This window comes from Cyprinus carpio, chromosome A21 (genome assembly GCF_018340385.1).
Source record: "Cyprinus carpio isolate SPL01 chromosome A21, ASM1834038v1, whole genome shotgun sequence".
Taxonomy (NCBI): Eukaryota; Metazoa; Chordata; class Actinopteri; order Cypriniformes; family Cyprinidae; genus Cyprinus; species Cyprinus carpio.
This window is the reverse complement of record NC_056592.1, coordinates 7,897,770-8,013,068: the sequence shown is the minus strand read 5'-3', so window position 1 is coordinate 8,013,068 and position 115,299 is coordinate 7,897,770. Positions and strand designations below refer to the sequence as shown.

At 36.6% G+C, this 115,299-nt stretch overlaps 1 protein-coding gene across 1 annotated transcript; it reads left to right on the top strand.

Moving 5' to 3' along the window:
* Positions 1–5,242: 5,242 nt before the first annotated feature.
* Positions 5,243–83,822, top strand: LOC109046206 (splicing factor, suppressor of white-apricot homolog). The gene is given in 20 exon segments (XM_042778831.1): positions 5,243–5,422; positions 5,424–5,443; positions 7,221–7,384; positions 11,538–11,669; positions 15,169–15,245; positions 17,152–17,377; positions 17,952–18,055; positions 18,057–18,071; positions 20,753–20,903; positions 27,690–27,963; positions 28,051–28,224; positions 28,360–28,453; positions 45,638–45,722; positions 46,076–46,312; positions 50,411–50,595; positions 66,788–67,107; positions 71,188–71,334; positions 76,263–76,427; positions 77,190–77,262; positions 83,154–83,822. Coding segments are annotated over 20 exon segments (2,889 nt in total). The 3' UTR covers positions 83,220–83,822.
* Positions 83,823–115,299: the final 31,477 nt, after the last annotated feature.

Sequence of the window (115,299 nt, the reverse complement as noted above, 5' to 3'; positions counted from 1 at the left end):
TTATCAATCTTAGATTAACAAATGATCACAGACCCCCACTACTACCACCAAATAAACATACTGGGGTGCCAGGATGCCTGTGAACGACACAAGGCCCCTCATCCCCCAGATCAGATAAACCTTTACGACCTAATGGCATGTTTTGAGAAGTTCTTCCTCTCACTTCTACACTTTCTATAGGAAAGACACATATTGCTCAGCAAAATGGACCCTTCTCTAATTAATTCATAGGGGGAAAACCTTTCTTTGAATGAACACACATATACTTTCAGGGTATTGTGTATGTTGTCTTTTGTGTATTGTTTATTTGTTTTATTCATGCTTATGATAGATCACTATGTAATATAACCTCATTCTATAAGATGTTTGGTATTCTATGAGTTCATCTTCTGATGATCTAAACAATGAGGGTATATGTGAACCTTGGACCACAAAACTAGTCCTAAGTGTCAATTTTTCGAAATTGAGATTTATACAAAATCTGAAAGCTGAATAAAAAAGCTGTCCATTGATGTATGGTTTGTTAGGATCTGACAAGATCTGGCCAACGATTACAGCTATTTGAAAAAAATCTGGAATTTTGAGGGTGCAAAAAAATAAAATAAAAACTAAAAATACTGAGAAAATCGCCTTTAAAGTTTTCCAAATTAAGTTCTTAAGCAAAGCAATATACAAAGCAGAATGACTTAATCAGAAAATTATGTTTTGATTATATTTATGGTAGCAAATTTACTAAATATCTTCCATGGAAACATGATCTTACTTAATATCCTAATGATTTTTTGCATAAAAGAAAAAAAAAATGGATATTTTGAGCCATGCAATGTCTTTTTTTTTTTGCTATTGATAAAAAAATATTCCCCAGCAACTTAATTAATTTATGTGTGGTACATTTGCAATATATAATGTGTTCTATGAAACTACGTTTGGGCTCCAACACATACTCACCCAGTCTGCAGTTCGGTTAGATTCTGAAAGAGATGATATGTGAGCTAGAAAGCTTCTGTCAACCCACTAAAGTCTGCGCCAGGCCTCGTTCCTTGACTTTCACATTTAACCAAAGATCATAGAGATCTCAGCTGATGTCTCTCTTAGCTCTTTTTTCACTTTCCACTGGGAAGAAACTCACAATCACCATCGGAGTCAGACATTCTTTGGATTATATCACCCTTTCAAACCAGAAAGAACTCCTACACCACCGAACCTCCAAACCATCAAGACTTTCACATTTCCGAAACTGCATCCAGACACTCGTTCCAGGCCATTGAAATCATCCAAGACTGCATCTGGACACCCGTCAGCGATAGTTAGTAGTAAGCTATAGACCTCGTTATAAAAGGGTGTCTGATAGTTTTACGCAGGTGGTTACTGACTCTTTTCATAGCTTCATTTTCTGGTTTTTCCGGATGGTTTTCATGCCAAGTCTCATTTACCCTTTCCCCTGTAGGGAGTTATTGGTTGTTTGTTGTTTGTTAGACTAGTTTGTAGGTAAATAAAACCTTGTGCCAAATTACATGAGTTTTCTGATTCTGCCTTGCAATCAGTTGTCCCTTTACGATTCCGATTTTCTCTATGCTTTTCTAAAGCATTAATACTGTATGAAAGTAGTTTTTCTGTGGCCACGAAAATATCCTTAGCCTTTCTTAAAGTTGATATGAAATTACGCTAAATGTTCGCTAGACGAACAGAATTAGTTTGATGGCAATTTAAATATTCTGCTACAGTGTTTTACTAACTGGCAGCTCATATAAATAATGAATTTACGTTTATGAATTTCTTCCTTGTTAGTTTTATTATTCTTGCTTTTTTTTTTCTTTTTTTTTTTTTTTTTTAATTTTTATGTAAAGCACTTGAATTCCATTGTGTATATGAATGTGTGTTATAAATAAACTTGCCTTGCCTTGCCTAACATCACAAAACCCTGACAGGTGCCTATATATAAATAACCCTAAACCAAACACCTTTTTTAAAGCAGAACTTAACATCAACAAACTTATCAAGATTTACCTTATTAAAAGCATATTGTGAAAGTTTCAAAAAAATTTCAACACTACCTTTTTAAATAAATAAATGCACCAGGATCTTTATCATTGTTGATGAATATTTAAATTAATAACTTTTAAATTTTAAATTTCAACGTTCATTCTAAAATACAAAAAACATAATATACAAAACTTTCATAACATGAAAGGCAAGGGACGGCCTACCAAAGTATAGATAAAAAAAAATATAAAAAATAAAAAACTGGAAATCAAAATCTAAATCGTAAATCAAAGAAACTGATGACATGAAAATAAGGAAATTCGGTAATTCTTCTCCACAATTTTTAGTGTCACAAATAAAATAAGCACATTTGTGACAATGAGAAAGGTCTTACTATTTTGAAGCACAAACACATACAAAACTATCATAAAATTTAGCAATAATGTCAAAAACAGAAGTATTTTGTAGTGATTCACCTGCCAGACCCCCCTGCCCCCAGATATTTTTAAATAACCATATTAAGGATTCGAAATAAGTAAAGGTGTGCCTACCTGAGAATATATGCCAGTGGAAATCATGGCTCTTGGGAGGAAAGTATGCCCTGGTTTTAATTGTAATAGATAATTTATACATCTGGTAAAGTAAATAAGTAAATAAGCAACAGCTTTTGTCAAATATTGGTGTGCTTCCCATTAAGATGGTCAAGACTTTCAAGTCCACTGTCGTGGTCACCAGTTTTTATGGGCTGGTCTTAAATCTATTGCAACATGTGGGTGTGACTGGCTGTGTTTTCATAAATCACAAAACCTGTGTGGTTCACCGTAACTACGCTTACCAGTATGGGTTTGTTTAGCAGAAATGTAAAAAAAACATAGATAGGATTCTGTATGTTATCACAACGTCAACAAAACTGACTATACATTAGTAAAAGCATAAATTATAAGAGAGATGCAGTAAATTAAAGATACTGAATACATTTCTGTTTTCAGAAGCTTTTCCAGCATTTCTATTGTATAGTAGCTTCAGCTAATGAAAAACAAGTGAATCATGTACCCAAAACCAGGCAAAGATCTGACCAAGCACACGACGACAACAGGATTGAAATACAAATACAGGTATTGAAAAACAATCAGTTAACAGAAAATGACAAATCAAGGCAAATCAAGTAACACAAAAGAAACCACAAGACCCATACAAAAACCACAAAACCAGTACCAATATGTTTCTTTTAATTTCTTTTCAAAAGAAGTATTTGAATTTTTTCTGTTTTTTTTTTTTTTTTTTTTTTTTTTTTTTTTTTCTTTTTTTTTTTTTTTTTTTTTTTTTTTTTTTTATGTTTAACTTCAGGCCTCTTCCTAAACCAGGCCCTCTGTCTCCATTCTATAGTTACAATAAATAACTAAATACATACATAGAATAAACAAATAAATAACTAACTATAATACAGGTTAGGTTCAACGAGGAATTTCAATATCAGATGTCTGTGTGTCACGGTTATGTGTCCCTAAATAAAAGGAAAGAAATATGATATATTGGCTTGATGTAGACTCGTTCTAATTATGTTATTGTTCAGTTTTAATTAAGGAAATCATCCAAAAATATAATCTACAGATAGTTTCAGAATGTCAACTGTTTATCTGAAATTAGTGTCAAAGTTTCTACTCCACTAAAATGGATCTGCATTTACAGAGCTTTTATCATAAATCATTATTATTTGCAGTACCAGACAGAATTGTCCCAGCTAGGGATCCAGCTCTTAACATTATGTGAACTCACAATGAAATGTGTCTTTAAAATGAAAAATATAGCCAATATTTCAGATGTGGCTAACATGATCTGTAATAGTCCTGGTAAGCATGTTCACAGGTGTCATGTCCCCTGTAGACATAAATATAGACTCATTAAAAAATCATGTTATTAAAGGAACGTTGTGGTTCAAATCAAATTAAGCTCTATTAACAAGCATTTTTAACATGCTTTTGGTTGCCACTGACAAATATCTGACTAACTCTCACATATCTCATGGTTTATATAAATCTGAAATATACATTTCGGATTAATATATAATAGTAATTTAATTAGCAATAAATATAATTCAAATATTAATAAATCTTATAATATTATAAAGAGAAATAACTGACAGACTGACACACCCTAAGAAAATTCTCAGAGTCCTAAAGTGACATAAAAGGCATAAGGTGAAATTAAAAAGTGGTCTACTGGTGCTCCATAAACTAATAAAGACACACCCTAATGAAGCCATAGTATTCAGGGGCAGAAGCTACAGCAACAACTTCCTTGGACTTACTCTATCTTTACTATTTTCCAGAAAATTGTTTTCTTTGCTATCAACAACGCCACTCATGGTTGTTTTATTTAGCTATACTATACTATACTAAACTATACTATACTATACTAAACTATCAGCTATTACTATACTATACTAGCTATAATTTGATGTGTCCTATAATGGTTCCTGTTGCAAAAAAATAACTGAAATAAAGATAAAATAATAAAAAAAAATAAAATAAAATAAAATAAAGAAAATAAGATTGCAAACCCCACTAAAGCTTCGTAAAAGAACATAACAACTCATAATAAATTTAGTTTGCACTCTAGCCCCTCTTCTCACTGACCATAAAAAAAAGGAAATGTCCCTGTTCTGCACCCCATTTCTCCTCCAATGTGTAACTAAAAACAGACTTCTGTATGCATGAAGTGTCTTTCTTGCTTTCTGTTAAATTTTTATTTACAATATTGTTTAAAGTTTTATTATTTAGTTTATTATGTCTATTGTTTCCCTGACTTTGTTTCTGTGGTCCAGCACAAGTTTAACACATAGGTCTTAACACGGTCCAAAGCTGCCGCTACTCATTTACACTTTCACGTTGACGTTTTCGTCTTGAATAATAATATGGTAAAATCCCATCTCTCCTGTCTAAGTGCATACCAAAAAGGTTCAAATACTATAAAAGCTCACATATTATACTTAAATATATTTTTTACAAACTAAAACAGCAGCAACCGCATTTAGTTTAACGAAACACAATGCGCAACGCAATATGCGATTCTGAAAACCAACGTTCTTTTTTTTTTTTTTTAAAAACACGCCATAATTTGCTTCAGTGTGTGTGATATGTTTGGAGTAGCTGTTAGCACACATATTTTTGATTTCACTTTTTCCCACCTTTAACGAAATGGTTTATACATTTCTAGCAGTTTATCGCTTGTTCGGTGTGTTGTGGGGATATTTTCTGGAATGTACGCGGCGGCGGGGGAAAGCAAGACGGACCATAATAAAGCGACTAAGGAGCAGACCAGCAGCAAGTATGCGGAGCTGCTGGTGTTTTTGGCTACGCCTGCCAAGATGTTCCGGGACGATGAGAGGGCCATCTACTACCACGATCAGGGCAAACACCTTATCCCCTGGATGGGGGACACGAAACATCATGATCGATAGGTCGGTTAACAACCTAATGGGAATTATTACTTAACCACTTAAATGTCTTCCAAGGGACCCTTGGATGTATTTTTTGTTTTGCAGCACAGGAGGAGCCTGATGGCATTGTGTGATGTTTACACTGGCAAAACGCGAATAAACAAACCTGACACATTGAACCAGGATCTAAGAAGATAACTTGCTTGGTTGTGATTATTTTGTAAGCTCAATGCATTGACAGCGATGACAAATGTTTCAACAATAAGTTTAAATGAGCCTAAGGTGGCTTGCTGGTCTTAGCTGGTTTAAGCTAGTCTCGGAGTCTGGCCACGCTGATATTCAGTTTGTCTTCCAGTCTGTGGGCCCAGGTCCCCTCTAAAACCATTCAGGAGACCAGCCAAGCAAAACAGCTTAGGCTGAATTAAGAATTTTTTTTCTTTTTTTTCTTTTTTTTTTTTTTGTAATTTTAGGGAATTTTGGAAATCCAAAGCAGAGTCCTTTTCTCACTTGGCCCTCGGCTTAATACAATTTAAAAATCTAAATCAATATAAATAGAGGACTGATATATAAATAGGAATTACAGATTTATTGTACAATGTTACAATAAGTGATATGAGTCTAATATGGGGCCTAATGTACTGGTCATGTGATGCCTCTGCTTCTTAGTATTGGGGAATCTGCTGTGGTCACATTTGTGTTGCATTTATTCGATTAAATGCAAACCACAGCAAATTCGAACTGTATAATTAGTCCGTGCATTAAGGTGGTTCTCTCATATGAAGTGATATATGATTTGAACCCCCATTATATGAATTTTGTCTTTCTGATACTGTAGAATCCCAAGTCTAACATTGTTCTTTTGCAGGAAAGCACTTCTAACACCTAGTCAGGTCGAATGTTGCGTTCCTTGCGTTCCTTGTGTGTTCCTTGTGTGCTCTCACTCCACACTTTTTTCCAGTTCAGCTGCAGTCCTTTTAAAAAATTGTGAAAATTGGTAACAAGGCCAGGAGTGTGTTGACAAGGCAGGAGGGGTTGCATTGAGCCACCTTAATCTGCATGGATCTGTTTTCCTTGTTTTCCAATGTGTTGTGTGTGATCTCTCTATCACGTAATGCAGAACTTATTTCCTCAGCAATTAAGGCTAAGGGGTCCCGCCAGGCCCCAGATTGCCACCTCATCGCCCACCTCTCTCTTTTTGCCGAAGAAACGGGAACTGAGAAGTGGAATACACAGGAGCGAGCGCAGGAAAAATTTCCTCATATGGGTTCTTACGGATAGGTATTTATGTACTCGGGCTTGTGTGGATGTACTTCTTTTAACAGTAAATGTAGGAATGATGAAGGCAGTTGTCCTCAAAAAGTTGGAATTGTTTGTTGAGCCCATGTAAGGTAAGAGGAGAGTTGTTGTGTTTGCCGTTTTTGTTATTTTTTTTTTTTATTCGATCTTTACTCAGGCCTGGTGCGTCTTTTTATGGTTTTAGTGAAGAATTAGATGGATTTAGAGTAAGTATATCATTGCAAGTACACATCACCTCTTGCTAAGTATACCATCTGGAGTGCAGCACCACAAAGGCCGTCTGCTTCTTTTTGCCGCCCAGGCATTGATCAGTCAGTAGTCTCTCACAACCTCCTCATGCAAATCTTGTGTAAGCGAAGTAGCATTTTTTGAGAAACAAAAGCATATATGTGAATATAAATTGGGCTTTACTTTTAGGGTTTCTTCAGTGTGGTGAGTAGTTTTTGTATGTAATCCCGATGTTAATTTCCTCTCGCCTTTAACCATGTGATTCGTATTGCAGGTACGATGGCCGCGGTCATTTACATGATCTTTCGGAATATGACGCAGGCTCGTGGAATCACGATTACCAGCTGTCCGAGGAGGAGGCCAGGATAGATGCTCTGTGTGATGAGGAAAGGTACCTGGCCATGCACACGGATCTGCTGGAAGAGGAGGCCAGGCAAGGTAAATGCACATTGATCTTTCAGCTCAGTAATCTTCATGCATTATTCAAATTCGAATCGCAATGTCCCAGCTCAAGTGCGTGCTGATTTTGGCTTTTTTTTGTTGTTGTCATTTTTACTCTCCGACTCAAGGGGGATGTGTTTATTTTTTTTGCTGGTTTAGGATATGTTTGGGTGCAACATAAATTATTTACTAGCTTTATTTAAAATTTTTTTTTTTTTTTCAGATATATTTTCATGAAGTAAATTTAATTTTTCTCTTTTTATATACATTAAATATATTTTTTTTATCAACAGTGCTTTTTAATTTTTTTTTTGTCACGATGCACATTTTTCTACGGAAGAGGATTAGGGCCAAGCAATAATAAAAAAAATAAAACCATCTCGAGATTAAAGTCATTATATTGCGAGATTAAACTCCATTAAAGTTCGAGAAAAAAGTCGAAATACAATCTTTGAGGAATAAACTCATTAAATATCGAGAATAAAGTCGTTGTCTAGCGATTTCGTTGTGTTTTTTGAGATTAAAGTCATTAATTTCGAGAAAAAAAGTCGAAATACAATCTTGAGAAATAAACTCATTAATTTCGAGAATAAATCGTTGTGTTTCGAGAAAAAAAAAAAGTCGAAATGAAATGTAGAGAATAACGATCAGTGTCATTGTATAGCCCTACTGATAGAGGACATGGCAGAGTTGGCTCACTTAGTCAAGCTATATTTTAGGACTTTCTTTCAGTAACAAAGAAATACTATCAACTTTAGCTAATTTATGACAGAATATAATTAGCATACGAACTCTTCTTTAAAGAGAAATTTGTAAGCAGCTAGGTCTTTTTAGAAGAAAAAAAAATCAGTCCCAATTTGCGCGATATAGGCTACTCGCTTTTGTCCAACATGAAATGACAACCAGAGGACAAATGCAAGGTTATCGCTGGCTTTCACCCAAATGCACTCTGGCACTTGGACAGCTATGATAAATTAAAAACCGTACGGCATTGCCATTAATGGGCATGTAATGTAATGAGTTTATTCTCAAGATTGTATTTCAAACGTTTTGTTTTTCTCGAAATTTAACGAGTGTTTTTTTCTCCAAACAAACTTACAACGACTTTATTCTCGATATTTAATGAGTTTATTTCTCAAGATTGTATTTCGACTTTTTCTCTCTCGAGAATTTAACGAGTTTAATCTCGAAACACAACGACTTTTTTCTCGATATTTAATGAGTTTATTCTCAAGATTGTAAATCTCGCAATATAATGACTTTAATCTCGAGATGGTTTTATTTTTTTTATTATTGCTTGGCCCTAATCCTCTTCCGTATTTTTCAGTTTGTTTTTGTCAACAAAAAAAAAAAAACCTATTACTGAGAGATTCTGAAATACTTTTTCTTCTATATATAATTTCTTATAAATACTTTTTATAAATAAAATAAAAAAATTCTGAAATATAAATAAAATATGAAAGATATACTGAAATACTGATAACACAATGGCAAAAAAATTTTTTTTTTCTATGAATTCATTGAACTATAAACTTTTTTTTTTTTTTTTTGCCAAGGTTCTGTTAACCTATTTAATAATAAAAAAAAAAAAGTAAAGTAAAATAGAAGCATTTTCACTGATGGTTTTAGACTTTTCAAACTATAAACTTATTTTATTAACCATAGAAAACATATTCTGAAACCACAACATGTCTTTCTTGTCCCTGTGAGAGATTGTTTCATTGGGAGGCATATACTGTATATAACAAAGTAGAAAAGCATGAAGAGGCCCTTTCATAGTGGCATTCACAGGAAAAAAAACTGACCTTTTCAGTTGGAAATAATTCATCTAGCTTGTTTCGCTTAGATGGACAACCAGAGCTCTTCAGTAAACTGCTTTTCATGGTTATCGACTTTAGACTGGTGCGGTCAGGCTTTAAGTGCTTTCCCCTAATATCTTTTTGATTGTATTAGATTTCCAGAATAGGGGAAAGGTACCTGTGCTTGTTTTGTACACTGTGAAGAGCATAAAACTGACATGGCTGAGTTTGTTTTGGTATAAATCAAAATAAGTTAAGTCCATAGAATGTGAAAATTCTGTTGCTTGTCCGGGGTTATACAAGGTCACCAGACTGGCTAGCTAGTACTATGTTAGATGTGGTTATTGTGTGGTTTAAAAGTTGTTCTGGAATGTTTATGTTCAAGAACGCTGTTCAGAATCAAGTTCGTCCCTTGACTACACCCATCAAATTAAACCGTTTAAATTCAGTGAGGCACATTTATTGTATAATGACTGACCTGATATTAAGGGGCATCAATCATGGCTCATTCACAAATCACTTTTTAGAGCTGCTGAAACTATTGGGTTTTTATCTCAGTTTCATTTGTTTGGAATGTTTTTAAACATTTTCAGAATGTTGTTTTGTGACTTCTTAGTCGGGTCTGCTAGGGGCAGACTATTCTGATGAATCAAAATGGAGAAAATTGTCAGTGGTCATTCTTATAAATCTTACGCCATAGTCATTATCTCACTGTAGTCTCATGTGGGTTCCGCCCTTGAGGGGGAGACCTATCCTCAATAAACTTTTATCAATCTGTCTACATTAACATCCTATAAACTGTAATAAAGCATTCTGTGATTGTTTAATATTGGACTGTCCTTGTGCTCTATTGCAGTTTTAGTAGCTGTGATTCTGTCCCTAGATCGTTAATGATGAGAAAACTCTGTGGCTGTTTGGATGTGCAGATTAGTATGAATATACGAGGGTCTGCAGCTTTGGCAAAGATAAAACTAAAATTAGACCGTATTTGCAGTTTTAGATACTAGGTTCAAGGTTACTGTTTTAGTGTTGGGTTGTGAAAAAATGAAATGGCCATAACAGATTACTTGGCGATGTCGTCAGCACATACCTTGTTTTCATTTTTGGTTATAGATGATCTAGATGTAAGTAAGAGAAATGTAAGTATTGTAGTGATGGCTTTGCACCCAGGAATTGATATGCTATCTATATGTATATGTATGTATATGTATATGTATCTATATGTGTGTGTTGATATATATGTGTAGATATGTTGTCAGTCAATTACCATTTTTTGTCCATTAATTATTTTATGTGGTGGTTAATTTATTTAATTCCACCAAAAAATACCACTAAAGATCATTTAAAACCGTTATTGTGTTACAGGAGAAGAAAAAAAAAATGTGATTACAAATAGATATCACAAAAAGTAACTTTGGAAAGAAAAATATGATTTAATTCAACATACAATATTACATATAAAATGTAAGAAATTTATCTTCCGTAAAATAAAGTAAGTGATACAGGTTTGAAACAACATGAGGGTGAGTAAATGATGACAGAATTTTTCTTTTTGGGTGAACTATCACTTTGTTTATTTAATTTTATTTATTAGTAGTAGTAGTAGTAGTAGTATTTTTAATGAGTAATATAAAAATATAATGTGTGTGTGTGTGTGTGTTACAAAAGATATGATGGTGTTTCAGAAAATTGATAATCAATAATAGATAATAATAATAAGAATAATAATAAGAATAATAATAATTAATGAGAAATGTTACTTGACCCACCAAATTGAACATATTAGAATGATTTCTAAAGGATCATGTGACACTGAAACTGGAGTAATGGCTGCTGAAATTCAGCTTTGCCATCACAGGAATAACTTACTTTTTTAAAATATATTTAAACAGAAAATGGTTATTTTTAAATTTTTAATAATTTTTCTCAATATTACTGTTGTTTTTTGTGTGTTTGATCAAAATCACTGTGCAGCCTTGGTGAATGTAAGAGACTTTCAAAACATTAAAAATCTGACCAAACTTTTGAATGGTGTATAAAACAAAAATAGAAACCTTACCTAAGAATAGAAAAAATATTTGAAAAAATTTGCCATATCTATTGAATTAGGTTAGTTCAGTAATAAGTTGTTTAATCAGTTTTTTTTTTTTATTAGCCCTTTTATTGTTAGTTGGATCAGTTTTTAAAACAACCATTATATTTTCTAACATAAATCCATTAATCCAACAGCTGTAAAATTGTGGAGAAAAATCGAAAGGGAATTTTGGAGGACAATAAGCACTGCAGTTAATTTAGAAATTAAGTTTTTATGCTACGATTTTCCCTGTAAATCTTTTTTTTTCTGTTTGCAGAGGAGGAGTATAAAAGGCTGAGCGAAGCCTTGGCAGATGAAGGCACCTACAATGCTGTGGCCTTCCGTTACAGCGCTGACTACTATGGATCCCTCCCAGCCACTGAGGAAGATGCGGCCAACAAAGAAGCAGGTGGGATCTGTAAAAGTCTAGTAACCACACACTTCAAAAACCCACGCACTTACTTTGAAATGCTGCTTGTAAGTCTGCCTGAGGAGATTTGGGTTATGAGACAAGTTTCTGTGCGTGCTTTAGCCTAAGAACTTCAAAATGCTTGGGGATGAAAAGAGGCCATTTCCCTTAGGTCAAATAAGTATAATTTTTGAGCCTCAAGGCACTGAAAAGCTCAAAGATTTTTTAAAGGGGTCAGATGATGCTGCTAAAAAGAACACTATTTTGTGTATTTGGTTGTAATGAAATGTGTTTAATGCGGTTGAAGGTTAAAAAAAACACATTATTTTCCACATACTGTACATTATTGTTTCTCCTCTATGCCCCGCCTTCTGAAACGCGACGATTTTCACAATGCTCGTCTCTCTGAAAAGCAAGGTGTGCTCTAATTGGCCAGCTATCCAGCGCGTTGTCATTGGCCGAATGCCTCAAGATTGAGACGGAAATGTTACGCCTCTTAACATATTGTGAAGCCTTGTACGGCCAGAGTGACGAGACAAAAACATAAAACCCATTATAAACATGATATAAACATGATTTCTAGTCGTGTTTTCTTTTGGAAGTCAAAAACAAAGTAGTTTTGCTTTCTCAATGAAACAACGTCACACACCGCAGCCTTGAGTGAGCCGAGGCTGGAGGCCTAGAGTGAGCCGCGGTCTAGAGTGAGCAGAGGCGGGCGGCTTGAGAACGGTGCGGCAGGCGGATTCTATGAAGGAGCGTACCTTGGGCTTGCAGCAACTACATGTGTGACCCCTGGCTGGACGCCGCTTCGTCCACGGTGAAAGCCGATTTGGCGAACCACAGTACAAAGTTGATGTATTTCCTTAGCGACCAGCACGGATCAGCTTCAGGCATGACGAAGCGGATATGTCCTCTTTGGAAGGCCAAACAAAGTAGTTTCGCTATTACAGTGAAACACACAGTGTCTATACGACCTGGCGGCGGCAACAACAATACTACAACAAGAATAAAGGCATGCCTTCTTTCTTTGCGTGAACATCTGGGCGGCATTTGGAGCTTGTAACACTGCCCAAAGAGAATGGAAAATTTGAAATCGCATCATATGACCCCTTTAAAGACTGAGCGAAGCAGGCACTATTAATGACCAGCAAGCTCCAGCGGTGCACCACTATAGGGTTTTAGCAAAAACATCACACTCCATGGCTGATTGCTTTATAAATACAGGAGCCTGGAATTAGTTTGAGTCCCCAGAGCTTGTCTCAAGCAGAAATTTGGTGACAAATGAGTTTCTAAAACAAACAGTAATCACCCTCGATGCTTTTGTACTCCTCATTCACACCTGCTCACAACAGCACTCTGCAGATAACAAGACTTGGCCCACGGCGCAAAGTCTTTATCCACTGATTTATTACACAGACACACACACACACACACACACACACACACACACACACACACACACACACACACACAGTCAACTAGTAGTATTGATGTCTTTTTCTTACTGTGACTGTGATGGAAGTTATATAAATTTTGTTCAAAAAAAAAAAAAATCGGGGGCCGATGACGACTATATTCGGCCCGATATTTTTGTGTATATTATAGTATACACCGTAACATCCTTAGTCCTAAAGTTAGGACACTTCCCATCGTTGTAACTACTTGTTCTCTCACGGACGTTGGTCTCTCTGGTATTTATACTGTATATAGAAACATTATATAACATAAACAGAATATATATGATATATATCATTAGATATATATATCCTCTCCCTTATATATATATATTATAATATATATATATCTATAGCCACTTATATCTATATATATACAACACACAAACACCTTTTTATTGCAATGATCAAAACTCAATGCAGGCGTAATTAAAACCAATCCAAATATTATCCAAAAATGAGTTCGACACCAGTGCACTGAACAGTAAAGTTGAAGTTAATGTTTATTCAACTTTATTCAATTCCATTTAACTTATTCTGTTGAAGTTTATTTCACTTCGGAACATTCATTCACGGATTTGGGCTACTGTCTTCACACAGATGAAACTTAATAGAGAAGTGTGAATTAATATACCTCTGTTAATAAATATAATTTAAATTGTTGTGCGGAGTTTAATGCCCTTTGAATGTAACGTGAGCGTTCACTTGGAACTGGAATCATGGCGGAATATCATGTTAAGTCGACTTCGCAGGGCACTTACGGTCGAATAAGACAACGCTTGAATGCGGCTTCCTGAACAAGAGTCCTTACTGAAGTGAAAGTGTTGGCTGGTGTCACTATCTCGCGAACACAGCATCGGATCTCCACCAAATTCGGGGGATCCCTTCAGCCCTAGGTGTCGGTATCAGCATATTTGCCGTTACTGATATTTCTGTGACAGGCTCATATCGGCCAGTAAGATCGGCAAAACGATAAATCGGTTGGGCTCTAACCAGTCTTTCACCCCTACTTCAAAAGCTTTTCACCACTTAATTTCAGGAAAACTGCAGTTAAATACACACTGAAACTCAAGATCTTTGTGACAAACCACCAAATAAAAGTATGGTTGAAGAAGAAACTTATGACATAAATATATTACTGGGTGTGTACTGAATGTACTTCTTAAAGTAGTAATAATAATATTAAGGAATATCATTATAACCAATATGTTATGATTTGTTTTCATTATACAGTTCTGTTGTGGAACATTTTATTTGACAAAAATAAAAAAAAAGTGATGTTTTGTTGTAAATTAATTGTTATATTAACACCACCAAATGCCATGTTTTATGCCAGTCACTTTTGTGTATCAAGATAAACAAATAATCATAAAAACAAAACAAACCATGGTTGGTCATTTAGATGCCATTCTGATGATCTCATTGAATCTAAGCGTGCGGCTCTAAGTGGGCCAAAATAGTCTTTAGTTAGGTTCAGACCTTATGCCATTTACTCAGAGCTTTCTGAGACTATGTGAGATGATTAGATTGCTAGGTTGTCTTTTAACAATCAATTACAAAAAAAAAAATACAGATTTAATAGAGCAACTAATGTGGCACTTTGTAACTACTAGATTTCATTATTTCCCAAATATCGTTGGACACTAATGCACCAGCAATGTGTTTCCATCTTCTGCCCCCATTTCCCTTCACACTGAATCATTATTTCCCATTTAATTGGCTGTGCACTGTCTTGGCCCAATTCGTGGACGGCAGAGGGTGGAAAGGGTAGCCTTAGGAGGCAGCAGCAGTAGTAAACAGAGCTGACGGGGTTGTGGTGGTCTCTCTCAGAAAGGTTGTAGTAACTTATAAAAATAAAATCTAAAGTGCCTCCGGTTCTTTTAAAGTGCCCTGTAGTTTAAAAAAAGCTTCATAGTTGCATCGGGGTGTGTGTGTGTGTGTGTGATTCTCTTCCTGCTCCAGAAACTCTGCTTCTTTGTGATTCTTTTGCCTTGCTGATATGATATGTTGCTCATTCGTTATTCCCACCTTTGCTCTTCTCTCAGATCAAGAACAGCAGGAGGAAGAGAGTGAGGAGCCCTTGTGGCCCCCTGGCCTCCTCATCCCTTCCGATGTTGAGCTGGTGAGCAGACGTATGAAGCTATATTTACACAGTTTCACCCTTATCCTTAGAGCCGTGGGTGCACCAGTAGTAAAATTCTGGGTCGATACACATAAGAAAACAGTAATTTTTTTTCATTTTATAGCCTTTAATAAATAAATGGCCAATGGCTTCTATGGATTTAATACTATTTTGTCTAAATAAATTAAAATAATGCACTAAAAACTAAAATCAATCATTTTTTAATGCTATAAGTGAATTAGGCGTCACAACGTACAGCATGAAAAAGGATATTCATTTGGAGATTTGCTGAAGATTAAATATAGCAGACTTTAAGCTAAATCATTTATTTTAAATGCTATAATTGAATTTAGGCATCACAGCATTATATTGAAGAGCCCCAAATGGATATTCATTTAGAGATTTGCTAAAGATTACATATAACACTATTTTTGAAGATTAACTTTTAAGTGAGTTAAGTGACGATTAAGAATCTGGGAAATGAGCACACACTATTAGATATCCAATATCGGCAATGCAGATCAATTAAAGGGGTGGTTCACTCAAAAATGAATATTTTGTAATAGCATATCTTTTGTGTTGAGCAGAAGAAAGTATGTATTGTGCATCCCTACTTGTAATCACCATTACCTGCATATTTTGATTGAATCCGTATTTGATTTGCATTTCTATTGTTGGATGTCTCATAACTTAATCCGAAAGATTGTTGATTTGCACTCTGCAAGAGGTCATTTATGACTGTGTGGCAAGTTAAGACTCTATTCTCTGTTCCTTTCTATTCAGAAGTTTCTGATTTTGATTGAGCTATAAAGATCTTCCTTTGTGTAACCAGAGTGCACACGGTGGGATGTAAACATCAATCTATACAAACCAGACAATGGCATTTATCTCCACAGGATTCCTCGTTTGGGAGCCACACAATCACTGATCATTTTTACAGTGCCTGTAGCTGAAAGCACGTTGATCCCACCAAATTATAACTTCTCTAAAAAGCTCAGGAGTCTCGATGGGCCACAGCTGCGAGTCCTCCTTTATCCTCTTAAACCGGGGATTTGTCAGTGCTTTCCCACCAAGGCCTACTGGAAATATAGCAATGTAAATACTTCATCATCCAGTGAGCCACTTGCCACATACCCCAACCAGCACTTTTTTTTGGTGGAGGGAGTGATATTTGTCTCAAGGTTGGAGAATTAGTTGAAACCTTCAGTTTCTCAGGCTTGGAAACCCCAATTAGTTTCGAGTCTGAGAAGTTCTTTGAAGGAGCCTTGTGAATTATTAATCTTCAGCTGCTCTGATTACCTTGCTTATTGTACAGCACATAGCTTGAAGCAACAAAGAATCCGATTTTGAAGACAAACGTTGGGTTGTTTATCTTCAAATTAGCAATTCATTATTTGACTCTCTTGGTCTCTGGGGCTTTGAAAGCAATAGATTCTCTGTTTACCTGGACATTGGAGCTAAAGCGCAGCCCTTCGAAAAGTTCTTCTCATACAAATATTCATGCTTCCGTCTAATGAAGGATGTGTGTCATTTGGAGCGCTATTGGTGCCATTTGTCATTTAAAATAAGGCATGGCCATAAATCAGCTCAGCACATGAATATGATTTTGTCTGCAGCTTGAAAGATGTGTGACTATTTTAAATCTGCATGTGTAGCTAGAAATGAATAAATGACATCCCTGGTTAGATTCATGGCGCGCCCAGCCCACACTCACACATAAATTGGTTTGTGTGTGAACTGCAATAGCTAGAAAATCCTGTACCCGGAGTCATTGATGATAAATGTTCTATACCCATTTTTCCCTATACAAATTTTCTAATCTTTATTTTTTAAAATGGCATATTCTCTTATAAGCTTAATCAGAATTTCAGTCTTGTTTACCCTGTTTCTTTGCCATCTATTTCAGCCTGCTACCACCAAGACGCACGCTATTATTGAGCGCACCGCCATCTTTGTATGCAAGCAGGGGGCTCAATTTGAAATTGTGCTGAAGGCAAAGCAGGCTGGGAACTCCCAGTTTGATTTCTTGCGGTTCGACCACTACCTGAACCCTTACTACAAACATATTTTACGAGCTATGAAGGAGGGGAGATACACACCGGCATCAGAGGGCAAGCAGGACCAGCAACAGGGTAATCTTTTCACGTGTTACAGTTTATTAATTTGACATAAAATTTTGGCCACCTTTATTTCGGAATTTGTGCTATCCAAGTGCACACACACAGCAGTGAGTAGGCAGGCATTTTTTGTTGCGGTGCCTGGGGAGCAGTTTGAAGGTGTAAGAGAGCGCTGTGTATTCACTTCCCTCACCTACAATTCCTGCCAGTATTGAGACTCGAACCCGCGACCTTTGGGTTACAACTGTTATGTCACGACTGCTCCCAAAGACATTCAGATTGTTACAAAAAAAAAATCTTATAAATGCTGAAAAAAGTATCACCGTTTCCTCAGAAGTGTTAAGCAAGCACAACCGTTTTTAACATTAATAATAAGAAGATAATAAGAATTTGAGCACCAAATCCGCATATTAGAATGATTTCTGAAGGATCATGTGACACTGAAGACTGGAGTAGTAGTATATATCGTATACATTGTAAATTTAACAAGTTGAATTGAATCAGTTGTTTTTAAATTAATAAAGAGAAATGAACAAATTGGATTTCTGAAGTCAGTTAACAATCCAGTCAATTGCCCCTTTTGAAACAGAATCAAAGTCAGACGATTCTAATGACGATGACGATGATGATGATGATGGGGAAGGAAACTACCTGCACCCAAGTTTGTTTGCATCCAAGAGGAGCTCTCGTCTGGGAGGAAATAATGAAGGTATGGGCTCAAAACATACCCCATGCTGCTTAGGAATAATAATATGCACTTTTGATGGTTTTCAGGCTGTGATTATGTACCGTGTACCCTGAATCACATTTTTTAATCATATGTCTTAATAGCTAAAAGAGCAATGACATGTTATTTACCCCCCTGCTATGCATACTGTGCTTAAACATACTTTATTTTTTTTTTTTTAGATGGATAAGTGTTCAAAGCGATAAATTTCAAAATCAATGTCAAATTGCTCTTAAGTTGTTATATTTCTTGGCAGAACTGGGCCTGATATGAAAGCATCTGACATCAGAGTGTTCCCTTTTTATATATTTGTTCAAATAAGAATATGAAGTTTTCATCAGATGTTTATATCTTTGATTTCTTCATCTAATATTCTAAATGTTTAATCTGAGTTGCTCTGTCATTTTTGGAGTGTCACAGAGATACATTAGAGATAAAAGCTTGTAAAATAAGCTAATGTTATCTGTTTTGGCTTCTTAATAGATGTCTTCAGCTCTCGCCTTGACATATAAAGTTTGCGTTTCAATCATGAACTTTATATAAACTTTTTTTTTTTTTTTGCAAGACTCATCTGATTTATTTAAAGGAGCTAATTCGTGGTTATTACAGTCAAATACTGCCAGAATTGTCAGAAAATTATTAGACTAAGTTTTTCTGATGCTAAAGGAAGAGTGACTGTTGAACATTCATCTCAGCTCTTGCGCTTGAGATCCCTCTGCGTGTCATGTTTTTCTGTAGCTTAGTCAACCTGTGTGTTCTGGTTCTTCCAGAGAACAGGATTAATGCCCCCCACATGTTATGGTGGATTGATAACTTAATAGCAGCTCAAATAACCATTCATGCATTTTTAATGACACAGGCAGCTTTATCAAGTTTGCATTTTGCAGGGCATTTAAAAGTACCTGAATCAATGTGAAAACATAAATAAAATCTTATCTTTTATGTTTTTTTTTTTTTGGTCTGGTCAGGCTAGTAGTTTAGATTTTGACTTGTGCTGCTTTTATATATAAATATATATCTCATTGAATGATTAAAATATTTTCCATAACATTGTAGCATATTAATGCAGCATTGTAACATTGTTTTTCTAAGAAATACTGTATATATGTATTTTTCATAAAATTTGAAAGTTATCTATGTGATGTAATCATATTTATAATATAATATATTTATAATATAAAAGTTGTATCATAATGTAATTATTTTTAATAAATGTTATAGCATCTACATTTATAACATTTGTTAGGTTTTAAATTAGCAAGAAATTATACAGTTCTAATGAAATTCCAGGACAGCTATAAATTCATAAACAGACTTGCTGGAAATATTATGGCATATGGTTGTTTGTTTATAATTTTCAACCCATTTTAAATAAGAAGATTACTGAAGGCTATCACAAATCATTTTCGCAGTTTCCACAAGACCTCATTTATATTAGCCAGCTAAATGACTTCCTTGACATATTTAAATAATCAGAGATTGCAATGTGAATGTTCAATATATCAAAAAAAAGCAGATGTTTAGGTTTGTAAAGCATACATAAAAACACAAGATCAACAAACTGTTGCTTTATTCCTTTTACTGATTTAGAGCTTGGTCCTATAAAGATTTTCATATGAATACTTTTGTCCTTTCTCATACATTTTCTTTAGTCTGTATGAATCGGAAATGTAAGGTATGAAGCCAGATTCATACCCTGAGGGTAGACCTTTTTGCCCAAAGGGTTCATTCAATTAAGCTTGAAATATGACCCTTGACTGAACGTTATTTCTGCTGATGTGATGAATATTCAAGAGCTCTTACTTGAACTATTGCACACCTGGTGGTGGGAAAAGCAGTACTTCAGCTTCAGCTGCAAAAGCTTGTCATCCAAAAATGAAAATTCCGTCATCATGTCCTCACCCTTATGTTGTATCCTAAAATAAAAGTTTGTCATTCAGTAAGCAACAGTCCAGCATATTGGATTTTAAAGGCATGGCGTCATAATACCTACATTTGTAGAGACTAGAGACAGAAAATGCACTGGAAGACTGAAAAAGCTGCGTCTGGTGAACGGTACTTAAAAGGTCACCTCCTTAGGGGACAGAAGGGAATCCAGTAAAGTGCATGTTCAGCACGTCATCGAAAACAAAGTGGTCTAACAGGGTAGAGAAAGAAACCGTTCATGCAGGACGGCAACAAGCAGAAGTGATGACAGCATGCAAAAGTCTATAAAGCATGGAGTGACATCCAGTGGCAGGAAGTACTGAGGAGAGATGAGTGCAGACTTGAAATCTTTGGTTCATAGTGACGTCCCAATATGTCAGATATATTGTTATTATGGTTTTATAATACACAATTGGAGCTCTGTCTGATCACATGGACAAGGGAAAGACCTAAACGCAGCCAAACACTCTGCGTGAAGCTTGGAAGGATCTGCCACAGAGCCATTTGAAAAAAACTACTAAACAGTGTGCTGCAATGAATTACTTCTAAGGGGCCACACAAGCTCTGTGTAGATTTAAAACCTGATTAATTGACTTATTTCTTTCATATGGTGTTTTTACAAGCACATGAATCTGTTTTGTTTAAACCAGCTTTACACATGTTTTGTGGGTGGGATATATATACTGAAGGAAATATTGCACAGCCCCCATTGACCTTAATGTTTTCATGTGTTATAGCCTCTGCAGGTCATTGATCCAGATCACCCGCTGGCTGCGCTCGTTCGAAAAGTCCAGCAGGAGAATAATGGTGCTGCAGCAATGGCGACCAAAGCAGAGGAAGAGCATCAGTTGCCGGCAATAACCACGCAGACAGAATATTCATCTGACCGTGAGTATAATGGCAAATCAACATGTGATCTATATGGTTTAAAAAAGGTCCTGGAGCAACATTTTAGAAGCTAGAAGAGCTCAAAGATGCACAGTTGATAAAATATAAAATCAGAATCATGATGATGATGATTTATTTCTTTGTTTGTTTGTTTTTATTTATTGTGCAGCCATGTGCACATAATAATAATAATAATAATAATAATAAAATAATAATAATTAGGGTTGGGCAATATGGAAAAAAAAATGTCAAAATATCATCAACGTTTTTTTTTTTATAGAAAATATCACGATTCTGATTTTATCACAGATTCTCTTGTCATGGTTGGTTTTACGATATTGAAAGTTGTCTGAGCATTACAGCTACAAACTAATTTCTCTATTATAAAGCCAAATCCTTTTAAGGTACCAAAAAAAAAAAAAGAAAAAGAATGGCAGATATTTAGGCCAATGGAGGGCAAAGATAAAAATCTTTGTTCTTATTTTTTAATAACAAAGATAAAGAATGACAAAAGATAACATACAATACACCAAAAACTATACAAATAAAACAAACAGTGCTTTAATTTCAGGTACAATAGGTGTATTTAGCAGGAGCATCCAAGAAATTGAATGAACAAATATAAAAATAAAACACTATATAAACTGATTCCTTCCTAAATTTCTTCAGTCAAGAGCAGCGAGTAAATTTTCTCTGTGTTTTGTTGTTTTATTAACGTTAAAGGAATAGTTCACCCAAAAATAAAAATTCTGTCAATTATGTCATGGTGTTTTATTTTTATACCACCATTTACTCACTCAAAAGTTGTTTTAAACCTGAATGAGTTTCTTCTTCTGAACATAAATGCTATTTTGAGGAACGTGGAAAACCAAACAGTTGCTGGTCCACAGTATTTTTTGCTACTATCAAATTCAATGTGGACCAGCAACTGTTTCGTTAACACCTTATTCAGCAAAGATTTTTTTGTGTTCAGCACAAGAAAGAAATTAATACAGGTTTGGGACAACATGACCGTGAGTAAATAATGACAAATGAAATTTTAGGGTGATCTATCCCTTTAATGACAGTCACATTTTTAATAGGTCTACTGTCCCTTTAAGACCTGCACGCATCTAATATACAGGCACATATACGTTTTTCTCTCAACTGTTTACTTTAATTTTAGACCTAACCAACTGCATCTACATGTAAACCTTGTGTGTTTTGACAGTATTAGGCAAAAGATAACTTAGTTCAATAGTTCAGCGACTGTTTGACAGACTTTAGCGTGTGCGCTTCGGGTGTATGCGGTGCTCAGAAAAAGCACAGGTCAGACCAGCGCAATAATAAAGTACACTAATAATCACAATAATAAAGAAGTTCAAAAAATCCAAAAACCATGCATATCATGCAAATTGTGCAGCACTGTGCATAACAACAATAATAATTAAAGCTATGACAATAATTAACATGACTTGGTTATGAAAAAATTATAATAATATGATTAGTAAAAAAAAAAAAACAAACACCCTTTCAAGTTCAGGCACAATGTGCATACTTAGAGAAATTTTTTTCCTTTACTCACTCTAACTTATTCATGGAAATTTCTGTATGCACTTTTATGACATGCTTTATAATATTTCACCTGCGTCGTGTACCGTTAATCATTTTGGCTGCTCTGCAGAAAGAACAGAATTGTGTTTTAACACATGGCGAACATAAATGGGCCTGACATTTGCAGGGAGCTGAAACTTAAAATGCACCATAAAGCTTGACACGATCTGAAACTGTAGCATGATGGAGTTCTGTTTGTCTTTTTTGGATGAGGTCAGTCGTTCTTGGCGTGTCTCATGCTGATGAACAAAGACATATGTCCTCTTGAGAAGAGCCTTTTAATGGAAGTGGGTGAGGACTACAATTCCAGCTCTTTAAAGACTGTGGCAAATCATTGAATTATTTTTAGGATGATTGATTTTCAGGGTGTCCTTGAGTGTACATGGCAATGAAGCTGACCCTTCAATGCAAGTAAAGTTCATTTAATTAAGTACTAAAGTGGGCAGACTGCCCATCGTGCCCTCCTTATCTTTAGTCAGTTCTAATTCAACAACTTTACAATGTAAAAGGCAGTTTTTCTTTCAGTACTTGAACTGATTCTCACTACATTCTCTGATTTTTGCAGCTTCTGAACACCATAGCCAATCACAGACATGTTCGATGTGTGCTTGAATTCAGTGGTGAACCAGAAGTGCTCAAATTAGTCTATCAGTAACAACATCTTTTTTTTTTATTTACATTTTTTTTTTTTTTTTACATTTGGCTTTAGTTTATTTCAGCATAGTTTTAGTAATTTAAGTACTTAAGTACTTCTTTCTTTCTTTCGCTTTCTTTTTCTTTTTCTTTTTCTTTTTCTTTTTCTTTCTTTCTATTATTTGTCTGGGCAGTTCTAAGTGTTGAACTGATAATAAGTAAGAGGACCTTAGGACGATTATGACAAAAATGATAATTATTGATTTATTGATTGCCCTTCTACGTATTCAGAGCTTTATCCTTGCACTTGTTCATACAGAGAAAAAAATAAATAAAACACTTGGAACTGCCCATCCAAATTATGATGGCAAGTGCCAGCAGATTTATTTTGACCTAAGAGAATAACAGGTTTTTGTCCTCCAGAATCCCATGGTGCTAAAACTTCCATTTTCTGTTAGCTGGTACTCTTACTTTAACTCGCAAGGATTTAAGGTGCTGTGGGGAACAAACAGTTCGCCTTTTATTGGAAATAGAGAATTTAGCACTTAACTGGTGAGACACTCAAGCTGGGACTGCTGATTTGTCTCAATTAGCCTCACTGGAGGAGCTCTACTGGTTTCTTGAGGGAAGTGCCACATGATTACAGTGACCGAAGGCGCTTCAGTGGGCCAGTTTCTCAAAAGAAAAGCTACTTTGACTGCGAATGTGTATTTTCTAGGATTAACAGCATGACAAAGGGGTTCTGTAGGCTTAACCACAGTCATCCTATAATCTCTATCCAAATGTGAGGGTTATTTTTCCAAGGCATTGGCTTGTATCTGAGGTTTGCTGTGTATTTGTCTTTGAGGGACGCTTGGCGCAAAATTTGAAGTACGGTTAAACTTTGTTCCCTCTCTGCCTGAGTCAAGTTTGAATTCGTTACCCCTTCTTGATAAATTTAAACTGGTTGCTATCAACCCCAGCCTGAGATCCAACCATGTGGTACGACGAAAGCGCAAAAATTCTTTATGAAAGCAGATTTCTTTGGTTAACTGGCGGCAGGATGCCATGGGGCTCATGTAAGTGCACACTCAGCGGGCTTGAGAGACATGCATGGCTAGTAGACCTCATGCCTTTTTGGATATCCTCATTTACAGCCATAGCTTAAGCACACTCTAGATTTATTGCGTCACTCACGCTGTTCTGCTCATTCATCCCAGAATGCTCTGCGCATTGCCTGTAGGTCACTCCGGAACCACACCACATGCCATGGCGACCTCGCCCTCCCCATAACTCCAGTAAAACGTTGCTCTTCTGCGGAAAAGAGCAGTGCGTTCTGTCCATTTCACATCGTTAGAACAGTTACAGTCTTATTTCATCAGGGTTCAGTAGACCTCGGTGATCCGCATCCGTTCAGAACACATGATTAATGCAGTTTATTAAATATGTTGACAGTGGGGAGATGTGACCCTTGAACTGCTCAGTTACTATACTAAGCTGCTGCCAAAACTGCAATCCCAGTAGAATAAGTTATCTGTTTTTATTTAATGAGTCATGATGGTGGTTAGAACCGTGTCTGTAGGAATTGCATATTTGAGTTAATGTATTATTGTTATAGAACACCTTAATGAACTACACTGACAGTGTTTACTGTACAGCAGCAGAAATTGTTTTGGCTGGGTTGGGATCTTACAGTTGAATGACTCTTCTGAGCCAGTTCTTTTAAACGCATCAGACCACTCACAAGTCAAAGATAAACTCACTGGTCCAAAACGGATTACTCTCTCATTGAATCAGTTGAAATGAGTTTTGAATGAAGTTACTCATTACCATACTCTTTGTATACACTATTATTTAAAACATCGGTAAGATTTGTTTTTGAAGAAATTTTTAGAAAGAAGTGCTGCATTTATTTGATCAAAAATAGTAGATGCAGTAATGTTGAGAAATAATAACAGTACAATTAAAATGAACTGTTTCTTATCTGAATTTATATAAATGTAATTTATTCTTGTAAATTTTCAGCAGTTATTATTCTTAGTCTATATTATTATTAGTCTTCAGGGTCATGTGATCCTTCAGAATCATTGTTATATGCTGATTTGATGCTCAGAAATTAATATAATCTGTGTTTAACAGTTGCGCTGCTTAATATTGTTTTGGAAACTATACTTTTTTTTCAGGATTCTTGAATAGAGTCATGTGATCCTTCAGACAATTTGCACATTTGAGAATTTTTTTTTTTATTTACTGTCACCTTTGACCAGTTTTATACATCCTTGCTGAATTGTTGAAATCTGTTCGAGAACTAAAATTTTCATTTCTTGTGACTCCCACTCCATTAGCTCTTGTCCATTAACCTTTCTATGACATTTCATGCTTCGTTCCAGTCTCAGTATAATATTGGGTTACAGCCTCTTTTAGCCAGTTGAGGTGTGTTGTAAGTTTCACACCGTAATTCCTTGAAGAGAAGTCACTCACAGACTTATTTGTGTGATTAAGCATAAATTTGTTTTCGTTTGAGACGTGTTCCCTGAGGAATTGAGGAGTGTCTCTTGATTCTTCAGACTAATCTTTCTTAAATAGCGCTCGAGTCAAATCCAGCAGCACATGCTCGTATCCAGATCTTCCACAGCTCTCTGCCTCTTTATCTCCACAGGGAGACGTCATAAACGATTAGATCCCATCATTGAAAATGAAGCCTGCTAAGCTGGAGGTGGAGTAAGGACCCATGTTTTATGAGATATGTGAATTCTGCTGGGGGTTTTATTGAGCAGGGATGTCATTCAGTTATATGGTTATGATGTGCTCCGATGTTAACGGGCCTGTCAAAATTATTTCATTATCATCCATTCATGATTATTAGATCTAATTGCAGGTATTTGATGAAACTGTGACTTCCACATCCAAACTTCCAAAAATTATTTTTATTTAAATGTTTTATTTACTTAAATATATTTTATGTACTAGTATATTTAAATAAATATTATAGTTAAATGTTAATGTTTTAATATTTTTCTGCATTATATATATATATATATATATATATATAATATATTATATATATATATATATATATATATATATATATATATATAATTTTTTTTTTTCACCCAGTTCCTCTCTCTTTCTTTTTCTCCCAACACTCACATGCCCATTCACACATCCCAGTCAGTCATGAAGTAAATGTATCCAGATCCTGCCATTCCTCTCCTCCCTCCCCCTTCCTCTTTCAGCTCTCTTTGATGTGTGGCTGCAGTCAGACAGAATGCTAAAGTCGCCTAAACGAACAGGACTATTGGTCTCTTCTAGGTCCTGAACAGCCCTGTCTTCAAAAGTACCCAGCAGTTGGCATTGCATTAATTTTCTCTAGCTTTTAAATTTCTTTATTGTTTCTTTTGTAGTGTTTCGTCATTGTCAGAGTGCTGCAGGTTCATCTCAACCTTTAAACCGTAAAAAAAAAAAAAATGCATGTAACAGATATTGTCTGTATTTGCATAATAGAACAGAGCTTGAACTCACGGCTCTGTTTGCTTTGGTTTCCTAGTAAGCTGCTTTGTTTAATGCTTCTTTTTGCCATTGTAACAGCTGACTGAAGGGTAGGAGCAGTGCTTGACTGTAATTAGGCTTTATTAAGTGTTTTTCAAGAACTGTATGTCTTTACATGCTTGCCATCTCAACATGAGGACAATTTGATCCTAATTATTTGTGGTGGAGCAGAACAAACAAATGCAATTTTTTTCTTCAGCTGGCTTTTTATCTTCTACTTGAAAAGGAAATTTAATTATGCGGACAGTGATCCAAATGTAGATTATTTTACTTCCTAATTTGCGTCAACAGTTCTTCAGTGTACTCTCCCAGCTGTTTAAACAAAGCAGAAATGCTTTTGATGATGTTTAATGCAGAGCTCGACAAATGTCGGCAAAAATAATAAGTAAAACTTTGAATGAAGCTCTGCCTTTACATTTCAAATGGGGCAGAGAAAAAGGGTTTTGACTCAGAATTATTAAAATGAGTCATACAATAATTATATATAAAAATTGTTAAATAAATTCACTACCAATCTATATTTTTTTAAACGAAATTAATATTTTATTTAGCAAAAATGCATTAAACTGATAAAAAGTGACAGTAAAGATATATAATGTTCCAAAAGATTTCTGTTTCAAGTAAATTCAGCTCTTTCTAACTTTTTATTCATGAACAAACCCAGAAAAAAAAAAATCTCATGTTTTCCACAAAACATTAAGCAGCAATTTTTTTTTTTTTTTTTTTATTAGAGTGATTTCTGAAGGATCATGTGGCACTGAAGACTGGGGTTATGGTTGCTGAAAATTCATCTTTAAGCTGTACATTTTTAAATGTATTCAAATAAGAAACAGTTAATTTTTCACAGTATTTCACAATATCGTTTTTTTTAATGTTTTTTTTTTTTTTGGTGACAAAGATGGTGACATTTTAAAAAAACTTTTTATATTGTTATACAGTTTCAAGTACCTGTGTTGGATGTGCATCTGATTTAGTAACTCTGTGTGTGTGTTTTTGTGTGTGTGTGTTTATTTCACACAACTAATGTGGCAGCAATGTACTATGGCTACTGTATGCTGCCTGACGGAACATACTGCCTTGCCCCGCCGCCTCCTGGGATTGATGCCAGCGCTTATTACACCTCGCTGCCCACTGGCATGATGCCGGCTCCTCCTGCATCTGGTCCTCCTCCTCCCCCTGGCACTACACCTTTGTTGGATCCTGCGGCTGCAATCCCATCAGCCCCTGCTGCAGGTCCAGTCACGGTGTCAGCTCCTGCGTCTGCTCCGCTCTCACATTCCACTCCTGCTGCCCCTCCAACTTCCAGGTGTGCACCATACTGTCTTTGCTTTCTGCAGAACTTGACATTTTCAAAAATCCTATATTTTTCTTTATTTTTCTTTTTGTCCATCAGTTCTCGACCTCCTCAAACCACCGTTGCACCGACGGTGCCGGCGGCTGCTCCCCCTGTCGCAGCCATCATCCCCCCGCCTCCTGACATCCAGCCTGTCATTGACAAACTAGCGGAGTATGTGGCCAGAAACGGGGTGAAATTCGAGAGCAGTGTGCGTGCCAAGAATGACCCGCGGTAAGCAATTTTGCTTTGGCTCGTTACAGCCACCCTTCAGATACGAAGGTCTCACCACTCCTGTTAGATCACTGTAATATGCAATAACTATAATCCTCTCTCTGTGTGTATGTGTGTGTCTTCTGCACCTTAAAGGTTTGACTTCCTGCAGTCCTGGCACCAGTACAACTCCTATTACGAGTTCAAAAAGCACTACTTCATGCAGAAAGAAGGTCTGAGCGTGCAGGAGGTAGTTTCATGCGTTGTTGTCTTTCTTTTTACTTTCTCCTTTCTTTCCTCTCTCGCACACTGTTTTTTGTTTCTTTTAAATTCATTCCTAATAACACTGAAGTATATTCACTGAGCAGATGCTGTTATCTGAGGTCACTTAAAAGAATAGTTCACCCAAAAAACTACATTTTGCTGAAATGCACTTGGTGAGCAAGTGATGTAATGCTAAATTTCTCTAATTTCTACAAAATTAGCCCCGCCTACAGTTTGGATGGCCTTAGGGTGAATCAAATGCCAGCTAAATTACATTTTTAGGCAAATTATTCTTTTAAAATACATTTATTACAGGAACAGCCTCGTCCTGTGTGAACAGCTTCTGAGTATGCATAGGACATTGTCTTTTGATACTGACAAATGGTTTTGCATGTTTATGAGATGCTGATAAAACAATATGGCATATTAAGCATCTCATTAACTACTCATTTTGTTTGAGAAAATTGATGATGTTTACCAACTTAAATAATCACGTTTCATAATTTCCAAGGTTGTTAATACTTGGTGGCTCTTCTCCAAGGCCACTTTTGCGGATTCTGCATCACTGATTCACCCCCGTATATTTCTGTTCATTAATTTCGCACATTTTCAGTGAGAGAGCCTTGATTTGAATCATCTGTATTCCAAATGCAGTGTATGGATTTTGAGAGAAATGTAGTGTTTTACCAACCGTTCTGCTGTGTAACTTCTGTGACTGATGGTTTCTTTTGTACCGGTAGGATAAAACAATTGTAATATGGATGCAAAGCCTAAAATATAATTTTTTCAAGAAAAAAAAAAACCCCAGCTTAATGAATGACATATTATTAGTCAGTGCAGTAGGCAGATTAATGCCCTTATGGTCCTCTTTTAGTAATGTAGAAACAGTGCAGTACAATACAATAATGCCATTCAGTTGAATGGTAATTCAATAAGGCAATTCAGAACAGTGTAAAGAGTGTAATATAAGGGCAATTAGTAAACAGTAGAGGTTTTGTGCAGTCAACTCAGAAGCAGTTTATGCTGATCCTTGCTCTAGTTTAACACTGATGTGCTATAGAGAGATTTGGCAGCTGTTTTTTTAGCAGATATAATATAGGATGCTTCTCAGTTTAATTTGACTGAATTTTGAAGAATTTTCATAAGCCCCTTTCACACTGCAATTCCGGAAAATACACGGGTAATGTATCCTGGCAATTGTTCCCAGGTCGCTAGATTTTGCCCCTTTCACACTGAAAGTGATTTCCCGGAATATGTGCGTGAGTTCACACACAACCTGTAAAGGTCCCATAATGACACGTGACATCAGAATGTGACATGTAATGTACGAGTCGAAAACGCTAGGCACGTTAACTTTCAGTTAAGCTGGCGAACGATCTCATAGTGAGGAGCTAACTGATCTATGCTTCATTACAGTTTGCACATTTTTTTTTTTTGCGAACGTTGATCTGCCTTCAGAACACCTGGTGAAAGAGTCGCACGATAATGTACGTCATCACTACGACACACCCTTTACAGCATTGGTTCTGGCTTTTGTTCACACAGAGCTCGTTCCGGGACTGAACCCGCCAATGTTACTAGGTCCCCATCCCGGGACTGATCCCGGAATCACTCCCGGGATGTGTTTGCGTTCACACAGAAGGCGATCCAGCAATTTTCCAGGACCAACGTGCAGTGTGAAAGGGGCTATAGTTGGCTGTTTTTTTTGTTTAGTCTGATCTTAATAATTAATTGAAATAAAATTTATATTAAATTAAATTCTTTCTCTAATAAATCTTGATAAGCTTAATCAATTATATTAACATCGAATTAATCATTGATTAATCTTTAAAGTTAAAGTGTGTAATCATGTCAATATTAAAATTGTCTCTCCTATCCCTGTATCTGTTAAATCTGACTTGATTTTCAAGATTTTTCATAATAAGTGATTAGTTGATAAAAATTAATGATTACAGTAGTTGTAAATTTTTGCTGGAATTTAAATAAAAATGTTTAAGAATTTATTAGTATTTTTAGTCTTACATTAGCCTGTTTCATGTGCAACCATCTAAATCAGGGTTCCTCAGTTATTTTTTGCCGAGGGCCGAAGTCTGCCAAAAAAACCAAGCCAAGGGCCACTGACCTTCTGTGTGTGTGTGGTGTGTATATATTATATAATATATATATATATATATATATATATATATATATATATATATATTTAAATTATTATTGTTACAATTATTATATTATTGTTGCTTTTTTTAAATAATCAAAAGACGAAATCACAAGATAAATATTCAGAACTCCCCCCCGTTAAATATTAAAAACAAAAAATCTGGATCTTAATGCCTGCCATGAAAATCAACTGTTCCTGCTCATCTCCAGACTGGATCTCTTCTCTCTACTGTCCCTAATTGCAGATTCAATTATTAGATCTGTCAGCATTAATATTTTTATACTTCGTTTTTTTTGGGGGGATCAGACTGTAACACTGTGTGTCCCAACCAGACGTGACGTTTTAAGATTTATTTTTTAGAATGTAGTTTTTGTCCTAACCACCCGGGACAGCCACACGTGACAATAAGCGAAATGGAATTCTATTTTAGAAATGGTTTTTATGTTCTGCGACGTCATGGCAGGAAAAACACATAAAATATGTCAGTGATAATCTCAGGTAACGATTATGTGCTTTATTCAGTTTTAAAAGTGTATATTGTGAGTTTGAATATTATTTTGCGTGATCTTTATAACCATAGTAAAAACAACAATAGATATTTTACCTCAGATCTTGAAAATAAATTATGCTAAAGCAAACTTACGTTAAAACTGTGAACTCACTGCGAACCAACATCCATAATAAAGATGGTCACTCATTCACTCAAAACTGTTCAGTCCATTCACATTTGAATCATCTATTTTCAGTGTACACTTTTCTGCACTTCACACTTGCCATGTTTTTGCGGTCACATCGTATATCTACACTGGACGCGACAAAGCATTACAAATCATTTGAACGTTGTGTCTGCACGTCACGAGTCAGCAGTTTTCTGTGGGAGATCACACTGAGCTGCAACGCATCCAGTGATTATAATAAGTTCTATTGTATTTTTGTTGCATTGCATAGCGCAGTTTGCATCCTCTGTAGACACGATGTAAGTTAATGTCGCTTTCTGATGCTGCGTTTGAAATTTCATGCCACATTATTTTAAATTAGTGCGGGCCAAAAAATTTTCTCTGGGGCCGGATGTGGCCCGCGGGCCGCCTATTGAGAAACCCTGATCTAAATTATGCACTCAGCCAGTAGTTTGTGTTTACGGCAGGACTATATGTTTGATGCCTAATGGAAAATTATTTACCAAATTATTTTTGGAAATCCATTTGGTAAAGCCAATTATACACTTCAGCTTTAACATCGCTGTGTGTATTCGGGCTAATCCAAGTTTATTAGTGACTGGTTTCAGACTGTAAACAGCAAATGACGCCAATCTTGACCGCTGATTGCCAGAAAATGACATCTTGATATATTTACCAGTCAATTAGTCATGGTGATTTAAAAAAGATGTCAAGAAGGAAATGAATAATTAGGGTTATTAATTTCCATTCCCATCATTTTTTTTTTTTTTTTGGCATATTTTCTTTTCTTTTTAACTTTATTTGTTGTCATGTGTATACTGTCTCTAATGGTGTGTGTGATGCTGCAAATCCATTATGGTACTTGTTTGACTGTCATTACTGCTTATTAAACTCACTGGTCATCCTTAATGGATTGAGAGGCAAGATCGACTTAACTGTGCAGCTGTGCGTTATTGAAAATAAGGAGCGTTCCAGTGAATTGAATTAGAATAAGAGGGTTTTTATGAATACATCTGCCTGTAAGTGCTCCAGGGCCTTTCTGTATTTCTCCCACGCATGCTGCAGGCTAATACAAATTTTGTAAGCATATGATAGATAATGTTTATAGTAGAAAGGAGACAGGATTCCTCATATTATCTGTATGGTAGAATGCATGCATGCTTTAGGTAATCGTTGACCTGTGATCTCCATAAATCAATCTTATGCTAATGGACCCATTCTCAGCTTTAAATTGATATTGCATGTGTGCATTTTAACGTTGAAGTGATCTAAATTCACAGTTGCAGTAATCAGACTGTTTTCAGTTGTGTTAATGTGGCTTTATGTTTATAGAGATAGTTCACCCAAAAATGAAAATTCTGTCATTAATTACTCACCCTCATGGCATTCCAAACCAGTAAGACTTTCGTTCATCTTCGGAACACAAATTAAGATTTTTTTTTTTTTTATGAAATCCGAACTCGAATGCAATACAAGTTGCTTTTAAATAAAAGTGTCTGCCAAATGCGTAAATGTAAAGAGCACATTCTATTTTTTCTAAGACCTTAACAGTGATGTGAGTTGCTGAATATTAATTATGTTTGCCCACGGGAATTACCTTACTGGCTAATAGGAAGACATTAAATATGTGTCAATCAACTGACAAATTAAAAAATCATATTATTGTAAAGGTGTCTTTCATGAATATTTATTAAGTTACTTGACTGGACATGAGTGGAAGGTTGCTAGGCAACTTCTGCATGACCTAATGCCTTGAATTTAATGGGCATATAAACATAATGAGGTAACATAAGCATAACATAATAAAATAGCAAAGAGCGAATCCATGAAAATGAAGACGTACTTGTATATATTGTAAATAATGGCCGACTTAAACTCCTTTTATTGGGTAGAAAGTAACAAAAAGCAGCCAATCACAGTGTGAAATTTAATTTGCGTAGGTTAAGGAGTTTTTATGATGGTATTGTAAGATTTGGTATCAGACAAGTTTACACACATTGAGTTGAGTCTGTAGCTGCTGTTTTTTCCACAATGTGTGATTAAGATTAACAGTTTTGACTGAAGATCCTCCTTTCCTTAATGAGACCGCCGGCTGCAAGCTTTGGCTGTGTGCCTCTGTCGGTGTGTATTTAGGTCAGAAATGTGTGGTTTTGTGTGTGCTGCACTGCTTTCATCTATGGCTAAGCAGAGACTTTGGGAGCTTAGATGAAATCAATTCTTTTTCCTGTTGCCATGACATAGTCATCCCTGCAAACTCTGGCTGTTTGATACCTCAGTGTGTTTTTTAGGGTAGAGCTGCTGGTTTGGCCAGTTCACTCATTGATAGAGGTCTTACTTTTAATGTTCTTGCTAACTAGGGATATCAGTGAACATGTTAATTTAGTATGATGAATTATTTTAAAATTTATGCGTTCAAAAAAATGTTTATGCCTTCTGATTTGTACTTAAATTGTGATTATTTTATTAGTTTTATTTAATCTTATTTTTGTTACAATAGAAGTCTGATTGACAGCCCTCTTTGAACGGTTTTATTGGTTGTATTATGGTCATATATGTTAGCTGTAGGGGTTGTTCTACATGTAGTTAGAAAAAGAAAAATATGGAATAAGACAGTGTTTCATGTAGAAGTGTTTCATGTAGAGTTGTTAACTCTTAAAAATGAGATTCTAAAAGGGGCTTTTCATAGTGAATAAAAGAGCCATTTTGCCAAAAAAAAAAGTTTTGCACTAAAGAACCTTTTATGCAGTGGTAAAGGGTTCCATTGCACAATCAAGAATCTTAGAACTTTTCAGTATGGAAAAGGTTCTTTTATAGTGGAAAAATCTTTTCTAATAAAATAATTGTCAGACTAATAAAAATAGTTATTTTTAAGAATTGTTCACTGAAAGGTTCTTTAGGGATCCCCAAAATGGTTCTTCAATGGAATCGAAAAATGTTCTTTCGCTGCAAAATCACTGCAAAAACTCACTTTAGTGGATCAAAAGAGATGTTAGATTTGCAGCCTACAGCTCTCTAAATATGGAGGTAGGAAGTAATAAGGAATGAAAGGAAATAAGAGCTTGTAACATTGAGGAAAAAGAGGAAGGAGAATGTTTTAGAAGGAAAATTTGACGAAATGTTCCATTGTCGCAGTCAACTCAACAACACTGTGCTCACAGCAGAATCTGATGTTATTTTCTTTCCCAGCCAGTAATATTGTCTCCAGAGACAGAGTTGGGCTATGGCTTTAGCTAATTCCTTCAGTTGTTCCGAACTTTTTGCATTATAAGTGGTGCAATTTTTTGTTGTTTATTCATTTTGAATGTCTTCCACTCTTATTTGTACTTCCAACTGGGTGGCAATCATTCCAGCTGCTGGATGTGCTGAATGCTTCCCAAACTCTTAAAGCTTTGGCTTTGCTTTTGGGTGCATAAAATTCGAAATGCATTCCCCAAATTAACTGGGTAGAGAGTTCTGGAGATCCCTTAAGCTCACTTTTGGACTGCTGCTAAGCATTGTCTGAAAGAGCGATTATTAGTTATGCACCCAAGAAGTATTGGACTCACTTGGATGCTTAAAGTATTAGCTCACCCCAAAATGAAAGTTTTGTCAGAATTTACTCACCCTCATGTCATTCCAAATGTTTATGAGTTTCTTTCATGGAACACAAAAAAGGTATTTTAAAAAACTTTAAATCAGTTTTAAAATGTCTGAATATCATTACATAAGATCAAGCAACGTATCAAATCAAGTGGCTTATGCAAGCAAATAATGGCAAGAGTACTACACTTTTCTTTAATTTTTTTTTTTTTTTTTTTTTTTTTTTTTTTAATATGTGGCTTAATGCTCCAGTTTCTTTTATGCAAAATACAAGATTAGGCAAAATACAGTTTCATGGCCGGTAATATTTATGGACAGTAAAATGTCTCAGTTTAAGCCTGGTGTTGCAGAATTATGCTTTTCCTGCATGAGTATTTTGTTTAATATCATCTTAAATTGCGTGTTTTATCACGTCATTAGAGCAAACTGATAGAAGAACTGAACCATGTCAAAGCGTTGTCAGATGAAACGAGTTTGCAGTGCATCTGCATTCATGCACACTTCAGTGCTTTTTCATTTAAGTCATTTTGGAGGACTTTTATTTGCACGGTCAGGATAGAAATCTGGAGGAAGGACAGAGGAAGCCTCAAGCCTGTGAAAATCAATTTATTCTTGTAACTTGTGTGCAAGGACACCATCCCACAACCTAGTGCTTTGAGCATCATACTACACGATGGGAGTTATGTGGTTCGTCATATTTCACTAACACCCACTGCATCATTAAAACCCATGTCCCACCAATGCCTGAAAGCTTTTTTTTCTGTTTATGGGTGAATAAAAGATGTGTCAAATCAATATAAAGTGCAGAATATCCTAAACGCACGCACAGAAGAGCCACAATCTGATATCTCAATATATCTTTTTTTTTGCATTGCATTGCATGACGTTCCTTTATGCCTCCTCACTTATTCAGCATCCACCGAGGATGCTTGACATGATTTGCAAAGTTCAGCATCCCTGTAAATTCATCAGTCTCAGCCAGCATTTAAACTTGATGTTCTGGGATCCTTTTCAAAGCGAGTGACATTTGTTTCAGATTTCTCCAACTCAGCAAAGTCTGACTGCTTTAAGTCAGCTATATTTAACCACATTTCATGTGGTTTTCCCCCCTTAGTATACTTTTTTTTGGAAATATATGAGGGAACTTGTGTTGTAAAAAGCTTTTACAAGGCAGAATGGTGTCTGGAGACTCTCAGGGACTGCTGTTGCTTGACTTTTAGAGGGTAATGTATTGTCCTGGATGGTTCGGGCGCTTTGAATTATTTTTAAGGTCAGGTGAGGAGTTTGACCTTAAAGCTGACAGGTTCTTAAAGTCACAATTCTTGTAATTGCGACCCAGTCTCGTATTTAAAACTGTCTGCTTTGGCCATCATCACAGTTCTTGAAGTGTTCTCTTTGGAGAACATGTACTTGTGTTTAATAAGGTCTTTTTAAACATGGTAATGGTTGTTCTGGAGCCCATTGCCTTGTTTTATTTCTCCTTATCAGACCTTTCTCAGACAAGCCTTATATGTCATTTCCATTAAAGCAAGTCTAGTGTGACACTTAATGTATTTATCAAAGAAAAACAGGGTTTGGTGAGTATGTCAGATGATAGCATGACATGTTGTTTCTCTTCTTTCATTAATGGTCTAATTATTTGATGTTTCAGTCAAGATCCTCTAAGTTAATTTGAATGAAATTGACTAAGTTTTGTTCTTGTGTGGCATTCCTCTAGAACCCCGAGTGGGGAGTATATTTTTGCTTGATTTGGTGAAGTCCTTGTTAATATTTCCCTGTGTAATTAATCAAGGCTTTTGCAGTTTTTGAGTTTTTTCATAAGGCATAAATGCTGCTCCATCAACGGTTTTTGCTTTTAATGAAAAGTGGAAACATTTCTCTGCAGTTTCAGACCTTTGTGTAACTGAGCTTTTCATATAATGTTTTTAGCTTTCTTTTTAATTGCACATATATAGATATAGTTTACATATACATATATATATATTATATATATATACAAATATTATTATATATATATCGTTATTATAACATGTTATTAAAAATTTGATCAAAACGCTCTTCTCTTCACAATACTACATTTCCATCCTCCACTCTTGAGCGACTACTTTTATACATTAGAAGGATTTCTGAACTGCACAGTTTCTTCTGGAATTCAATAGAGCATATCTTCTTCTTATTACACTGCTCTCTTGAATACTTGATTCTGATATTTTTGTATAATGGCTACTGATTTATATATGTGAATGTTGTCCCTGGCAGCCAATTTCCTAGATAGCTAGTTTCATCTCTCTCATAGGACAGTGCAATGTTAAAATAATTTCAACTTAGATCAATATTTCATGTCCTTTTTATTTATTTATTTGATTTTATTATTTATTTATAAATAGCCATGCAAGCAACATAATAATGAACTGTCATTTGGTCATTATCACAAAGTAAACCCCTTAATGTTCTTACAGAACTGCTCCACTTTGCATTGGCATCCAGATCAGCTTGTCGAGGTTTAAGATGCGATAATGAATGGCATTATCCCTTATATATAATCTTTGATATTTTTTAATAAATATGACATTCATGTTTTATTCAATAATTTAAAAAAAAAAAAAAAGTTTTTGCATCTGCCACTATTTTGTGTTTTTTCTTAAATTAAAGTAAAGCTTTAATTTTTAGAAGTGTATTTTTTTACCCTCTGGCATGGTTTCTGCATTCTCTTTCATATCCAACAGACTACTTTAAAAACATGAAAATTGAAAAACAGGAATTATCTTTGTTGTGGTTTTTGAGGGCCTTAGTAAGGGAAAGAAATTTGCATGTATTCTGTAAATATTTCAAAATATCTTCCAAATGTATAGTTCTGAAAATTACGTTAATATAAAAAAATGACAATAATTTTAATTAGACTTGTGTTTTGTTTAATCAAAAGAATTATAAATACTTTTGATGATTAGTGGTGATATCTGGAGGTGGTTAAAAGAAATGGAGGGCTGTTAGAATCTCTTCATGTTTTATTTTGGCAGATGGATGTGCGCTCATGTCAGTGACTTTGAGAAACGCCTTCAAGCTCCAGTATCTCAGTTACAACAGTGGCGCTTAAAGGCTGTCTGCACATTTCTAGCAGTGTGCCACTTTACAGCCCCTCTAGGGCACTTTTTCCTCAGCTAAACCATTTTTGATCATGTGTCCCTCTCTCTTTTTATGTACATGCATGGTTGCAGCTTCCCTTTGGTTTCTGGTTATTTACAATGCATGGAGAAGTGAATGAAATGAATACAGACTACAGACAGTATGTGGAGGAGGAGACTGACCACTTGTAGAAAAATGAATCAGAAGTTGCTGTGCTCAATGTAGTGGGTGTAGGAAAGAAAGCATTCCTTTAATGTAAAACAATCAATTAGCTTATTTGTAAAGGCTTATTCTTGTCTATTGCTGGTCTATAAGTGGATTATTTCACTGAAAATTTTTATTTTGCAAGTTTTGCAAGTAAAATCTACTTAACTAAGTTAGGTAAATTTAGCAAAGGAATTCAACATGACCAGTTAGAGTTTGATGAATAATATCTACTTTAGTACATATTTTTACTAGTTATTTAGTTAAATGCAATACTCACATTTCCCTCAGTTACAGTTTATAAAATTTACTCTAACAAGATAGCACTGGAAAACTACCATGCTATTAAAGCATGTGGTTCACTTGCAAACATGTGAGTAATCAAGTGTGGTTCTTTTTATTATTCGTAGGTAAGTATACAGCTTGTTATCCTTTAAAGATAATATCATGTGGTTCATTCAATACTTGGTACACCATACACAATGATGTTTAAATCAGTGGATAGTGTTTGAGTATAAATAGGTCATTTTGAGTAGAAAATTTACTCCAGATATACAATGATGTTAAGTTAATTGATATTGTGTTTGAGTTTAAATGTGTAATTTTGTGTATAAAATTAGATAAAGGTGAAAATTTGAGTATAAATGGATGATTCATCCCCCAGTTCATTATGGGGAAAACGGACAGTGAATGATGGGGAAACGCGAAAGAATCCTTGTAAACATAAAAAACAATTCCAAGTCAAACATGCTTATAATTTCAAACTTTAATTTCTACAAGCTTAAATTGAGTAGTAATATAGAATTTACTTTATAAATATAGAATTTACTATATATCCAGATATCACATATTTATTTTTTAAATTCTTGCCTGAACTAAATTATTTCATGTAGAAATTACATTTGTTTTTATGTAGTATTTACTTAACCACAAAATCATTTTTATCAGTGTTGTATATTTGAATGATTTGGTAAAGAGTTGAATTTGAATACCATAGCTGTCAGATTTTGTGTTTTTTTTTACATGTTTCTGTGCTTTGGCATTCAAAAGTTTGGAAAAATTAAGTTTTTGAAAAAAGTATTTTATGCAGGGCTGCGTTTTTTTTAAATAATAATAATAATAATAGTAATAATAATAATAAAAAGTAGTATTATGAACTATTTTTAAAATGTAAAATTTTGATTTTTTTTTCCTGTGTTGGCAAAGTTGATTTTTCAACAGCCATTACTGCAGTATTCAGTGTCACATGACTCTTCAGAAATCATTCTAATATGCTGAGTTGGTGCTTAAGACACGTTTCTTGAAAGGTTTTTTGAAAGAAGTCTTCTGTGTTAACTTTAATTTATTTAGGCCCTGTCCAAACGAACGCAGTTATTTTTAAAACCGCAGCTTTTTCTACACAGTTTGGCGTTCGTCCACACGCAAACACAGCACCAGGTCAGTGAAACCAGACATTTTTGACTTGTGGCGTTGGAGCCAACATGTCTTTACGGTTGAGATTATATCGCCACCTGTTGGCTTGGCATGCTCTTGTCAGTGCATCATAGCAAGCATTAGCATTTTCATGTGGACGGAGATTTTTTTTTTTAGGCAAATTTTGGATTAACTGTTTATAAAAATACACATGTACATGTGGACATGGCCTTAATTGTAATGAATGTGAAGACTTGTCATGTGTATTCACATGCAAACACATGTATAACGCATAGTTGCATGGATGTTGTCATTTTTGTTTGTGCCACTCCTAACACTTTCTTGCAACATGCTTGCGTCTCATCTTGTCCTGTCTCACGTCTCACATAGTTCACTTAAGGACCAACTGAGGTGCAAAGTGTATCTGTTTTCTGTCAAATCCCAAGACTCCCATATTCTCCTGAACCTACTTTAAAAGCACAGTCTGTAATTACTGCAACTGGCAGGCCATTAGTGGCAGTGCAAGAACAAACAGCAGCTCTTCCCGTTCACTTCTGTGGTGATTAAGCAGGCATATTTGCAAACCCCAACCTCTGTTCTAAGCCTGTGAGCTGAGTCTTTGTCTTTGAGTGTCTGCTTCATCAATTATAGATCGTATCTGTAATTAGTCTCTCCGTCAATCCTAGCATTTTGTACTACATAACCTCTTTATTATGTCTATCCTAATTGTAAAGAGAATTATCCAGTGTGTTTAATCGAAGCCTTGTTGATTACATTCTTACAGTATGAGCGCCCCAGTGTTTCTGTGGTTATTTTTGAAATAATTGTTTAGTTTCATCCTTCAGTTTGTAAAGGTGGTCACGATGGATTACTCTTTTATTTTTTTTACTTTAATGTGCAGCAGCTTTCTTAAGTTTTTACAGCTTTTATTAAGATTATTGTTAATTTATAAATACACTCATTCATCTATTCCATGTTTATTCATAATACATTGTCAAATGTTGATTTATGCAACTTGAAATGTTACAAATGTATTACATGTAGAAATTAACGTTGGTTAACAAATGCTATAAAAGTATTGTTTGCTTCTAGTTTTCTTATACGTAATTCATCTTCGAATGTTAACAACTGTTCTAATGGAACCTTATTGTAACATTACTATTTTCATTTTTTAGAGGTGTTGCTCTATTAACATGCTTTAACAGTACAGTCATGCAAATCACTGTTACAGTTGTTCCTAAAGTTTATCCACCAAACTCTATTTATTATGTGTGTTAACACCAGAGCAGTGAGAGTGCTAATATTATCTGTGCATATCTAGTTTTTCAACTTTGTCTTGACCATCCGCCTACAACAGTAGTCCTACAACTGAAAGCATGTTTTAATGGACAAATAGCATATTTTTTTGCTGAAGTGCTTTAACAAAAATATGAGCTTTGCATTTCTGCCTCCCTTGGCCATAGACCTCCACTGAAAATGTCTTGTCCCATATCTTCCATTGTAAATGCCTTGCCCTGTAGATTTACACTGCAAATGCCTTGCCCTGTGGACTTTCATTCTAAATATATTGCCCCCTAGACTTCCATTTTAAATGCCTTGCCACGTAGACGTCCATTGTAAATGCCTTGCCTCATAGATGTCTATTGTGAACGCTTTGCCCCATTGACTTCCACTGTAAATGCCTTGCCCCATAGACTTCAGTTGTAATTGCATGGCTGTAGACATGTTTTATGTTTCACATACAAGTTGAGGGATGTGTTGTGTGTCTTTTTCTTTCTTTCTTCTTTTTTCCTTCTATCTCTTATCTTTCGCTCTTGTCAGTTACCAGTCTTCCTTTTCATTGTCGTCCTTACCATATCTACATGTATAGTCTAGTTAGCTCTGCGCTTGCAGCTTGAAAGCCATTGTTCTTGATTTGTGCCTGTGTCTCTTCATTCGGTCCGCCTTTGAAGAGGTGGAAGTGCCAAAGAGCACTTCAGTCACCCTGCTTTCTTTGTTTGCCGCCTTTCATTGTATCTTCCTCTGGGGAAATGATCCTTGGTTGCACCTCTCCTCCCTCACCATTCCATTCCTTGTTATTCCAATTTGTTTTGTCGTTTTTTTATTCATTGTTGTAGTGCCCTGGTTTTCTGTGAGCAGGAGGGGAATGCTCTGACAGGATTCGTCAGATAACCTCAGGCCAGTGCGTTGATGGCTTGATTAGTGGAAAGAATAAACTGTACACAAGGCCTCCAACAGCTCATTTAAACCGATTAATTAAGAAAACAGAGGCTGCATCACTAAACAAGTCACCAGTTTCTTCAAAGCATTTTTTTTTTATTTGGAATGTACTTTTATTTTACTTCTGACTTTTTGGAATAAGAAAGGGGTTTTTTTTCTTTCTTTTTTTTTCAGTTTCTGTGCTCTCTGCCACCTGAAATTGTTTCAACAATCCTAACATGTTACAAAAGTGGTTTTGCCACTGCTTAGAAAAAAAGTCTGTTTTGTGAACATTGTACTCGCAGTATAAGATACGCTAGTGCTTTCAGTCTGTTTGACTGTTGTTCAGTTCGGTTTGCTTGAAAGTTACTTTCTGAGTTAGGATGTGAGGAACCTCACTGAGGAAGTCTGCTTGAAGAGTCTCGGATTCGTTTTGGAAAACATTCGTGTTTAATTTACCAAAGTGAACCGTTATTGATTATGTATATGATGACGACCGCACTTAAACGGAGCATCAGTCCCAAAGGGCCAAAGCCTTTTCCATTGCTGCTTGTCTCTGCAGAAACAGCCTTAGGTGAACAGCTAGCGTTCTTCGTATCTTTGATGCAAAACAGATGCAGTAACCATGTAATGCGGGTCACAACCATTTGCTTTTGCATGTGTACATTTTCTTACAACATGCAATTTGACACAACAGGTTTTAACACATAATTGTGTAATGTTTGGTCAGATTTTTAACTGATTATATTGACTGAAATGTAATGCAGTCAGTTCTTCAAATAAGATAAACTAAACCAATATTGTTGCTTAAACACTTATTATCATTGTTTTCTTGCAATTGATGTTGCTTTGAGTGGCGGTGCGGTGTGTAACCTCATGTGAGGGAAGAGTGTTAAGAAGCATTTTTGGTTTGATTTTATCTTTTGCTTGTTGTGTAACAAATAATTAACAATTATATGCCTTTTAAAGCATCACCTTCTTTCTTTAATTGCAGTAATAAGTAAATAAACTAAACTTAAAACTTACTTTAATTACTTGCTTTAAAGTGTTTTTTTTTTTTTTCCATTACTAATAATTTTTTTGTTTAGTGTGCTCACTTATCACTGTGTAAAAACGGTATCCAATTTTTAACCCTATCCTGTTGTTTAACAGCAACTTTATTTTAAGATAATTGAATTTCAGGTCAACCTTCAGCTGATTTCTGTTCAGATTTTTAGGTTTCAGTCCTCCACCAAATGGAGAAAAACATGAGTTATCAAGTGATCTATTTTTAATTGCCTTCCCTTTGCATTTGTTACCTAGCTACAGATCTAAACGGCTGTCTGTGCTGATGACGCCACCATACCGCTGTTCAATTATTACAGTGTGAAAAGGAATCTGTGGTGTCAGGGGACTGGGGCTGAAATGTGAACTCAGAAATGAAAATATTCTGAGATGTACATTGTACATTGTGTGATTTAACAAAATCACTGTGTATTTGATTATGGGCGGATATTTTTTTCTGGCGGATAATGGCAGAATCAAATTTTTAATGGCATCACATCTCTTTATAAGCCTTCATGAATGACACCTACCATCATACTCTAAATTACAGCATGCTAACTCTCCCATAGTCACTCTGCTTATCCGTGTTTTGCTGTTATAGAGCTACTTCCATATGGCATGGTCCATCAGCATGCATTTCTTCTGTTGGCTTTACCCATAAAACAGGATTAAGGGATTACTGCCTTTATATGAGAAGATGAAGACATTCTGTATGGCACCATCTCTGCAGGGGAGAATGTGTATAAAGAATCCCAAGGCTGAAGAAGTAATGTCCCTCTCAGGGGGAGACTATAGAACAACCCTTGATTTGTTATTAATGTTCAGTTGATATTAATTTGGTGATGTAAGTAGACAGCAGAGGTCTTTAACGATAGACTCTTTGGAAACCCAATGCACACTGAAGTTTTTAAAGCAGAGCAAACAGGCGGAAACAAATGGACTGCTCAGGAGAGCGATTGTAATTCACAACAGTTTTCTTTTTTCTTTTTTTTCCCCTTTTTTAACAATTAAAATTAGCTCTATTCTTTCATGTACTGGACACCAATTTTTTTTTTCTCCTTCTGGTATTTTTTAAAAACGGAATCTGAATAACACCTGAATATGAAAACCTTCTTAATTCTCAACACTAGGTTAGAGTACAGACTACACTTGAAACATTCACTCTCCCCACAGTCTCTCTTCACTTTTTTATCGAGTGTCTGGTCACAGATCCAATCTCCTGCTTTAATTCCTTCATCTTGTCTTTCATCTTTGGGCGAGAGATTTCTAACTGGGTTTAATGTCCTCCTGACCCTTCATCTTACCCAGGGCTACAGTGAGGGTCTACAGACACTTCTTTAATAGAGCTGTGAAATATTGAAAACTTCCATTAGGGACACTAAACTTTCAGACCCATTCTCTTTCGTCCTCTCACTCTGTCAGTTTTTTTTCTTTTCTTTTCTTGTTATATAAAACCCTAGCAGTGAGATTATGTGGGATTATCAGTGTGTGTGATTAGCTTTATTATTAGTGGCTATGCACATTAGCGTACAGCAGTGAAGAATATTAATTTGTACTATTCCGCTGATTCAAACAAAAGAATAAAACACAAAGATTTGGGTCAGAGTAAGGAAAACAACATCTCATTAGTGTGGAAGCACTGTACCTCATTAATGAGTTTTTCACCACCCCACAGTATGGAGTCCAGTCTTCAACATGTATTGAGGTGGAGTTAGAGGGAGATACATTTTTGAGCATGTAATCTGCTGGCAGATGGTTGACAAATGAGCATCAGGCCAGCATTGCTCTCAGGCTGCATGACCGTGAAGGATCTTGTCGTGATTTTTCTCCGCTGCAGAACGTTCCTGAGATTATACTCGTCCATCAGTGTAGCTCCCAGATTGATACTCAAAGCCTGCATCTCATCCTAATAGAGCTCAAACCGAAACGCATATAGCAAGTGGGAAATGCTCTCTTCACTTTTCTTTGTTTAAAGGTGAAGCCATTTCTGTGGCATAAAACATAATTGCAAAAATAATTCGTTTCCAAACAAACCTTACTTATTTGATTCTATAAATAGAAAGGAAGGAAGGTAAAATGGAAGGAAGGAATGTGAAATGAAAGGAAGGAAGGAATGTAACATGAAAAGAAGGAATTAAGGAATGTAAAATGGAAAGAATGGATGAAGAAAAGAATGATTGTAAAATGGGAGGAAAGAATGAATGTAAAATGGAAGAAAGGAATGAATGTAAAAAAGGAAGGAAGGGGGCACGGAAGGAGACGATAGCAGGAAGGAAAAAAGAAAAAGAAGAAAGTAAGGGAAAAAAGCAGGAGGGAAGAAAGTGGAAAAAGCAGGAATAAATTAAGATGAAGAAAGCAGGAATGAAGAGGAAACAAGCAGGAAGAAAGTAAAGGGGAAAGAAATCAGTAAGGAAGGAGAGGGAAGAAAAAGAAAGAGGACATAGAATGAACTTGAACATCAAAATATTACACGTGGCCTTTTAAGGATGAGATGGATTGTCTCTCAGGCTCTGCCTGTAGCCTGAACTCCTTCCATTTCCCCCTGTGCCTCCTTTTCTTCACCTGTGAACAGTATAGAGGAATTACTGACTCAGAATAACCACACATTCAGTACAAAGAAAGTCCTTTAAAATACTGTCAAGCTCTTGAGAGAGCCTTTGTCTGAAAACTGAGAGCTCAGGATTTTCATCCTTAACCTGTGTCTGCAAAGTAAAGTAACTTCGTGTCTCTCTCTTCCCTGTCTCTCTCTGTTCCTGTTGTCTTGGGCTCACAGGGTTCGCTGCTTTACAACAGTGGGGGGGGACAGACAGCAAACTGCTCTTCTGACAAGCAGCAGAACGAGGGCAAGCTCATTAAAGGTAAGACAGCTCTGTGCTCCATGATCGAGTCCCCCACCACCTGACCTCAGAACATCCTTGTCAGCCATACTAACATTTCACAGTGTCCTCATGCACCTGTGTAGCAGCACCATCCCATGTCTCTCCATCCGTTAATTGCTGTTGTTGTGCTCAGGCTGTGTCACTTAGTGTTTAAAAATGGCGCGCTGACCCCTGTGTCGCCGCTGATGTAAATGTAGATGAGCTAATGGGCTTGACTGTAATAATCACATCTTTGACCATAATGACTGTACCTATGCAGCAGATTTGTGCTAAGTGAGGAAGGTTAACGACAGTCACTAGATAAAACCTGTCTATTATCGCTCACTTCACAGCATCCTTTGCGCCCATCTGCTTCGCAATAAAGTCGAAAGAAAATGACCTTCTGCCTCTGGAGAAGAATCGTGTGAGACTGGACGACGACTCAGATGAGGACGGGATGAAGGGGGAGGTGCAAGAGGGAGTGGAGTTGGCGATCGGATTGGTCGAAGCAGCCAGAGAGCCTCCTCAACCTCCATTGGCCGAGGAGAAGAAACCAGTACTGTCCCAGGAAGAAATAGAGGCCAAACAAGGTACGTCAAAATCTTCACTAAAGGATTATTTCATTCAGAAATAAACTTTCTGTCAGCATTTACTCACCCGCTTGATCAACTGTGACTTGACTGTATGGAACTCAAAAATGTGAAATTGTGAATTGTGTCCTTCAATAAAAAGTTTAATTTGAATAATGTGCTACAGTCTGAAGCCATGTAATAGATTTAAATGACAAATTAGCTAAGATTTAAATCTGCAGAAGTCAGGAAGAAAGGAAGGAGGGGTGGACAAAGGACAGGAAGAGGGAAAATAAATTAGGTAGGAAGGAAGGTAGATAAACGGAGCTAAGGAGGGAAGATAGGAAGAAGGGAAGGAAGGAGATATGAAATATCAAAGAATGAAGGAAGAGACAGGATGAAATTAAGATCAGGAAGAGAGGAAAATTTGAAGAATGAGAATGAAGGGCAGGAGAAAGGAAGCATGAAAAGAAATGAAGACAGGTAGGATGGATTAAGAAAAAGAAGGAAGGATTATTCAAATTTAATGGTGCTCTTTTGAATATTTTTGAGCTTCAAAGTCTCCGCTCACTTTCATTATATGGAAAAGAGTGGCAAGAGTATTTCTCAAAATGAATAAGTCAAAGGGGTTTGGAAGAACATAAAGTCAGTTGTTTGTTTTGAACTGTCCCTTTAATGCCACTAGAATCTTTTCTGGACTATTGTCCGTCTTTATAAATGCCAAGCATATTAGCAAGTTTTAGATTTGACTCACTGTCTGTAGAGTTCAGAAGTTAAGTTTTGTAATTGAGTGTTTTCAAGGCTGTTCTTTTGTAGATGTTCTGAAAAATTGTTCAAACAGAAGAGATGAGTCCATTTGTGGAGTATTACGAAAATAACTCGTGCTGATTTCTCTCACCATAATTGTTGCAGCCCAAATGTAATTCCTCACTGGCCAGAAGCTTAGAAGCTAGACATCTTTTACTGTAACAAGATAAGTTTAAAAAAATGATAGTTTATCATGATCACATTAAGCTGAGAGTTACCGGATTTTGCTTCACTTTTAGGACTACTTCATTGTTCTTTTGACCCTCAGAGACTTAAAATAGTGAGCTGATCTGATCGTTGTCACATCACGATGACTGGCAGCACATTAAAATTACTCTGGCGATGGCCAGGGATCTAATTTAATAGATCTGCCCATATGGGCCACGCTCACTAGTGGCAATAACTGTCCCCTGTAATTAAGAGGGAGTGTTTCACACAGAGAAAAAAGAGAAGGACACCTCGCAGTCAAAGATACCAACAACGTCTAAACTGGAAATGAGATCTGCAGATGTGCGTGAGGGATTGTAAATGTGTTTTTGCCTAAAAACAGGACATTTTCTGACCAACTACACTACCATTCAAACGTTTGGGGTCAGTAAGATTTTTGAAACAAGTCTGCATTTATTTGATCAAAATAAAGTAAAAACAGTAATATTGTGAAATATTATTAGTAATGCTTTTCTATTTAAATACATTTCAGAATGTGTTATGAAAAGATGAATGTTCGTAGCCATTACGCCAGTCTTCAGTGTCACGTGATCCTTCAGGAACGTTCTAATATGCTTATTATTACTAATATTGAAAACAGTTGTGCTGTAACACTGTGAAGCTGCTTTGACAATCTGTATTGTATAAAACATTATATAAATAAAGGTGACTTGACGTGACAATGCGACATGACCAAACATCGTCACCTGGGGAAAGACTAAGTGTATAAGTACACAGATATTGCATGGACCACTTTTATGGTACTTTTTTTATGTTTGAGCTTGACAGCCCTAGTCCTCATTTACTTTCATTATATGTGAAAGAGTAGAGCCAGGATATTGTTCAATTTTTCATTTTCCATGGAAGACAGAAAGTCATAGAGATTGGAACGTCACAAGGGTGAGGAAATGATGACAGATGCTCACTTCGGGTGAACTATTCGTTTAAACAAGAGATGCACCTTTCGTTATAACGTGTGCTTTGCATTGGTTTTCTTGTTCCCCATTAAAAATGAATTTAGTTAAATCTCATCACTGACTTTGGACTGCACACGTCAGACACTCTCCGGCTGAGCAGTAATGCTCCTGGAACGCAGGGGTAATTACAGTAATAAGACTAGATGCCCAGAGGAAGTTTACTGCACGAGGAAGTGAAATAAATGGCACTGCAGCCAAGAAGGCCTCACTCAGTGGCAAACTAGCTTAGATTGCATGACTATCGACTCGTCCGGAGGAACATAATCTGTATTGATGAGCTGTTAAAGAATCACAGATGCACGATTCAGCAAACGCTCAGTCTGTTTTCATGTGTCCATCTGTTACATTTAGTTTATTTACTGAATGGAGTGAGTTTGCATGATCATGAGTGAAAGTTTTTTGGGTCAAATCTCTGCTGTTTCTTGTGGTTTCGAAAGCAGAGGCAAAGTATGTACACCCATTGTGTATTTGTTAGAGCTTACCTGTTTATATTGCAAATTGGAGTTTCAAAATTAGACCTCAAAAGGTTGCCTTATTGGATTTCGTCAAAATTTTATTTGCTGAACTCAATTGCAGATTGACTTCTGAAGTGTAGATGAGAAATTATGCATGAGAAAAAGAAGGACCTCAAAAGCAGGTCCTTCTTTGCAGGAAAATGCAGACAATTACTAGAGTCATTGCTTATAGAAATGCCACAAGCAAATTACAGGTGTTAAAGGGATACTCCGTCCCAAAATGAAAATTTTGTCATTAATCACTTACCCCCATGTTGTTCCAAACCTGTAAAAGCTCCATTCATCTTCGGAACACAATTTAAGATATTTTGGATGAAAACCTGGAGGCTTGAGACTCTCTTCGGAACACCCAAATAAATATGTGTGTCAAGGTCCGTAAGAGGTATGAAAGTCGTCTTCAGAATACTCCATCTGCCATCAGACGTGCAATCTGGGTTATATGAAGTGTATGCTCTTCTGTGTCATCCGCGCCACCATGATGCACTGTTTTATTTAAAATCAAAGCTAAATGCACGTAGAAACTGTGCATTCTTGTGGTGCGGATGATACAGAAGAGCATACATAGCATACAGTGATATGGAGAGACACAGAGGAGACCGTTGACAAAGTAATTATTGAATAAAGTTGTTATTTTTGTTTTCTTCGCTTATAAAAAGTGTTTCTGTCGCTTCATATAACCCAGATTGCACGTCTGATGGCAGATGGAGTATTCTGGTTGACAAAGTAATGGACCTTGACACTGTTATTTGCTTGGCAGTTTATGGGACAGTTCAATACCTTTTATTGACCTTGACAGCTTTTTATTTGGTTGCATTTAAAAAGCTTATGGGACAGTCTCAAGCCCTCCAGGTTTTCATCCAAAATATCTTAAATTATCTTGAATTCATTTCTTCAGTGGACCACAAAAAGTGATTTTATTTACATCCTATTAATGTTTTTTTTATGGAAGTTAATGAGTGTTGTTCAGTGAATCAGTGCTATGTGTGATTCAGTGTGGAAAGGCCTTTACACATAGCATTATCTCACTTGCAGTGACGTAAAGGAGAAGACTCTGTTCTTTCTCCAGTTTGTGTTTGTTTCTGAGTATACATGATTGTCCGTGGCAGGGGGCCTATTTTTAGTGCGGACACTGACAGGGCCCTCTTCTTGTTCTTGTAGAATATAATGACTTGTTTTTTTCCCCATTTTCCTTTTGTTATTTCTGTTCCCATGAGCAAACCCTGAAAAATTATACATGAGTACATTGCCTACTTGAGCTAGCTAAACTGAGACACCATCAACCGTTATACAATCCGTAGCCAGGCAGCCTTTAACACCTAAGCAGAGAGTGAATGTCAGAAGGGATAATTCTATCCCGGTAGATGTGAAACATTAAAATTGTCACACAATTATCTTGTAGCTTTTTAAGCTCTATGCAGTTTTTATAAGGCGCGCTGGCTTACAAAACCAGGTAAGTCATGAGCAGCCTCGTCTAGAAGCATTTGCTTAGTAGCAGAAACACAATGCACTTGTGGACATGTGCTCCCTTGCCTATGCTTTTAGTTGTCAGAGCATATGGTGTGTATCAAGACAAATGTGTGTGTGTCTGACCTTTCCTCCCTTTTCTCTTCCAGCCAAACAGAAGCTGGAGGACCGGTTAGCAGCCGCTGCGAGAGAAAAGCTCGCCCAGGCCTCCAAAGAGTCCAAAGAGAGGCAGCTTCAAGCTGAACGCAAGAGGAAAGCCGCCCTCTTCCTGCAGACTCTGCGAGGACCAGAGGCTGAGGTCAAGCGTACAGAGGAAACCACTGCTGCGCCTGAGGTTTGTTTGAGTGTGTGTGTGTGTGTGTGTGTGTGTGTGCATTTTTCAGCATTGTCCGTCTACCACCACAGATACCTAGGCTTTCTCTGAATTCCTAGTACTTGTATGAACTGAATTTGAAAGACGTTCAGATGTGTATTATATATTGTATCTGCCATACTGACATTGAACTTTGAATTTAACCGCAAATAACAATTTCTTGCTACCTATAGTGATTGCGCTTGAAAATAGCCGGCCACTCTTCATTTCGCTTTCATTGCATTTCTTGACATGCTCGCTCTGACAAAAAAATTCTGTTTTTGCTCTGCGATTCAGAATCATGCACCATGTCATCATGGTTATAGATTTTAGTGTTTTTATTTCATCGGTCAGCATCACGTCAGGATTCCTACTCGGAAACGCTGCTCTGGTTTTCTTGCGGTTTGTTTAGTCAAGTCCCCCTGTAAAGAAAAAACAACATATTTTATCGATCCATCAGGAATCTTGTGTAAATGCTCATTACTGCAAAATTATTCCTGACAACTGTTTTTCAGCAGTCTCTGGGGGGTCAAGTGTGACTGACAGACTAGATGAGATGAGATGAAAAGCAAACGTATATACGCTGTTAATTCTATCCCAGTTGTATTTTTATGGACTTGCAAGAGGAGTTGTTCCTAATAAGTTGTGCTGACAAAGCCAGTGTCTTCCAGGAAAAATGTCTGTTTGTACTTGTGAGTTTATTTGGATTTGTTTATCTTGTGTCAGCGTTTATAGCCATTGAAGCAGCCCTGATGATTTCTAAATCCACTGAAGCTTTGAATGAAAATGTCAAAATATCACCAAATGATACCTCACCAATTGCAAACACTTCCATTCAAATTTTGGGGACCAGTAAGATTTTTTTTTTTTTTTTTACAATTTAATAAATGAATAAAACAATAAATTAATTAATACATTTATTTAGCAAAGATGCATTAAACTGATTGTCGAATTGTCAAAAGTGACAGTAAAGACATTTATAATGTTACCTAAAAAAAAAAAAAATCTCTTTCCATTAAATGCTGTTATTCTGAACTTTATTCAACAGCAAATCCTGAAGTAATTGCATCATGGTTTCCACAAAAACATACAAATATACAAATATAACAGCTTTTTTTAACTTGTAATAATATTTCACAATATTACTGTTTTACTTTGTTTTTGATCAAATAAATGCAACCTTGATGAGCATAACAGACTTGTTTCAAAAATATTAAAAAAATCTTACAGACTACGAACTTTTAAACAGAAGCCAAAATTGAAAATTGCCATCATTAACTTAACTAGTATAAGTTCCTTTTTTTTCTGTGGAACACAAAAAGATATTTTGAAGAATGTTACAGCTCCAAAAACACCATAAAACATGATTTTGAGTGAAAAATGGCTTCTTAAAGTTATATGGACCACTTTTGTGGTACTTTTTTGAATCTTGGTAGCTACCATGCCAATGTTTTTACTATAGGCAGCATGAACATTTTTTTTTTTTTTATTATTTCCTTTTTATGTTCCACAGAATAAAGTCATAGGAGTTTGTAGAGACACCCATTCCTTTAAGGACACAGAGTTGGATTTTTAAAGATTTTCTGTATTTCTCTGTGGCTTAATATTGTGTATGGTGTCTGCTTAGAATGGTTTCTCAGCAGTTGTTTTTGAGATCGTATCCATGATCTTCCTCCAACTATCATTATAATGGCCAACTCTGCCTGTGTGCAGCTCATATTTCCCCTGATCTTCTCCACAGGCTGCAAACACAGTTTCTTCTCCAAAAAGTGGTGTCCATGGAAGGAGAACGAGAAAGGCAGGAGTGTGCGATTGAGAGACACCATTAGGAAAAGTGAGAGAGAGTAGGAGTAGGAGAATGGTGGAGACTAATCTCGCCGTTTGTCTCCACAGGCGTACGGTTCAGCTCCACATTAATGAGACCAATGAAGTGTGAAATCGGAAGAAGCAGCTGGTGGATGCAGGACTGCTTCCTCTGGGCTTTTTACCTGAGTCTCTCGCTCACATATACACAACACTACTCCTATACGTTCCAAACCAACTAATTCATTATGAATGTCCCTTCTGCTTCTTATTCTTGGACACCCAATTACTTGAGAGGGATGCCTTATTTAGTTTCCAACTTATTACTTTACTTTACCCAAGGCCTGATTTCAGATGCACCTTCCAATAGCTTATGGCAGTTCTATCATTCACCCTCAGGAAAGAAGCAAAGATAGTGTGGCTACCCAAGTGATGTGCACTAAAAACTTTCTCTTGCATGAAAATCATTTTTGTCCCAACTAGCTCTGTCCCCAGCGTTTAACAGGATATTTTAAAATTATTCTGACAGGCAACAAAAATCATATTTTTTGTCCAAATCTGTTTGAATCTATGTAGTTTTTTGCAGACTAATCAGAAAATAGAACCACATAAAATTTCATTTTTGTTTTATTTTTATTTATTTTGTTTAGCTTGAGCATTAGGTAATCTGCCCTCTTTAGTAAATCTGTCCCAAAGTATTTGTTGATCGCTTGGTTTTTATTTCTCATAGCCCAGCTCATTATGAAATCTCATTGGTTCAAGATATTGCTCCTCACAACTGTATGTTAAAAATTAATTATCTTCTGATTGGCTGTGATTATGTTTTGTCTTGCGCAATAGTTTCACATTCAGTGTGAATAGGCAAATTGTTTATTGCTGGGAACTTTGCATAGCTCTTGGTTAAGACTTGGTGTAATGATGTTCCTGACTAAAAGCTTGAAGTCCAAGAGCCGTGTTGTTTATTTTACTGTTATTCTCCTAAAGGCCTGATAAATGTTTATTCATGCTTTTTTGACAGTCTGTAAATATGGATGCGTCCTGTCTTTATCTGGTGACTTGACTCTGTTTACGGCTCCAAGGATTTTTGCTGTATCTTCAATGAAAATCGGTGCAATTGGTCATCGCTCATGACTACTGTATCATCTTTTGCCTTGCCTCGCCATTATCTTTTTCTATCTTTTTCCGGTGACTCAGTAGTGGTAATGATTCAGTCAATTTAAGCTTAATGCCAGCTGTGATCTCTGATGGAGCCGATTGTTAGCATTGATCTTAGCTTCCTTTGCCTTTTTTAGAAGTAGTGATTTTCAGTTGAAACTGAAAATTCTAGGCACTAGGTGAAGTAGTGATTTTCAGTTGAAACTGAAAATTTATAATATATATATATATATATATATCCATGATATATATATATAAAGATATTTTTTTTTTTTTTTTTTTTTTTTTTTTTTTTTTTTTACAAAAATTTTTTTTTTTGAACCAACTTTTCAAATGTGTCACATCGGGATAATGTGAACTACAACCAGTGTAATAATTATAAGGCTTCTTGAAAACCGATTAGTTCAGGCATTCCACTGACTAGACTATTAAAAAAAAAAGGTATATTCTGCAAAATATAAACAAGTCCTGCTCAACCTTAATTCCTTTCTAGATCTTTCTGCAAGTGAGAAAACAGCACAGCATTTTTTGTTTGCAGCTCCTACCATCCAGATATGCAGCCTTTGGCGCTTTACTGATTGCTATGGCAACAAAAATCAAATCTAGCCAATTCAGCATGCATCAGGTCATGTTTCCTAGCTTTTACCAAACCCAGGATTGCTACAATGTCTATAGATTCATTTAATAGCTGCAAATAGCTGTGTTTTACAGAGAAATCTACAGAGGCCAGGGTGGTCGTACATTTTCGCCGTGTTGAACCAATAGCCATCTCATTCCATCACAGCCGGCCGTGACTGCAGCCCTGTTTGTTCAATGAGAGTTTTCTGTTTCTTCTGGAGATAGCATAGAGTGCTTCTGGCAGAGCTCGTATTTGTAGTATTTCACCTCTTGTTTGCTTGAGCGCATGATTGTGCCACAAGATCACAGAGAGAAAATAAAATAGCCTTGATCTGCACTGCTGTCGCAGGGCTTAGAAAGATAGATATGGTGTGACAGACAGGAGCGCTTTAAAGTGGAAATAAGACCCGGCTAATTGTTTGATGTTTAGCTACAACCTTCCGTCACGCTAAATGCTGTTTGGCAGGTCTCTCTCAGAAAAAGCCAAGCTTGAAATGGGAAATATGGACAGTCATCTGTGCAGCCAGGTGGCACTTTGCAGAGAAGCCCAGCAGAGTCTCTCTTTGCTTCCATCAGCAACTTCTTCCATATTGCTCAATGGTTTTTAGCTCTTTTGCTTGAATTATTCATCTCATTGTTTTATTTTATTATTTGTGTATTATTTATTGAAAATTCTTTTTTTATTATTATTGTTTTAGTTCATCTTATCCGGCTTATTCCAATTTCTTATATTTTTTTTCTTTTTATTTATTTAATTTTATTTTTGTCTTTTTCCCCGTTATTTAATGAAACAGGAGCTTTATGTAAATCAAGGCAAGTATAATATTTAATTGAAAATAATGTTGATTAATTAAAAACAAATAAGCTGTATAAGTAGTAAACATATTATTTACAATAATTATGACTTATTGTAATTTTATTTTTAAATTCTAATCATAAAAACTACTGTTTTAACCGTAACCTTTTGACTTGACGTCACTTTCAAGTACTCTTATTTCCTCTCTGTCTCACATACACTTCTATGCATCACTTTCTGTGCTCCTGTTGGATCTTGAATTGAAAAATAAATAAATAATAGTTTAATAGACTACATCATAAAGTAAGCATAATACATAATGGAAATTAAAATTGATTAATTCAAAACAAATAAGTTAGATGGGTTGAAATAATGGAAAAAACATCTGCCAAACTGCAGTTTATGTGACTGTTCTCTGTCCAAATCTTTTGTAGGATTTAGTGTAAATATGTGTATCTGAATCAATAAAAGCTGATACAGGGATACAGTTGTCCAGATTCAGCATTTTCTGCAATTGGTTTAAAGCATTAAGAGCAGCAAATTTGAGAACGAAGCAGCCAAAGACACATTTATTGATTGCGAATGGGAGAATGAGAGGAAATGATATCAGGATGTTGAAACATGAGTGCCTCAAGCTCGACATCAGGGGAGGCATTTGCGTATGGCACCTATTGCAGTTACCATACCCTAGCATTCAAAGTTCAGACAGAACTACATGATGATGCTCGTCAAAGATAATCCAAATATTTTTAGGAGAACAGATCTGACCATTTCTAGGATCGAGGCTCCTAATAGTGACAATTCATGCACTGTTGCCAGTGGGAGGCACGCATCTCCAATTCCCTGTGAGCAGAATAGGATTGGAGAGATGGAAAAGGGGAAAAAGACAAGCGCTTTAAGAGGAAGCTGTAACATAGCCACATACTTGTATCCTAACTTGCTTTAATTATCACGCGTCTTTGTGATTAGCACCCACGTCGTTGCTACCCACTTATGCAGTAAAAACTGCACAAACAAGATAAGAACTATTTTTTTTAGATTTAATGCGGTCACTGTTAATTTAATTTAATATTGCATCAAGCACTTTGTTTAGTTAATGTGGGTTTATCGTTCAGGAATGTTGTCGTTGTATGTATGCCGTAACCTAGGTTTTTGTGAAATTCTGCCGCTGCTCGACATGTGTTTTTGTTTTTGCTGTGACCAGCATAATGTTGTGATGGAAGTCAATATGTATTTATGTTTGTTCATGATCATTGTGTTATTTTGTTCACAGTTTCAGACAAGCTGTGGTTTGAAACACTGTTTTCTCTTGATGCCATCGGTCTGTGTTTTTTGCATCTGGTTGAGTGAAGTGGTAGATAATGTTTCAGCTTTTGTACAGCTGAATTGAAATGACAGACCACTTTTCAAAAATGGGAGCTAGGATACAATGGCAGTTCTCAAGGAATGCATTCGTTAGTTTTTCTGGTAACATGCAACTTGAGTTTGAATCTTCAAGCACTGCCATCATGAAATAATTACGATATTAACAATTCTGTGTTCAAGATCTAAAATGAGACTAAAGACAGAACTTGTGAGTCAGCTTGCATCTTCAGAAAGAACATGGCAGGCCTCGGAAGACTTGGGGTGAGTGGAGGGGGGTAGACAAAGAAAACTCCTTTGTCAGTGTCTGCATTTTTCAACGATGCTATTTGCAGTATTATTAAAATGCACCTTCTGTGCGACAAGAAAATCATTTTTTTCCTGTTTTTTGTACGTTTTTGTATCTGGAGGGTTTGAAAATTGAAACAAAGTGAGCTTGTCATGTATCTCATTTACTTTATTCCAATGTATTTTATTTTAATTGTTTAATTTCATATTATTAAGAAAGCATCTATATTACATTCTGGAAATTAAAATCGATTAATTAAAAATCAGTTACCTGAGTTGAAGAACATCTGCCAACATGCAGTTATTATGCAACTGTTTCTCAGTCTGTCCAAAGTTTTGGCAGGATTTAGTGATTTTTTTAATTATTATTATTATAATCCTATTGCAACAGTTTCTGTGTAGTGTAGTCCACAAACCAGTTTATTTGTGTTTTCCCTCAGACAAGAACAAAATACTCCAAATTAGCACTAAATCAGTGCAGTGCTTTTCTGTGCTTCATTGCCATTGGATGTTCTGCCAATAGCAGTACAGCTTCGGGAGGGCCAGCTTGCCAACACATGCTCTGGAGTAAGTGTCCTCTGACCACTGTTCCACTGTAAGATATCGGCATGTTTACTGGCAAAACAAAGCAGCCGATCAAGCACACCTCAAAACCATATTGGATTTGTGCTTCTGGATCTGGCAGTCACTATGAGATGGTATCAGGACAGCTTATCCTGTACTCACTTTCTGTAGTGTCTGTGTGCATCCTCACGCCTCTGAGCTTTTTCCTTTAAACAAATAGTTTTCTCCGCAGTGTAATCCGCCACTTAACACCCACAGCCAAACGCCAGCTTAGCATTGATTGATCGGCACAGACAGATTACAGTTTTAACACTGTTCTGACTAGAACTTGACCAACATTCATCACAGCTCTCAGGATTTCATCTGAAGCAAATCTTAACAGGCTGTTGCCATACATCCAGCTGGATTAGTTGAAAATCTAGTTTAGATAGCTGTGATTACTGTTGAACCCTTGGCTTAGCGGTTCACTTGTATGGCTGTGTTGGTTTGAGTTCGATATTATTATTTCTATATATATATATAAATAAATATGGTTGCCTTGCAGCATACTTAAAAATAACTTTCTTGGTCTTTTTTTATTTGTTTTGTTTTATTATGTGATGCTATAGGCTGGCGACTGATGAAAACAAGCTGTGACGGAATTAGAAACCAACCATAAAATGGAGGGCCTGTTTTCAGTTAAGGCAATATTTAGCTGGAGCTATCCTTTTTTCCTGCCCATAGTCACAAGACAGAATTAAAAAGGGGAATGGAATCGATAGACCCTGAGGAAATGAGGCGATCTGAAACTGTTGAGGCTCCCCGCCACTGTGCCTGTGCTGGCTCTAATTAGTTTATACATAAATCCATGGCAAAGATGTAAGAGCTCACTATAACTTTTATCCTGACCTAAAAGGAGTAAATTGGCTACGGATTAGCTCTCAGCAAAAAGAGGAATTTTAACCTCAACAAAGACTGCTTTTTCACTGTCACAAATCCCAAATGTCATTCAGAAGACAGAAACAGCTTCTTAAATGGGTTAGTTTGACCATAAATGAAAAGTGTGTCATCATTTATGCACCCCTCATGTCTTTTGAAACCTGAAACCTGTTTTGAAACGAGTTATACACTCTTAAAAATAAAACTCTTATTGGCATCAATGACTACGTGAAGAACTTTGAACATCAACAGAATCTTTCCATTGCACAAAAGGTTCTTTATAGTGGAAAACATTCAATTATTAAAATGTTTTTACACTAAGAATACTGAGAACTGTTCCATGAAAGCTTTTTTAGGGAACTCAGTGGTATCGAGTGTAGTACAATGTTTAATCTGCTTTTTTTCCGTAGAATGAAAGTGAATTGTGACCATGACTGTTTTAAGTGACATTTGCGATTAATAGCAATGTAAATTTCCATCTGTTCTTCATACAAAGTCTTCAGAAGACTCAGTATCGCATAGACTAATTTTACGATAATTTTGTGGTTCTCTTTTGGCCTTTGGTCCACATCCACTTACATTTGTATGGAAAAGAGCAGCTCAGGCATTCTGCTGAATATGTTTTATCTCATTGCCCACAGCATGCATGTGCAGATGAAGTCAAAGACCGGTTTGGTGTGCTTTTGCAGCTCTTACAGCAATATCTGAATGACTGCATATGTTTGCATCTGTCAATGCTTTTGTGTGTGTTTATGTGGAAAACTGTATGTTGGCTGTGCAATCTTCAAACTGGCAATTGTTTTTATGTTTCCACCTCCTGGTTCACCAGCCAGGAACATTTAGATGCACCTCAGTCTTTCACTCAGCATGTTGTCGAGAATTATTCTGGGTGCTAAATAAACAGGCGGCTTGTAATCATTAAAGCCATATTTTTCACCTTGAGTGTATTCAGAATAATTAGCAAATGTTCCGGTCTGCAGAAAATCTTTGTGCCAGCTGGTCGTTCTGCTGTCTTTCGTTTGATGAATGCACTGTAAATTGTTCACAGTGGACTGCCGACTCAACAGCAACGTCTTAGATTGACTGCTTTATTGCTATGTCTTTTACTGTAATCCGGTTTCTTATTATTGACCTTTCATTATTAAGTAGAACACACAGAAATAGTGAAGCTCATAGGATGCCTACTCACTGCCGTTCTTTTTGAAGGAGATGAATATCAGATGTGACAGTATGGCCACCTTGTTGTCCTCCACTTTTGATTTCGTGTTTTTCGCTTAGGACTGTGCGCATTGTTCGACTCAACCGCAAACTGTCACAGTTTAAGAAAGAACAATACCCAGAAGCCACTGCAGCTCTCACAATGGCTGAAATAGAAACCAGGCCAGTTCCCACCTCCCTTATTCTTGGATTTCCTGTCTGTTTTTATTTTAAGATTGCAGTTTATTTTATTTTCAGCATTGCTGCACTTTCTTTTTGAAGAGCAGGTCGTGTGCTTGATGTGAGTCTGCTGTTCTTAATAGAGCAAGGGTTTTCAACCCGGTGTCCGTGATGTGGTGATATATAAAACAAAGTCATTTTAATGTAGGCTAATAAAATCTAAAACACCCAACAACATGTTTTATGTGCCATTTATGAGTGTGTTCATCTTTAAATACCCCCCCCACACACACACACATTCCTTTGAATTCAATTATTTGATTCCACTTACCTGGCAAACTTTGCCAACTTTGCTAAAACCTTGTTTTAGGCCAAAAAAGGTTAATCGTTGTGCTGTTGCCAAGTCAGCCAATCAGATTACATCTTGCCAGGTGGATAAAGCGCTTTTCTGTTATTTAAGCAGTATTTATCAGACAGTGAGTATACGGGCAGCAGACATCTAATGCCAAGACTAAGGTCTCCCTAGTGTCACATTTACACTGTCTTTAATGTGGGAAAGTTCTTACCCTAGATGTAAGGCTGTCGGGACCTGTTTGATATGCCCTTAGTGTGCTTCTGTGTTTTTGAGCATGTTCACGCTCCCAGTTGCACACACTCCTGCCCCAGGGCTGTGGCTTTTCTCTTCCTCTGATGTGTGATTTACCATTTAAATGATTGGGCACTTTGTATGCGAGCTGCTCTTTTTAAAAGAAGCTCTCATGAGAGAGGTGTTTCCAGCAGGTACTGCTTTAACAAGAAAGTCAGCTCACGGGAGGGAAAACGCTCCTGATTAGTGACAAAAGCAGGGGTGCAGAGGTGAGACTCTATGCCTTTACACTTCTCTTTTGTCCGTGTTAAACGAGAATGCAGGGATTGGTGGTGTCACTGAAGCGACTGGAGTGTATCATGGCTGGTATAGAGATTCCTGAAGCTGTTGTTGAACGGTCTTCTTATTTGAAATGCAGAAATTGTGCATGCTGTGAGACAACCAATGGTGTGATTTTGGGGTGGGGATTACTGTTTGTTTCTGACCAATGGCAGAAGATGAGGGATTGTTTAAAAAAAAAAAATCATCTTTTACTCCCTTATGTCATTTATTGGAACCACATGAGGTAATAAATAGTGAATTATTATAATTGTCATCACCAACTGTTCCTTTAAAAACTCATTTTGTGTTAGTTTGTTTGACTCATTTAAGAATGGCTTATTATTTTATATATATATATATATATATATATATATATATATATATATATATATATATATATATTTATTTTTTTTATTTATTTTTTCATATAATTTAATGTAATTGCACTTTACAGTTTTTGAATCACAATAAGTTGGCAGGTCACTGTTTTTTCTAGCAGATTTGCTATTCAGTAAAGCCATTGTTATAATAGTTCCCTTCATGATTGCCCGACAGTTAAACAATCAGTGTGTTTCTTTTATACTTCACTTCCCTGGTGGGAACCTTCCAGAACATTAGTAAGAACCCCTTGTGTTGCTGTTACTTTGCCAAACACCTCCTGACAGATGTCCATTCATCATATTGGCATACTGCAGAAAAACAAGCTAATTATTTTGACTTAAAAGCAGGATTTCTACCCCTCTGAAGATAAGAGCTCCACCAGCATTGAAACATTCATGGATTGTTCATAATGAATATCCAGTTTTTTGATTATTCATTGTTGGCTTGATTAATGTGAACAAATCCATCATTCACTGCTCATTCATCAGTACTGACAAGAAGATAGGACTGAATTCAGCCATCTTGACTTGTTGAACTTCAGTCAATTCCATTTAAACCACAGATTAAACATATTAATATTTGATGGGAATTAGTAACTTGTAATAAATAGTTATAGTTTTAAAATCAGTTTTAAGACTTTTTAAAGGGTTTTTATAGGATGAGGACTTGATGTCATACAGTTTCTGGGGAAAAAGTATGTGCACCCTTCATAGTTATCTTGATTTCTGCATGAATTAAATTTAATAGACAAACACATTCTGCTTCAAGTAACACACATTTTCATGTCTTTACTGAACATTCTACAGTGCAGGGTGGGAAAAATACAAACCCTTAGGTTTAATAACTTGTAAACCCTCCTTTAGGAGCAATTACCATTGTGAATTTTGTTCATTTTTCCTTTTACAGACTTTACAGTTTAGAAAATTTTTAAAATATCTTGTATAAATTAATCTCTTGAGGTCATGCTAAAGCATCTCAATCAGTTTGAGGTCAGGACTCTTCTTTTGAAGCCTTTCGGTTGTTTGTTTACTCTTGTGCTTTGTGTGACTGTCCTTCGGTTGACAGTCGGATGACCTTACATTCTCTTACAACATGTCCTGATCAGGGCCAGATTTACACATAGGCATTCTAGACACGTGCCTTTGCTCACTCCTCCAGGGCGGCCCAAACAAAATAAAGAGATATATATTATTGTTATGGTATGGGCTACCTACAACAGTAAAAGAACTAAAACCCCAGAATACATTGAGCAATTAAATATAAAAAACAATAGGGTAAAAAAATTACAAACTATTTCCATGTTTTCCAAAAATGTGTTTTGTGATATCTTACGATACGAGTTAAATCTGGCCCTGGTCCTGATAAACTTTGGAATTCACTTTTCCATTGATGATAGCAAGTGATTCATGCCCTGAGCCATAAAAGCAGCCCAAATCCATGATGGCCCCTCCACTGCTGTGCCTTTGTTCTCCTATATAGTGTCCCTACAAGGCTTTTAGAGACCCCTTTCAGTTTTCGGCGGATCAACAGTTCTCAATCTCAGATGTTCACAGCACTCTTTTGCTTGAGGTTTGGTACACATCAGGCAATGCTTTTTGTGATTAGCAAACCCAGAGTTTTAGGGCAGCGCTGACCAACACCCCCAATCTGGCCTCACTGACTGAACTCAAGGTTAGTTGAACTCAAGATCACCTGGGTAGTCATTAGCCTAGGTGTTCACATACTTTTTCCTCCCTTACAGTGAGAGTGTTTTCACACTGTGTTCATTAGACACAAGAAAATGTGTCTTTCTTTGTGTGTAATTTATTTCAACAGACTGTGTTGAAGGTCAGATCAAAATTGATAAGAAATACAGTTAAATTGAAAGGGTTCACATACTTTTGATGATTTAGATGATTGACAGAAAATTTGTGACCAGCTTGCATTGTTTGCATGGTCTTAGAGAATTTACTCTCAACAAGCCTCTCAGTCAATTTTTTTCCCCCCATAATCCCTTGCTTGCCATCCAGCATGATGCATTCGCTTTACTGCTTCCTTTCAGTTGGTTACTACTTCTCTCCCCTTCCAACTCTCAGAAATCAACAAATCGTTCTTCACCCCACAACACTTAGTTAGTTTTGCATTTTCAGCAGACACCAAGGCGATTTGGCAGCTACCCGACCATGTGCACAGAGTAGTGAGATTGAACACAGCAGCTTTCAGACTCTCTAAAATCCCTTCAAACTCAGAGATCAGAGATCCTGTAGGAGAAAAGTGTCCTAATGTTCCATACGAATGTTGGGTGAGATTAAAGCTTCCTTGTGGTCCCCAACACCACTACAGTGCTCCTTTTAATGGAGCTTGAAAAATGCTTCAGACCATGATTTGGAGATCAAATGTGTGGTGTTATATTAGTTTTTTTTAGAGGAAAACATTTTTCTTTTGGCAAGTTAATATGAAGTCCACTCTTCTGTAATTACGAAGATAATAGCTTTTTAGACTCCCATTAGATGTGACATATTGTGTGTGGAGAGAAATCGTAAATAAATTCAACTCCTGTTTCCCTGAAGTGCCTTTGGAATGAATGTCCTAAACTCCAGGCTCTCCAGATGCTCCTTCAGAATTAGGGAAACGATAGCCTTTCGTTTAGAGAAGCTAAAGAGAATCTTAAATAATGGTTCATTCCAGCAAAGCCCAAGCTAATTAGCACAGTGCTGAGTCTCGACTCATCATCTGTGCCAGAGTCATTGCACCTCAATATCCCAGAATCCCAGGAGAGCGAGGTAAACTGTGGTGAAGATCAAAAAGACTCATTCTAGGTGTCATTATTTGAATGAAAAAGGGTGTCTGTGCTTTTTCTGGCTATAGGAGAGACATTGACTATCCAGAGTGTTGTGCTGCTGCTCATGCATTTAAATGGCTCTCATAACACACTGAATCTGCCTTGTGCAGCCAGTGTTTGGGGAAAATCTGAGGAGATTGAGGTGATCGTGTCAAAAGCTGAGGAAGACGGATCTGCTGACTCACCTCTGATGATGCTTTCCCACCCTTTGTGACCTGGAGTGTGTATTTACTTTGAAGAATATATACAAGGAAAAGGCTGCTGGCTGTAATTGCACACTTCCACCTGAGGCACCTCCACTATGACTTTTTTCTCTAAACAGTCATTCCAAACTCTTAGAAATGGTTAAAAAAAAAAAAAAACTACTTTGGTAAAAACTAGAGAATGGGAACTAAATAGCAGCAATTTACCACAATTACATTTGTTTTTCTCTGCAAGTATGAAGAACAGGTGGATTAAATATTAAATCACTGCACATGGAGCAGATGAATTTAACACAGTGGTTTTGGTGACTCCATACATTTGCTCTTCTGCTGTTCTAGGTACCACTTCTTTACTTGTCAGTTGTTACAAAACCTCGACTGCTTTGACTGTGTACTCTGTTTGGATGCGTCTCATTGTTTCTTATTGTCTTAGAATATTTATTTTATAGCAGATAGATAGATAGATGGATAGATAGATAGATAGATAGATAGATAGATAGATAGATAGATAGATAGATGGATGGATAGATGGATAGATATAGTTGTGTGTAGGTAGGTAGGTATATATAATGTGTATTTCTTATTTTTTAATTATAGTAATTTTAATATCAATGCAAATTTATAATTTTCATTTATTTCTCCCTTTGAGAAGCTGTGAATGTTCTAATAATATTCATAGTAATCTTTTTTTTTTTTTTTTTTTTTTTCATTTGGGGCAATTCAATTCTAAAATATAGTCAGCGAATTAATCAGAATATTGTATAATTAATTTGATTATTTATTTAGTTTAGACACATGCCCGTTTTGCACTCATATTCCCCAGTGTCCTTACTGAGCAAGTAAGGCTGTAATGACCAGAGAACGATGTCAAATTTACTGTCCCTCGCATAGACGCTGCATTAGAAACACCCTCACATTAGTATTAACTGTTTTTTTTTTCTTTTTGTAATTTGATGCAAAGGTGATATAATAAAAAGAATAGTGTTATAAATGTACATACATTTTTTCAAAAATACAAATATGAAAAACTTTCGAGGATTTACGATGCTGATGACTGTTGAACACGTCTTGTAAAAAAGGGTCCATTAACCCCTTAAGCTATCGGAGCGAACTACCACTCGCAGGCTGTTTCTTTAGTCAGGCTGATTTGCTTTAGTCACAGTCTGAGGCTGAACAAACGCAGTGTTTGACTTATTTATAGATCGATAGATGACAAATGCGATCCTCAGGTTGCGATCTGTGCCATGTTTGTGTGTGAAGGACCAAGTGAAAACGTTAGCGAAATTAAAGAAAGGTTAGACCTTGCCGTTTGTCTCCTTCTAGCACTTCCACCTTTTACTCACACTCCATTTTCCTCACACTCTACCTTTCACTTGAACTTCTTAATAGAGTTCCAAGAGTGGAACAGCAGCGGGTTTTATACTGTGGGGATTTAGATGAAAACTTTCTCTTTATTAACATGTGCAATGACTAAGCTCTTTAACTTTGCTGACCTGGCATTCTCAGCTCCTCTCCATGAGTGTGTACTTAGTAGTACTTAAAAGGGAAAGCATCACTATTGCTCATACATTTGGTTATGGATTTTTTACAAACCCCTAACCCTAAGTATTGAACTTCTTAAGCTGTCCTGCACAGTTTATACTATAAAGTTTGTGCTCAAATCGTGGCATGCTGTGCTATTACTTTTATAAGAAATTTTAAGCATGTTAGATAATAAAACAGTTTTAAAAATCCCATAAATTCATGTTAAAGGTGGCACCCAAGCCATATGTAGTAACCAAAACATCATAGAGACTTGAGGCTGTCCTCCTTTGACTTGAACCAGTAAGCAACCCCCTAGAAAGCACATAGAAATGCACTGGCATTTTTTATTTTATTTTTTCAGAAAATGTAAAACTATAGACATGCCTGATTACGTGGGCTCTAGCGGGCTTGATATTTTGGAGGGCACTTTGTTCCTATCTCTCGAAAACAGAAGAAGGAGACTGGACAGTCGTCCACGCTCTCCTTTGGGGTTTATCTAGCCAAATGTCAACCCAAAGCCCCTGAAATCAAACTCAACCCTGCGTCCCATTATGTAACTCCAGCCAGAGAGTTATCAAATTGAATACATTTGCTAATCTTCCATCTACAGCACCTCTCTTGCCCTGAGCAGCACTATCTTTTACATAAGAGACGTTCCCATGCTAGATAGAGACAAAAGAACATTATTTCTAGATTAATTGGTACACGCTTATAAATACTTTAGGATGATATTGCGTCCTGGTTCAGTTTAAGCTCTCCAGAGCTCTATTACATGACCTGTAGCCCTTAAATTTCGAGCCTGACTTTGAGTCCGTCGCCCTTTTCTGCCTCGTGATAAAATAGACTTTTTATTTCCTTGTGTGTGATGAACCGAGGCCCGCAGATATGGTTTCAAAGGCGTGAGCAACGTTGATTGATGAAATTCCATTTCTGATGGGAATCCAACAGTACAGGGGATCTCATTTAACAAGACAGACATATATTGAAGTGATTATGACAGAAGAGAATGGCCAATTATACTTCTGCCAGACCCATATTATGCTGCGAAACAACCAGTATTTTTAATTAGCGCTATTTCTGGGGTGGAAGGAGTGAAGAGGAGCTATTAGGACCAGGGATAAAAAAGACAAAGGCACTGCTCTGGGGAGCTGTCCACATGCATAGTAGCAGTGCTTCCTTTCACGTGGAGACATACACTGATGGCAAAAACCTTTCAAATTGAATATGGTCCTTGAGATCGTTCGAAGCCAGTTGCGGGTCTATTGATTGGGGCAGATGCCCAAATTTAGTAAGCCACTGGGACCAACTTTCATTTCAAATGTGTCGTAATATTTTCCAGAGTAAGCAGCCTGATTGGATTTTGCTCATTAAAATAACAGTTTTCTTTCAAGTGCCCATCTGAGTTGCGCTTCAGGTCTCATGTGTCTAATCCCTGTTCCTTTGTTGTGTCTCTACAGCCATTGGTGTCCGCCTTTCCCATGAGCGGCATCCCTAAACACGCGTCTCGTATACCAGGATTTGACTACCAGCCCTTGGAAAGTGCACTAACAAGGAGTGCAAATGCCCCTGCATCTCATGTGACCACTTCTTCCTCCTCTTCTTCCTCCCGTGTGCCTGAAAGGGAGCGGGAAAGGGATAGGGATAGAGATAGGGATCGGGATCGAGACAAGAGGAAGAAGAAACACAAGAGGAGGTCTCGGTCCAGGTCCCGCTCCAGATCCAAATCCAAAACCAAGCACTCTTTGCCCAGTGCCTATCGCACCTTCAGGAGGTCCAGGTAATGGCTTGGGAGTTGTAACATATTTCCAGCAATTTAAGCTGTTAAAAAAGCTTGTTAATTGCTAATGGCATGTACCTAGGGCTACATTTACTGAAATGTAATTATGTTTTTAAACTGCCTTTTCCACCTTTTTATCCATCCAAAAATGTGTTAATCTAAGTGGCCTTTTAAGTTAAATGTAAAATGTGGTTTTAGGGCTTAAAAGTTGGAATTAATCATTTGAACATTTCACTTCTTAAACTTAGAAATACAGTTGCAGGAAAAAGTATGTGAACCCTGGGGTTTACTTTGAATTTCTGGATAAATTGGCCGTAAAATGTGATCTGATCTTCAAAGTCTCAGATCTGCTTTAACAAATAAAACAACAACAATAAGTAGTTTTATTGAACACGCATTCAGTGCAGGCTGGAAAGAGCATGTGAAACCTTCCATTTAAAGGGACAGTTCACCAAAAAGATTTCTCACCCTCATGTCGTTCTAAGTCTGTCTGACATTTTTCTTCTACACAAAAGAAGATATTTTAAAGAATGTTGATAACCGAGCATTGACTTTCATTATATGGACATAAAAAAAAACACATTCCTCTTCTTTTAGGTTCCTCAGAAAAACTAAAATCATACAAGTTTAGAACAATCTGAGGGTTGGACAATAGTAATAGCATTTCAGTTTCTGTGAACTCTTTAAATTAAGGTTCCGTGTGCACCAATTGATTCCTGTAATTGCAGCTCAGATTTTAAGATAGGAAAATTAGGAAGAATTTAATAGTAATAGTAATTTAATAGTAATTGTGACTTCGTTGAAAAAGAAAAACTTTAATGATTAGTATATGCAGTAATCAATAGCAGTAGTCCAAAGCTTAACATACTTTTTCCTGCATCTATATGAATAAATACTGTACATCTGGGGAGGGTGGCTTGTCAAAAGTTTTGTTCCCAGAAACTTGAGGCAAGGATGCAATAACCCACCTCTAAACTTTTGTTCACCCCTCCGCCACCCATGTTTTTTAATTCATCCTCTTTATTGGAAATCAGGGATGATTTGTCATTATCCGCTGTTGAAGTTGCAGTAATTACAGTCCCCTCATCATGCCCACCCTGACACGCAGCAATATAATTTCTGGAGATTAAATCATTTTGGCCCCAGCATTTAAATCACTTACAGCATGTAAAAGCCCCCCCCCCCCTCTCTCTCTCTCTCTCTCTATCTATCTATCTATCTTTCACAATCTCTGGGTCTTTTTTTTTTTCTTGGTTATATATCCATGCAAACATGCCAAACAAGGGCAAGAAGTGTGGCTTGAACTCAGATGAACTTGCTAGGTGAAATATAGGAAGGAGTAAAATCGCTTCCTCTAATATGAGATAAGGAACATATATATATATATATATATATATATTTTTATATGAGATAAGGAACATATATATATATATATAATCTTATGTCTGTGCAAGAGAAAGATTGAGATGAGTTTTGGGCAGAAGGTTTTGTTGGGCTACTGTTGTGGTTTGTATGTATCGCCTTGGCTTTAGCCATGTTCTCCATCTATCCCTGTTGGTTTTCTTATTCCTCTGTTATTGAACTGCAGTTCATCCGCTTACTTCATAGGCTTTTTGCACTGCTGCGCAGACTGCAGCATCTGCATTAAGATGACAATCCCATCTTCGTCTAATCCAGACGTCTCACCTCCAAGTTAATTTCTCATCGGGTACAGCCCCATCGTGGCCTTCCAGTGTTGCCCTTTCCCATTAGTTCTCAGGTGACCTGAGATAATGAGTGTCTGGAGTGGCACTACACATTTGTTAACACTCATCCCCATCCACAACCGTGCCGTTAGTAGACATGGACATGTACATTTCTCTAGCCAGACATGTGACCTTGTGGTTTTGACCTTGTTCCCTGATTGCTGTCGAGCGGAGGAGGGCCTTTAGACCACGAGTGTTTGTTTTACAGCAGGTCAGCTTGTGTTTGGACCGAGTCCTGGTCAAGTGTGTCTGAGTATTGCCACTTCAGTAGAGGAAATGCATGTTAAAGTGTTCAGCTTTCACCTTTTGTACTCTTCCCCAGTAATTGCCGTTCTTGACGAGCTGATTTTAAATTTGAGAAGAATTTAAAAACTATTTGTCATGTATTCTTGAGAATATGGAGGTAAAGAGCTAAAGTGCATGCCATGTTTTCAAAAAATAGGAAGCATTTATATCTGATTTTTACTTTTACCAGCCATTGCAGGCCAAACCACTTAATGTGCAGACTCAAACTTATATATACCCAAAATATATTTTAAAATGTCTTCAGTGTCACACAATTCTTCAGAAATCATTCTAATATGCTGATTTGGTGGTCAAGAAACAACTAGATAACTTTATATAAGTAACATTAGTAAGTTGTATAAATCAAACTTCACCACAAACCTGAGCCTGTTGGTTTTTATTATAGCCTTTATTAATAACAAGCCCATATCTCAGTCGGTGACTCCAACAGTGAATTAATAATCCTAGGGCCAGAAGTGATTATAAAGCACCTTCATTCTGACATCAAACATGACCAGTGTTATGCCTGTAATTTTTGTTACCGCTAATAATACCGGTGTCAGTATTTAAAGCTACTCACTCATTTTTATTTTCTGTCTCCTGACACCTGACATCTCTTCGTCAACACCAGGCACCAGCCGCACATTTACCCTTAATGAGTATATCTGTCCAATGTAGTGGAAAAAAAGACGAAAAATTCAATTCACACTGGACACAATTATAATAAATAGATGCAGATGTATTATGGTGGGGAAAAAATACTTTCCTCTCCATCAAATAATATCTTTGACACCCCTGCAGCAGATTATTAATGATTAGATTTAATATCTATTTTTCTTTCTTCTTCCTGTCTGTGTAAATATTTTTTTTTTCTCTGCCTGTTCCTGACCCTCACATTTTCATTTCTCTACTTGTTTGAAGTGTGTATGTGCATACAAGATATTTTAATTCACATTATCCTTCTGTCTGGGTATATACACATATGTATGATTGCATTTCAACTCTTAATAACAGCCCATTCATTTTTACTGGAATATGTTTGTCAACATTACAAGCAATTTCCAAGCCTCACTGAGGCTCATTGTGTACTGTTATTGAACATTAAAAGTATAATGTAGTCATGGCCTGCTATGAATTAAACACATAACTCTTATTAAAATGAAGTGGAAATTATATTATGTAGAATTCAAAAATAAAATTGTGCAACACAAAATGTTTGTTTTTTTTACTCTGTATTTAATTTGTCAAATTCACAGCATCATATACTGCAGTACTTGCTATCATAGAAATCTGCTATAAATGTGCCAATTGCTGCTTCATTTACAACTGTAAACTGTAACTACCGTCACTCTTGACATTTATGATTCACTATTTGAGATCCATTCAGGTCTAGTGTCAGTCCTAGATGGCCTGGACTGGAGAACAGTGATCACTGTTTTTGAGCTCCATGACATTTCTTCACTGTCTTTGCAATGTTTACGGTGATGTCTGCTGTGTATGGCACGTAAGTCTAGGACTATCAAAAATAAAAAATATGATTCCCCATGACAGCCATTTCAGTGATTTATGCCAGATACTGGCTGGACATTTTATGTTTTTTTTATTCACCAAAAAAATTATTCAAACTTGCAGCATGTTTAATTATCATCAAGATTTAACAATAAAATCACACTGAAGAGCAAAGCATTACCAATATAATTTTTATTTCCTGGTATTAATGTCATCCACACTATTTAAGGTTTTCAATTTTTTTTTTTTTTTTTATTAAATGTGTTTTAAAATTTCACTTTATGAAATAGTTTCTGTTTACAATAATAGCCTTTCTTCAAGGTTCAAGAGCTCAACTCCTTTTTTAGAACTTTCTCTATCTGTCAAAAAGGTTTGTGCAGCACAAAAGGTTTTGAAGAGGTAATAGAGAGCAAAGAGCAAAGGACATCATCAACTGACAGTTAATTTAACAGCATCACAAAGTCTCCTGTGGGTTTAATTTCTAGTGCTAAGCTGACCATGTTTCTTTCTTTTCAATCTCTTTTTCTCTCTCCTCTCTCAGGTCTGAGTCTCGTTCCCCCAGCCGCAGAGACAGACAAGCTCGCCCTTCAGACAGAAAGCGTGACGAGAGGGAGAAGGAGAGCTATGGTCCAAGCACCTACCGCCATGGCAGCAACCCAGTGCTGGGCAGGAAGCGCTCCAGATCAAGGTGTGGTGGCACTTAGGCTATCAGGGCTTGTTGTTGTTTTTTCTTGCTTTGTGACAAAAACAAAAACCGAAATATTGTAATTAAAATGTATGCTTTGTGACAAAAACAATGTATTTTTTAAATGTATTTTATACACTTTGTTTTAAAAGTTTGGGGGGCAGTATTTTTATTTATTTTTTATTCAGTAAAGAATTAATACTTTATCAAAGATGCATTTAATTGAAATGTGACATTAGATTGTCTTTTTTTTCTTTTTATATCTGTGTGTTCTGTTTTTTTGTGTGTTTTTTGTGTTTTTGTTGTTGGAAGGTAAACCTTCTTCCCATTGACAACTTTCTGGCAGAGGGCAGCAGATTTTCCTCAAGAATTTGACTGCATTTTGCCCCGTCCATTTTTCCTTCTATCCTGACAAATGATCCAGTCCCTGCTGCAGAGAAACACCTCATAACAGGATATTACCACCTCCATGCTTTACTGTAGGAATGCTGTTACTTGGATGGAGACCTGTATTGGATTTCTGCCAGACATAACGTTTGGTGTTGAGGCCAAATAATTAGATTTTAGTCTCATCTGCCTCAGAATCTTCAAGGTGCGTTTGGTGAAGCTCAGTTGTGGCCTTTCTTGAGGAGTGGATTTTTTCTGGCAACCCTCTCATACAAGCCACATTTGTGGAGAATTTGTGATATTGTTGTCACGTGCACACAATGACCACTCTTTGTCATAAATTCCTGCAGCTGCTTCAGAGTTGCTGTAGGCCTCTCGGTAGCTTCTCTGACTTTCATCCAGTTTGGAGCGACGTCCTGATCCAGGGAGGGTCTGTGTTGTACCAAATACCTTCCACTTCTTAATAATAGACTTCACTGTGCTTCTAGGCGCATTGATAAAGCCTTTTAGTATCCATCTCCTGACTTGTGCTAGAGGTCCTGGACATCTTGTTCAGATACATGGCATTGTGGATTCTATCAAATACCTACAGATACCTGACTGCCTCTGTTAGAAATCTTATAATTATAGGAGAAAACTCAGAGTTATCTTGGGAATAATTGGGTTGCAATAATAGGTGCCAATAATTGTGGCCAATGTGAACTAGATAAAAACATTTATTTCATAATGAGGACCCCCCCCCCACACACACACACACCTTCAGTTGTTTTACTTCAATGATAGGTTAGAATTTTTTTAATAAAAGATCAAAAGGATAAACGATGCAAGATTTATTTTCACAACCATCTTTGTTCATACTTACCAAGGTTGTCAATATTAGTGGAGGGCACTAAATATATATATATACATTTATACCTTTTTTTTTTTCTTTTTTTTTATTTAAAGATTTACTATGAATATGATATAATAACAGCAGGAAGAACATATGTTTGCATTAACGGCAGCTGTGATATGGCCTCATTTTAAACCCTTTAGCTGTATTTCATCACAAGGAGCAGTTTGGCTGATTGTCAGCATGCATGCTGCTGTTCACAGTGGGTAAAAAGTGCTTTCCTGGTGTTTCCCTAGAGTCTGCACCAAGCATGATCTTTTCATTCACTGTAATCCTTCTATTGAAGAGTCCTGTGAGACTCCACTCCATGACACAGCTATCATCACCCTTCCCTCTCTCTCATTTCCTCTACCTTCCCATTATTTTCTTACCAACACCTATAAGGTGCTAAAGCACCACAGAAAGAGATGGTCATGGTGACTTCTCAGATCTCACCCGCCTTTTATGTCATTGGTGTTTATCTGAGCGCCCCTTTCTCTCCAGTACTCTTTAAAGCTTAGCTGAGACGTTTCACCATATTCTGCCGCCGAGGAGGTTGCAGAAAGCAAAGGCAAGCTTTTTACACATCTCATACAAAAGGAAAAAAAGTTCAGCATCTTTCATAACACCCTCGACCCTTTCTGGTTTGAACCGAGGGACGAATTGAGAGCGAGAGATAGGTGGTTGGATCACTTACAGGGTTTTAGTGAGGTTTGGTTTGTCAGAGTGATGATAGAAGCGTCTCAGATGCAGAACCTCGCTTACATGCAAGCGGAGGAAGATTGAGTGACTGTCTTGGACCAGGCAGCAGCTGTTGTCTTGGAAATATAGCATAACAGTCGGGTTATGGAAGTAAAATAAATTCTCTCTTTAGGAAAATATGTTTTTAACAAAATATGTAAATCTTTCAAGACAGAACAGCCATGAGCTCTGAGGTTAAGTGATGGTTTGCTTCTGTAGAAACCATTCTGTAAGTCACAGTGAGTCACTGCTATATATTTTAAGAAATAAATGTTTTTATAGCCTAATTCTTTGTAAATAACTACACTTATCTATTATTCTGAAGAGAGATTCATTATTCAGAAAAATCTTAACCCTTTGTATTTGTAAATTCATTTGAAAATTATACTTTAAAATGCTTTAGTATTTGTATTTGTTTTTGTGAGTTATTTTTTATTTTATTATTTAGAATGATTTAGTATAAATATTATAGTGGCATCATTTGATTAATATGATATATACATATTTAAAAATTAGTAAAGTGTAATAGATTTAACATATATAAAGAATATATATATATATAAAATGATTTATAATATATAAAATTTATTTATGTTTTAATAATTAGTACGTATAAAGTTTAGAAAATATAAAATATCAGTATTATTTACATAAATATAAAGTTTACAAAAAAAATACATAATACTACAAAATATGATCTAAAAATGACGTTTAATATTTTATTATATAAGTTATGATTGTTATTTGATGTAGGTTTAAATCTTTTTATATATTTGTATTTTTTATGTTTTTTTTTTTTTTTTTTGGTTTTGATTTGTAGTTTGTTGTTTTATGATTCATCTCAGAGCTGAATGGCTTTGTTCATTGCTTAGAACTTTTTTTAAATAATTAGTAATAAATAAATAGATATCTTTTGAGAGATTAGCTTCTGGGCCAAATCCTGACTGATGGTGATCCATTCTTGCCTTATTAGTTCTCAGAGTTAATCACAATTTGTGGGCTTCTGCTTGTCCACTTGCCTTTTGATGACTGACCACAGGTTCTCTATGGGACTGAGATCCGGATCCAAAATTTCAATGTAATCTTTGAGCCACTTCTTTATCACTCTTGCTTTGTGACATGGTGCTCCATCATGCTGGAAAATGCACGGATCATCACCAAATAGCTCATGGACCTTTGGAAGAAGTCGCTCTTGCAGGACTTTTTGATACCATTCTTTATTCCTGGCCGTGTTTTTGGGCAGAATTATGAGAGAGCCCACTCCCTTGGTTGAAAAGCAACCCCACACATGGATGGTCTCAGGAAGCTTCACTGTTGGCACAACACAAGACTCATGGTAGCGTTCACCTTTTCTTCACCAAACAACTGATTTTCCAGATATCCCAAACAGTCGGAAGGGAGCTTCATCAGAGAAAATAACTTTGCACCAGTCTTCTGCTGTCCAATCCTTGTACTTCCTGCAGAATTTCAGTCTGTCCTTGGCGTTTCTGGTCAGAGAAGTGGCTTTTTGCTGAGTCTTTGTGCATGCAGATGCTCTCACACCAACCTGCTGCCATTCCTGAGCAAGCTCTGCACTGCTGGTGACATGATTCCGTAGCGGAGTCCTCAGGAGAAGATGGTCCTGGTGCTTGCCAGACAATCTGGGACGTCCTGAAGACTTCTTTACTGCAGTCGAACCTCTCTCCTTGAAGTTCTTGATGATTCGGTAAATGGTTCTTTCAGGTGCAATATTCTTTGTAGCAATTTCCTTGCATGTGAGGCCGTTTTGATGCAAAGTGATGATGGCCACACGTGTTTTATTGGAGGTAACTATTGCTTCCCTCCTTTTATAGCAATCAGTCTGCTCTTACAATCTAATTAGTATGACAGTGATTGTTCCTGACTAGTACTCATTCACACGTTCACATCTGCTGCTGATATGATTAGTCAATTAATGTTAGCTGGTCATTTTGTGTCAGGATCAAAAAAACAGTGAAATCTGTGAAGCTTTTAGCAATGATTTCAAATGCATCTGATCACTCTACACAATAATCTAGAAACAATGTGAATGAACACCACAACAGCTTAAGCAGCAAACTTTGCAAAACACAAAATTTGTCACCGCCCAAACTTTTGGCCACGACTGTATTGATTCAATTAGTCATAATAGTTTATGCCTCGGGTGGAATTCTTGGCAGGTCTGCAGCAGCACATTTTTAACCTCATTGTGTCTCCTAGGACTGCTTTGATCCACTCTCCAAACATGTCTCGTCATTTTTCTACAGTGCCACAGGTAATAAGAGGTCACTATGCCCATTAACTGAAGTCGGGTGCTCCTTTAAAAATGTATTTTTCCAACTAAAGGACATCCCTAAGGTATTCAAATAAAATATTCATAAAGGGCCGCCTGGGAGATAAAGGCCCCTAGAAATGGACTGTGTGTGCTTTTTCTCTGGAGAGAGAGCACATGCTGAGACTTTTATGTATGTGCGTATGGTCTATTCCAATCCACTTGCTGATGCAGTGCTGGATCAAGGGTCTTGCTGAAGGGACATGTGCATGTTTTAAGACTCCACAGTGTTACCTCCTGTTTATACATAGTGGTAAATCAATGTGCTTCACATAAAAATTATATTTAAAAAAAAAAAAATAGTAAACCTAAAACAAAATAGTAAACATGAAAAGGTTCAAAGAAATAATTAATAAATGCATAAGATAATTGAAGAAAATAATCAATAAATTAATTAATTTACAAAATAAAAATAAACATGCTGTTATTAACCTAAAATGTTCCCCTCTAAAATCTTATTTGTCTGATGCATAACACCAGATTTGATTTAAATAAAAGCGAATGGCAGTGTTTCTTGTAACCAAACATAATGCAGCAGATTATGTTTTGAGCTGATCTATTTGTTTGAGCTGATCTAACTTTTTTATGTGTTTTTTTTTTCAGATCACCTCATGAAAAGAAGAAGAAGAAGGGTTCAAAGTCATCGCACCAGTTTAAGGGTTCCTCCTGTTCGCCCTCAGCATCCCCTGACAGAGGCATAGCCATGGCCAGAGTTTCTGCAAGCCCCTCCCCTGCCACAAGCCCCGCCTCCAGCCTGGGGAGGTCCAGGTAAAAGGCATCTCGCTCTGGTCCCATTAGTGAATGATCAGTCAGCGTGAACCTCGCGAGAGAGCCACCCACCTTCTGAAGTTCAGTCTGCTTCAGTCAGAATCATAGATTTCAAGCATATTTTTACCCACTTTGTTGCAATATTAATTTAAGCTTTGCCAAGAGCACTGCATATGAGACACAAAGACAGTCTGCGCTGTAGCTTTTTGATTTGGAAGTTATAATGGTTTTATGTATGATTTGACAACTTGACTAATTACTTGTTGAACAAAGCATGAAAGCTTCAGACGCTCAAAATCAGCAGTGATGACATTTTGATAAAATAGTTTGACAGTATAATATGCATGAACTGTACAATAAATTTGTACATTACAGAGGTTTTGATTCAAAAACCTGAGAAAACGGCACACTGCAAAGAGGGAGTAAATTTTTTGAAACAACTTTTCAAGTTCCATCACAAAGTTGCTCTAAACTCCCTCGGCCTTCAGTTGTTTTTGCTGCAGCTTCTTTACCTCCCACCGTGTGACTCTCTCTTGACTTTGTTTTTATTTGTGCAGTTGTTGTGTCTCTTCCGGCATTGGGTGAATATTTCATGACCTTCTTCTGGTCGCTCAGTTTTAGCCTGAGATGTCTGCGGTGGTTACAGACTCACCAGTCGTCATGAATACTGTATTAAGGTGTTTTTCACAAGCCATGCCAATTGGCAGGCCTCTGTCTCTCCGTCACTGTCTCACTTTCTCTTTCTTTTGGTTTATTAAACAGGGATGGCTCTCAGGAGAAAGACAAGCAAGTGTCCTCCACTATTGTCTCTTCAGTGCAAAGCAAAATCACTCAGGTATGCCATTAAGAAATTATTAACTTCCATATAGCAACTAGGACTTTCACTTGATTAAAATGTGTAAATTAATTAATTTCATTATGTGCCTTTTAATTAAATTCAATCACAAATATATATCATACACATTTTTTATTTTATTTTATTTATTCACTCATTATATAGGACACTGGAGATTTATCAGGACTACTTTTTCTGCCACTCTTTATCAAAAAACATGTTTTTTTTTTTTTTTTTAATGTTTTTGTCTTCTATATAGAGTAAAAATGCTAGACGGCCATACTTGACCAGTCATAATTTATATAATATTAAATATAGTATAATTCAAGGCCCATAAACCTTCAGACTATAGGGTTTTTTAAACTTTTTTTTACCCTGAACTTTAAAAAGTTTGTCTGGACAAACTTTGCTTTCTAATTAAAAATTATATGTAGATCATTTTCAGTTCTTTTTAATTCTGCTTTCTTAAATTAAAATTTTAATTGGAATTTTACATCAGTATTAAAGCATTATTTTTTATTCTATAAGACACTGAAAAGTTTTTTTGACCATTCTTTGACCATAAATATTAACTTTTATTATGGTATTTCTATTTAAATGTGCTAGACGGCCGTAGTTTACCATTGTGTTGCATCTTGCTGCTTCTTTGAGCGCCATGTTAAAAGTTAAAATAATTAAGATATTTTTAAGAAAGTGTCTTGACACCCTGCGTTCTTTTCCATTCTTTGGCGTTTTAATGCAACGTTCTATGCGAATGCCTCGTTGGACCGATGTAGAAACTGTAGATTCGATTGCATTTTGTACGTTAAGCAGTTTCGGGCCGAATTAACTTGTAAGGTTGAGGGTTTAGAATAAACCGCTAAACAGAATGCTTCAGAAATATCAATACAAAGCTGCCTTGCAAACACTGTAATAAGCTAAAAAACACAAAACTTTCCCTACCTCTCCCGTTTTAATTCAGTGCCTGAGGGAAAAACAGACCGAAATTGTGTAGCAGAGCTGATGAGACCCTTAGATGCTTAATAAGGCTTTAATATATGTAATTTAGAGCCAGACGGTCTCAGTGGTTAGTGTTTGCCAAGCCTTACGTGCTGAAACTGAGAAATACAGTGATCTGGTTGCATGACCCTGTTGCCAGGGGTGGGTATGTAGGTGTGTGTATGTTTATGGGAAAACAGAAAGAAAGAGATGCTGATTCAGTGCAGCTGTCAGTCCCTGCAGCTCTGTTATAATCTCTGGCCTTGTGCAGTAAAGATGAAATGAAGAGTCTGCATACTTTCCTTCCTTTTGCTTATTGTTAGAGCAGACGAAAGGTAGCTACTATGTGTATTTAAAAAAATGCAGTTGTGTCAGAGGGAAGAGGATGCGAGTAATGCATAATGTAAGAAAATAAACAGAGTACACCATACTGTGTTTCACTTGCAGCCATCTGGTCTTCAACAAAAATAGAAGTCAGCGGGATAACAGTGTTTTTATTTGCCCCCTCTGTACTAAAAAAGTCCACAGTCTTGACATGATTTCAGATCTTTTGGAAACTTAATTCACTTCCCTTTTCTCTAGGCGCATGAAATCAATTCTGACACCTCAGAACTGGGGCACGACTTCCAGGGGGCAACATCTAGCAAAAAAGAGTTGTCTCTTATTAAAACCAGCAAGTGCTGCTTGAATCAATAGAAGCACAGTTCACCTTGACAAATAACAACCGGCAGGAACTTCGGCAGGCCTGTGCATGCTTGCATTTCAGTTGCGTGAGGAAGTTCCTTTGTCCCAAGTTACCCCCTCTAGCCCAGGCAACGAAAGTTCTGGGCTACACGGACCACCCGTAGATCCTGCCGGTAGGGAAGCAGGTTTCAGCTTGGCTCAGTTTGATCCTTTGCCCGTAGCTCTACCACATGCAACTATATTGGATCCTCCAGAGGAGAATGTTCCAGCGCAGACATGCACATCCCGACTATTGATAGAGGAAGAAGTGCTCTCATGAGGCGCTCCGGTAGAGACTGGCAGGGTTTTTTTACAACTGGCAAATGAAAAAGGCTGGGGAATGTAACATTAAAGGCTGGGGAAGCGTGTTCTCGATTTTAACACTACTCTCCTGGGATTTTACAAACCCTCTATCTTCCTGTCAGACGAACAACAAGGGAGGCTGGTTTATGATTCTCCCTGAGGAACCCAATAGTCTCTTTTTCTTTTCTAGTGCACTGTGCTGTCCTCCCCATGTTGAAAATTTTAGTGCTCCTTTCTTATTTGCCTATGTTTAGCATGGGCTGCGTGTGAAGGGTGGCAGGGGACTGATGGTTTGATTAGGAGGGGTTTATGGATTGCAAAATGCTCCCTGGCAGGTTATGAGAACATTACTGTTGTTGTGTGCAAGATAAGAAACCGAAAAGCATTGCGTTCCCCCTACTGTTACTCTGGGTGAAAAGACATCTCTTGTACTAACTGATGTGATCAACATGTGGAGGTCCTCACAGTATAGTAACAACACTAAAATGAGACTGTATCAGAGCTGTGTCTTTCCCACCTAAGCTTAGGGCTTTGAATGCTGGAGCAACCTTGCACTGAATCCAGTACAAGCTGAAAAAGTCTTACTTTATAAATTGCATCATGTAAAAAGTGTTGGGTGGATATGAATTAAAGAGCAATCTTAGCAATCTGTGAGCTTTCCACACAAGGAACCTTTGAAGAATCCTGAAAATCTCCTAGCCCAAAACCACTACTCATGCAGTGCTAGCAAGAAAAAATGAACACCATCACCATCAGATGATTGTAGATGAGAAGACATCACCTGTATTGGCCTTTTGTATGGAGCCAATACAGACACAAAAATCATACATTTACAAAACAAAATTCATAAATGCAAAGCACAATTCACATTTACAAAATCTGATTCGTAAGTTCAAAACACAATTCATAAATTCACAAGTAAAAGCATAAATATTTCCCCAAATGGTCAGTTAAATGCATCTTACCTAAATAAATGTAAAATGTTTACACAAATATGTATATATCAAGTTCTTGAATTAATTTCCATTACACATTTCTGAACAATGTGACATGCATTTATGTATTGTTGAATCTACATTTGCAAATTAGCATTTGCTTTGAATTTGTGTGCGGTATTTTTGAGACCTTCCTGACAGGTTAAGATTCATAATATTTTTTTTTTTTTTTTTTTTTTTTTTTTTTTTTTTTTTTTTGGAGGATGTTCCGTTCTGTTCTGCTGTTTTTAATGCCTGATCAAAAGTTACTGTAAACCTGATACTACTACTAATAATAATAACAACAACAGAACACATTACATAATTGTTGTTATTAAATGAAATATCTGGACATTTAACACTTATTAAATAACATTACAGATTGATCTGAATAAATAGGGTATGTGTGACTTTGGTGTATAAAACAGCAGGCTAACTGGGTAGCTGTATTTTGTGCGAACGATATAAATCATATGATTTTGTAGAAATTGTAATCAGGTGCTAAAAAAAAAAAAAAAGAGTACTCATTAAACATCAAAATACTAATTTACATAAAGGAGCCGATCATGGAACAATGCACAGTACAAGCGCAGTGTTGAGCTTCTTGAGTCTGTTCAGTAAGGAGCGTTTTAATTAGTGGATTAAAAGCTCACCACGATTGACTGAACGGAACATCCTCCAAAAAAAGATATTTATGAATCTTAACCTGTCAGGAATGTCTCAAAAATACCGCACACAAATTCAAAGCAAATGCAAATTTGCAAATGTAGATTCAACGATCCATAAATGCATGTAACATTGTTCATAAATGTGTAATGGAAATTAATTCAAGAACTTGATGTATACATATTTGTGTAAACATTTTACATTTATTTAGGTAAGATGCATTTAAGTGAGCATTTGGGGAAATGTTTATGCTTTTACTTGTGCATTTATGAATTGTGTTTTGAAATGACGAATCAGATTTTGTAAATGTGAATTGTGCTGTGCATTTATGAATTTTGTTTTGTAAATGTATTATTTTTGAGGCTAATCTGGCTCCATATTTTGTGGACACCAGAGGGAAAACAAAAGGGAGAAAGACCAAAAAACACTTGTCACTGAACAGTGGAAGCAGAATTGAAGACCCTAAACCCCACCTGGGACACCATTCTGAAGCTGGCCTAAAACAGACAGGAGTAAAGGGCCATGAAGTAGACGACTAAATGACAGTCAGAAGGTTTTTTTTTTTTTTTTTTTTTTTTTTTTTTATAAACCGTGGGGTGAGTTCAGAGTGATATTGGATGTGAAATTTCAAAATTGCTTTTAAATGGCCTGGGCCTGTGATTGAAGTGCAACCCCCTTGAACTCAAAGTGGGGTGATCCTCTGAACTCTGAAAATGTAGGTACAAATGTGGGTTATCTGTTAGATTGGTTAGAGGTCTGGATCCAAATAGCTACAGAGAAAGCAGCCAACTGCAAAAAGCAGTCCTCAGTCCCAATTACCACTAGCTCTTGTTTGGTCATTTGATGTCAGAAAGCAACTCTTAGGTTTCCATCGAGGAAGAGTAGAGTTAGGCGACCACATTTTAGATGTCTTCAGACTTCAGCCAGCTGTGGTCTCATAATGAGCTCTAATCACACTGAAGATATCCTCCTTTCATTGCAGTAATCTGCTCAGGTCAGCTTGAAGCTTAGAGAGCCCTTTATCCCAGCTTAGTCCTGTCACTCTAATATACTGGATCAACACACTATGATCAGAGAGACATTCTCATTGGTTCTTCGTCTTTTAGCATTGTATATATGTTCGAGACAAGTAGAGTTATATGTGTGGGGATTTAAATTGAATTAGTCACACAATACAGGAGGTTGATGTGGAATTTGAGGTGGATTGACAAGAATAGGAATTTTACCCATCCATTTTTAGGTTTATTCTGGATGGCACACAAACCTGGTGGGTGGTGATGTGCAAGATTCCTCAACCCAGACCCCGATTTAATCCGTTTTAGTCACAGTCTCTGTACACTATTTAATGCCATCCATGTAATTTAGTGGTTTCACTTCCCCAGAACGACTTTCATAATGATGTCGCCCTATGAAGTACAACAGCAGACCCTTCTCTCTAGAGGCATGTTGGTCCTTGCCTGTGTTGTTTGTGCTTTTCTTGACCACTTGTTTGTTTAATGATTAATTCTGCAGGGGTTTTATTGTAAATTCAGGGTTAATAACTTTCCTTCGACTGGACGAGGGGGTGGAAGGCAGCGGTAACTTTAATTCTGCAAACGTCAATGAGCAAACCTTGCTCCTATGACAACCGTGCAGGTCAGCCACCTGTTTCGAAAGATTATTTTACTGATTTGATATGTAATACCAAGTTGAGCTGTAAAGAACCATAAAGTGATTTTATGCTGGTGGCACAGAAAGGCGTCATTATAAGGAAACAAGCCGAAATGTATCTTAACTGTAGCTTTTCTTGCACATTTTATTAGCATTTTAAATATTATATATTATTGGAATTTTTTTTTTATGTAATCAACATTATAGAGCTTAACCTCTACTGAACCCACAATATTTCATTAAGAATTTTTTTTTATTTTCCCATTTCTATGAAATCAGTGAGACCAGTTAAGTGCATATTCATTAAGCAAATGTTTATTCAAGTGCCAAGCTGTTAGATTTCTGGTGTCACATTCTCCCAGTGGGCTCTTAGCATGCAAGTGGCCTTGGGTAAGGTAACCTGAGCCACATAGAATGAGAGGAGACATTTGAAGAGCAGGAATCCAGCTATTGGAAGCATATTGTAAGCATTTGAATATGTGTTTTGGTTTTCTTGTCTTAGGTTTATACTATGATTAGTTTCTCTCACAAACTCTCCCAGCTCTGCTCCCCTACGAATACTGTACTAACTTTTTCTCCATTTCTTCTTGCTTATAGGACCTCATGGCGAAAGTGCGAGCAATGCTTGCTGCCTCCAAAGGCCTTCAGCCGAATGCCTCCTGAGAGAGTTTCACCACATTCAGACAGGATCAGTCTCCAGCTACATCTCGCAAGGCAGCAACAGCCTTCTGTTCACCTGACAAGCTGCACAATTCTGGACGCTTTTATCCCTTTATGGATGCCTGTTTGAATCTGGCGTTAGATGTTTGTATTTCGCCTCCAGATTAGCATTAGGCATGGAGGTCTTCTTTATTTCGAAGGTGCAGGTGGAACCCAAGCAGCTGTAGAAAGAACTAAACCAACAGCAGATGGTGGAGCATCAGTCCCGCTGTGTGTTTTAGCTGTAGACCAACAAGAAGAAAGTATTAATGGCGTAATTCCTTGGATGCAACTGAAAACGTTCTTTCCTTTGTAATGTTGTGTTTCCCAGAAGGACACGTTATATCCTTCTGTGAAGGATAATGCTGTTTATTTCTCTCCTGTCTCCTTTTTTCCTCTCTGTGTCTGAGCTCTTTTTGACATGAAGTTGTCGGCTTTCTCAGTTGTTGTTTTTTTTTTTTTTTTTTGAATATGTGGCCTTCGGTTTTTGATTTCTAAGTTTGTACAGGCCTAATTTTGGAGCTACTTTGGAAAACCATCAATAAAGTTTGAATTATGGAACATGAATGTGGTTGCCTTACTTTCCACAAGTGAAATCTCGTCATCTTCGCCTCTTGCTCCATCTGTTTTTCATTTCCTGCACCTGCGAGCTCTGGCCTTTCGACCGTCGGCGCATATACTGCGTCCCAGCATGCACTCTGAATGATAATTAGGCACCATGTTCTGCTGAAGGGTCCATATGAGTGGGGTTCTCAAGAGAGGGAGAGGGAGAGAGCGAGAGCGAACGGTGGGAATCATGGTTCATTTTAAGTTGGCCTTTAATCTTGTGGCCATTCAGCCCGCAGAAGGAATACAGGGAGTCTCATTTGGTCCTGCGAGAGAGCAAAATGGACTGGTTCGAGATCCCTGGAGCAGGTTAGTCTCATCCAAACCCACATTTACACTCACTACAAACTCTCTTGACATGGGGAACTTAACACTTTCCATGTTCATATTATGTAAAGTCAATTCAAGTGGGGTTTTCCTGAAAAAGGTCACAGAGGCAGAAAACTGCAAAAAAAAAAAAAAAAAAAAAAAAACATTTAAATGTCCATCTGGCATGCTTTTTATCTATCTCCTGGGTTTTCATTGTTCACTCTGTCCTGTATGTTCAGCTAAACCTGCACAATTTAATCAAGGCACTTAATTTACTCAAGTCATTTTTGATTTGCATTATATCAAAAAAAAAAAAATCTTGTTTGTAAATTGATGCTTAATGATACCAATCACAATAATCATAATGCTAAATGCTTTTGAAAAGGGCAACTTTGAATTAGACTTAATAATAGACCATGCATTTTTATTACTCTTATGTTTGTAACAATTCTCATTGCACAGTTGTTTGGATCTTATGGGTTTTATTTATTTGTATTTTTTTTTTTCATAAAAATCAATAATTGTTATTTATTAATATTTTGTGTATTTGTAATGAATAATAAATATATATATTAGTAGCAGTAGTAGTATATAATGTCTTCATTTCAATAGGCATTGAAAAAGCCAAGTGTTTCTAAAATGAAATTAATGCTTCACAAAGGCTTTGTTGTGAACTGAGCCTGTGTTAAGCGAGCCGTTCACTTTGAAACAGACCTGAATGTCTATTCCTGATGGCCTTCTTCCCTTTTGGAATTTCCATTATTCTGTTTATTATTTTTATCCTTTTATCAAATTCACTACATAATGAGTCTTGGAAATAAAAGGCTTTGCTAGAGTTGCAGTTTAGTTTGTCGCTGTTTGCTGGAGTACAAAATTTCATTGCGACTTTGTTGGTTGTTAAGGGCAATTTTCAGGCCAAGTCTTTATAGGCAATTAACTAATTATAATCATTAAATGGAACCGTATTAGCTGTATTGAAAATGAAGGTGCCATCTCTGGGAGGTTGTTTTTGACATCGACATTGACCTGTTGTCAGAGCCGGTGCACAAAAGATGGGTCATGAATAAGGCTCCTTGCAGGCCGGGACATCTTTTTTTCTTTCTCGCCCTAGAGTCTGTGTTCATCATTACACACCAGCAATCTGCTCAGCCAAAGCGAGTAAACACATAGCTCATTTTTTGGCCAAGGCTTCACTCATTCCAGGCTTGTAATAGCCGCAATATTCCCTCCAATAACTGGATTGCCTCGAATAGCATTAAATAATGGATTTATATGCAATTAAATGCACCTCATAACATCATTGATTTGATTCCGAAAGGCTGCATTCAAGGTTTCGCCCACTCACACTGTCTGAGTTTTTGTGTATGATAAATAGAGAACGGCTGTGTGGTACCAAGAAGTCAGTTACTTGGCAGAATGAGGAGGCCAGTAAGGTGATTAGCTAACTTTATGAGATTTGAGAACTACTGGCTTCAGTCTGGTGCAGTGAAATGCTGAAAGGAACAGCCTCCGTCAGGGAGAAGGTTTGTTGATTTATCAATTGATCTTTTGGTGACTTTTTTTGCTAATTCAAAGGAAAGTACATGCAAAATTTACTATCTAAAGTCAAATGAACTTCGGTTGGGTTGAGAATGACATTTTAATGGCCTGTTCTTAAGGTTTATTTCCCTTAGCTATAGGGTGACCACACGTGCCCTTTTTTCTGTACACGTCCTGGACAGGATTTCTATATTGACTAAAATATCCAAGTTTGGGCTTTGTTTGCGTTGTGCAGACCGATCTGTGTTATGACATCAAAATACCGTGAATTGACAATCAACAATCAGTCTTTGCAACGCTGTTCAAGTCGAACTCATCTAATATGTATGCGTATTCACTTCCAGAAAATCTCTAATATGGATAATGATATCCAGCTATCATAGCCAAAGCAATCTCTGCTGTAGCTAAGCTGAGTAAAAAAAAACGTTTGGACTGATGAAACGTCAAGACAATAAACACACGTTTGCTACAATATAACTTTTATGTGTGCTTTTTAAGTCATCTCCAGGTAATAAAAAGCATCTGAATAATGCAATGCTTATTGACATAGCATTTGTTACAGCTGGCTATAGAAACTATAAAAAACATGAAATATAACAATGGAAAAAAATGTATAAAAAAATCATAAATTTGTCATTAGGAAAATATAGAATACAAATTACTGGTTATTGTCCAACAGTGTATTTGATTTCTCAGCCAATTAAAAGAAATAGGAAAATAATAATTATAATAATAATAATAAAAACTTGTCAATTAGACCAAAAAAAAGTATTATTTTTTTTTTAGTTTATGTAATATTTAATTCTGAAATGAAGGCTACACCCCTGGGTCAGGGTTCAAAATTACCATTTGCTAGTCACTGTGTGTCATGGGAGAAACAGTCAGTCACACATAGCTGCACAATTCTGGATAAATGGAGAATCAATTTATTTTATTTATATCATGATTCTGAACAGACAACTAAACAAAAAAGCATGTAATTTACTAGAAGTTCTGACAAAATGTTAGTTGCTGCAGTCTATTTATTTATTTATTTATTTATTTATTTTCCTTTGAATTATTTATTGCAAAATCTGCAGCTCTTCTGTGGCTAATATTAATTTCATAATGATCTTTACTCTTATTTAAGTAACAGTGTGCAAATACTACTGGCCCCTTTTGGGGTGAACTAAATATGCAAGACTAGATTTATGTACATGTCACTGTTTATAACAACCTCCTTTGCTGGGCTGCTAGAATGAAAGGAGTCATGCGGCGACATGTTGGAAATCTACTCTGGACCCAACTGAGTATGTAAAATTAAAAATCCAGAAGCATGTGCTTGAGAGCTTTTGATTCTGTTGATGTGGTTATTCAGCAGTGGGTTTGTTGCGCTTTTCAAAGTTGTGGCCTGAACTCCTTTTGCAGCTTTGCTGAAGGGGAAAAAAAATCTCAGCCAGCTGTGATATATCCTGAATATTATGAAATAGAAAGGCCTTTTTGGAAGTGCAGAGAATATTTTCTGAGCGGAAAAGAATATACATAAAAACCCTAACCCTCAAAGGCATAATTTTATGTGATGTTGGTGTTTTGTTACTTTTGTGACTTTAATGTGGTAACTGGGATGTTTTCTCTCCCTATATGCATTCCTACAAAAGTGGAAGGAGGGATAAGTGATGCACAGAGATGGCAATTTCTGTGTGCTTTATTTGTGAACCCAAATGAAATGCATAACATTAGAAAGAATAAAATGGCAGTTTGAAAACTGACTGACCAAATCCTTATTTTTCAGCTGTGCTTTCTTTTAATCCAGCGCCATTGTTAGTCTTCATCACTTCTACTGTTTACCATATTCATAGTGTCCTGATTAAAGTGTTGCAGACTGTCTTATGTCTCACACTTGTCCTTCAAGTATCAATTCTATCCCACACAACCTCAGGAAATGGGTTGTGTTATCTCTCTTGTGGCGATACCATGTGATCACTTTAGCTGGGCTGTCTGCTGATTTATCCAGCAGATGTGAGAGATTGGTGAGATGATGTCACCGACTTCCAGTATAAGGTTACAATTTCATTTAGTCTTTGTTGCATTAATACAGACATTTGTTTTAGTATAACATCTTATCTGCCTTCAGTGAAAAACAATTAACTTGTTAACATGGATGCATTTAATTATGAAAAACAAAATGATGCTTTCTCAGTCTCAAGCACTCAGTCTGACACGGCCTTTCGTATTAGTCATTATAATTATTAAATTTGAATTATCACATTAATACATAGACCTAAATCAGGATAGATGCTATATTGAATTTAGACTTTGGACCTTACAGTGGTGCGCACTTTAGAAACGTCTAACATCACGTAATTTACTAATTTGGATTGTGATCAAAAATTATTTTATGTTCAGGGAATAAGGCTCAAATTAACAAAATGATTCGATTAAGAATTTGGGTGAACGCAGACAATGTAATTTAAATCATTTGTAAACAAAACATCATTATGAATGGAGTTGTGCTTCTAAATTGCAACAGGTGTAGCCTAGTTCTCACACATGTTAGCAGGTTTAATTCTGTAGTGTTCTCTCTTCTATTTCAATTTCTTTCTTTCTTTCTTTCTTGAGGCCATCTTAAGGGCTCCTTGCTACCTACTAAGTCAAGCCAGCTTGTCTTTTGTGATGTCGAGACAAGTGGTTTGTGGGGTCAAGGGAGAAAGGGAATATTTTATCAAAGCCATTGACTGAATGGTTTCAATGGACATTTGCAAGTCAAATAGTCTGTGGGATCAAGGGGCTTGACTAGAGCAGGAATCTTGAGAAATGTTGAACTGCTATATTCAGATGCATTATACCTCTGCCTCATGTTATATCAAAGGTTTGATGCATCAATTAGAAAGTTTTTTATTTATTTATTTAATTTTTTTTTAAGTAGAAATGAAGCCTTTATTCTCCCACATGCAGAGACATGGCATTGTGTTTACGTAAGTGTGTCCCCAAGGTCCTTCACCTCACAAAGGGTTGATTCAAGTGGGGAGGCTTCATAAATCCTTGCAAATCCATTCCTGGCACTGAGACTTCCCACTCACATTGTTGGAGGAAACAGCTGGATGAAGTAGCTCTCCTCTAAGTTCTATATTCCTGTCTTGTTTATAGAAGTGCTATTAGTCTCTAGCTATTCCATGTCTGGAAAGCAACATTTGTCCAATGCTAATCTTGAGAAGGGAGATTTGTTGAGGAATTATGGACAAGTCATCTTATACAGCTCAAGGTCTCTGGCTGTACAATGTTACCAGGCTTGCCCAGTTAGCTGAGCTACACACATTTAAGATTTATGCATTTGAATTGCATATAGAAATTACAGTTGCACTTTATTTTACAGTACGTGTACTTACATGTACTTATAGTGTACTTACAGTGTATTTATCTAAGAAAGTTCTGGTAATACAACCTAACTACATGGGGTAGGGTCAGGGTTGGTACCTAGTTATTACATAGTTATTGTAATTATTATAATAAGTACATGAGGAACAGGACTGTAAAATAAAATGCTACTGAAATTATTTCACTTTACAAACTTTTAACATAATCTAGTCAATTTAACGTGATGCATATTTGTCAGTCAAACATAAGACAGGTAAGATTTTTGTACTCAAATCGTGGCATAGTTTATTTTAATTTTTAATTAAAAAAAATTACATTTTTTTTTTCAAATTGTTTAGAATTAGTATAAATCTGTTCTTTGTGGGGAAAATAAAATGTATGAAGTTGAAAAGTATGAACATGGTTAAAATATGGCTAGATGAAGAACAGTACAGTATTAAATTAAGATATTTGAGATTGAAACAAATTGAATTTATAAACATGGTTATGTTTAAAACACATTTAGCTTATTAGTTCTGTTACAGAAATCTTAACCTGTTTCTTACCTGTTTCATTTATGACTAACACATATGCACCACATTAAGTTTTTTTTAGTTCATGTTAAAACTGTGGAATCCAAATTGATGGGAGTTTTATATGCAATTAAAATATATAAATCTTAAATTTAGGTCTTAGTATTGTTTTGAGTATACCTCACACCCATTAAAGGAACAAAAATGAAAATTCGGCCATCATTTACCCTCGTGTCGTTCCAAATCTGACTTGATTTCTTTTTCCTCTGTAAAACTCAAAATTAATTGAATTCAATGAAGGCGAGCAATGGTGACTGTCTATATTTTTCTGTAAAATGCTTTAAATATCAGCTTGTTTTTTCTCTAAAACCAATCGGAACACTTAGGAAATGGATTTTTGCTTACATTTTTGGTGCTTTAATAAGATTTTAAATCATTTATGATGCACTGCCATTGTATACTTGTTTTGGAACTTCATGAGGCATGAGTAAATGATGGCAGCTTTTTAGTTTTTGGGTGAACTGTCCCTTTAAACATGGATGTCTGCTACAGTGAAGGTTAATGATGGCTGCTGGCACTGCCCACCTCGCTAGATTGAGGACTCAATCAAATACCCCCCTCCAAACGCCATACTCATAAATTCTCCTACCCAGAGTGCCCAGCGTGCTGCTAAATGTCATTTTAACATATGACCTTGCGGTAGAGGACCAAATAACGTGAAAGGGGAGAATGTGAGGCTCCAGACACCTGTGGAACAAGCCGTCTGGTCGCCCTGTGAAAAAATCCCAATCAAAACAAATCAGCTTCAGTTTGCGCCTGCCTAATTATCCTCTTATGAATACGAACAAGTGTTTGCCTCCACAGGGTATGCAGAATCGCAGCGAGGTGGCATATCTACTTGCTTTTCTTTTGATTTCTTTGTTTCTGTCATTTACTTCTCACAGCGTCCTGAGAGGATGTTTTCAATCTTGTATTCCTTGTGTTTCTTGTGTAATGAGAGAAAAGAGCATTTAACAGGGTTCGATCACATTCTGGAGCTTGAGCTGCTGAGCTCTGATTTCGCTCTCTTCAGCGCTGCATGTTCAGAATGATTGAACTCGGTGAGAGTGAACGATTGCCTCAAGCTTTGTTGCGCCTTCTTTCACAGCCCTACAGGCGGATGCTCACTGGAGAAGGTGACCCATGAGATTTCATAGGCTTTTTAAATTCTCTGAAATAGAGCTGACTGAGGAGGACTTTTAAAAAGTAATATCCCTCTCCATTTCTCACATGTCTTCCACTTTGGAGTTTGCAGTACAGTGTATGTAAAAAGGGTGGCCCTGTTCCAAATGGCATACTTAATGTGGGCTTGTTGTCTCATGGCTTTCTTGCAGCCATGGGACCGCAGGGTGATGTAAAATCAGGTCTCAAGTCTTGAGTTGAGTCCAAGTCAAGTTTTATGTCTTTCAAGGACAAGTTTAAAGTCAAGTCCCAAGTTTTTTTGCTTTGTAGAATAGGTTTTCATTAAGGATGCACCAATATTACACTTTAGGCCAATATTGATAAGCTGAGTTGATTTTATGTTGTCTGATAACTGGTAAATCTATTTTTTCTAAATAAGAAATTAAACTAAAAAAAAATAGTATCAGTTGTTCCCAGAGTGAATTTAGACATGACTTTATAATTTAAAGTATGAAGACATTGATATTAATTTTGAGATGGAATAAAGATTGCTTTTAACAGTGTTATTAAATTGTTATTGCTAACACTTTACAATAAGATCTCATTTGTTAACATTAGTTAATGCATTTTTTAACAGTAACTGACAACAAGCAGCATTTTTAAAAGCTGTGTTTACTCTTTGTTAATGTTTGGTAATAATTTTGTCTGTGTTCATGAAGTTAACATGCAACTTTTGATTTTATAAAATGTATTAGTAAATGTTAAATGAACATTAAGATGAATATATTCTATAGAAGCATTGTTCATGTAAGGAGAGAGATCATTCCTGCAAAGAGAGAGATCATTCCTCAGAGAGCTCCACTGAGAATGAAACTGAAGGCTCAAATACAATCTTTGTAAAATACAAATGCTCTTGTTTTATTTCCCAGGACAAGACTATTGCATTTTTTTACGAGCAAAGCTTGCTAAGGTTTTGTATGTTGAGTAAAATTGATGTAAGATAGACATTGCTGAGGTCATGTAGGTGAATCCTTGACATTTTAACCTCAGAGCGTATAGTGATTTTGCAGCCGCCCTGTGTTTTTACACAGTCTGATGAAGATCTCAGACTTGGATAACAATCCACTCTCGTCGGCCACTTTTTACAAATTATCTGGTGTTAAAAGACACCAAACCTGCTTATAAAACGAAGAAAAACTGAAGTAAACCAGTTGATCATGGGGGCAAAGTGATCTCTCATGCGAGCTGCAGTTTTTGAGACGAGACGTGATTGCAACATGATTACAATGCGGAGAGGAGTGTAATTTACCTGTGGTGTGTGCCATTGTGTTTGTCCTGTGGCAAACTCCCACCCTTTATCAGGGAGAATAATGGCCCCATCAGTTCTCGTCTTTCTTGCCTCTGCACAAGCATGAATATGTCTTACTCTATGGAGCAGATAGCAGGGGAAGATACAGTATCATTTCACTCAGAGAGAGGAATTTTGTTAGAGCATGTGATGAGGCATGTTCGGCGTCTCAAAATCATGCATCTCCCCCATGAGACTGCATTGAGCTCACCTTCGGGCACTGCCACTATCAAAAATCATTTTCCTTTATCTTCGTAACATTGGGAAGCTGATGTCTCCATCCATGTTCTAAACTCAATATAACAGCTTCGTACTCCACCTAATTGGCTTCCACATTTATGCTGAAGGGGACTTAGATACATAATCATTTTCGAGTAATGTTTCCCGTTATGTTTGCCCTTTCATTTTCTCTTTCTCTTACACCCTGTCAGATTTCTCTCCCGTTCAGTCTTGGTATCTTTTTCTCACTTGCACACAAATTAGCACAAATGGATTTCAGATGTTCTCAGCATCCCCAATGGACTTTGGTGTCCATATGGACGATCTCTGTAGATGACTGAGAGAAAAGGAACTGGAGTGGTCAGAATCCACTTCATTTAATTGCTCATTGTGTTTTGTTTCGTAGTGTTCAAGTGTTTATTCGAGAAGATATTCCCTGTAGGACTCAGCTGGGCTCGCAGCTTTTTGTTCGAAACTTTTTTTTTATATGTATATAGACCGTAAGGGCTTAGCCTGATTACGCGTTAGGGGCTGTATTTGATCATACTTTTGCAGCTGTTTGCTAGCTGTGGAGAGAAAAGTGGCTTCAAAAGAGTACGTTTTCAGTGGGGAATCACATAATGCAGGTTTCGGCCTTCTTTGGCTCTGTAAACAGTCACTGCTAAGTGCTTTGTTTCTTTAAACCCTGCTTTTTGTGCTCGAGACCAAGGCTTTCACCAATACAAATATGGTAGGTCTCATATGCATAAATGCAGCTTTCTTGTTTCAGTGTGGATTGATGAGAATGAAATGGAGGGATTTGTGGGGAAAGTTTGAGCTAAATGCTCTGCGAAAACAGATGAACAGAATCCAGCCACACTTAAGTGGATTACTGTGGCTGAATTTAATTGCGACATTAGTAAGGAAGGGACACTATCTGATCATTTTATGGTCTGTCTGAAGCTATATAGTCTAATTTTGTCTAATTACGTTGTAGCTCTGACCTTATGGGTGTCTGGGACATGGAGTTATTATTGCTATTTGACCTTGTTGGTTTATAGTTTCTATGCATGTATAAGACAAGAGTATTGCTCTGTGAGATTTCGTTTTAAAGGGATAGGCCACCCAAAAATTTCATTTATGTAATTGTTTGTTCACCCAGCTATTGTATTGTTAGTTTAGAATTAGTTTTGGTTTGTTTCCTTTAGGGCTGTCAAAGTTAATGCACAATCTGGTATAATTTAAAATTTTTTAATTGCATTAAAATTTCTCAGCACATTCTAGAACCATTGCTAAATAGTGGTGTACTAATCTTTTATATTCACCATAAAAAAAAATATCCTTTTGAATTTAATTTTAATTTTTAATTTTTTTTATTGTTTTTGCCCCATTTTATCATGTTCCACTGAGGCCATACGACAAGGTTTGAAACGACATGAGGAAATGATGACAGAAGTTTTATTTTTGGTTGAACTAATCCTTTAACAGCATTTCATTCCTGACAGGAGACTACTCCAGCATACCAAAGCAAACCTCTAACCTTCATTTTGTTCTGATATTTCCTCTCGAGCCCAAGCATTACTTTAAATAAATAAATACATATGAAGGGTCAGGACTTACCGCTGACTGCCAGGGCTAATCAGCACCACTGGCTCTCTGTCAGTCAACTCTGTATCGGGTTTGTAACAGCATAATCTTTTTACGCTAATGCAAAGGATAACGGGGAAAATAGCAGCGTTGTGACATTGAAGCCAGACAGGCTCTTGTTTTCACAGTATTACTGGCATTGAGTTGAGGTTCCATTCATAATGCTTTATTGTGTGACAGCGGTTTTGAAATGTGCACTCCTAGTGACAGTTAAAACGGATAGGCCACCAAGAGACATTTCAGAACCTGTTCATAAGTTACAGAGGGGAACCAGTGAAGCAGAGTGGAACTGAAATTAATGTTTCTCTGCAGAGGGGCCACCAAGGCCATATCAGTGCAGGAAGGGCCTGTCATTTAACAGGCCTCGACGTCTTTAATTAGAATCTGCCCCTCAAAATTAGCTTGTATTTCTGGCTAAACATACAGCCGGTGCTCTGTGCATGAAACTTTGGTCCAACCTGGACTTTCCTGAGATGCATGTGTACTCAGACAGAAGTTTCTCTGGCATGTGCTTTGGATGTTTTGGGAGGCATGCATATAGATACATGTGAACAGGGGATTGAGTTCAGCTTAAAATGTGCCCCATACAGCACAGGGGCATGAACTTTGGCACTTGTCTCACAGTCTGGACCACTGAAGCCTTTGATCCAGTGATTTGATTACAAGACTAGTTATGCAGTGGCTTATATATGTATATGTGTCATGGATGTTCTGGTTTTCATCTGTCATATATTTGTAACTTTTGTAACGATTTTTATTTTTAATAATAGTGTGGTAAAATCTTATGATAAACCCTGAATGGCATGCAAAAGCTAAATTAAATCTGTTTAGTTCCTTTACATGTCAATCAGATGGTCTGTTCGGTTAAGTAGGGGGATTTTGGCCTTACCTTACCTAAGTTACCTTAGTATTTGGGTTTCTGTTAGGGATGTTTTTTTCTAAAGAGATTTTGGCATCAGCTCAGACACTTTTGGTTATTTCTCATTTTTAAAGTTTGGCACATTGGACAGCATGGACTATAGCAGACAGAGAAATTGATCTGCTTTTCTTTCTTCAAAAAGCGTCAGCTTTGAGATGCATTGGGACTCTGGGACTGACCATTGTTTAATGCTTTTTACTGAGCAGCTTTGTGGGGTGTGCTGCCTACCATCTCTCAGCACCCAACATCCCACAAACCAGCTCCATTGTACATTGCATTCTAAACCTGTCCATCTCCCCAAAGAAAATTACATTTGGCTTTGTGGATGAAGCATGTGTAGCCACTTGTGACTTTTTTTAAACCAGGCTTAGATGGATCAGCTCCCTCTATAAAAAGACCAGCTAACAGTAAATTACTCTCCAACACACATGGACAAAGACTCATCTGAAGAGCTTGAAATGATCAAAAATCTTTCCAGACTCTCAAACTTCTTGTTGTACTGAATGTGAGTTTTCAGTGAAAATACAAATTAATTCATCCTGGTTTCATCTCAAACAACAAAAGCTCCATCTTTTTGTAGCTGTATGCTGTAGAATTATTTTGTTGCTTGATGTGTCTAATTAGTGCATAAAGGCTAAACAATGTTTTTTGGATTATCTTTGGTTTTGAATTCTAAACTTTAGGTTCTTGTTAGATTGAATACAAGCCTTAGCATAAATGTTTAGCATCTATGTAGCCACACATTAAATTAAGCTGATTTCAGTCTCTCTAGAAGAAGGATTTTATTAATATATTTATTTATTTTATTTTTTTTGCTGCCCACCCCAGATACTTAGGAACTCTCTTTTCTGTCAGTCTTTAAGAGAATTTCTGTCTTCTGTCTTATATGCCACACTTGAATGCATTTTGGATCTTTGCTCCCCTAAGAGGAAAGAGCAAAGGAAGGCATTAAGACGCTTCCTCAGTGCTCAAAGAATGGCCCAATTCTCAAATCTATCATGGGACTGATGCTGCCTCCTTCTTCCCCAATGACTCAAGTACCCGAAGGCATGAACAGACTTCAAGACTTGAATGAGATGTGATGTTATGCACAATGTTGCAATTGTTACCTGCTGCTTGATCATTAATCAGATGCTGTTTCAATATTGACACAATTACAATTGGCTTTGATTACCGGTTAAAAAAAAAGAGTTGATGTAAAACCCCATGAACTGCATGCATGCATTTGTTATTTTAGTGACAATTTTACCAGACATGTGTGGAGACGTTTCAAAGCTGTTAGACAGCGAATGACATCCTGTACCTGTCTCAAAGGACTTGTCTGCATTATCCTCCTCTTATTCCTCCTGCAGAAATCTGGTAGTCTGAAGGAATTCAGGAAAATAAATAATATCAAGAAAAACGTCCAATGACACTTACGTGCATGCACTTGAAACTCGGCATTTGCTGTCACCATCTTTTTCTAGTGTAAAGTAATCAACTTATATTTTTTGTAGTTTTATTTCAATTGCTAATGCAATCAAAAACATAATGGGCAGAATGTGTGTATCGGCACAAGCTTATTGCCTCTTTCATTCCTCAAGAGAACAGAGGCTATTAAACTGGTCCTGAAAGAGAGCTGATGTGCCAGTAATGCACATCAGTTTTGGTAACGGATAGATGGATATTGGCCACAGGGGTTGAGAGTTGTAGTGATTATTTGTGGCAGCATTATAGTCAATTCTCAATTCACTTGATGTATTTCAGCCATGCGTTTTATTAAGTTTTTAAAAGATGGATCAAAGATTCAGATGGCAGTCATAGGAGGTTTGGCTGAATGCTATTAGGCATTGTCAGCAACACAGTGGTTAGATTTTGTGCAATTGTTTTCAGGCTCAGACCAATGTTTGCAGGCTTACGCAGACATTCCCACATTTCATTTGAGAAATAATGCCATCTTATGAAGCATAAGGGACTCTGTTGGCAGCTTCTACGATTTCTTGGGAGAAATTATGACAATGACAAGTTATCAATTCTCTCTTTCTCCCTCCTGTAATGATAGCTCTCAGTTGGATTGGATTTGAGCCAAATCCTCTTTCTGATCCTATTGATTTACCAGACTGCTTTAATTGCAGAGGTAGTTTTAAAGTCAGAGACCAAATAGCTTTTAAATATATTTTGATTTTTATTCTTATATATAATTTTTGTTCTTTTTTGAATTTGATAGCTGAAAGGCATCTTTTTCCACATGTGCAAATACATTTTTAGATTTCACAAGCTAAAAAGGCTGTGAAATTGAGAAGACAATCATTAATTGAAAATATCCTTTTGCTTTGAAGCAGATTTTTGATTACTCTGATTTTAATGTTATGTTATGTTAAGAGCACTACACTTTGAGGACCATCAAGTGAAATGATTAAAATGCAATATTAGAAAATATTACTTCAGTTAGGAAAATGTTGGTTGCTTTGCAATTCTGTAATTTAGGAATGTTATTTTCTCTGCAACACCCATATTATCTCTTTGAGTTTTGACTTTTAATCATGTTTTTGTTCAGCAGGTCATGTCATCATAATTTTTCTGTGCTGTTTCTGCTGCGTCACTGTTCCTTAATTTGATGTATAGCTGCTCTTGACAAAGTTGCCAGCGTAATCCTATCCACCAACCACAAAGCCAGTTCTACAGATTGTTCATCATTAATTTGCTGGATATGGCTCAATGGCCCCTTGCCTTTGGGTGCAGATTAAAAGATATCCGTCCAAGAAAATGTCAGTAGATTCCTTTTTGATTAAGGTGGGTGGTTTTCATTTGCTTAAGAAGAAGTGTTCCATGTCCTTTGTGTATGATATTAATGCGTCAATTCGGCCCCCTGGCCCTTTATTATACCACTGAAATATGATTATTTTAATAGATCAGATTTTCTGCTTGTTTTCTCTTTTTCTTGTTTTCCTCATTTTTCTTTATCATCTTTTGTGTGTGTGTGTGTGTGTGTGTGTGTGTGTGTGTGTGTGTGTGTGTGTGTGTGTGTGATATCTGCACAATTATCCAAATATTCTCTTTCTAAGGAGAGGGATAAAAAACAAATGTTTTGGTATTGTTATATTGGTATTGTATTTGCCCAGAATTATCATATCATATATCAAATCATATCATATCGTTATCATATCATTATGATCTTGAATTAATCAGCACTTCATGAACATGATTTGTCAAATCTTCAGTTTCATACTGAAATCACTGCACATGCAGTTGGACTCCAGCTGAAATGCTGCCATTCCTTTAGCTCCCCAAATGTTTTATTTTCTTATCTGTGCAGGAGCCGCATCAGAAGTGTTTGGCTGGGCAGAGGAACATTGCTCATTTTCAGTACAGTGACGTTTTAAAGTGGTCCACTTCTCAAGAAGGCTTGTTTGTGAAACTTCCATTAAATTTGCCACTGAAGCCATCTGTTTGCGTCCCATGGCGCACTGATGAAAGTGATCAAATTAGAGATCAGTGAGTAAAAAAAAAACTGGCATTTGAGTGTAGTGGCTGTGCCAGACTCTAACCTTCTCCTTTTATAGGAGTGTCATGGAAGCCTGTTTGAAGAGAGTAAATGATAACAGAAATACAGTGGCAAATGCCATAAGTCAAGCACAGCTGTCTTGTTAGGCGTCTGGCACCAGAAAACCCGCCAGACAGTATGTGTAGATGTGATGTCACAATGAGTGTTGGAAAGAGAAAACCGTGTGATTGCTACAAATGAGCAGCTTGGATATATACACTGTTACCACCAATCTGGATGATAGATTCACACTAACATTTTGGGTTTTGTCACACAGATTTCTTGTCAGTCTAAAGTTGTATGATGACTTCTTTGGGATGGGATTACTTAATATCCCATCTTTGTACTCTTCAACATAACATATGGGGAGGAACGCCTCATCTAAAACTAGGCGCCTGGCAAGGGAATATCTGTATCTGCTCTCTCTTTTCATGTGGAAAATTACATGGCATCTTAAATGGTACAGTCGGAGTCTGAGGAAAGCGCTTGCCAAACGTTGACAGATCTTCCGCTTCTCTTCATTTCACATTGGTGTTATCTCACTACACACAAAATCTGGGGCAGAACCGAGCACCACATGTGGCATGTTTAATTTAGGGAACCATGTTCCTGTATTTGTGTCCTGAGTTAAAGAGCTGTGACTCTGGGTCTCATTCACTAATTATTGCATAGAAGTTGCATACTTTTTATGTACACTTTAAAATGAGACATTCAATTTATGTATAATATCATATATCATTTTAAAAACTATTGACAAGTTATGTATGTACTTATGTGTGCAGAAAAGACAATCAATCATTTTGTTACACTGAAATAAGATATTGTAGGGTCACTTACTTATTCAAACATATACAAAACAAAGTATATGTAAAAAATTTCTTTTTTGGCATGCATACTTAATTAAGTTTGAACTTATTAATGAATCTTGATTTTTGTGTTTGCACACAGGTTTCACGCACAAAAGCCCACATTGGCATGCCAAAGAGACTGGAGAACATGAAGGCTTGCTGGAGATAAGACAGGCCCGAGGCCCTTTTCCCTTCTCCCGTTTTTTAATCATGAAGGCAACAGTGACTCGGTAATCAAGGGAAAAGCACCAGGCCTCTTTCCCGCAAAGATCCAGTGGCTAATTATTGGAGTACTTTGAAAGGGTTAGCCGTCAGACTGTAGGGATCCATAAATCAGAATTCCCTCCCGCTCGCTTTCCTTATAGATCCAGTGCCAGTATGGATGCAAAGAGGCCAGCACACCCTAAACTTGTCACTCATTCACATGGACCGACACGTAAGACACATCTGAGCCCAAATCTATTACCAGAATGGATTTAGGGAGACAAAGAAGGACGATGGTGCAAGGAAAAGGAAGCCCAGAGGAGGGAAGACGAATCTAGAGAGGGCACTAATGTTCTTTTAGGCCTCCAATACTCAGTGAAGGTCAGCAAAGTGTTTCCAACACTAAAAGGGGGAAAAAGGGAGCCAAACAAAGAAAAAAAGTACTGTACAGAGCTGGAGTGACGGCCCCAGCGAGTCAGTGAAGCAAGAGAGATGATCCAGTTAAAATGAGAAATGTCAATGTCAATGCCTCTCCATTTGTCTACATATATCCATCAGTAGATCCATGTGCACTAATGGTTGAAGTGATTAGGATTTATATTTTTAAGCTCCAGTAAAGCTACCAGATACACTTGCGATATCGACAGAATGTTTTGTCGCTTTGCCTAAACCAGTAACTCTTTTGAAACCCTTTAAAAATAGGAAGGGTCATGTGCTCATCACTGGCTAAGTATAGATGCATATTTCAGACCGCAGAGTGCTGTCCACTGGGTGTTGAATGGGAAAGCTCATTGATCTGGAATGATGACCGGTCTTTGTCAAGTTTCACACAAGCTTCCCACTGAGGGCTTCTTCAACCTTTCATCTCTGTATACCTCCCACACTGAGACTCTCTTGCCCTTTTTCCACAACAACTAGTCCTAGTAGTCCTAATGGAACCATTCAGAGAACTTCCGCCTAAAAATTAATTGAAAATTGCCTGTTAAATTCTATTTAAACTCCTGAATTTGAAAGTGTTTAATATAAAAAAGTAGAATAAAAATAATTTGGGAAAAAAAACTAATTTAATTCAAACCACAACTTTTAACTAGAAAAGCCAAATACAAATTCCAAATGTTGGCTTGAAGTTTAGTTTGAAGGTTTTGCACAGCTGCTCCATGCACTTTATCCATATAAGATTAAAAGTAGTTTGTAAGTGACATGTCATGACACTGAAGACTGGAATAATAGCTGATGAAAATTCAGCTTTGTCATCATATGAATAATTTACACTTTAAACTATATTACAATAGAAAGTTATTTTAAATTGAAAAACAATATGACAAAAACGATATTTTGATCAAATAAAAGTCGACTTTGTAGACTTACCAAACCCAAACTTTTGAACATTAGTGTAAATAAATTTGGCTGTTAAAATGTGTTCTCAGTTTATATGGCTTGTGAACGAAGACTATGATGTGGAGTATTTATTCATGGACAAGTTATGTGGTAACATGGGCTTTGAAAAAGAATAGCCAAAAACCAATACTATTTAGATGAAAAGGGGATAAATGAGACCCATTTTACCTTAAAAATTGACATGTAGAGCTCTGCCTACTAAATTAAGTCTTGTATGGTGGCCTCTGCCATAAGAATAAACCTGAATGAGTGAAAAATAGTGACGTGTTTGAAGTTAAAATCCCCAACTTCAGTGTGTGGCAGATGTTCCTAAACTGTGGGTGTCACTGTGGGTGATAGAGTGTGTGATTAGGAACCTAAGATGATTTGCAAGAATATCTGTCACCTCTTCTTCTGTGGTTCTGAAAGGGCAGGATGGAGCATGCCGTAAATCTGCCCATCTCACTTACACCTTACACTCCCTGGGACATAATCTCCTTTAGAGAAGTGCACCATCTTACAAGGAAATAGGCAGCTGTTGTAACAACACCAAATTCTGATAAATGATTATTGTAGTCATGTAACTCTCTGAGGTTGCCTGGGATGGAATTTAATGCTGTTTGGGAAGCAAGCATCTGTGTTTCACACTACAGATGTTCTACTAAAACATATTTTCTCAATCTCAATCTTTCTGGCTCTCTTTTTTTTTCTTTTACCTCCTTCTTAGGTGTATAATACCTGGCGAAAGTTAACCTTTAGCATTCCCATTCATCTCTACGATGAGTCACATTTACATTTTGAGATCTGCTTTTCTTTTCCAGAAGCATTTAATTCTGCACCTGAGCAAAAAAATCCACGTGACTAATGGATCTTGAATTGCAGGAAAAGCACATCATGACAACATGGACACGCTGATGGCAACGCAAGAACTCGCAATCCCAATCCCTTCACTGGTGATCATTTTACTAACCTCAAAAATATCAGGTACTGACACAACATTTATCATAATATACAGAAATATTTTCCAACTATATGTTACTTGCCAGAAAACAAAACTACTTTTCAGTTGGGGAGAAATATCCATATGGTGTAGATAAAGAATCTGTCAGCCAAACCTTGACCTTTTAGTGAGGACTTTACGTCCAAGTGGAATGTGTTTGTTTTTTGTTTTATGAACAGAGCTCTAAAAGGGCATTTCAAACTAGATTTGGACTTTTGAATGATGCTTATCCATTAAAAAAAAAACTCATCGTCATGATGCTAGGGTGTTCCAGTTGAGTCCCATTTGTTATATAGTATCTGAGGTATTCTGAATGGTGGTGAGTGCTTTGCTGTATTGTTTCTAGGAAATTTTAAGTGGTTGTTAGTTACTTAATAGCACAAGTGTAAAGAGCCCACCCTCAAGTCTATTGAAGTTTTTGCTCATTTTATCACTTTAAATCCACTTAGATTTTTAGAAGCACAACCTTCTACAATAAGCCACAAGATTTGGGTTATTATCAGAGGTGGAAAGTAACGAATTACATTTACTCGCGTTACTGTAATTGAGTAGCTTTTTTTGTGTACTTCTACTTTTTAAAGTAATTTTTAAAATCTGTAATTTTACTTTTACTGAAGTATATTTTGTTTGAAGTATTGTACTTCGCTACATTTTAAAACACATTAATTAAGGAGTAAAAAATTAAAAAAAAATCGCTCCCTGGAAACTACTGCAGTAAATAATGGGCAGGAGGGCAAACTGGCGCTAAAATCACAAGAAAGATGCAGACGGACAAAACAGGCGTAGTGGTGCAGACACCGCTGAAAACAAAACCCTGTCATATTCTGAAGTTGAACTCGAAGGAAATGAAGTGAACCCCTGGCCATATTTATGCTTTATTATGCAGTGTAAGCTGTGCTTACCTAGAGAGACCAAACTAGCAGCTTATAAAATCTCGACAAGACATCAACCCTTCGCAAGCATGTAGAGGTAAGCTAAATAACTGCATCGTTGCACTTGTGGTTAAAATGAAGCTTTGACATTTTAGCAAGAGGTTTTGCACAAATTAGCCAAAAAGACAGAGGTGCGGAGTGTGCGATATATATCGTTTGCGATAATATCATAATTGTTGTTTTAATGATGTGCGCGCGCATTTATAGTGCGTTCTTTCACTGTGTGATTCAGTCTGCTAAAATGCATTTAGAATGATCACAAAATTGAACAGGGGCAGAAAATTTACATATTAATATAATTTCATATAGTAAATCAAAATCACACAAAGAATGCCGTCTTTTCCTCCAAAAAATCATCATGTTAAACACACACACAAACACACACACACACACACACACACACACACACACATACACACACACACACACACACACACATATATATATATATATAATTTTTATTTTTTATTTTTTTATTTATTTACAACAGGTCAGTAAACAAGTTAATTAAGAGACTTGCGTTTTAGACACCATATTGCCTATTTTTGCTCTATTTCTATTTCTACAACAAAAAATAATTCCAAACACAGCCACCAAAGCACAGTTTTGCGTCTCTGAGCAACATGATAGTGTTTCGTTCCTGAATGAATCAACTGTTTAAATGATTCGGTTCAATCGCAATGATTCACTTATTAACAGGGACTTGCTGAGACACATACTGGCCATTTTAATTTCACATTTAAAGTATTTTTTTTTTTTTTTTAATAAATAATTTCTTATCATTTCAAATGAGTATTCAACATTTTATGTCTTGTATATCAAAACATTATTCATGCATTTGTAACTTCAGGTTAAATGCATTCTTGTCCTGCACTAAACATTGTGTAAATACATCTAAATGCCACTTCCGATGAAGCTTCTGCATTTCCTCTGCATTGAAAAGATGAGTTTGTTGATACTGATTTGCCTGGTAACAGCCCAAACTGATTCCTTTAATTAAAAACAACTTTTGTACTCTTTCCACCTCTGGTTATTATTCATGTCTGTTGCACAAATGATGCATGGTGAGTTGCGTGCCAGTGTTTTAAACTTGTAAGAACACTGTTCAGTGCTTCTATATTGATGTAATTCATTTCAGAGAAGTTTTCCAGATGTGCAGTTAGACGCAATGAAGACACACTTGCATACTGAGTCTCAGAGTGGAGCCTAAAAAGGCTCTAGTGGCCTTTTTGTTTATACATACATACTTTTGCTTATACATTCTCGCCACCGATATGGAGAGTTTGCTGAATGTGACATCATTATAAACACAGATGATTCCAGACCCAGTTGAGTGACCCACATTTAGAGCTGATGAATTTCACTCCATACATGAGCCAGAATCCTGTTTTTATAATGTCTCTCCGTTTCTCTGCGCTGCTTGATATCTCTAAGCTCCCGCTCACTGACACTGTAATTGTTTTGTTAAACTGCAACAGGAGACTGGCACAAGTCTCCCTTGAAGAAAACCATGTAATTCAGTTTCTGCGACCAGGAGCTTTGATCAGCCGGCCATGCTACCATGTCTTCAAAGCCTCAGATTTGTGAAACCTGTCTCTGCAGGAGAGTTTCTGCTATTACAAGCTCATCAGCATATGTAGCCTGGACTGAGACATATCTTCATTTAAGCCCATGTGGGATTCTGCCACCATAGATAGTGTTGGTGCTTCACTGCTTTTAATGTTACTAGACTTTGATGGGAAGCACTTTGGTTCCCAGGAAACGTAGCTGAAGGCTGTTTTGTAGTTCATACCCTCAGGGAATGGATTCAGAAAGTTTATGCATGAAGTCATTCAGTTCAAATGGTCTCAGACATGTGTTGGTTACTCTGTGAATGCAATATTTTGTCCAATAGGAGCTTGTGTGCTTGCTAAAAAAAATAAAAAATACAGAACATTTGTTAGGATTAAGCTGTATCATATCAAGGGGTTTGATCAATCACTGGCAATCAATGAATCATTGGCAATATGTGAACAATTTATAGTTTGAATGCTAAAATATTTACATAATTGAGGGTTTCTTATGCACAATCCCTTTCCAAAGTCTTATTTTGCTGCAGAATGTCTAAATATAATGAAAACATTTTAAACATTTTGCCATTTTTATAATAGCAGTTATAGTAGTACTGCATTTTGAGGCAAAGCTATTGATATTTTCTATTGTTTTATATGTTGACGTTTTAGATTTAGACCTGGATAAGTTAGCTTTTTATATACTTTTTGATAAATATAAGTTGTGTTTGGGTTTGTAAGGTAAATATTAAGATATAAAGATAATTATAAAGATGGCATAATATCTTAGCTTTTTATATTATTTTTATTATAATGTTTATAATTGTAACTAAACTAACATTCTGCCTGTCTGTCTGTCTGCCTGCTTTGACCACCATTTTCGTGGGAAAGCTGGATTTGGATCAGACTAATCTCAGGAATTGCATAGCATGCGGTCTGAGATGGATACAGTTTGATACCGCCCATTGAGAATCCTGGGGCTAGCGGTAATTACTGTATCTATTCAACATGAAAAACGTACACACTGCTCTTTTTTTATATTCTCTATTTTCAAACAAAGCGACAGACAACACTGGTCAGGCATCTTAATTTGTGCGCTGTTCCTGATGACTTTGACCGGGAAACTTCTAATTAATTAAAACTGCTGTGCACTGAAGTTTTAATTAGGGTGGCCAGTATGTGGCAGTGATATAAAACGTAGCTCCAGCCGCTGGTTCATTATTGAAAATAATTGTGTCGCTTCCAGAGCGCTGCGGCCAAAGCCAGTCTGCCTTTCTAAATATGAAAGCGTAGAAACTCGCAGGAAAAAAAGGATAAAATGGGTGTGTTAGGATGGTAACAAATGGTTCCAGGTGCTTTCTTGTCAGCAGAGTGGGATGAGTTCCACACCAGCATGGTATGAAATACGGGTCGGCACACTGCCAATGATCCTGTCACCCTCATTCCGCACTGGGAATAAAATAATCCGTAAGCAAGTGACAGGGTCTGGGCTAGTTTACGAGCTTAGAGCAACCTTACAGAAGCAGGTTGATTGCTAGCATATAAAAGAAAGGTGAGTGGCAAGAAGGTAGAAAGTAATAATGGTTTGAATTAGTAGAGCCCATCCTCCTTCCAGACTCTCTGTGCCAAAACTGATATAATTAGCCACCTCCTCACCCATCTCCTCCTAGTGCCTACCTATTTTTACGCACCTTATTCTGATTAGTGTCACACTAAAGAAGCTATATAGCAGTAATTAGTTGAGCTGCTAAAATGCTTTTAACCCCACAAGCTTTCTCAGAGCATTGGGCCTAATATTAGATTAGGTTAATTGGTGTGCTATTAATTATTATTAATTAATGCTATTCGCTTTGTGGCCGCATTCTAACCCCCGGGCCATTATATTCACTGTAAAACGAATGTGTGCGAAATGAATGCAGATTTATTTCATCATGTATTTACGTCTCACTCACAGGCAGCGCCCCGCTGATGAGTTCTAGTAATGATGCGACATCGGCAGCTGAAATTGCCGCATGTGTTTCGGGATGTGGGGTGGTGAATGGCGCAGACTTTACCATCAATTCCCAAGATGCATTTGTTTCCCGCATCTCCTGTGGTGAGCCTGTTTGTTATATGTCAGGCTTGTAACACCATCCTGCTGCTGTAGAGCCAGAGCAGTGTTAAGCACCACACGCACAATGCACATGCAGACAAAATCTCACTGTACTGAAAATGGGAAACAATATTTGCTTATCCTATAAGGGAATTCTAGAGGAACTGTAGCGTGTGCCTAGAATGTGATTACACCTCAGATACATGGATGTCAGCAGAGAACGACAACCAATCCATTTGATGACTTTAGCTGAAATTACAGCTAAAGATATTACAGCAGACTATGAGAAAAGGGCAACAAGTGCCTTTTTCTTGATGTCCCTCTTTCTTACATATTCAAATGCATCACATATGCAAAATAAGGACATATCTACTCGCAATTTGCATGTCTGCAATCTCAAATGACTTTTAGTACACAAGATTGCCTCCAGGGCTGCCCTTTCACAAGATGGTACTGGTCATCATTTTATAAGCCACAAGTCAGCAAAGAGATGTTATATTCAGATCGAAAAGCAACACTCTTGAACAAACTCTTAAAATAATTCAGAGTTGTATAGATTAATATGAGCCCCAGGTTATCCTCAAGAAGTGGAACTAAATCCATGGTCACAGCACATTACCTCTCCATTCATCATATTTAATGTTCACAATTTAACAAATATGCCTGCAGTTTAAAATGATTAATTAGATTATTAATCAACATCACAATCAGTGAGAGCTTTATTTGGCGGATTGAATTAATCTTTCAAACAATTAGCTTTTCACACCATCAATGCATAGCTTGCTTAATGCAGGTAATATAATTTTTAATCTCCTTTTTTTTCTCAGCTAAGTGGATGTTTTTTTGTTTGTTTGTTGTGTTGTTTTTAAATAAAGCTAAGTGGATGTTTTTTGTTTGTTGCAAAAAATTAGATTTGTTATTGTGCAAGTCATAATTGAACTTAACCATGTAATTAAAAACTTAAAAAGAAACATTATTTTAACCTTACATCTTCATGTGTTGGCATAAATACAAGTGCATCTCAATAAATTAGAATGTCATGAAAAAAATCATTTATTTCAGTAATTCAACTCAAATTGTGAAACTCGTTTATTAAATAAATGTATTGCATACAGACTGAAGTAGTTTAAGTCTTTGGCTCTTTTAATTGTGATGATTTTGGTTCACATTTAACAAAAACCCACCAATTCACTATCTCAACAAATTAGAATACTTCATAAGACCAATAAAAAAAACAAAAACATTTTTAGTGAATTGTTGGCCTTCTGGAAGTATGTTCATTTACTGTACATGTACTCAATACTTGGTAGGGGCTCTTTTTGTTTTAATTACTGCCTCAATTTGGCGTGGCATGGAGGTGATCAGTTTGTGGCACTGCTGAGGTGGTATGGAAGCCCAGGTTTCTTTGACAGTGGCCTTCAGCTCATCTGCATTGTTTGGTCTCTTGTTTCTCATTTTCCTCTTGACAATACCCCATAGATTCTCTATGGGGTTCAGGTCTTGTGGGTTTGCTGGCCAGTCAAGCACACCAACACCATGGTCATTTAACCAACTTTTGGTGCTTTTGGCAGTGTGGGCAGGTGCCAAATCCTGCTGGAAAATGAAATCAGCATCTTCAAAAAGCTGGTCAGCAGAAGGAAGCATGAAGTGCTCCAAGATTTCTTGGTAAACAGGTGGAGTGACTTTGGTTTTCAAAAAACACAATGGACTAACACCAGCAGATGACATTGCTCCCCAAATCATCACAGACTGTGGAAACTTACCACTGGACTTCAAGCAACTTGGGCTATGAGCTTCTCCACCCTTCTTTCAGACTCTAGGGCCTTGGTTTCCAAATGAAATACAAAACTTGGTCTCATCTGAAAAGAGGACTTTGGACCACTGGGCAACAGTCCAGTCCAGTTCTTCTTCTCCTTAGCCCAGGTAAGACGCCTCTGACGTTGTCTGTGGTTCAGGAGTGGCTAAACAAGAGGAATAAGACAGCTGTAGCCAAATTCCTTGACACGTCTGTGTGTGGTGGCTCTTGATGCCTTGACCCCCATTCTCAGTCCATTCTTTATAAAGTTCACTCAAATTCTTGAATTGATTTTGCTTGACAATCCTCATAAGGCTGCGGTTCTCTCGATTGGTTGTGCATCTTTTTCTTCCACACTTTTTCCTTACACTTAACTTTCTGTTAACATGCTTGGATACAGCACACTGTGAACAGCCAGCTTCTTTGGCAATGAATGTTTGTGGCTTACCCTCCTTGTGAAGGGTGTCAATGATTGTTTTCTGGACAACTGTCAGATCAGCAGTCTTCCTCATGATTGTGTAGCCTAGTGAACCAAACCGAGAGACCATTGTGAAGGCTCAGGAAACCTTTGCAGGTGTTTTGAGTTGATTATCTGATTGGCATGTCACCATATTCTAATTTGCTGAGATAGTGAATTAGTGGGTTTTTTGTTAAATGTGAGCCAAAATCATCACAATTAAAAGAACCAAAGACCTAAACTACTTCAGTCTGTGTGCATTGAATTTATTTAAATCACAAGTTTCACAATTTGAGCTGAATTACTGAAATAAATGAACTTTTACATCTAATTTATTGAGATGCACCTGTATTTATTTCCAGCTTTAATTGCAAGGCAATTCACACTTTCTACTTAATAAAAAAAGTATTTTTGCGATGTTTACAGCAAAATTGTCATTTTTTTTGTCCATTTAAATCTAATATATTTTTAGTTTATATGACTGGGTAACTAAACTGACAGGTTTTTACAATATATTTTTTACATTGTTTTTCAGTCCAAATTTATATTAGCTCATACATCAAGTAAATTTATAGATACATGATTTTTGATTTTCTTTCTTTTTCTTTTGTTGGTTGAGAGAAAATCACTTATCACAGAGGAAAACCTTAACAACTGCAGTCTTGATGTTGACTTGCGTGACACAGTAAGGGGGTCAAAAACTAGTTAGCTACATAACAATGTTTTTCACCACAGCTGTCTCGTTTTTCTCACCTCTAGCACATCTAAACCAATGTAAGAACTTTTTCAGTATTGTTTGAGTGTTTGCTATTTAGAAAGCTACTTACAATACATTAACCACACACCGGATATAATTGTGATGGAATTCACGTGTCACATAAGGTGTTCTTTCTGCAGTTGACTCCACAACAATAGCTTTACTGGCTCATCACTATGCTGCTATCATGCTAGGCATCATTTATGCTTTGAACAGTTATTCCAGTTGTAATGTACTAGCCGCTAGGCCTGTTATCAGATGTGAGCTACAGGGTGACAGAGGAGAATGGAAGAGGTCTAAGCAACCATAAAACAGGAGTCTGGCACAGTTTGACATCTCCCACACCCGCCATCATCTACAAGCCAGTGCCGCGAAGACAAACGTGTCTGATCAAATCTGCTTCAGCTGACATGCTCAAGCCCTTTTAATTTCCTTTCTTTGATTGAAATACACAATCTCATCAAGATAGAAGGAGCTTGAAAAGGACTCATAAATGACAGCAATTAAGTTAAAACGCTCTGCATCCAAAATGGCTCGCTCGAACATTGATGTGTGGTTTGTGGTGGGTCTTGTGTATTCATGTTTAGTTCTTTCTGAATTGTAATTAGGTTTATAGTTAAGGTTGCACTGTAAAAATGAAATTACAATCACTAAATGTTTATGGGGAAAAAAGATGGCCAATCTGACCATTTGATTTTTCTGAATTGTATAGTGTTGTATGGTAATGATGTCAATTTGTAGGTCAACCTGGATAGATAATTTTTGGATTTCATTTTAATTTCGAATGGCTTTTGTGAATAGCAGTTTTTTGGGTCTGAAACTGTTAATTTGGGTCAGATGTATGTTTGCACACATCATCCCTTAAAAAAATGCTTTGGTGTTTCCAATTCAACATGAACATTCGCAGCCTATTTCACTTCTGTAAATAACTCTATTTCTGAGTATTTCATGGACCTTTTATCCATCAACAACTGATTGAATTGTGTAAAGTGGATCCTATGTAATGAGTGGAGCCCTTTTAAACACGTCACATACAGAACACTTTACACAAAGTGGAAAAAAAAAGTTACATAAAGAAAGTCCCTTCAGTAGGATTTTTTCTAAACATTGCATAGAAAAGATTGCATGCTATGCAAAATTACTTTTTTTACTACACCAATTGCACAGTCATTCCCAGTCCTAAAAATGTTGCTAACAAGTTTCTACAACAGTTGTACAGTACGTCTAGCATGTAAACTCACATCATTGGTGTAGCCCTCATTTAGCAGTTAGCATATTATGATTTTAAAGTACACAGCATTCAGCAAAATTCATGTAACACATAAATTCATCTAACTCTGTGTGTAATTTGTTTTAGAACAAAACAGGAAGTTTTCATCCACACAGAGGCCTTTGTTAGATTTAAACTTTGATGTTCTTGTTGCGTCTCTTCACATGTTCAAGATCTGAAGTTGTTCCTGCAGGTGAAGGGCAGGTCCATTGTCATGAGGTATTTTCTTCCTTTACTGCCATGTCGTCTCTCGATATGCACTCTTAGTGACGTAAGAAGTGTCACTAAACTGAAAAAGGCCTTGACAGGTTGATAACAATAATTTCTTTCAAACTGCTGTGTGTCCAAAAAAAGTCGAAATGAAAGGACAAGAACCAGGGGCTTTAAAAAAAAAAAAAAATTGGACAAAATGTGAATGTAGATGTTGTGCTGAATTAAAGAAGCCATTGGGATGCTCAGAGATGACAGCAGGTGAAAGAATGGCAATACAACTAGAGCAACCTGGGGGTTTAGTCTCTAACTTTTTAATTTGGGTCAGATGTGAGTTCACAGAGTGAGTGATCTTCTGTTGAAAAAGACAACAGCCTATTTTGCTTCTGTTCTGTTATGTGATTTACAGTATTCCATGAATATTTTTTTTTCCATCAGCAATTGATTAGATTGTGGAAAGTGATCCATGTGTGATGTGTGTGGAAGGGAGTAGTTCAAGTGAAAGGGATTGATGATGTCATCCAAAAACGAAAAGTCATTTTAGCTGGAAAATACATAGGAAAATAGGGTTTCAGATTTATTTGATTTGATAAAAGTATAATCCTATTCATGTAGATATTTGTGCTTTTTAAATGTTTGTTTACTAAAAAGGCATTTTTGGAAAGTGGGTCTCTGGATGAGGTCATGCTGAAGCTAAAAACAAAATTAGTGCAATACTTCAAATCCTTAAAATCTTTTAAAATCACTTTTCTAGCCTCTCTGCTTTATGAGGCACATGATAAAGTATCTCCTAGTAATATAATAAAGAAGCCATTTCTTTGTATATGTGATGCTTATCTTCTGAATTATTATCTAAAATGATGCCATTTTTCTCATTTGTTGACAGTATTGGAATGGGCAGAGTGGCCATATTATTGATCAATGAGACAGGTGGGCTGTCTCTGTAAGTTTCACTGTGGTTATTTTTTACTTTCATAGGGCAGTTTTGATTTATTTTCTATGCCACTAAACATCCCTTTGTCCTTGAGCTGTTTGCTTTAGTGCTCAATTTCTCTCTCTCTCTCTCTCTCTCTCTCTGTCTCATTCTCTCTCTCTCTCTCTCTCTCTCTCTCTCTCTCTCTCTCGTTCCATCTCAACGCCCATTCAGCTACAGGAAGAGATTAATTAATGCCCAGCTGACATTTCTGTCTGTTTGTTTGTGTTTTTAACACTGTAATCTTAACCTGTCCAAAGGGAATGCCCATTAGGCTTCTACTGGAGCTGCGGATTAGGCTCTCTGTGCTTCAGGGTGAAAATGCTGTGCATGGAAAATACAGAGCAGACCAAGACGAGCCTATGAAAAAGTTTGTAATGTGCTTCAGTAAGAAGCTCAGAATTAGAATTTTATATTAGGATTGATGTATATCTAATATAAGACGGATTACAGACTGTTTCCCTGGGAGCAATGACATTTTAGATTTAAATGAATATGGCTGCTTTGTTGCCCGGTCTAGTTGAGTTTCACATGTAGAAGCAGAAGAATCCACACAACAATTCCTGCTGTTTTTAGTTCTTCTTTTGCGATTCTTTAACTGTCATACCTTAAGTGCAACTGTTTTATTTACTGTACAAGCTTTTGTTTTTATCTATTGAATCTTTTTGTCTTACTAGAGAACACAGATTGAACATGGTGCTCTCTCTCTCTCTCTTTCTTTCTTTTTTCTTTCTTTCTTTCCTCAGCCAAATCAAACTCCAGCGGTGCATAACATTAAGAAACTTCAATAGAGTTTCAGAAAGGTCTCTACATTTTAAATCCTGAGTATAGCTTGTGCAAGAACTCAATACTGTCTTTGTTCAGAAGACAAAACTCTTCCTCTGTATCTTCCACTGAAGACGTCAGATGATTGACAGTCTGTGTTCAATTTACACCTGATTGAAAACTAAATAGGCTAAATGTAGCAATGGATATGTTGTAGTTTTTGTAGTTCCCTGTGTGATTGTTTGTTTATCCAAGCCATTGTTTGCATTGTTATTTTGAATTATTATTAGCAAGGAAAGGCGCCAAGCAGATGGGGCGACTGCTAGTCATTTGTTGTTATGAAATTTCTCCATCACAAGGCCCAGCTCTGTCCAAAGCATTACTTTTTATAGTCATGAACAAATATTAATCTTTCACATTCACTGATTTAGATGTTTGTTCCTGTACTGGAGTTAATATTTATTTATTTAGCAGGAATTACAATCTGGCTATAGTGCAGACAAATAAAAATTTGACTCTGGGATTTGAAGGAGAATATAATTGGTTAAACCCACAGTTTTGAAATCTTGTTCATAAATTAAACAACCCGCTATATTTGTTTTTGGATGAGGATCTGCTGACTGGCACAGACTGAAAGAAAAGGAGCATGTTGTTCGCTTAGTTTTGCACCCGAGTCAAAATACTGTTGTCTAAAGTCTATTTATTTAGGCTATTGTTGCCTTTTTCAATAGCTTTATAAAGTCATGCCGAGAAACCCAGAACTTGCATTTGTGTAGTATTTCCACAAATGGCAATAAAATGGTGCTTAAAAAACTATTTTGAGAGTCTCTTTGTAGATCTGTATACATGCAATTACATTTTAATAAATAGCGCTCATTTTGATCATTAACTATTCGGTGTTTGAATGAATCTGTTGAGCGATCTGATGATTCAATTCAAAAAGACACCTAGTGGTAGCCAGATACTGATATTGCTATAAAAATAAATAAATAAATAATTTGTGAACAGAGTTAAAAGTCACTGGTATGAATCAAAATAAGCACCACTACCAGGTGTGCAGAGATCCATTGTTCTCATTATAATGGGGCACAGCTCTTGCTCATTCCTCAGCAGATCTGAATGCTACAGCAAAGTAGTTTTTTTCATTTGCCTTTTCCTCTGCAAAGTGTATCACAATTATATAATATTTAAGGCGTGACATAGACATGTTACCCTGTGTTGCATTGTAAGCACTCCAGATTAGTACAGTTATGATGATCATGCCTTTGAAACGCTGATGTGCTTGCTGTGCTGTCTTTTGAAATTTAATTATAATGAGCTTGGGAGAAAAAACAGCTTTGTATTTTAGAGGTACAGACTTTGCAGGCAAAGGAGTTTGCTTCTGGCAAAATTATACTCTGTGTATGTTTAATAAGCTGTCAGTGCAATCCTCTGAATGTGCACTAGTACAATTTGATCCTGTTGCTCTTTAAAGACAAAGGTATAGTCAGATGTATTTCTGCATTGCTCAACCAACTGATTGGTTGGTCAATTTACTGATTAACTGAAAGGTAATATATTGATTGACTGATTTGTTAGTAAAGAGTAGCAAGACCTTTTTGCATCTGTAATGCCTTTGACTTGCTTGATATTGAGTAATAGTATTGATTTGACTGCACTGAAATCAGATGAGAACAAAACCAGAACTGAATTGAGTTGGATGATGGAACTGTTGTCTTCTGAAGAGCTGCTTTATAGCCGAGTTTGAATTAGTTTCATAATTAATGAATTTTACAGCATCACACTTATTAATCTGAACTGAATCAACATTGAACTGGCTTGAGCTGAGTAATGACACTTGTATTTTTAATGCTGCTTTACAGCAGAATTTGAATATGTCACATATTAAGTTGGCATCATTGGTTCTGATTTTTTTATTATTATTATTATTATTATTACTCTGATGCTGTTTTGAAAAGTTCTATATTGTATACAGCACTAGAAATAAAAGTGACTTGGCTTCTACAGTGTCAAAATTATCAGATGTTCAACACTTAGAATTCTAAACTTTACATTCAATCCTCAATCGCATGTATCATGAATGTTGATTAGGATCTTTTCTCATGACAGCAGGCTAAAAGGCTCTCTAGAATTTTAATAATCCTATTAGGCAGTGAAGGCATTGTTGTGGGCTTTCTTTGAAAAGAGAACCTTATTTAACCCATCCATCCATCATCTGTTTAGCTGTGAAATTACTAGAATTTAATGTGATTTGTACTATTCTTTAAATTAACTTTGACTCATCACATTGACAAAAGGTGGCTTAATGTTGGCCCAGGGCTGTTGCTTGAATTCACAGGGCCCAGGACATCTTCAGACCCAAAGAGCCCCTCTTGTCACAGGGCCATGCAACCGTGAACAGCCAAATTGCATTTATTACATGCCTCAGAAAGACAATTAGGTATTCTACATTTAAAATATGCAAAATCAGATACGTCCCAACGCTGTTTTTCTCTTTGTAAGCAATATACATGGAAGGAGGCGTTCCATTAAAGCTGATGTTAACAGAATTAAGTACGCTAAGTTAACTTTTTTCCCCAAAGTGTAAGCTCAGCAGTCTTTTCAAAACGTCAAGTCTGAAGTCGGTAATCACTGGACGCCTGCGTAAAGGTAGGTTATACATTTGAATTAGAACCCTTGATAATCTTCATCTGGATTT